General features: G+C 35.3%; 6 protein-coding genes across 10 annotated transcripts; 3 read left to right on the top strand and 3 right to left on the bottom strand.

Annotated features, from left to right (window-relative positions):
• Positions 1 to 48842: 48842 nt before the first annotated feature.
• Positions 48843 to 58031, top strand: LOC128242159 (proteasome subunit beta type-5-like). The gene is made up of 7 exons (XM_052959225.1): positions 48843 to 49002; positions 50845 to 50989; positions 51923 to 52034; positions 52836 to 52935; positions 55158 to 55187; positions 56294 to 56498; positions 57141 to 58031. Exons 1-7 carry the CDS (start codon positions 48859 to 48861, stop codon positions 57239 to 57241), a joined length of 837 nt encoding a protein of 278 aa, XP_052815185.1. The 5' UTR covers positions 48843 to 48858; the 3' UTR covers positions 57242 to 58031.
• Positions 58032 to 60753: 2722 nt separating this feature from the next.
• On the bottom strand, positions 60754 to 92995 carry LOC128242738 (endonuclease/exonuclease/phosphatase family domain-containing protein 1-like). Of its 5 annotated transcripts, none has more exons than XM_052960008.1 (9): positions 92866 to 92995; positions 80021 to 81318; positions 77550 to 77601; positions 71298 to 71405; positions 70738 to 70863; positions 67537 to 67672; positions 66119 to 66172; positions 64783 to 64923; positions 60754 to 63378 (listed from the first exon to the last, which is right to left on the bottom strand). In XM_052960008.1, exons 2-9 carry the CDS (start codon positions 80965 to 80967, stop codon positions 63197 to 63199), a joined length of 1746 nt encoding a protein of 581 aa, XP_052815968.1. In that variant the 5' UTR covers positions 80968 to 81318; positions 92866 to 92995; the 3' UTR covers positions 60754 to 63196. The 5 variants fall into 5 exon arrangements, with proteins under 5 accessions (XP_052815968.1, XP_052815970.1, XP_052815971.1 ...); XM_052960010.1 differs by lacking the exon at positions 92866 to 92995 and adding an exon at positions 90943 to 91080; XM_052960011.1 differs by lacking the exon at positions 92866 to 92995 and adding an exon at positions 89216 to 89356.
• A 16-nt stretch (positions 92996 to 93011) lies between these two features.
• Positions 93012 to 102727, top strand: LOC128242739 (GMP reductase 2-like). Its single transcript, XM_052960012.1, has 7 exons — positions 93012 to 93177; positions 93800 to 93919; positions 94993 to 95076; positions 96273 to 96446; positions 97292 to 97480; positions 97871 to 98073; positions 99229 to 102727. The coding sequence occupies exons 1-7, from the start codon at positions 93091 to 93093 to the stop codon at positions 99425 to 99427; spliced, it is 1056 nt and encodes a 351-aa protein (XP_052815972.1). The 5' UTR covers positions 93012 to 93090; the 3' UTR covers positions 99428 to 102727.
• Positions 102728 to 104530: 1803 nt separating this feature from the next.
• Positions 104531 to 107620, top strand: LOC128244818 (putative nuclease HARBI1). Its single transcript, XM_052962909.1, has 4 exons — positions 104531 to 105055; positions 105775 to 105887; positions 106680 to 106788; positions 107164 to 107620. Exons 1-4 carry the CDS (start codon positions 104626 to 104628, stop codon positions 107562 to 107564), a joined length of 1053 nt encoding a protein of 350 aa, XP_052818869.1. The 5' UTR covers positions 104531 to 104625; the 3' UTR covers positions 107565 to 107620.
• Positions 107621 to 109988: 2368 nt separating this feature from the next.
• Positions 109989 to 116845, bottom strand: LOC128243892 (uncharacterized). Its single transcript, XM_052961892.1, has 6 exons — positions 116452 to 116845; positions 115454 to 115518; positions 114704 to 114826; positions 112657 to 112776; positions 111348 to 111425; positions 109989 to 110685 (listed from the first exon to the last, which is right to left on the bottom strand). Exons 1-6 carry the CDS (start codon positions 116637 to 116639, stop codon positions 110063 to 110065), a joined length of 1197 nt encoding a protein of 398 aa, XP_052817852.1. The 5' UTR covers positions 116640 to 116845; the 3' UTR covers positions 109989 to 110062.
• A 25056-nt stretch (positions 116846 to 141901) lies between these two features.
• On the bottom strand, positions 141902 to 143325 carry LOC128244731 (small conductance calcium-activated potassium channel protein 2-like). Its single transcript, XM_052962782.1, has 2 exons — positions 143210 to 143325; positions 141902 to 143171 (listed from the first exon to the last, which is right to left on the bottom strand). Exons 1-2 carry the CDS (start codon positions 143323 to 143325, stop codon positions 141926 to 141928), a joined length of 1362 nt encoding a protein of 453 aa, XP_052818742.1. The 3' UTR covers positions 141902 to 141925.
• Positions 143326 to 144179: the final 854 nt, after the last annotated feature.

The raw sequence follows: 144179 nt of genomic DNA, 5'->3' as shown, positions 1-144179 counted from the left end.
TTTGTCATGTTATCATTGACAGAGTTCTTTGTTGACATGTTATAATGGACCGAGTTCTTTGTTGTCGTGTTATCAGGGACTGAGTTCTTTGTTGTCATGTTATCATTGACAGAGTTCTTTGTTGTCATGTTATCATTGACAGAGTTTTTTTGTTGTCATGTTATCATTGACAGAGTTTTTTTGTTGTCATGTTATCATGGACAGAGTTCTTTGTTGTCATGTTATCATTGACAGAGTTTTTTTCGTCATGTTATCATTGACTGAGTTCTTTGTTGTCATGTTATCATGGACCGATTTCTTTGTTGTCATGTTATCATGGACCGAGTTCTTTGTTGTCGTGTTATCAGGGACTGAGTTCTTTGTTGTCATGTTATCATGGACGGAGTTCTTTGTTGTCATGTTATCATGGACTGTGTTCTTTGTTGTCGTGTTATCATTGACAGAGTTCTTTGTTGTCATGTTATCATGGACTGGACGGAGTTCTTTGTTGTCATGTTACTATTGACTGTGGTCTTTGTTGTCGTGTTGTCATGAACAGAGTTCTTTGTTGTCATGTTATCATGGCCCGAGTTCTTTGTTGTCGTGTTATCATTGACATAGTTTTTTGTTGTCGAGTTGTTGAGTTATCATGGACTTATCATAAATTAAGACTATATAAGTTGTCAAGTGATCATGGACAGAAATCTTTGTTGTCGTATTATCATAGACCGAGTTCTTTGTTGTCAAAAAATCAATCATGGACTTTCTTTATTATCAAGTTATCGTGGACTGAGGTCTATGTTGTCAAGGAATCATTGTCTGAGTTCTATGTTACCAAGTACGGTAATCAAGACCTGAGTTCTTAATTGTCAAGTTATCATGGACCGAGTCTGTTGTTGTTATTTTATAATAGACATATTTTTTTAGTTGTCATATTATTCTGAACTGAATTCTTTGTTGTCAAGTTATTATGTACTGAGCTTTTTGATATCATGGTATGATGGAATGTGTCATTGATATCAATTTATAAATGAAAGTTACTAAACATTTGAAATGTGTACTCCTTCAGGGGGCTCCGATCACATGAAAGCAAAATCTATGCTATAAACCTACTCTGACCTAAATGTAATGTAAATCTTGAGTGTCAAATTAATATCATCTATAATGAAGATACCTGAAGACACCAAAGGCAGGTTTTTGGTCACATAGATCACGTCTTTCGTCCTCTTCATGTCTTTAATAAAAGATAAATATAAAATATTAGATTATGCTTCCAATTTTTATCTATTAAAACAAATAACAACAACATTCAAATGATTAAAATTTACAAAATCAATTAAGAGCTGTAGTAGGACAGTCCGCACGACTATAGGTCTCTTTGTCTTAGAAATGAATGCAATAATGGTGAAATATGTGCCTGTCAAAAGCAATTAAAAAAGTCAATAACAATCGTAAAGGAGAAGCGCTGCAATGCGACAAAACCAGGTTTTCAATGAATGATAGAAGAACTATAACCTTCGTTGTGAGATTCAGTTTCAACTGTTATTTCTGTGATAAGTAACAGTGACCTTGACCCTAGGGTCATCAAATGCAATCCAGTGAAAGTCCACAGTAAACTCTTCCTGCACACTAAGTTTTGTCACAATATGTCAACCCTAACTCAAGTTATACAGTACTAAACAGTTATATATTTTAAGTTACATTGACCTTAAACCTAGGGGCCCAAATCGCAATCCCATGGAAGGTATCCATAAAATTAGGAAAATATGGAATTTTGTAACCTCAATGTGTGATAGTACTCACACCTAAACAACTGTGTGAAGTATAAAACGAATTGAATGAAGGGTATTTGAGCTATAAGTGAAAATGCCAACTTACCTTAATACCTTAACCTTAAAACCCTAACCGACGTCTCTGGGCCTTATTCTTCGAAAAGTCAAGTTCAAAACTGTATGTACATGTCTAGTTAGCCCAATAACTATCATGAGCGCTGCAGAGAGACGCCAAACGCTAGTCATTTTTTAGTTGTTAAAAAAGGGATAAAGTTTTACATTTCTAAAGTAAGTTTTGGTCTTTAAGTACATGTGTATATTGCCACTGGCAACATTTGTACCAAGTTGAATTTGAATATCGTAAATGCCTTCAATACCTCAAGGTTTTTGGGAGGGATTGCTGCAGAGAGACGCCAAACGCTAGTCATTTTTTGAGTAGTTAAAAAAAGGGATAAAGTTTTACATTTCTAAAGTAAGTTTTGGTCTTTAAGTACATGTGCATATAACCACTGGCAACATTTGTACCAAGTTGAATTTAAATATCGCAAATGCCTTCAATACCTCAAGTTTTTTTCCTGAAGAAAACCAGACAAACTAAAAACTACGAAGCTCATTGTAATAAAATGAAATCCATAAACATATTTACACATCGATGGTCACTTGCTACAAAATGCAGCCAGATTAATATGTTACATATCTTTTTTACAACAATTTCATGACAGGAAGAAAGTCATTACTGCAGTGTCATAGGCCAGGAAGAAATAATTCATATATGTGGAAAATAGCTTTATAGCGTTACGACCCTTATGGTTATAAACCCATAAAACCTGCTCAATCCCTCCCATAAACTTCTGTAGCTCTGGAGTTTGTTAGGTTCCTGAGCGCACAAGAAGGTCATGCACGGGTTTGGCCTGCCGCCAGCTCTCTTCTGTGATGATCAGGTGAGATATTGCTTGTATGGGAGTCTACACGGATGAAAAATGATCCAGTTTTATTGAGCTTAAACAAGATAAGACACACTGGCGGCGATGTGCATATGCTAAAGAAACAAAAGTTGGCCTGCCGCCAACTCTCCTCTGTCATGCTAAGGTCAGATACTCCTTTTACTAGGGCCTACATGAGTAGAAAATGATCCAGATAGGCTTATTGTGCTAACACCAACACTAACAAATCTGGGCCTGCCGCCAACTCTCCCCTGTCATGCTTAGGTGAGATAGTCCTTTTACTGGGGCCTACATAAGTAGAAAATGATTCAGGTTATCATACTGCCTTGACACAGTATGTTCAGGCTTCTCAAATGACCAAAAATCAAAATGGGAAATAATATTTAATGGGTCAACGTTCAAAAGTTTTTATATCTTAGAATGATTTTTCAAAATCACAAAATAGTTGTGCCCAAGTAATGCCAAAAATATTTCAGGCTCTTAAAGCATTTTATGACAGTATGGATATTAAGGCTGCAAAAATATATAGATGATAATTGTTTGTAAAATATTTACTTAAGGTGTGCACGAAGTGATATATATATATATATATATATATATATATATATATATATATATATATACTTAAACTCGCCAACTTATTGGGACTATAATCCTATCCATATTTATTGGGACCTACTAGATATAATAGTGATACAGGCGTCACTGTCCTATATACAGTATAGATTGACTGTTGGAATGCTATGTATATCAATATACATCAGAAAATCTTGAGACATAGGTACCTTTTTAGTGTCACCAACTTCTTGGGTCAGACCCATCATTTTACTGGGGCTTTAGACCCAATATGTTATATATAATATATAAAATGCATTAAGCTATTGGGTCGAATCGGTATGATTCCACGCTTATCTTTGACACTAGGGCTGATTGAATTTAAAATTTCAAAATGTATGGATTTAGATATAACATGTCTTACTTCTAGTAGACATGATGATCAGATCTGTTAACAAAATTGGATCAGGAACCAATTTCCAAATTGGCCCACCAAGAGGCTTAAGTCGTTTCCTGAAAGTGGGGACAGTTGGAGGCAATCAAAAACTGACAGCAAGACATTAGTTTTTTTAACTGAATATTGTAAAAAGAACTTCTGGATATAAAGAAGTATGAACAATCAACCCTGTAACCAATTTGATATGTAAATAGTTTGGACCCCGTCGAGACAGCATCTGTAGTTGTTTCATCAGGATCCTATTTATTTGCTTTGAAGGTTTATATCACTTTGAAATATAAATAGGTAATTTTGCCTCCGACTTCTAGATAAAATAGAATGTTTGACAATATTGACAATATTGTCAGAAAAGAGCATCAAAATATTTTAGTGATAGTTCTATTATCAATTTTAATTATTACATAATGATTGTCCAATTTGTAGGGCTGTGGATCGCCGGTCAAGTGGCGATCCGATTCGATCCACGAGTCAGAGATGACGATTCACAGATCGAACCACGAATCATCAGCATTAATTAACGACCACATAAACACCTTACGAAAATCATTTTCTTTAAATTTGTGTTGTAAAATAATATCTATTTTGATATTTGTGTTATAGCTTTCATCATCTGTTCATCGAAATTCAGTTTGAAAACTAGATGGGTGTTGTTTTCGAGCATAGCGTCGAAAACAGATGTCTCCCCTAGCATATGTTTGACCTAAAGAATGGGAGACAACTTTGTCATGAAGTAAATTAGAGTAATGGTTCCTGTACAAAGCAATCCCTCTCATTGAACTTTATCATTCTATGAAGTTTTATCAAATTACATCCAATACTTTTCATGGTATGCTCCAAATAAGAAAACGTAGCAAAGGGAAATAACTGTGTAATTAGGTAAAGTAGAGTTATGGCCCCTGCATAATGCATTTCCTCTCATTGAGCTTTACCATTCTATGAAGTTTTATAAAATTCCATCCAGTAATTGTCATAGTATGCTCTGGACAAAGTTTACACTATTTAACTATTGAACAAGGGGAGATAACTCTGCAACAAATTGGCTTAGAGTTATAACTCTTGCAGGATGCACAACTTTACATCGTCATCTATGTTGCAAGTTTCAATCAATTCCTTAAAGTAGTTTCTCAGTTATGCTCTGGACAAAGTACACTATAAAAATATTGAAAAAGGGGAGATAACTCTGCAACAAAATGGCCTAGAGTTATAACTCTTGCAAGGTGCACAACTTCACATCGCCATCTATCTATGTTCCAAGTTTCAATCAATTCCTTCAAGTAGTTTCCGAGTTCTGCTCCGGACAAAAAATTCCCAGAAGAATAAGAAGAAGAACTAGATAAGAAAAAGTAACAAAGGGACATAACTCTGTGATTATGTAATTAAGAGTTATGGCCCCTGAATAATGCATTTCCTCTCATTGAGCTTTACAATTGTATGAAGTTTTATAAAATTCCATCCAGTAGTTGTCATAGTATGCTCTGGACAAAGTTTACACTATTTAACTATTGAACAAGGGGAGATAACTTTGCAACAAAGTGGCCTAGAGTTATAACTCTTGCAGGATGCACAACTGCAGATCGCCATCTATTTATATTCCAAGTTTCCATCAATTCCTTCAAGTAGCTTCTGAGTTCTGCTCTGGACAAAGTACACCATTAAAAAATTGAAAAAGGGGAGATAACTCTGCAAAAAAATGGTCTAGAGTTATAACTCTTGCAAGGGGCACAACTTCACATCGCCATCTAGCTATGTTCCAAGTTTCAATCAATTCCTTCAAGTAGTTTCCGAGTTCTGCCTCGGACAAAAAAATTCCCAGAAGACTAAGAATAATAAGAATAAGAATAAGAATAACTACAAATACAATATGTCTCCCCCTTTCAGAGAAGGGGAGACATAATAATAACAACACAGCAATGGAAAGATAGCAAATACTAGCAATACCCTTATGACTGTTCTTACTCAGTAGTTTCTTTCTCCTAGTGAATAGCTCACATACGAATCATTTAAGTCAAACGTTAATGCTGGCAAATTATTTATTTTACAAAGCGTGTGTGTATCAGTCCTGTCAACCAATAAGCCCGATTTATTTATTTATTATTTTATATCCATAAAATTATAATTAATTTCTTGTTCATTGTCATTCTGATTTAAGATTTAATTTCAAAACATGTTTTTGTGTTTTGAAAATTCATACAAGAATATCATCGAATCTTATATAATGACAAAGGTTCGTTGCTACCTATAGATTGATTCTTTACTTTCTGTTCAGAAATGAACAGTTTAAAATGGCAAGATAATGAACAAAAACGTTATTCTTTGTATAACTTATATAATGTGCAAAAGATTGCGATCCACCGATCTCGGCAATGACGAATATCCGTACACGATTTTTAGGCCTGATTCACGGATATCCAGGTACTCGGATACTCGTAACAGCTCTACCAATTTGGATGATTGGGTTAATCAGTGCAGATAATTCGAATTATGTATACTTTTTATCATGTTTTATACGTTAATAATTGTTACTGTATTGGATAGGGTTAGTATTAATGAAGCTCGTTGTGTTAATAAATCGCTAAACAATAAACATAACTTTTTGTCATTATTATCAACACCTAACCTTAATACGTGTACCACAGTATTTAACCTTTTAATCAATGATGCCATTAAAAGCTTTAACAAACTAAGAAAATCCAGCGTTTTCAAACATTTTGTGGCCATTATACATGTATTTGAGCGTTGCAAATACCTACAGATGGAAACTTTGTGAGACACCGCCAGCTGTGAGAGTCCCAGCATCCAAACTATTTTGCATAAGAATTGACACATCCCATAATTCAATCAGTAATACCAAACCGGAACCGGAAGAGTTGTCAATTTAATCAAGTTCACTACTGTAACCATTATTTACCAGCAAACATTAACGAAACATTAACTCAATGTTAAGGAAATTTCGAAGTCCCTCTGTAACAGTCCCTAGGTCTTGAATGGACCGCTATTCTTGCACACAGTTTGGAGGTCTTAAGAACCTGTGTAAATTACATCGAATGATATCGAGGGATTACTGCCAGAAGGAGCTATGTGCTTCTGGCAGCAACCCCTCGATATACCGGTATAGTGGTATATCATAACAGCGGTAGTAACATTTGCTAGTATAATCGTGAACTTGCAGTTAGAATGAGGTAAAATATGAAAGAACCATTTTAAAAAAATAATTCGGTAATCACTTAACCTATTCATTAGTGATTGTAATCAGCCCCCAAAAAGTTCGTCGATTAATCAGTGGTCAAAGTTGACGATTAATCGACTAAAGTCAACTAAAAGGGACAGTATTAATGTTTGTGAGAAAAGTTGCAAAACTTCATTAGAACTAATGTTGTAAAGGTTAAATGACTACTATAATACTCTTTGATGCTTGATACAGTATTGTTATCCCCCGACACAAAAGTTGGGGGTATATAGGAGGATATAGAGAACTTATAGAAAAATACTTTCTTTCAATTAAAAACTAGTGATAAAAGTGCAGTATTTTTTCGAAGGCAAAGACGCATGCCTTCTACAGTACTAATGAAGCATTTTCGGGTTTGGGCAAATTTCGTCAACGAATATTTGCGGCCGTCATCGTCAAGTCAGAGGGCTACTCGTCAACGATTCGTTGACTTTCTGATTAATCAGTACATCACTACTATTCATGCCTGAATTAATAGTGGGATTTTCCAATTTATTCCACGGAACAGTCTATTTTGATACAATAAGGACAAACTTTCCAAAGTGTTAAGATTTTTGATTTTTTTGGAAATTTCAGGTTGAGCAAACATAGTCCGCTTATCTGGGTCTACACCATTTGCCTATGTCTACTTTTGTCGACTTTAGGCATAAGTGCGTTAAAACAAAAGTGCAGATAGTTCCTTGAGCATTAGCCTTAAAATGGACTTTTCCATGCGATCTATAAAGACAAATTCAGTCTGAGATTTTGGGGGATTTTTTTGAGAAAAAAATATGAATAAATCTAATTTTTTTACAAAAAGTGAAACCCTGATCAGAGGGCTCCATCAGGAGCCCTCTGATCTGGTTTACACGTTTTTGCAAAGGACGCTGAAACTCGTCGCTAGGGCTGAATGGGCTAAGCGAGCACGTGTCACACTGACCGTCTACGCAGTTTCATTTTTTTTCAGGACACTAAACATTTTAATGGCTTAGCTCTACAATAAGCTGAAAAGCACAGGACTGCAGATCTAAAACGGCTGAAAAATGACGTTGTGTGGGAAAAGGACCTTATGGAGGGACACAATGTGCAAGATTTGACCAGACGCCTCGTTCTGCCCGGCGGCTGATCAAAGCCTGCACTTTTTGTCACATAGGACTGTATAGTCTAGTAGAAAAACATTTTATCACTCTGTGTGCAGTATAAACTATAAATATCAACATAAACGTGTGAAAGCAGCTGCTTTATGACGTACGTCATGGTTTGTTCCGCAATAAGGTCCTTTTCGCAGATGACGTCAAATGTTTTTGTCGCTATATTAAGAGGCTGCGGCCACACATAATTTTGCTTACGATAGTTTAACCCTGAACCCGCCGATAAAATTATCGTCTGCTTAATCCAAACTGCTTCAATCTAGGAAATTGTGGAAATATGTCTTGGTATCTGTGAAGTTGCATAGGGGCATTTTCAATGCATCTAAAAACAAGAAAAATGTGTTTGTGAAACACGAATGCCCTCCAGGCGGCACTTTTGTAAAAAAACTCAAAATTTCAAAGGAGCATAACTCCATCAAAATTGCAAACAGAGTTACAAACCTTGCACAGCTGGAAAGCTCGTCACAAGGAAGACACATGCCAAGTATTAAAGCTCTATGATCAATGGTTGAAAAGTTATAGCCAAGGTTAAGTTTTCGGTTAAAGGGGCATAACTCCTTAAATATTGCAGACAGAGTTACAAATCTTGCACAGCTGGAAAGCTCTTGTCACAAGGAAGACACATGCCAAGTATGAAAGCTCTATGACCAATGGTTGAAAAGTTATAGCCAAGGTTAAGTTTTCGTGACACAGACAGACAAACAGACAGACAGGGCAAAACCTATATGCCCCCGAATCACAGATTCTGGGGGCATAAAAAGAGGTGGCGCCCACGTTTACAGGCCGTGTGACTATGATTGGAATTTTTAAAGTCTTCTTACGTGAGCTAGCCCCTTGAAGTACGTAAGTTCGGCCACCTAAGCTATAGCTAGTTTGTTTATTTGCACATGCTCGTAAGCCATGTCACCCTGAAATAATTGACCTAAACATGGAACAAAATATCAATTATTTGTCTAAATAGATCTAATAGTGAAGAAAAAAAAGCTTCCGGTCGAGATATTATCAATAGAAAACATTATGAGCAAGTTTGGCGACACAAGGTTCTAAGTTCTGGCCTATAAAGTGGTTATTAGGTTATTAGCAAATTGTTGACACCCCGAGCTGTGCTCAGGTGAGCTAAAAAATAAAATCGAGAAACGCATTATGGACGGATTTTCCGGGGCAAAAAGTAGGTCAAGGTCAATGTCACATGAAAGGGACTATCCAATGAAGCAACTGTCCAAATATGGAAGCAATCCATTGAAGGATAAAATAATTATAGCACTTTTACCAAAAGGTGGTCCTGTGCGGACGCCCGCCCGCCCGGACATCACTATTTTAATAGACGATTTTTTTCGTTGAAAAATCAGTCCAAAAATGTTTGCATGGGTCCTACTTTTTAAAGTCATCAGATGTGCGTTTCCTTCAGCTAGACTCTCAAAGTAAGAGGAAGTCAGAGGTAGATTTTAATCTTGCTTAAAAAGAAACGATCTAGCTTTTAGCAAAATGACCTTGCTTGCCTACGAAAGATTATTCCCCAACCTTTCCAAACCTAGGTGCTAGTTTTAAGCGGTCTGTAAACCTAGGTAGGGACTGGATTTCCTAGCCTCAAGAAACACACCTCCAAGTTAATAATACATAAAATTCAAATGATTTGGGAATAAATCAGACAAAGCTAAAATTTCATTTAAACTTTTATTCTTAAAGAACTCTTTTATGAACTAGAAAACGTGTCCATAGGACACAGATGCCCCCACTAGTGCTTTGTCAAAAATGCAGATTTTTCACTAAATCAAGGCCCATAACTCCGTAAAAATACATTTTAGCTGGCTAAAAATACTCAGGTGCACAAATTGACACCCTAAATAATACATCCATGCAGTTTTAAGTCACTACTACAAACGCTTTTAGAGTTATGGACGACACAAACTAAAAATGCCGCTTTTTCACTAAATCAAGGCCCATAACTCCGTAAATATAAATTTTGGCCGGATAAATACCCAGGTGCACAAGTTCATACCCTGAATAATACATCCATGAAATTTCAAGTCTGTACTACAAATACTTTTAGAGTTACGGATGACACAAACTAAAAATGCCGTTTTTTCACTAAATCAAGGCCCAAAACTCCGTAAATATAAATTTTGGCCGGATGAAAATACCCAGGTGCACAAGTTCACACCCTGAGTAATACATCCATGAAGTTCAAGTCTGCACTACAAAGGCTTTTAGAGTTACAGATGACACAAACTAAAAATGCCATTTTTTCACAAAATCAAGGCCCATAACTCCGTAAATATCAATTTTGGCCGGATGAAAATACCCAGGTGCGCAAGTTCCCACCCAGAGTATTACATCCATGAAGTTTCAAGTCTGAACTACTAACGGTTTTTGAGATACACGCGACACAAACTTTTCGGAACGTACAGACAGACGGAACGTACAGACAGACAGACAGACAGACAGACGGACGGACAAAGGCAAATCTATATGCCCCCCCCCCCTTTTTTAAGAGAGGGGGCATAAAAATACATGTTGTACCATTTATACAACAAAAAGTAACAAAGAGCAAAGCTCGCCTAGAGCTAACTGTTTGAAATAAGTACATCCCCTCCATGTCTAGGTTTTTTGCCCTGGAGTTAGGCCGGACAAAGCTAATTTTGCCTACTTTAACACATCAAGGGGAGATAACTCTGGTCAGGGTCATGTGACCCGTACCAAATTCACAGAGGCGAAAGTTTACAACATGGCCATTAATTTCTGAAAGTTTGATAAAGATTTGTTGAATAATAACAAAGAAGAATCCCGGACAGGGCTTATTTTGCCTACTTTAACACATCAAGGGGAGATAACTATGGTCTGTAGTGGACATGGTGTTTATTATATTAACATATGATAATAAATATCATGTCCACTACACTGCTCTGTTTGCAACATAAAATATTGTAGTCTGGATATTGTTCTACAAATTTCAAGTATAATTCACAAACTATGAAAATGATCTAATAATATATGCATAGTAGGCAGAGTTTTTTTTACATGAACATTAAACAGGTAAAGGGTTAAAATTTGGATAAAACATATTTTCATCATCTTTAATTATGAAGTATCTATATTCAGCCTTCCATTGCATCTCCATTTCAAATATAAGCTCCCTACAGCAAATATTTCAACTATCAATCAGATTTAAACTAAAAATGACTCAGTTCAAATCCTGTGAAATTTGACTAAAATTATCAATTGTTTGAAACAGTATCTATGCAGAATCTACGTTCAGCATACAGGGCACTTCCATTTCAAATATGTGACGTCGTCTGAGAAAATGGGACCAATTGCGGAAAACATGGTGACATTATATATCAGCTGTTTTCACACATGTGTCGTTATTTTTTAGTTTAATCTTCACACACACAGAGAGAAAATGTTTTCTCTACACGTCTATGGGTGACAAAAAGTGCAGACTTTGATCAGACGTCGCGCAGAATGAGCGGCGTCTGATCTAAGTTTGCATTTTTTGTCCCGCAATTGGTCCCATTTTTTCAAACGACGTCACATATAAGCTTCCTAGGGCAAATATTATTTCATGGAGCAACAGTGCATTACAACACTAACCCGAAAACCTTAACAGATTTCAGCCAAAAAGAATAAGTCCTATAGGCTATTACAGGTGTAATTATGAATAAAATTTAAAACTTAATTTCAATTAAGAAATGAACGCCTTCTCGCGTCTGTTCTCGGGTATATGAATACAACAGGTCGCGTGCAGAGTTCGTAAACCCCGAAGGGGTTTACATTAACTATGCATGCGACCTGTTGTATTCATATACCCGTTGAAATGTAGCGAGTAGGCGTTCATTTCTTATATTTATATTATCATTTATATTAATTCTAATTATATCAAAAGAATAATAGTCGATTTATTGGATGCCTCGAGCGATCACAGTAGCTCATCCTGAGCTTTGCTCAGGTGAGCTAAAACGCGTGACATGAAAAGTGTGACGGACAGACAGATGGACGGACAGACGGCTGGACAGACGGACTAAGACAGACACCAGAGAAGTGATCGTTTAGTGTCACCTTCTGCCTACAGCAGGTGACACAAAAACCCTAGAACCATCAGTACTTCTGCCCCAGCTCCTGACACAACAAGGTTTTGTTATTATGGGCTATTACTCAATAATCGTCTTGAAGAGACAATTCAAAACTATAAGTCCCGTGCATGGAGGTCAACTCTCGTCTATTATTTCCCAAGACCATAAACATAATTCTGACAACAAAGCATCACAGAGTTATGGCTCTTGGTCAGATTAAAGCCCTTGTGATTGTAAACAGCTGTGTGAAGTTTCATTGCAGTAGCTTCAAGAACAAAGAAGTTATAGCCAAGGTTAAAGTTTTTCATGCCTAAACCAACCATGACAATGACGACAACAACGACAATGCCAACTCCTATATACCCCTTCTCGAACTTGGTTTCTGGGGGTATAAAAATAAGCATCAACTACAGACCATGATCATCTATAACACCACATAAGGTAGTCCTTAGCTGAATGCGTTTCAATTAATGGTACTGACTAGATTAAAGATCACGGTGGCGATGACCTATTGATCGAGTTATTCAAGTTACGGTATTGAGCAGAAATGTTTGAGTCCACAGGCATTCTATATATCAGATAACTGTGACATTGACATTGATTTGGTCCCTAATTAAGTGTTGCCTTGGTGCCCGATAACATAACCTTCAAATTAAAGATAGCTACTGGTAGTATTTGAGATTGGTGACCCAACAATGTATTATACATTTTTTTATATATTCCATGAGAACTCTGAATAATTGTTGGGTCATAAAACAATTGACCCAACAATGTAATATATATATAACTTGCAAAACTCCAAGAATTGTTGGGTCATAATTTTTTAATCCATGGTTGCCCTAAGCTGAATAGTATTAAAGTTATTGAGCGGACAAGAATGGCTAACAGACAAAAAGACAATGTATTATACATTTTTTTATATATTCCATGAGAACTCTGAATAATTGCTGGGTCATAAAAAAATTAACCCAACAATGTAATATATATATAACTTGCAAAACCCTAAGAATTGTTGGGTCATAAATTTTTAATCCATGGTTGCCCTAAGCTGAATAGTATTAAAGTTATTGAGCGGACAAGAATGGCTGACAGACAAACAGACAGAGGGATGGACAAGCGGAAGATGCGCCATAACAAAATACAACCAAAGTTTCTTTGGGCATATAAAAAGAAATGATTAACAAGAGCTGTCACAGTCACATGACACATGCCCCAAAAGGACTGGGTCTAGCATGAAGGCACTTTTTCACAATTGTGCATGCAATAGGGGTTGGGAGTGCCCATTTACGCACTAATGTCAAAGGTGAAGGTTTGTGATTTTTTAAGATTTAACTTACTGACCTACTTTATGACCTGGCCCCACCCTTGATTGAACTTGATCAAGATATTATCAAGAAATAATCCTGAGCTAGTTTCAGGAAGATTGGGTAAAAAATGTGGCCCTTAAAGCCTAAATAGGATTTTTCAAAGATTTGACCTACTGACCTACTTTTTGACCTGGCCCAACCCATGGTCAAACTCGATTGAGATATCATCAAACAAATATTCTGACTGAATTTCAGGAAGATTGGGCAAAAAATGGGGCTCCTACAGGGTAAACAGGATTTTTCGAAGATTTGACCTCCTGACCTATTTTTTGACCTTGCCCCATCCATGACTGAACTCGATCAAGACATCATCAAGAAAAACATCCTGAGCAAGTTTTTGGCCCGAGGTCTGACCAAAACTGTCACTTTTGTTTTGGCTTAAAGGGATTCAAAAGAGTTCCTATCCAATTTTGTCTACTATATATGATCATTTTCATCAGGTTTTGCAAAAAAATTAATGACCCAACAGTTCTTAGGGTTTTGTAAGTAGTATATATTACATTGTTGTGTCAATTCCATTTGGTTAGCACTGCCTGATACTTCACTAGTCTTGGTCTGAGATTAAACTGTCTCACTAGTCTTGGCCTGTGAGTAAACTGTCTCAATGGTCATGGTTTCTATGGGAACAGGACTTGTATGAAAACAATTTATGACCCAACAGGTATTCATGTATAATATGTTGTTGGATCACTGATCTCCATTACAGCTTGTAGCTTTCTTAGCTCTAAAGGTAACCTTAAGGGGCATCTAGGCAACATTGTTGGTTAATTCGGAACCATATTAACTGTCACTTTTGTTTTGGCTTAAAGGGACTCTTTTTGGGCCCCTAGCCAATTTTGTCTACTATATATCATCACTTTCACCAGGTTTTGCGAGAAAATTTATGACCCAACAATTCTAAGGGTTTTGCAAGTAATATATATAACATTGTTGGGTCAACTGTTTCCATCTGGTCAGCACTGCACTGCCTGCTGCCTCATTAGTCCAGGTCTAAGATTAAAATGTCCCACCAGTCCTGGTTTGAGAGTTAATTGTCTTACAAGCCTTGGTCTGAAGTTCAAACTACATTGTTTAGTGAACAGGGGTGCCAGGGGGCAAAGCCCCCGAAAGCTCCTGGGTTTAAATGGAAATCAAGACTCAAAATGCAATCTCCTGCTACCTTTTGAACTGTCAAGTGTTATGTATTCAGTTCACAGTTGGGACTTTTCAATCAAATGAATGAAATAACCATTTTGGTAGAAGCTGATAATGATTATCAGCTTCTGTTCGAACGTTTTCTCCATTCACACAAGACTATTCCAAAGTCTTAACACTTTACTCCTAGGCCTGCAACAATACAGGTACTTCTCGGTTCGGTTCAGTTTCGATTATTACCCTCTCGGTTATCGATTATTCGGTTCGGAAATAGGGAACACAAGATAATTATAGAAACACTTTAAAACAACTCATTTACTTGCCAATATTCATCTAATAAGACTAATATATACATCTGTCAACTGTATCAACTATCAAGTTATGCTGCAAGCCTTCTTGAAGAAGCCGAAATGCTTCCAAAGTGCCGATTTTAAAGCAGCCAGTGGATCGCACAATTCAGACATTTTTACCTAACAACGGTAGGCAGAATATTATCGGCAAGCTGATTGGTCCAAATAAGCGGTATAGTCTAATGGGCCGTCATGGCCGTAAATTGACGCACCGAACCGAAATTTTGCGGCGCCAAACCGAAAATCGAACCGAGAAAAAAGAATCGAAAATAACCGAACTTCGGTGAACCGTTGCAGTCCTATTTACTTCATACATTAATTTTAGATCATCACTTCATTTTCTATAAATTTGTATTGTTTACAAATTTATAGAAAATGAAGTTAAAAAAAAAGAGCACAAAATGAACTTGAAAAAAATGATGGTCTGAATACCTTTAAAAATATCATGGGAAATGGAGCATTTTGCTCTATAGGAGCACATACTCTAATTTCATTTAAATTTTCAACCACTTTAAGTTTCAAAGGTTTCAATAGGTGCACTGTGCTTGTGTGGAGGAAGGGTGAAGTCTGAGCATGCAAGAATAAGAGACCTGGTCCAAATTTCATAAACAATATCCGACTCAAGCTTATGTGAAAACTGTATTTGAGCTGAGAAAAAAACATAATTTGTTTTTGACACTTGCCCACTAATTCTTAATGTGTTTTAGAAACATATTGAGAATGAGTGGGCAAGTGTCCAAAACATTTTTTTTATTTTTTTTGGACACTTGCCCAAAATCCGGAATTCTGGAATTTTGTCACCCCTGAGTGAAACAAGCAGAGCAGACCCAGATCTTTAGGAGCTGCCTGATCTGGGTCTACTCTGTTTGCAAGGGCGTGAAAACACGTGATAAACAGGTAAATGGTTGAGAAAGGTGCTAATGAAATTTTCACATGATGTCACATCGTCACCTTAAGTCCACAAAAATGTTACTCCTTCAAAAATGCGAGGGCGTTACATCTTTGTGGAATTATAAATGCGACAGCATGTTGTTATAAAATAGGCACAAGTGGCTAAAACTGCTTCTGGATAAGAGTGGGTGTATCCTTGAAATGTTCTCGAGATATTTTTATCCAGTTTTGAAATACTTTAAAATATGATTTAATAAAATGGAAAGCTTTCGTAACACTGACACGATACTACCAGGAAACACGCTGATTAAACCCGGAAGTGGTACTGTGGCCGTATCTGCGATGCCCATATATTAGACATTCCCCCTGTTCTAGGAATCCAAACATCCGGTTGCGATTCTAATAAGTGGTCAAACATAGGAATAGATTGAGAAATGGATATTTTAGAACATGCAATACACACCTTATCTTAAGCTCTGATTAATTATACACAATTGCTAGTCAGGACTCGTCAGGATTTGTCAGTGCTTTACAAACATCTTTCACAACCAGACAGCAGTGTTTGGAAAATTTAAACACATACACACTTGTTGACAGTTGTTAGATAATACTTAGTGACGACAAACTTGCTTTGCCTATGTGTTATTTTTGGTTGTCTTCGTCTGCTTTCGGATTATACACTGACGAGCAATGAAAACGCAACAAAGAATATATGCTTCAATATCTTTTGAATGCAAACATATACACATCTCTTAAGGTCGTCATTTCATCTAGCAAAGTGTTAAGATTTAATGCCTGCAGAAAAAGAAAATTTAAACAAGGCATTGCCTGAGAGACGGGTGTGCAAGATGTGGTACCCAGAGCAACACAGTTACCACGCCTGTGTCAAGCTGACTGTAACTTCAATACGATGGCTACGGCGCAACACGACAATTTGCAAAGCCGATGACAACTTCCACCGTAGTCCCTAAGTCTTCTTGACACAGTTTCCAATGTTTTGGTTTACCACCGTGTCCTGACCAAGTCTTCTGTCGTCGATTGGGCTGCAAGGAATCGATTACGTTAACGTTGGTAGACATTCTGTCTTGACGGCGTTGCACGCTGTGTACCTTGTCATGGACAGTCTGAAACGGAGCCCGTGACGTTATACCGTTCAATTTGAAGACTGACTTTTCGATTGTTTTATCGTGTCATTGCCTATTTCTTAGAGATTTGCTATTTCAGGTGATTTTCATAAAGTAAATCAACGCACACGTGCAATAATAGTAAAAACGAATTTTATAAACGTCGCTAAGAAAGCGTGCGCGTCGCGGACGTTGAATACGCCAGAAGTCCGGCCGTAGTCAGTCATGGTTGATTTCAGAAAACAAAACCCATTTCAGGGAGTAGCATAGGTAACTAATATGAAATATGTCTTGGTCTGTTGTCTACGAAAATGCACGTTTTGTAGTTACACTCAAAAATACTTGTTGCATTTTCATTGCTCGTCAGTGTACCCACTCCCCTATTGTATGTTGATTGTTAACTCATATCAGAATGTCAACCAGCTTGGATCCGAATGGGACGTCCAATTACTCGGCGTCTCATTTGGATTCAAGTTGTATGCTTATGAAGTGATACGATGATGTACAGGAAAGAAATAAAAAAATAAACCATTATTTAGCATTTAAGAAACAGATTTTTAGGGAAGGAGCATTAAACTTCATAGAAAGTAATATTTAGAAAGTTTTCTTGCACTAGAATGCCTGATTTTTTTTTCCTGGGATCTATACTGGCTGACATAGGAGTTATTCTATGAATTAAATTATTTTGAGTTACATGTTAATGTTCACATCTACCCAATAACTGATAGAGACACATTCTAACGCATCTAGAGAATGTAGAATGTGATATTTAAAAACACGATGAAACATGGAAACTTTGCTCCTAAGGAGCAAATTCTCCATTTTACATCATATTTTCAAAGCTATTCACAAGCAAAAAAAAAATTGAATTATTTATAGAAAATGATGTCATCATCTATATAATAGTACATCAACTAAACGGTTAAGGTGTTATATTGCTACGTTAAGGTTTGTTGTTACTGTGTATGGAAAAAAATAAGTATAACCTATACCAATAACGATAGCTTTTCCACTTTATTGTGATGTCCCAATATATTGCAATATTGGGTCAAAATATATAATATAATATACAAATATACACGAAACACGGTGCGTGTATATTTGGCGACCCAACAGTGAAATTGCGACCCAATAAATGTGTTTAGGAATACAGGTTGCAATCACGTATTTGACCCTGCAGATACATTTAAAACAAACAATTATGTTGGGTCCTTATATGTTGGGTCTTTGACCCAATATTGAGGTATGCCCCAATAAATACACCGTGGACCCAATAATTCGGGTGTAAATATAAACAGGGCCCCAATATTTTAGAGGTTTTAAAACTATATATATATATATATATATATATATATATATATATATATATATATATATATATATATATATATGTATATATATGTATATATATATATGTATATATATATATATATATATATGAATGGGAATGGGAATATGATCATTCTGGTCCAAAAAAGACATTTTAAAATATTGTAATCTTTGTGATGCCAAGTATTTCTATAACAGAAGTCCAAATTTTCGAGGTAAAATTCACAAAACCTATAAAATAAAGTACTTTTCGTAAAAGAGGTGTATAAATCAAAATGGACAGCATGTCTGGTCAAATGTGTTTATTTGGAATGAAATATCCATGACAGATGGGTACCATGTCTAGAGTGATTAACATGTAACATTTAAGTTTTAGCATAAAAACATAAGGTTGACCAAAGCGTTGTCTCTCATGACCCTGAGGTAAAGACGGAATAAGGCTACAAACAACCAATTTACATAGTTTCACAGGCAATGATTTTTCCAATTTTTTCTCTGAAAACTATCAGGTTTTGCAATACAGTGTCAAATTATGCTAAGCTCTATGCAAAAAGGCCACCAGAATCTTCTCTTTTATTCAACTTAAATAAAATATTGATACTTGAACACAAACACTCTTTTTCTGTATTCACATCCAGATATTGGGCAACGGTGGGAGATGGGGTCAACGGGGTGCAGATTATTGTGGTCTTGAGCCATCGACTACATCACTGATACTAACTGAGGTGAAGATATAATGAGTTCACTATACATCGAAAGAGGTAAACGAAATGACCCAACACTGATTATACAGTGCTCTATAAGGTCGTTCGACTGACTGCATTTATCAGGGATATTGGAAAGACTTCAAGCATATTTGCTAAAAATCATATCAATAACTTATAATTTCAAGAATGGCGTTGTGTGAATTATTTAAATGATGTTTTCTGCGTCATATGATTATTATATTTTAAATGCCATCTTGCAGGCTTCATGAGCTGTATTTAGTCCCCAATATGTCCACGCTTTTCGCATTGGGTAGAACGTTGATAAGTGTAATTTCTTGTATGTTTTTTCCATGCTTTGGTACACACAATTACTTTCAAAATGCTATCCCAAATAAGATTTATCACAATTAATACAATTGTTTTAATATACCAAAAACAATGAATAAATGTCGAAAAGAATAGTTCTTATGATGGATACCGAGTTTAATTGGAAAGAAAGATGCAGAAAACATGGTATTTCTACCTTACGAGACCACAGTAGTTCACAGTAAATCTTTTAGCACTCACCAATTGTTTTGTTGTTTTTTAGCGTTTTTACCTATTAAAGCTGCACTCTCAAAGATTTACCATTTTTACAACTTTTTAAAAAAAATGCGTATATATCTGCAAACCAGTGATATAAGATTGCTGACAAAAATTCAGATCGTAGTTTTTCATATTTCCAATCGAACATTAATGTTTAATGGCATATACCGTTACTAACGGTTTAAGATTTATACATAAAACTACAATTTTGAGCATAAAAATCTGCGATCTAAGTTTTTGTCTTAACTGGTTTCCATGGTTTTTAGTAAAAATTAGCTCGTTCCAAGACAAAAAAAAGTTGTCAAAACGTTCAATCTGTGAGAGTGCAGCTTAAGATGAACGGTTACAATCTTGTTATCAGTTACTTATAGTTTCATTAAATGCATTATTTAGTAAGTCGTTAAAGGTTTATCAGTCAAAATTTATGATGGTTATACATGTGAATTTGGAATAAGAGTGCCACTACAAGGTCCATGTTGGCTTTCTTAAAATGAGGTAACTTTCCTTGCTAGATAGTGGTTGCACGAAAACATCTCTCCTTTAGGGTAACCAATTCACATTTGTACCTTACTCAATACCTTAACTGGGTTTTCCCCAAACTGAAATATTAGTTCAAAGAATTAAACATAACGAAAAATTAATTTTTATATTTATTGCGTTCAAACAAAAATCAATATAGTTTGATACTATACAATACTTTAAAAGATAGTCTAAACGTCCCTGGGCACAAAAGACAAACACATGTTTAAATGGGGCAAGAGTTCGATTTATTTTGGCACATGTTAGAGAAGTGTGGCACACACAAACGCATACAAACAATTTTCTTTTAAAGCAAATTATCTACATAAATACTTTAGCAACACTGAAAAGCTCGAACATACTATTTCATTCTGCCTAAATGTTGCCGAACCTTCGGCACATGCCCTGATCAAACCTGTATACTACCAGTCGTCCAAAAAATAATTACGAAGTTTCAAAGAGACTTAATTGCGCCTCTTAATGCTTACAAACGGTGATACAGATTTGATCATATATCCTTCATAGGAATGACAGCCGCCCACGAAAAACACCCGGTGGATGAAACGTGTTACCGTAGCGATGCACGCAGGGCTTAAAGGCCTAGTTTAAACCTTCTATAAAGCATCCTCCCCCCCCCCCCTTAAAAAAGTGTACACAACCTCTGTTAGTTTATCTATCTTATTGTCTTATCAGATCTCCAATCTGAGTATCCTGCAATGCAGTTTTCGATGTTTCATTATAAAAATGGACCCTAAATGGCCCTGAGCCAATAAACGAATATACAGGAAATTGGCCCCTACTGCGACACCAGTGCAATTAGCAGGAGCTGCACAGCAGGGAATTATCATGCAAAATATTCCTAAAACTAGGCCTTTAATTTAAACAGATAACCCCTAATTCATTCCTCAGAATATAGGAACTACGGAATCCATCCGGACACACATGCATGTATAAACACATATCAATCATATGTATACAAACATTTTTTTTTCGAATTTGAATGAAATCGAAGTTCGCTGTTAGAAGTCAAGACTAGAACTAATTTGCCCGCCATTATAACCGACTACCCTAGCTCGAATACCACGTGACCTTCACGCTCAAATGACCCGCGCATTTGCGCCCATAACACGTTAAGATACTCGTTCTGCCCTATGCTTTGTAACAGCCAACTATCAATTCCAATTAGGTTTTTAAGTTGTTAAGTCGGGTCTCATTTGCTGATTAAATTGATATTAACAATGTACAATATCAAAAGTAAGGGTGTATACAGCATGAAGTTTAATGACAACATAATAATTTACACCTGTTTCTTAAAGAACTCGCGCAATAACTTACTGTTAAACTGACAATGGAAGAATGTCACATCACAATTAGAAGGTTACATTATTGTATGGCTGAACCAGCAACACTAGAACGTCACATCGACATAAGAATATCTCATCAATATGAAAATGTCACGTCGATATAAGAACATCACATCAACACCTTAATGTCACATCAATATAAGAATGTCACATCAATATACTAATGTGACATAAATATTGAAATGTCACATCAATTTAAGAATTCACATAACATTAAAATGTAACATTAACAGAAGAACGTCAAATCAACATATATAAAATATTTCAGTCACTTCTGTATAAGAATGTACCATAACCATTATAGTGTCACATCAATGTAAGCTGGTCACATAAATGTAAAAGTCTTATCGCTTATTTCACTTAAAGATATTATATTTTGCCATACACGAAAATGAAAACCCATTTTCTGCTACTTTGGTTCGGTTAAAGAAATCTTGGGAAAGGATGCTGGCACCTTTTAGCATTTTCACTGTAAGATTTCTAAAACCAACGGAAAATGCGTTTTCAAATTTCATGTATTTAGTAAAAAAGAATAGTTTGCGCAAAAATGTATGCTATATTTTGACGTTATCAACGTTGACGTCATTTGATGTTGACGTCATTTCCTGTTCATTATATACATACAACCTGATGACGTCCGAATGGCCGAAACGTTGTTTCATATATAAATAATTTGTGTTGAAGTTGGACTTCTTTAATTATCACCGTAAAAAAGAATAGTAATTCGAAGAATCATTGATATGTTTAATAAATAATTGATTTAATAAGAACCTTTAAAAATGTTGTCCATATAGTTAAACTAATTCTTCATAAGGCTATGAAATATAAAGTGACAAACTTATTGAAAACATTCTTATAACTTAACTTTAAGATGGATAATTTAAAAACAACAATGCTGATCCTAATAGTGCATACATAAACTTATACAAAAATTGTGCAAAATAATACATATCTTTGTTGATGAAGTTGTCCACATAACCTTACGCAAACCTGACTCCAACTGTAGCCGCATTACGCCTCTTCGCCAACTCCACTGCAAAGGGCATCTCTTCCGGTTGAATGGTTGGCCATTTTAGGTACCGTGGACGCTGTAACATGACCATTTATAAGAAAAACCGATGCAGTAAATTATTGCAATAAGTAGTTTATATATATAAATATATATATATATATATATATATATATATATATATATATATATATATATATTATATAATAAGCAAGTATCAAAATTAATAAACAATTGTTAAACATGTGAGTTAAGTAGTTATAAACTTATATAATTTGAAATTAATGAAACTATGTTCATGAAACAATTTTTGATATATAAACTAAATCAGTTTTATATTGTTGTGCACTCTCATTTCATGAGCCTTTCCTACCAGTTAAATTATTAACCACGATTAAACTTATACAAATGAAGCCCCTCCAATGTGAAACATCTTATTTAAGTATATTATATTTTGACATACATGAAAAAGAAATAAACTTATTCTGCTACTCGAGTTCGGTTAAAGAAATCTTGGGAAAGGATGCTGGCACCTTTTAGCATTTTCACTGTAAGATTTCTAAAACCAACAGAACATGACTTATCAATTTCGTGTATTTGGAAAAAAAGAGTCATTAATTTGAAGAATAATTGATACGTTTAATAAGAACCTTTAAAAAAGTTGTCTATATATTTTAATTAATTCACCATAAGGTTATGAAATATAAAGTGACATACTTATTGAAAACATTCTTTTAACTTAACTTTAAGATGGATAATTTAAAAACAACAATGCTGATCCTAATAGTGCATACATAAACTTATACAAAAATTGTACAAAAAAATACATATCTTTGTTGATGAAGTTGTCCGCATAACCTTACGCAAACCTGACTCCAACTGTAGCCGTATTACGCCTCTTCGCCACCTCCACTGCAAAGGGCATCTCTTCCGATTGGATGGTTAGCCACCTCTGGTACCGTGGACGCTGTAACATTGAACAGATGCTGTCAGTCTTTTTAATAGTTACAAATATAAGGAACAAATAAGTGAGCTTTTTCTATTCATGTGAACATTGTGACTGGTGACACGTGCACAAAGTTGTAAGGTAATTAAGGTTAGACGAATGTTGTTGATTAAATTAGTGTTTTGGTCCTAAGAATTAGTACATGAAGAACAATGCGAAGGAATCTGAACGAGTGAGTTTGTGGAATGACTAAATACATCTAAAACGTTAGTAAGTTCTTTTTCCAGAATGCTATTTTACAAAACGCGGAAATAAAGGCTCCAATATTCAACCAATGAAATCAAATTAACACATCCAAATTACAAGTGCATTTCTTAAAACATTAATGCAAATGTACAGATCCTATATAAATGGTCAAGATACCAAAAAAGTATAAAACAATGTGCAAATTCTATGTGATTATTTTAAGCGATTTATAAACCTCATCGATGATACACTGCTCACCTGGTACAGCCCAGTCATCACCAATGTGTTGTCGCCCATAGCCACCTGGTGACCTAGCCAGCTCAGCTGTAAGGGGCATCACCTCCGGTTGGATAATTGGACTCTTCCGGTACCGTAGACGCTGAAAGTGTTAAACCACTTATTCAATAAAAAGTTTACTAACTTAGTCTAACATAATCTAAATGTTTTTCTTGATGTATTTCTTCAACAGAAAAAGCCTGTTTGCAATTCTTGTAAGACTTTTTCTCCAAAAGAATTATTGATTTCATAATGAACATAAGAGTACTTAATTCATGTTTTCCCATTTTAACTAAAATGTAAAAGATGATTTTGGTTTAAACTCATTCTAATACAAGAGCAAGAGCAATTTAAAACTTGCCTTTCGTTGATGTTTCCATGGCAACTGCATGGGGCGAAGGTAAATACGTGGTGGGTGTGCGTCAATGGATCGTGGAGAGACGTCAGCGACTATTTGAACGATAAAAAACTGATTTTAAATACTTCCGGACTGAGCACTCATATATATATATATATATATAGAATCTTTCGACAGAAAAATGTAGATAAAGCTGACATTCTTGTAAATATTTCGCTATTTAGCTGAGATATGGTTCCCTTTGAATGATCCAATGATCTTAACGATTTGTTTCACAACCAGCAAGTAAAATAAAAGCGAAAACGCAATGGAAACAGTTCCGCATAATCCAACACAATAATCCAACACAATAATCCAACACAATAATGAATCGTAAGCACAACCCAAAAGAAATACCTGGAAACAGACAAGATTTTCCTCATGGCAGCCACTATAAGAATTTCTTTTTTGTTTGCTTTCCTTCTTCAACTGACCAAGGTACAGCTTACACAGGTATTAATATGCAAGGTTGACCACATATGACTCCGTTCACTCAAACCTAATTGTACACATGTCCAGGGGCTAGAATACATTGTTTGAATACATAATCCTTCCACAGTCTCTTTTGTTTGGATATTTAAATTTTAGAGTGGTTGCTGTCCTGGCACTGATTAAATGAATCATGTTTATATAGCGTGTCATGGTGTGGCGAATTTAAAGTTTGCATTTATTTATTTAAAACAGATCACATTTTTTATGGCCAATCAGCATTTTGCCTTTGACCGATTACATGAAATAGATATTGATATGGCCAAGTCACAAACGTGCAGGAGCAAAAAACTTCATTACATCTGATTTAATTTATTGATTTTCACTAAGCTAGGCCAGTTTGATTTAATTCCATGTTTTCTACGTATATCACTCTAAGTGGAACAACAGTAGGAACTGAAATTCTGACTCAAAAGAATTCTGTGGACATAATTTACAATTACGTTCTGCCCTTATTTTGATGAAGACTTGTGATCTTCCTCGTCTCGAGAGGGGTCTAAGTAATAGATACAGTATGAGTTTTCACCACTAAATAACGAACAAACGAGTAACTGTATCTGACTATACGATGATAAGTGGATTGCATATATTAGTGAGGAAATAAATGCTTTAATGAATAAATACAGATAGAAATATTTTCCCAAAAGATAATCATTAGATTATTAGTATAGCCTTTCTAAAAACAACGCAATGACTAGTGGGATTTCTCGAAATTCTCGTGCACGATCCGCTTTAATACAAGCGTGAGAAGACACGTTTTCAATAGCTCTGCTGTGGGTATGTATATAGTCGTATAACTGCAGAATTCAACGATGCGTGTTTCATCGATACGTTATATTTACAGACTATCTTTGCAATAAAGGTAATAAATATTCTGTAAAAAGTCGAACAGTACCAATATTACCATTTTTAGTGAAGGCCAAGCAAATAAAAAAGATTGGCATGATAACGATATCAATACTTGCCATTGGCCATTATAGCTAGAAAGTACAATCAGCTATCATTTTATATTCCTAACATACATATACTAAAAAGGAAAAGAATCATCTGTCAGAACAAAATGTCTGATTTTGTTTTGATTTTTTTACGATTCATGTTAAGGTACGGTTATCTTAGGTTACCTTTATGAATACACTACGACACTGAAGATTGCAGCAAGATACACCACACGCATACAATTTAGAAACCAAGAGTGTCCATCTTTGCTTATTTCTTTAGCAAAGTTTCGGACATCGTCGTAGGTGGCAACGGCGTATCCAAACGGCATTTAGCGCTTGTAGAAACGTAATGGCAAGCCTTAAAGACAGTGCCATAAATCATCGAGATGGTCATAGTCCACATGTCATGATTTTCGGGACGAACTTTAACGAAATCGTGCGAGTAAGAGCTATCCTAAACGAAGAACACCTTTTTATTGACTGATTACTGGAAAGTATAAACAGTACGAATTATGACATTGTTTAAGTCAGTTTCATGGTTTCTGCTTGTAAGCTGGTTGAAGGTTGCCTTTATTGGAAGCAATTTGCATCAATTCACATACGAGTTAGTAGTAGATTTATAAATAATACTAATAATAAAACACCTCTACAGCAATTTCAAAGCGTTCAAAGGTATTGAATAATTAAATGATCGTCGAGTTAACCGTGAACCACGTTAAAATACGTCATATACTTTGTCATTTTTTTTCATTAACGCGTAGACGCGGTTGCGAAGCGTTGGCACTACCACGTTTACTGCGTCTGCTCGACGCACGCCTCCAGCACTGAGAGTGCTAGACGGTTATATTGAAGCGTATGTCTTCTGGCTTTGGCGGTGCACGTGGACATAAATGAGGGTTCACTGTGTTGCAAGTGTTGGGTCATTTGCATCCATTTGACCATACGTGTCCACTAAATTACGAAAGCAGTTTCGATTTACATTTTTATGTATTCAAAAGTTTAAAGAAGAAATCGCAACTCTCCTGCCAGGATATAGCATGATGACGAATTAGCTCAAAATAATGATGATTTAGAGAAGTTATTCATTCATCATACATGCTATATCCCCCGGCGGGGGGAATGTCCCCCGGAATTTCGAACCATCCCCCGGTTGGGGATGAACATCCTCCAGAATTAAATTATGAAAATGGCGATTATGAAAACCCCCTGGTAGGGATTCAAATCCTCTGGAATGCTGAACGAAATCCCCTAGGGAGTCTTTCAAAAATGACATGTATGATTCATGATTAGATTTAATGACAAATTCTTAATACAAAACCAACCACCAGTCTTCATTGGGAATAAAACTTACTCCCCTTAAACGCTTTTAAATAATAAGTGGTACTTGGGGTGTGCACCCAATACCGGCATTGGCTGCATCTTAAACGCTGTGTTGTATCATGTTCTTCCATCTCCTGTGCATACTTATCGTTTTAATACCTATATATACCGATATGTTTATCTTAAAATAACATAAAATTATGTGTGTTTATATCTAAAATTACCAATTGTAACCTGTATAGACTTTGTTTATTTTTAAAAACATGTTTACAAATTTTAAAACTTTCAAATGTGTTTATCTTTAAGACCCTCAAAAGCATACATTAAACAAAAGAGAAACGAAAACTATTTAACCTTAACTGAGCGTATGTCTACTGATATGTGTATTTCCTAATTCGCGACGTTCTTGAAATGCGCTAAATTACACGTTTGGCACAGGCGACGTCATTTGGTAATTTCAGCGTTGGCAGTGAAAGGGTTAAATACATTTTACTGTGTGAATCGTTCGCATGACTTGCAAGGTGTTCTAGAAAACCGTCACGCATTTTTTTAGATTGGGAAACCATTATGCGCTATTTTAACGGGGATACTCAGCTAAGCCCGTTGCATGGTTGTTTTGTTTATTCTTTTAGTCATTTAAAGTTGTATGTACTTAGTAACAAAACACTTGTATGTATGTATGTATGTATTTCTTTAGACCTTGCGGTCAAGGATAACCCGTTAAAGTGCATGCACATATTTCCAACGGGGCCCTTTGTTTTTTGCTGAAGGGACAGCACGCTGAAGAGACAGTGGTGGGATACAAGGAAGTCCGGATGCGATACCCTAGCTCTTTTTCGAAGAGACCCCTTGGTTCTTTTACGTGCTCGGTGTAAAGCATTTCCAAGCACTACCCTTAAATGCCGAGCGCCAAGCAAGGAAGCTACTTGTACCAACTTTTAACGTCTTTTGGTATGACGCGGCCAGGGATCGAACCCACGACATCCCGCTCCGTAGGCGGACGCTTAACCACTAGGCCACGGAGACCGAGTGAGCACCAAAAGCATATTTCCGGAATGGCGAAGCCACGAGTTAAAGTGACACTCTTATTCAAAATCAATACATACACATGTTTAACAAACATAAATTTTGAGTGATAAACATTAATTACTGATAACAAGATCGTTACCATGTATCTAATAGCTGAAAACGCAAAAATATTAAATGATTGGTGAATGCTAAAATATCTACTGTGATTTTCTTTCGTTTCATTAGGTAGAAATACTTTTTCTGCACCTTTCTTTCAAATTAAACTCGGTATCCTTCACTTCACAAGAACCATTGTTTTCGACATTTATTCATCCTTTTTTGTGAATGAAAACAATTGTTTTAATGTTGGTCAATCTTAATATTTGAGAGTAAGAGTGCATCTTTAAATGTTTACCATTGGTGTTCACGGGGTGAACTATTTTGCAATCTTACACTGAAACGAACACTTTTTATTTTTATTATATGCCTAAAAGGTTATAAAGTGACAATAAATTTTGTTTTACAGAAAAGCGCGCCAAACTGTATGCGAACGGAATGACATTTCGGAAATGACGTCGTCGAATTTGTGTGAAAAGAGAGTGGGCTGAAATTTAATCACAGTGAAAAAAAAAAAAATATTCACTGCTTAAAACAATACAATAACATTTTAATTTCATTGATAAACTTAATAAACCACCGGTAAGCATATAATAAATTTAGATCTTATACTGAAACCATTTTCTAGCACACCGGATAGGCATCTCCTGAGAATTTAGCCGTGCTGGAAAAACTCTGTCTGGTGGCACCCCCCCCCCCCCATGTTGAAAGAGTGTTGTTGACTCTATACTTTATTTTAACTCTTTTTTATTTCTTTTTTAATTCATTTAATGTAAGTATAATCATGATATTTTAATAGGTGATTTCCATAAACATTCACTTTACAAAAACAATAAAGGATCTTCTTGACGTGAATTAAAATTACTGCGCGTCATGACGTCAATAAACATCATCGCACGCGTTTTTTTTTGGTGTAACGTACAAAATTGTAATTTAAGGTAAGCAAATATCAATTATGTGAGTTCGGTCCGGATAGAAAAACCCGACCCTCGGGCACAAGCAAGCCTCGTTGCCTGGCAAAGCATATGCCCTCAGGTCGGATTTCCTATAGGGACCGAAAACACATGACAGGTATTATTATTCCTCTGTTTTGTGTATTTTAACTAGGTAATTGTACAAGACTTATAACATATATGTACATTACTGCTTAAAGGTATAAGCCATCTAATACAACTCGGGCAACATCGGGTAACATCGACATACATCGCCAATCACCGGAACAGATCGTGACGAACACCGAAGGTATTCGGCTTGTTCCGGATGTTGTTATTTTCAGGAAGATATATCCCCGCTTTTCATATATTCATAGAATCTCGTACAAATTAGTGTTTTGGAAACTCGTTGTTTTTTTCTGAAGAATTTTCGTTCAATTTAATAATATCAGTCACATACTAGTGATTTATTGACAATAAAATTAATCCTATAACAATAGTCAGCTTTGATTATAAATTAAGTACCATAACCAGTTCAATTTTTATACAGTCTTATCAGTGTTGTTTTCCCCAAATTAATGCTTACGGACATGGAAATAGCGTATGCATTTATTTCCATGAGCGCACTTCAAACAAAAACAAGTCAGAACGCCAATATCATTCCAAGCATTTCAGATTAAATTCTGGTTTAATAACTTGGGCAACCAACTGTACATGTACACATATAGTCAAACTCAATGATATATTCAATAAATACAGGACTTTTTTCTAAATCATATTAACATCATCCATGTTTAATAACTTTAAGTTATGTTAATGTTAAACACGTATTTCTACCAATCCATTAGTAACTTTCAACACAAAATTTCAAACTTTGATAACAAGAAAATTATTGAAGTTAACACATCGACTGCCCAAAGCTGAATGACAGTCACACTTAATTCCGCCACCTAGCGGTTATTACCATTCAAACAAAAATTAATTTTATACTAATTCATATACATTACATTTCGGCCCTTATTTTCATTTCGCTTTTTATTTCTAAATGTACTGTAAGTAAAAACAACGAATTTCATTTTTTTTTTAAAAGAAGTTTGAATGAGATATGTTTATTCACATAAAGCTAGATATGCATAAAAACTATTGATAATAAAAACAGATTTAAAAGGAAATATATTTATACTGGAATCTTTATACTTCATTTTTTTTTTAAATAATCTTATGCTGTCCGTTATCGATCTGCATAATCCCAAATTGGTCCTAGCTTTCGCGCCTGTAAAAATGATTGTCAGAGAACATCAACAAATATTCAGTTTCTACGTTTATGTCACAGTCATTTCAATGCATGGCAATGTTATTGTATTATGTTGACAATATAATTACGGCATAATACATCATATCCAAATTATGCATTAATGGAGTTATTTTTGCATGAAGTGTATCATTAACTTTGTTTATAGACGAAAATGGTGGACAAAAATATTGAAAATTTACATGAGCCATTGAAAGCTGTTTGGGTGAAAAGATATTTAGACGACAGGAACAAAAGTCAATGGAAAATATTTTTTCATAAGAAGCTGATGCCTTACGGAAATGAATTAATCTTTGATTGTGAAATCTATCATACACTAATAAATAGAGTCTCTAAGAATCGTTCATTTTTAACGACGTCCTTAAAGCTTAGAGTAATATTAAAAAAATATCTATATGATATAAATAATAATTTACATGCAAAACAAGTTTTATGGAACATTAAAATATTTGTAGCAGAAACCCTAACCTTATTCTATAACGAATGGTTTGAAAAGGCATTAAATATCTTAAACATAAATTTGACTATAGTACAAACATTTTTTATGACTACAATCAAATTAGATACCTTTACGTTATAAATGTTAATGATTTCATATGTTGTTTTTATATGTAAACATCATATGTAAAAAATACTGAGAACAAAAACTTTGTTTATGATTAATATTTATCATCATGGAAAACAATCGAAGTATTGTGCGCGAGTTGAACAGTGCATATACAAAATGTAGTGCATAACGCATGTAACATTTATGACATGTTGATCAATATCTATAGATATAGTTAATACAAATATACTTGGTTATAGTTTAATTATTTATATATGATACATAAACATTTCAAATTCTATAGATACAGTTGTTAATACATGAAATAAGGTTCAAATAATTTTGTTTATAGTTAACATAAATTTATTTGTTCGTTATTTGTATGCATATGCCATTTAAATTATTGTGTGATATATTTCCTTGAATAAGGTTGCTTATTTATTGTTATTTTTTTTAATTAGTAGTAAATTCTTTAGAGGTACTATTGTTTCTTATTGCCTTGCAAACACTCTATTCAATTGACTAACAACTGGAGTTTCTGTTGAATTCCTTCTAAACTTGTCTGCGTTCGAGCAAGTTGTGAGTTCCTCCCATTGGTCCAAAATATCGTCTTCGTCCTTTGAAAATATTCGACAGAACGCCTCATTCTTTCCATGTTGGCTTATTGTCGCTTTACGGAAATACTTTCTCAGAAAAGTCACGAGGTGCCACATGTGACAGAAGACAATCAGTGGGGGGCAAAGGCTTGGTCTCTCGCTGTATTCTAATATCAATTTATATCTCAGTTTGCACCAATGCTGGTTAGCTGTTTTCTGAACCTTTGCATAGGTGTCGCTGAACATTGCGATTAAGAGATTGAGGAGAAGAACTTGGACGATCAACATGTAGACACCAAGCATAACAGGCACGATATATTGTGATTGCTCGGTCGGGCAACGCGGTGAAGAACCATCCATCCACTGGGACTCGTCGTTGGTACAATCGACGTCTCCTGAAAAAATACAATGCCTTAATTGTCATAAAACGTCTATGGAGAGCAATTGACGTTCATATTTGCAAAACCTTTACTGCTATATGATGTCATTGTCAGTGACGTCACAAAGGCGTTTTATTTTATCCAATGCTATACCACGTCCACAAAAACTGCTGTTCCTTTTTCAAAGTCGTAAAACACAGACAACATTTAGATTTGCTAATAAATGTAGTACCAGAAAGATATACTAACTTACTTTTAAATCAATGTAAATAGCGAAGTTGAATTTGAATACTTGAGGGATTACCACCGGTCTACGCGTTGTATTCAAAATATAACACACTAATTTTGATGCAAAGCATCGAAGACGCCGCGAAGGTTTTTAAAACATGACTAGATTGAGGCAGATGCAGTTCACCAGCATGCCAAGTTTGAGGTACCTAGATACAAGAATAATTCAGTTATTGAACAAATTCGGACTTTCAGCTCAATATTTACATGACCTATTTACTCTTGATTATGAGATATTATTAAGTTATTATGGCATATGACTAGTGAAATACTTAACCTAAGGAAATTAAACAGTTACTTAAAGTTCACATGAGTGTATACTCCACAATTAGCAAGGATACAATGGTCTGAGTAAACAATCAGTAATGTTAGTACAACATGGCCGGTATAACAGACACATCTTAAGTAAAATTTAAATATTTTAATTAATTATAAAAAAGAAGGTATATTTCCAAAACCATATAAGAGTGTGTGTTGTGGGGGAAACTTAAGTGCTGGGAGAAAACCCACTTGTCCGGCTTGGTGACCATTACCCAAACACAAATGCGCCAAGGCTGGGAATCGAATCCGGGTCGCATATGTGAGAAGCGAGTGCGCTTACCACTGCGCTAACTGGACAACCTCTTCTATTTTATTTTACAAAAACAGTGTTGGCTCGTCCATTTTGTTCACGTGCTCCTCCGTGGTACAACATTGAAACCTATTTCAAATTGACGTCGGGACTTCAACAAGTCAGGGGACACAGTAAACAAACGTAAATGCTTCGTTGAGTAGCCGGCAAATACTAAAACAACTCGGCATGTGCATTTGTGAAACGAGTCTAGAAAGGATAAATAGTTCATAATGTAAATTACTAGCAATGATAAATAGATAAATAAACCTATTTCAATTATTAATATATGATCATATCAAATATAAACTATATAGGATGATCTTACCTTCAATATCTTCTAATGACAGTTCCCCAAATATGTTCCAGAATGGTTTTCTAAACGTTGTCCAGACAGTTTTCCACTCCAAGGGCGCCTTTGGATAAAGTATCGCTTGTGTGGAAATCCCATATGAAACTACTATAACTGATAGTATCAAGAGAAAGTAAACCAGGTCCTGCATCATCTTGCCAATCATAACCAACTTTGGCCCGATCTTTTCCAAGCACGATACTGTGTGAAGTATTCTTACTGCAAAGAACATGAAATCAATTGCCAAAACAATGTTACCGGCTGTGTAACAACAACCTGAAAACCGGAGGCCTTCGCCAACAGCGAATAGAGTTATCGACACAAGATCTATCACATTCCAAACATCGTAGAAGTACTTCATTCCATGTGTTGTAAACTGTCGCGATTCTTCAAACAGAAATGTCGTAACCCATATCGTCAGGACAATATCAAACACACCGATGCTACTGTCCAATTCAAACACAAGTTCATAGGCATATACCCAAAGAAAGACTATCGTCGATGCAATGTTGTACACAAATTTGACGAGGGGACAGCAAATGAAGTTCTTTGTGTCATGCACCCATCGCAGCAATCTTCTGTTGGTATTATTTCGTCGGAAGTGTTCCGATTGAAAGCAAATATCACTACTTGAGTATTTGAGAACAAAATGTGCAAAGAATGGAAGCAGCAAGCATACACCCAGCTTTAATTTAGAATGTTCTATTTCATATGGGTCAATCGGTGAAATCCATACATCTGTAAGAGCTCTTTGCACTGCTGGTTGAGCAATAAAATTAGCATTATCCTCTGCTAAAAGAAGTGTTGAGGCGTCACCAAAATTGCGTCTGTTTCTTATTAAGCATTTAGACGTTCTGGAGCGTTTTTCATTGTGCATGCTTGAGAGCGCTGTAATTGCATATTCGTCAAAAGTGTTTTTCATTTCAAGTATGGACAGCTTTTCTTCAATATCTTTGTTTTCTGCCAATACTTTTTGCAAAGTCGTTGACCCTACAAGAGCCATAGTCATTTTGCTCGGCATATTTTCGTAACACCAACCCGAAATACTGAATTTCTGCAACAAGAGTGACCAAATAAAGAGACAGAATAGTGCTTGGTCCTTGGATTTCAGTTTACCTTCTTCTAATTCAACACGCACATCTGAGGCGGCTTCAATCTCATCGACAACTTGAACAATGGTCATAATGACTGTACCAGTACAATGTCCACGTCTACTAAACAGTTCAGGCAGTTTTTTTTCGCAAAATAGCTTTAAATCAGCATCATCCCTCGTCAAAAGATCGTGAACACAATCTAACCCAAGAATAAAAACTAATACGGTATGTAAGTACTCAACATCCTCTTCCAGTCGTTTGCTGTCATCAAGATCATCAGGAATGTAAGATGATGATGAATGTAATGCTATCCATAGTGTATGTAAGTTTATTCCCTTTACTTTAGCACTTTTGAACGCGTCTATTAGCCTGTCTAAAATGTATTCCTCACCGTTGTGATACACTATCAGATGCATGAAGTCTTTAGGAGGAAAGGTACTTGCATCATTATTATAAAACTTGTCGTTGGCCAGTTGTCCTCTGACAATGCTTTCTTCGAGAGTATCTTGCTTTGTATCGTTCCGTCGAGCCATTTCTTGAGTCTCTTGTTCTATTTTAATCCTTTTAATTCTGACACGTTGCCTCCTTCTCCTCATTGGTCTTATGTCCTCCATGGGAAATTCCAAATCAATAGCAAAGTTGTTGCCGGCGGAACATGTTCTTTTGTTGTCCCGTCCACTTTCAAACATGTGTTTGTTTTCATTTGTTGAAAGAACAATAACAGGCATGGTATTTTCAAAAGCATTCAATGCACACTGTTTCGCCATAACGTCGATACAATGTGTCATCAACAGGACTGGTGTTTTGTTCATATCGGAACTGGTCATCTTTGACAAACTTGAATTTAGCTCTCCCAGGATAGACGCAACGCTCGTATCTTCTTCAACAAAAAGAAAATGTGTTAAGTAAGAATCGTCACAATCCTTTTTTAAAAGTTTACTTTGTGTTTCGGTGAATTCTTGTTTTGAAGATTCCCATTTAAAAACACCAATAACAACTGGTTTGTAATCAGAAAGAATTCGGACTTTGTTGACAATGTCTTTGACTAAGGCTTTCAACCAGCCCTCTGCGGCTATGGTTAAAATCGCCCCAGTATTTCTCATGATGTCTGTAATATCCGTCACGAGCCGAGAGCGATCAAAGCTTCCTCGAATGTCCAAATCAACCGTTTCTCCTGCAGTAGATAGTATAAAGCCAGATTTCGGAATGCCCCATGCTCGCAGAACAGAATTAATGTCCGTCGTATCGTTTACTCGACTAAAGTGTTTGACGATGCCTTCAGACCCTTGTACCTCAAATGTTCCTTCCATCTGGTAAGCAGTGCATACTGAAATTCAGAATTAAAGATATACAGAGAAATAAACACTATTTATAAAACACTATTTATAAAACATTAACATTAACATAATACTTATAATAATACATCAAACGGTCGACTTTAATATAATTATACCAAACCCGATCGTGTCTGCTACGTATAAAACATGTAGCTTACTTAATGGAGTCAGTATAATGCTAATGAACGTGCATAAGTCGAAGTGGTGAGAAGGGAATGAACTCCTGCTCTGATTTCCTTTGGTGACATGCGACCTTAAAGGATGCCTGTTTTAATTTTACATCAGATGTAACCACTGACAACGATCCACCGCCCGCGAAAAACCTATTACTTATAGCACATTTAGATTGTAAAAAGATTTCTTAGGCTGGAAAGAAAATGTTTTAAAATATCACACACTTTAAGGTCAAATGTCACTTGATTTTACAAGTCATATGACATTTAAAGAAAGAGCAGGAGTTTTTTTTTAGAAATGTATAGAAAAGTTTTGTTATTTAAAGATGAGCATGTAAGTGTTAATTTGTACTTCTATGTGTGTTTAGGCACTTTTATTTCCACATAATTAACACACACTTAATCATATTTGCAATGATTACAATAAAATCAAGCAAAACGCCCTAGTTGTAATAGCCATCAAACTTTCTTTGATTAAACACCACAAACTTTTGAGTTGTTCAAAGCCATTGAGCTTTTAGATTTAATTTCATATTTGGGATAGTTTGTCATGTTTCAAAAAAGTTGTAGGCCCAGGTCTACAAGGGTTATATGTAGCTATAGCTACGCAACTGCGCTACACACCACTTTGTTCAAATGTTACCTTTTGTCATGCTTGTTATGGCCACCTGGCAGTTGGAATCAGCTCGATTGTCAGCAACGCATCGCACATGTAAAAGTCTTCAGAGGGGTACTGAAAGTTTAAGATAAAGATATACTAGTACTAGAAAGGAATTGAAGTAAATGCAGTACAGAGAAAAGATGTTAATATGAACATCTTAAGGTCTTTGCTACCAAATGAAATATATCGAAAGGATAAAATGTCCTGTTTTTTATATAAATTAAGCACATTGTTTTCCATACGTTTCGTTTGTTGTTGTTTTGTTTGTGTGTTTTAATTATGGACATCAGAACATGCTAATTGTACTGATGGGTTGTGCATTGTTCAAGCCACCATGTTCATCTGTTAAAAATACAGTGTGCTTTTTTAAAAATAAGTCGTCCTTTTCTACAGTAACGCATCCATGATTCAAAGCTGCACTCTCACAGATTGAACGTTTTGACAACTTTTTTATGTTTTGTCTTGGAACGAGCCAACTTTGGCGATAATCCATGGAAACCAGTTATATAAGACTGCTGACAAAAAAAAGATCGCAGGTTTTAATATTCAAGTTAAAAAAAATATGTGTTATGCATTTTTTTAAACTGTTAGTAGCGGTTTAAGCCATATACATTAATTTACGAACGGAAATAGGAAAAACGGCGAGCTGATCTTTTGTCAGCACTCATTTATCATTGGTTTGCAGATATTTACGCAAAAAAAATGCTCTTTCCAAGACAAAAAAAGTTTTAAGTATATTTGTGAGTGCAACTTCAATAATTATTTTGAAATAATGGGTATTTCAGTCGAGGTCATGCTAGAAATATACATCAAAATAACAATTCACGGAAAGTAAATGAAGTGAACATATAAGAACGTATTTCAACCTCATGGCATAATTAAATGTGTTTCTCCCACCCTCGCAATATTTCATAAGTGAGTATAGAGAAATATATATCATCCCTCGCAATATTTCATTAGTTAGTACAGAGAAATATATATATATCAGTTCATCCCTCGCAATATTTCATTAGTTAGTACAGAGAAATATATATATATTAGTTCATCCCTCGCAGTATTTCATTAGTTAGTACAGAGAAATATATATATATTAGTTCATCCCTCGCAGTATTTAATTAGTTAGTACAGAGAAATATATATATATCAGTTCATCCCTCGCAATATTTCATTAGTTAGTACAGAGAAATATATATATATCAGTTCATCCCTCGCAGTATTTCATTAGTTAGTACAGAGAAATATATATATATTAGTTCATCCCTCGCAGTATTTCATTAGTTAGTACAGAGAAATATATATATATCAGTTCATCCCTCGCAGTATTTCATTAGTTAGTACAGAGAAATATATATATATCAGTTCATCCCTCGCAATATTTCATTAGTTAGTAAAGAGAAATATATATATATCAGTTCATCCCTCGCAGTATTTCATTAGTTAGTACAGAGAAATATATATATTAGTTCATCCCTCGCAGTATTTCATTAGTTAGTACAGAGAAATATATATATATTAGTTCATCCCTCGCAATATTTCATTAGTTAGTACAGAGAAATATATATATTAGTTCATCCCTCGCAGTATTTCATTAGTTAGTACAGAGAAATATATATATTAGTTCATCCCTCGCAGTATTTCATTAGTTAGTACAGAGAAATATATATATATTAGTTCATCCCTCGCAGTATTTCATTAGTTAGTACAGAGAAATATATATATTAGTTCATCCCTCGCAGTATTTCATTAGTTAGTACAGAGAAATATATATATTAGTTCATCCCTCGCAGTATTTCATTAGTTAGTACAGAGAAATATATATATATTAGTTCATCCCTCGCAGTATTTCATTAGTTAGTACAGAGAAATGTATATATTAGTTCATCCCTCGCAGTATTTCATTAGTTAGTACAGAGAAATATATATATTAGTTCATCCCTCGCAGTATTTCATTAGTTAGTACAGAGAAATATATATATTAGTTCATCCCTCGCAGTATTTAATTAGTTAGTACAGAGAAATATATATATTAGATCATCCCTCGCAATATTTCATTAGTTAGTACAGAGAAATATATATATATATCAGTTCATCCCTCGCAGTATTTCATTAGTTAGTACAGAGAAATATATATATTAGTTCATCCCTCGCAGTATTTCATTAGTTAGTACAGAGAAATATATATATTAGTTCATCCCTCGCAGTATTTCATTAGTTAGTACAGAGAAATATATATATTAGTTCATCCCTCGCAGTATTTCATTAGTTAGTACAGAGAAATATATATATCAGTTCATCCCTCGCAGTATTTCATTAGTTAGTACAGAGAAATATATATATATCAGTTCATCCCTCGCAGTATTTCATTAGTTAGTACAGAGAAATATATATATATCAGTTCATCCCTCGCAATATTTCATTAGTTAGTACAGAGAAATATATATATATCAGTTCATCCCTCGCAGTATTTCATTAGTTAGTACAGAGAAATATATATATATCAGTTCATCCCTCGCAGTATTTCATTAGTTAGTACAGAGAAATATATATATATCAGTTCATCCCTCGCAGTATTTCATTAGTTAGTACAGAGAAATATATATATTAGTTCATCCCTCGCAGTATTTCATTAGTTAGTACAGAGAAATATATATATTAGTTCACCCCTCGCAATATTTCATTAGTTAGTACAGAGAAATATATATATATTAGTTCATCCCTCGCAATATTTCATTAGTTAGTACAGAGAAATATATATATTAGTTCATCCCTCGCAATATTTCATTAGTTAGTACAGAGTAATATATATATTTGTTCATCCCTCGCAATATTTCATGAGTGAGTACAGAGAAAATTATATTTTTCATCACTCGCAATATTTCATGAGTTAGTACAGAGAAAATTATATTTGTTCATCACTCGCAATATTTCATTAGCAAGTAAAGAGATATGTTCATTATTATGACAAAAATGTATATTTATGGTTACTTGACAATATTTAGTTTATACATTTGTTGCCCGATACAACTTTGTTAGTAGATAAAACGGTATGGCGTTACTTACCTAAAACCATTTTTATAATTCCATTTTTTTTTTCTAATTTCATTTATTTTCAAAAACAAACTAAAATCACTGACCACTTGTTGAAACGGTGTTCTAAAATAGGTGCAAAGTATTCGAAACACCAGATCCAGCATGGACATGTTTCGGTCATATTGATTGTAGGAACACCCTAACAAAAGAGTGGTCAATAATGCAAGAATAGAAGTCGTCGTCTATTTGTCAATGGACCGTGACGGCAGTACAATTAGTAATAATTATGCTAAATATTAATGGAATTTAAATGCATTCGATTAAGTGGTACATAATTTTTGTTATGTTAGCAACAATTTTGGAAAAAACTTTGTTGCAATTGAATTATTTGATTTATTTTATGAAAATTAAACAAAAAATAGAAAGTTGCTGGCAAGATACCCATTTTAACATAATTTGGAAATCAAAACTTTTTCAATAGCTTTAATTGTTAACGTTAACACTTCTCGGCAAAGAAAATCATTTTCAGTTACATTCGTAAATAATTATTAACAATAGAGCTATATTATTATTACTATAATTATTATAATTTTCATTATTATTATTATTATTATTATTATTATTATTATTGCTATTATTATTATTAATATTTTTCATCATCATCATCATCATCATCATCATCATCATCATCATCATCATCATCATCATCATCATCAACATCGTCATCATCATTATTATTATTAGTATTATTATTATTATTATTAGTAGTAGTAGTAGTATTAGTATTATTATTATTATTATTATTATTATTGTTATTATTATTATTATTATTATTATTATTATTATTATTATTATTATTATTATTATTATTATTAAAATTATTTTATACGCTACTTACCCAGAAATTTAATTATAATCACAATTCCATTTCTTTTTTTCCAACTTCATATTTTTAACAGACTTAAAACACGGACCTCTTTGGTAGTTACGCTGTGATAAATAGATGTAAGCTATACGAAATACCAGATCTAGCACCGACATGTTGCGACATATTGATTGTTGAAAAACCATCACAGAAGAATGGTCAACAAAAAGAGTGGTCAATAATGCAAGAATAGGAGATCGACTCTTTCACTTTGTCAATGGACCGAGAAGGAATAACGATTAAACTATTTATGCTAAATATTAATGGAATTTCAATGCGTGCAATTTAAATGGTACATGTACACAAATTTTGTTATGTTGGCAACATTTTTTGAAAAACTTTTTTGAAATTGAATTTATTAAAACATGAAAAAAAAAAAACAACAACAGATAGTTGCTAGCAAGATACCCTTTTAAACATTATCTGGAAACCAAAACTTGTTTCAATTTCCAACAGATTTATCAAATTTGCAATGTAATTAATCAAATCTACGCTGAAACCTTAACTGTTTCTTAAATTAATTGAAATAATTAAGCCGTATAAATGCATGATATATAACCTGACTGTTTCATTATAATTATGTTGTTTTTGCTTATTATGTGTTTTTGTTTGTTTTATGTCCTATTCTGTACTACTTAAACTTTGTGTGTTTCTATTTGTTTCTATTATCACCATGACTATGTGTTTGATGGCCATAGTCATTTGTATGCCGATTTTGCCAATAAACTTTTAACTTTGAACCTTGATGCTTTTCGGCAAAGAAAAGCATTTTCTGTCACATTCGTAAATAAGTATTAACAATAGAGCTATAATTTGACATTTTGGTGATGTTTTTGACATTGAATCAGTCCATTGTTCGCCAATTCACATGTACTTTTTTAAGATGTCAAACCGTGAAATAAAGTCTTATAAATGGTATACAAAAATATTTAAAAAAAAGTAATAGAAATTTAAGTATTTAAAACGCTTTTAATTATCAAAAATATATATTTGTGAAAAGCGAGCAAAAGAAAATAAGGATAGTAACTTCATAATAAAAGACATTATATTTTGTAATTGCGCTCTCAGATAATGGTCAAGAAACACGCACGGGTCAGAAAAAGATGGCCCAATTGTATAAAGCGCGAATTGAAAGCATTCTCGTACACTTCGAGGGGTGAAAGCGAAAAGGTTCTATCTGCTTCTTTATTTAATGTCACTTAGAACCTTTTCGCTTTCACCCCTCGACTTGAGCGTTAATGCTATGCGTACAACTGATGTATCATTACCAACCCTAAGATGAGTGTGAATGATCCTATATATCACAAGCACACAAGCAATTTTCTTATACCATCAGTTTATGATCTCTACATATGAGTCGAATCGATTTTTCTTAAATAATTTTGTACAATGTCCATTTATAAATACTTCTGTTTAACGCGCTCGATATGAAGTGTTCATTCAAGTATGGACCTTTTGCCACCTAAGCTCATTCCAAACAAATGATGTCAAACTCGCAATCGGAATTCCTTGGCCATTTGCCATTGAAAATCGGAACGTCTCGGCCACTGGCACCGGATTTTCAAACTCAAACATTTTTTTAAAAAATCAAAAAAAATCTTATAATTCCTCACTAAAAATTATAATACCGAATACGTGAAAAAATATTGAAAGTATAATATACAGTACCAAGTGCATATTTAAAAAAAATATATTTTTCAATATTTTTTCACATATTCGGTATTATTATTTTTAGTGAGAGTCTCGGTTTGAATAAGATAGTTCCCTGAAAGCAAACAACACTGCCAACAAACGTACATATAGACTGCTAACATACAAAGATCTGCCAGCAAACCCACATGTGAGCTGCTAAGATCTGTCAGCGAACCCACACGTAGGCTGCTTAGATCTGTCAGCAAACCAACATGTAGGCTGCTAAGATCTGTCAACAAACCCACATGTAGGCTGCTAAAATCTGTCAACAAACCCACATGTAGGCTGCTAAGATCTGTCAGCAAACCCACATGTAGGCAGCTAATATCTGCCAGCAAACCCACATGTAGACGGCCAAGATCTGTCAGCAAACCCACATGTAGGCAGCTAAGATCTGCCAGCAAACCCACACGTAGGCTGCTAAGATCTGCCAGAAAACCCACACGTAGGCCGCTAAGATCTGCCAGCAAACCCACACGTAGGCTGCTAAGATCTGCCAGCAAATCCATACGTAGGCTGCTAAGATCTGCCAGCAAACCCACACGTAGGCTGCTAAGATCTGTCAGCAAACCCACATGTAGGCAGCTAAGATTTGCCAGCTGCTAAGATCTGTCAGGAAACCCGCACGTAGGCTGCTACGATCTGGCAGCAAACCCACACGTAGGCTGCTAAGATCTGCCAGCAAACCCACATGTAGGCAGCTAAGATCTGCAAGCTGCTAAGATCTGTCAGGAAACCCGCACGTAGGCTGCTACGATCTGGCAGCAAACCCACACGTAGGCTGCTAAGATCTGCCAGCAAACCCACACGTAGGCTGCTAAGATATGTCAGCAAACCCACATGTAGGCTGCTAAGATCTGTCAGCAAACCCACACGTAGGCTGCTAAGATCTGCCAGCAAACCCGTACGTAGGCTGCTAAGATCTGTCAGCAAACCCACACATAGGCAGCTGAGATCTGTCAGCAAACCCACACGTAGGCTGCTAAGATCTGCCAGCAAACCCACACGTAGGCTGCTAAGATCTGCCGGCAAACCCACACGTATGCTGCTAAGATCTGCCAGCAAACCAACACGTAGGCTCCTAAGATCTGCCGGCAAACCCACACGTAGGCTGCTAAGATCTGTCGGCAAACCCACACGTAGGCTGCTAAGATCTGTCAGCAAACCCACACGTAGGCTGCTGAGATCTGTCAGCAAACCCACACGTAGGCTGCAGAGATCTGTCAGCAAACCCACACGTAGGCTGCTGAGATCTGTCTGCACACCCACACGTAGGCTGCTGAGATCTGTCAGCAAACCCACACGTAGGCTGCTAAGAATCGTCAGCAAACCCACACGTAGGCTGCTGAGATCTGCCAACAAACCCACACGTAGGCAGCTAAGATCTGTCAGCAAACCCACACGTAGGCTGCTAAGATCTGTCAGCAAACCCACACGTAGGCTGCTAAGATCTGTTAGCAAACCCACACGTAGGCTGCTAAGATCTGCCAGCAAACACAAACGTAGGCAGCTAAGATCTGTCAGCAAACTCACACGTAGGCAGCTAAGATATGCCAGCAAACCCACACGTAGGCTGCTAAGATCTGTCAGCAAACCCACACGTAGGCAGCTAAGATCTGCCAGCAAACCCACACGTAGGCAGCTAAGATCTGTCAGCAAACCCAACGTAACGTCCTGGCAATCTCGACGAACGCAGCGAGGACGCGGTCAAATTTTTAAAATTGCTTTACTCAAGTTCATACTACGTCCTTCCTGCGTCCCTGCCTGACATTCACTGCAACTCACGCGTTCCAACTACGTTCTTACTGCGCGCATCTTCACGCGCGCACCTCGTTAAAAGCGTTCTAATACGCGCACCACTCCCAATGCGTTCTTTGTACGTTCTTACTACGACCAGGAAGACGCGCTTACCATGTGCTTATCACGTCCTCTTTATGTTCTTATTTGTAAACGTGATCCAGATTGAATTACAGTGTTATATTTATAACTGGCATATTTTAATTCATATTTACTAAATATTTTTTAGTGTTGGTATAAAATGAAGTTTTGTGAGAGTTGAGCCCCGTATTTATACATGAACACTGCTCAGAACCAGACATGACGTGGTAAGAATCTGATACAAACGTGTCTTAGACGTCTTAAGCGCATATTATCAACTGAACGAAATATTCTACAACGTGGCACGAACGTACCATAGCCGTAGTAAAAGCATGAAGAGGTTGTGGTGAGAACTCCATTGACGTAGCAAGAACGCAATGACAACCTAGAGACAACGCGATGAAAACGCCAACCAATATCTCCCGTCCAGTACCACGTGTTCATTGCGTTAATCAAGTTCCTTCTAGGTTTTAGTAACGCCTTCACTACGGCCATGTCGCCGTTAATGCGTTCTTATTAACATCTTTCTAAGTCCTCATAACGTTTTTTAACATGTTCAAAGTCCGCTCACGTCCTTCACGTCCATAAAGACCATACCATGTCCTTATCGGTGTCTTCTGCGTTCCTACTACGTTGACCAAGTTCTGACTGGGTCCTGACAGATTTTTGAGGACGTAGTGGGAACCAGTGTGTGTATACCACGTGATAAATTACGTCATTTATGCTACGTCGGAAGGCAAAAATTTACCTAAAGTGAAGACTTAAATCAAAGATAACTTTTCATTTACAACACCATTTTAAATGAAACAAAGGGCAGTATATGTCGCTTAAAGAGCCCTGCATTTTTTATTACCGATATTTGATGAGGTCATTAGTTTCATCAAACACTTCGACAAACCTGTTTCCAAAATGATGTTTTGACAGTGCTCAGACGGCCGTATTGTGAAAGGGTTTGTCGAAGTGTTTTAAGAAACCAAACTCGCAATCAAATTGTGGTAAAAGACCGAAGGTGGGGCTCCGTAAGCGGCGTAGACTGCGCTATGTTTAATTTTAAAAGGTGAAGAAATAGTGAAGTTATCTTTGTTTTAAAAAAAAATTCTAAGCAAATTATTGCCTTCCGACGTATTTATGACGCAATTTATCACGTGGTCTACACACATTGGGAACGTGGCTTAGTGTGATGGGGGTTTAACTGTCATTAGTTGAAATAACGAAGCCGTGGCTTGGGACGTTGAGGTTAAGGTTGTTTCCGATTTAATGTCAGAAAAGTGGGGTACACATAATGCTGCATATGGCCTTGTAGGGGCACAGGTATTTGACTCAGTGTTGAGTCTGAAATGTTATATCAAAGTCATTTTTAACCATATACTGACAAAAGTAACAAATTTGAACATTTACCTGGTCACTTATACTATTGTTCTAAAAAGCTTTATGACAGTATTATACAAGCTTTTTGTCAGAATTTCGTTCCCTTTGTCAGTATTTCGTTATAAAATTACTTTGATATATCATTTAAGACCAAACTCTGAGTCAAATTCCTGTGCTTACTTACTGTTTTATACACATTACTGTGTTCAACACACCTTGAAGCTACCAGTCTTTCAGGTATACCCTGACGTCAAACTGGTGCAAGACGTGGTTGAGATTACATTATGGGAAAAATGCATACTTCAACACGTTTAAATAACAACAATGAAGAAATATCAACATCGTGATTATTATTTTATCACAAAACACATTTTTAATACAATTGCAAAAAAACATTTTGCTAAGATACAGTATATACTCATATTTCAATCAGAAAAAAATCATGTATACCGGTACAAAATACAAAAAAAACCCATACACCCAGCCTAAATCAACTTTCCATATAATACTGAGTAAACATTACATACTAAGAAAACAGATACGTTTACATCCTTATGAACAACACAAAGTTAAATATCAGGTTTACAACACAATAAATGCATGATAAGTGATAAAAAACAACCTTGTAGCATTATGTTATGAAAAAAACACTCGCATTGCAGAACCTGGCAAACTGCCTATATTCAACACACATTCAGAAAGGTGTCCCTGATTACAGTGACAAAGAAATTGAACACAAATAATGAACTTTCATTTCATAAATAGCTCATAAATATAACCATTCATCTCAGTATAAAAACACAACACTGTCAAATGTAACGCTCAATCTCTCCGCACTTTCCCCCGACTTTTGCGTGCTCGATCTGACGTCACATCCGTTTCAGAGTCATTGGTTCCCAAAAGTTCTCGCACAAATTTGAATTTCTTTAGGAAAAGTGTCCATATCACGTACCATCCTGGAAAAAGTAAGGAATGCATAAATACAAACATACAGACCCCTCTCCAATATTTGTATGGGAAGATCACTGTGTCAAGAGTGCCAAGAGTTGACAGAATTGACATTAACAATTTTCATAGTGTACAACCTACATTTTCAGCTGAATGTATTTGGAAGTGCATTTAATCAACAGAATTTCAACATTCATAGGTCTTTTCAAGATCCACCTGCTGAGAGAATCTGTGTCAGCTTGACCATTATTTGGAAATGTACTTTCCCTGTCCAGTATAGTCTCTGCGTTTCAAAACACATTATTATTGTAGACAATGTTTTGTAATTGCATTATGCACCAGTCATTTGTAACCACGGCCCCCCCCAGGTCCGGGGAATAGCCGGGACTTTGACTTTCGGACCACCCAACCCCGGGTAAAATCCCCGCCCTGCGGGGACGAACTGATGGTTAAACCCTGGTCAAATGCCCCCGCACCCCAGAGACTCTATATAAGGCCCAATCTCAGCTTAATTTGGCGCTATGACAGAACCACCGTGGTCACCCGGCACTGCGGGGCCACCTGGAAAGTAATAATACGGCACGGCCCTTTTCCCCGGTATACCCCCGGACCTGGGGGGGGGGGGGGGTCATGGTCACAATTGACTGGTGCATTAGTTCTAACATTATTTTTTGTTTATTCATTTAAGCAATTTACATTGGTGGTATTAAGTGTTTTGTTTTATATATATATATATAATACTCTTGTTTCATGATATGCTGCGGAAGTGATTTTCTGGGTGATATTTGTTTTCAATTTACGTTAAAAAAGAAAGAAACAGTATAACAACAAACAGGAAATATAAAAGCAACAACTGATTTGAAATTTCATATATGGTGATACCTGATGATCACACATTTCATATAGTACAGTCAAGTCTATCCACAATAATGCACATATATGTGGGAACTGTTTTTAACATTTGGATATTCATTTTGTTCCCTAAATTAGTCGGCAAAACAAAAATCATCAAAGACTATGAAGTTGCTGTTTATATGGACTCAGTCAAGTCGAGCATTGAATGAACCTTTATTTTATATCAAATTCACTGTAAACTCAACAAATTCAATGGAAGGATATGGAAGAAAACAGTGCTTCAAAATCTATAAACTGTTGTTCAAATAATATTATTAATATTGAATACATAATGTCGCAGCTTGACCCACAAATGTCTAATCCCCACAGTAGGGGTTTGAAATTAATGGAAGATAATAAAGCTAACAATCTTTATGCAGTCCTTTACAAGTATTACTTTCAATCGAATTGGGCACCCTGATATTGAAACAATATCATTATGATTTATAAATGTGCAATGCAACAAAATTAAACAGATGCCAATATTCAAACATGACACACAATTTGAATGAAAGCAGTTCTTTAGCTAGAATGAGTGCAGCATTATCAATAGTGTGCAAGGTAACATTCTAAATCAGTTATATGTATGTATTTCTTTAGTTTAGACCTTACAGTCAAGTGAGCGTGAAAGTGCAAGCACTTATTTCCAACAGATCCTTTGATTTTGCTGAAGGGACAGCACACTGAAGGGACAGTTAGTGGGATACAAGGAAGTCTGGGTGCTATACCCTAGCTCTTTTTTAGGAGACCCCTTGGTTCTTTTACGTGCTTGGTGTAAAGCACCGATACACAGGGTACAACTTTCCTGGGTTAAATTAGTCCAAATAATTGTACGTTGACAGATTTTTGATATGGCAAATCCTTCAAAGTGATTTGAAGAATCCCGTATAACACGTCTATTATTTTAGACTAGGGTTAAACCAGGACTGAGTACACCATTTTTCCAAGCACTACCCTTTAAATGCCAAGCGCCAGACAGGGGAGCTACTTGTGCCAACTTTAATGTATTTTGGTATGATGCAGCTAGGGTTCAAACCCTCGAACCTCACTCAGTAGGCGGACACTTATCCACTAGTACTGGCACAAGGCCATGGAGACGGTATTCTAGACTAGTTAGAAGAATTAAGAAGCAGGTTGTCCCTGTGACTATTATTATTCAATAAAATTTAATTAATATCTACTTTCTTACTATTACATAAAACGCAGTGATTTCAGTTTCGTACTTTAATGTAAAGGGAGGTTATCTATGCGTGGTATTTCGACTGAAAGTGAAATGGGACGAAGTGTCTGCGGGATGAGCAATCATAACTTTAATATTTGCTTTAAAAGGAAGATCCACTAACTGTGACAGGAAAACATTGAAAAATTAAACAATCGGCACTTACCTAAGGCAATGAATAGAATAACTAAGAAAAATGAGGCCAAGAAAGACACAATAGGAACAATTATTTCTTTCATTGTTCCGCCGTGTTTACAACTTTCAACCGGGAACCATTTTGGGTAAAAGATATTGGCTACCGGCAGCTTGATTTAATCCCAGCATTTTTTAAACCAATCAAAACGATGAGTTTATTCATTTCGTTACAGAAAAGATGGCGCTAGCTGAAGTTTGCGGATTCAATGATCAGTCGATTCGACCCGGTCTTTTTTCTTTTAACAGAAATCCAAACCCTAACGAACTAATCAGAGATGTACAAGTAGGGTCGAATCAGTTTTCTATGCCATACAACTATGACGTGAGTTTTTAGTTTTCTATTGAGCTCGACATTAACAAACTGCAAATCACTGCGGTTCTATGGGTGGGTGGGGAAAGCCGGTGCAGGTAGAAATTGGTAAATTTAGTTACCCTGTAATTGTCCTTCAGTTTTCGAAAGTCGATCTTCGAATGCAGACCAGAAAGTCACTCTTTCTGAAAGGCTCAGTAACAGAGAGGCCAATTACCACTAACAGAAAGGCTAAATTCTAGTCCACCTAAATGGCTCTCAACGAGTCTTTTGACGTTTTATTTAATATGGCAGACTCGTGACATCCACCATCCCAGCAAAAAGTAGCAAGCGGTCCTTGCGCAGAGAATCCTCGCGGCCACAATTTTGAAATTATCTCCGTTATAAATTCAAATTTCTACGAAAATATTATTGCCTACTATTAAACACATATTAAGTTATGTCAGTATGCCCAAAAAAACATGTTAAGTTATCATAAAACACTTACAAGTGTCGATAGTTTATCAAGTATCCCGATATCGGTAAATCTGGGACAAATCTGACTGGTTTTGTACATGTATAACGGTATTTGTGACCCATAATATATTAATGTGAAAATAACAACTCTAATGACAAATTTAATCCAGTTCAGATCACTGTCGGATAAAAATTGAACAACTTTGTCATTATTTTTCAACATCAATGCATATTATTTCAGTATATCATTTCGCCCGTTGTTAAATGGTAGAGAGTTGTAGCGTTACAGGGATACATAAGAAATGTCAAAATAATAAAAAAAAGTATCCCTGATCGCTCATTATTATAGCTAGGCTAAATTCTAACTGGATAACTGATGTTGATGTTGCTTTAAACTTTATCTGACCAGTGAACAATAATTTACTCTGGAAAACAATTCTTATTTATACTATTACTGTACATTTAAATCAATTTTGAGTATATCAATAAAGATAAACATAAATTTTATTAATATATATTGATAACACTTCGTCTTCTGAACGAAAGCAGCCTCGAAATATCAAGTGAAAAACAAGAACAATAATAATGGATATTAATAAATTTTTATCATCTCATTTAAGGCACACACCACTTATCCTAATAAAGTCAACCCACTCCAATACAATATAGGTGATTTCTTTTATTTCGTAGTGAGCCTTTCTGGACTAGGCCTTTATGGATTGTGCCTTTCTGGTACTGGGCCGACTCAAGCAATTGGGTCCCTAGGTTGATCTCTTGGTCAAAGAATTATTAAAAAAGTGTTCTAGTACTTTTTGATGCGCAAAATAAACAAAACAAATTCTCTGCAGTCCATTTATTTTTACATATATATATTAGAATTTTTAATATTTCATACAATTCTTATCAATTACAAGTTATGAAGATTTGCATATTTTGGATTGAGAGGTATGTACGGATATGAGTTCAAATCTTGAAGATTTTCTCAATAAGTCTACTGCATACCTGGCATGAAGAAAGAAGCTATCTGACTATCTCTAAGATGCAGTAGCTCAACAAGCAAAACCTAATCTAATTTTTGCAAGTTTCTATAACAACACTACAATTGTACTGTTTATTTACTAACTCACAGTTGTTAGAAGGAATTTTTGTGCAGTCAAACAGGATTGTTGCAACTGGACCTGGCATGCACTCTTAAGCTTTATGTGTAGATGTGAGCCAGTAAGATGAAAAAATTCTTACCTCAATTCTAACCTTATGACTGATTTCCATCAGCAGGTGAAGCTGATCAGTGTATGCTGGATCAGATGATATCTAGCCACGAAGAATTGTGAATTCACTTTAAGTTAAATCAAGGTTGGATTAACTAGTCCTCAATTAATTGATATATTCTATTTCCAGCCAGTTGAGAATCTCCAACACTTTCAACAGTCAGACAGTAAGGTGAAGATACACTTTGACCATGGTACAACCACCCTGGCCTTCAAGTTTCAACATGGTGTTGTGGTGGCCGTTGACTCAAGGGCTACTGCTGGACCTTACATTGGTAATTTATAAAAAAAATGCCATGTTTAAAAAACATGTTATCTCAACATTCGGAACTCATCGGCCATTTTTATCGAAAGCAACCTCGGATGTATTTGGACGATTTTCATACTCAAAAAGCAGTATGTTTAAGTCCGCTGCAAGTAGATCGCGTAGTAATTTTATTTAGCAGTTAAACTTTATGACTTAATGTTTGCAATAATACACTTCACTGGCAATCAATTTAAACTTAGATCAATAAATGCAAGTCTAAAACACTACTTTTCAATAATGATATAATTAAAAAATTTACAAACAACTTCAACTGATGTATCGGCATACATCCGAGAGCTCTGAATGGTTATCTCAATTCTTAAATAGTTGGTGGCACTAAGATTTGCTTCTAACTGATTTCTTATTTGCTTTATGAATTATGTTATTATAAAGCTATAGAACCATTTTAAGATTTATTGTTGCCTTAAAGACCAATTAACATGAACTTAAAATGGCTGTAGATGTTTAATAATTATTTGAATTCAAAATGCTGACATTCATTGAAATTAAAGAGTTGAGGGAACAAGTCATGAAAATAAGAGAGAAAATAAAAAGGAACAAAATGATATTCTAAAGCTAGTGCTTCGCTTAAAAGTTGTCAACAAGCACTGAATATAAAATGTAGTAACTGAGCAAGCTTGAAAAGCATTTTGATTACCAGTGCATGGTTTGCGGGCTTGTACTAATTTCAACCACTGAGCTGACAAGGACTTTGTGTAAATTATCATTACCTGTAGTTGTTTTATTTGAAAAGAAAAAAATCTTCTTTTTAATCTACATTTATTTTTAGATTTCAAATCATTTGAACATGTATTTTCAAATAAAAATAAAAATGAACAATTGCTAATCAGTTTTTTAGAAAGTTCAGAGAATTCACACAAGTTCTGCTATATTATTTCAGCATCTCAGACGGTAAAGAAAGTCATAGAGATCAATCCATACCTTCTGGGCACAATGGCTGGAGGAGCAGCTGACTGTTCTTACTGGGAGAGAGTGCTTGCTAAACAGTGCAGGTATGGTAACATAGCCGCGTCATGATGGGAAGTTGATGTGAAATTAGAGATTGTGTGTAGAGAAAGATTTACTGGGCACAATGCCCCGACGGCCTGCTGACATTCATACTGAAAGAGAGTCGTAGCACAGTAAGATAGTCAGGTTTTGATAGGGGAAGTTTATATAAAATAAGGGATAAAATGTACTGATAAAGATAAATATACCTGACTGTTCTGGGAAAAAGTCCTTCCTAAACTGTACAAGTTTAGTACACAGTACACTCAAAGTGTTAGACCCAGTTTCCGTTTCCCTCCACAGATTTTTCGCTTAGCGACAAAAACAATGCATTTTAGGCCTCTAGCATCTGATCAGTCGGCAGAAAAATTACCATAGCAGCGTTCTTTGGAGGAGATAACTCTGAGAAATGCCGCAGAAATTTGTTCAAAATCTGTTAAAATTAATTTTGTTTGAATTACAATGTAAAACGTTTATAATGGTTACAGTTAATTGCTGTTATCATTTTTAATCTGACTTTTTCGTTTATTTTAGTGTGCGTGCAACATTTTGAAGCTGCAAGTCCGAATCATTATTACTTATCATTATCACATCATATTAAGGTTAAGCCATAACATCAGAAAAAAGGAAAATTATATTTGCTCATGTGACTTAATTATAGTTCCGAATGTCTTTTTTAAAATTTACTTCTGATTTTTATCCAAAATCAGAGGATGAAAAGGGAATATACTTGTGTGTAGTGATAGCTCTTGATAGCTTTTAAATGTAAACATTTGGCAATAGTAATGTTTATTTTCACTTTTCAGAATCTATGAGTTACGAAACAAGGAGAGGATATCTGTGGCAGCAGCCTCGAAACTCCTGGCTAACATGGTCTACAACTACAAGGGAATGGGCTTGTCCATGGTGAGTTTACTGCTCTTTTGCTTGTCAGTTTGTTTGAAAGATAAAAGTTGGTGTTGGCATTGGTGGGATGTTAAATCATTGTCCATAACCAAAACTGGTTCAAGATATTCAGATGAAACTTTGTACACATGTTGCAAGGGACAATATGAACATGAACAGCAAGGCCTATTACTCTATTATTCATGGATGCCAATATTCCTCTTTTCAACTGATTTCCTCTTTTGGCCACAAAACTTAAAAATTAAAATCTACCCAGAAAATCGCTATTTGTATATAGACAAGCCTTATCAAAACAATCATCAGTTTTGACAATATTACAATTTTGCTGCGGTTGCAACGGTTGACTGTCATTCAAAAGGCATGTAGGGACTACAGGGCTCTCGCGAGGGGGCGACTTGGGCAAAGTGGTCGCCTAAAATTCCCAGACTTCGCTCATTTGTATCATCAAAGCGACATTGACTTCGCCGAAAAATTAGCACATTGTAAATCTGTCAGTCAGCGAGTATTTGGCCACTGTCACACTAGTCAAAACACCGCAGTTAGCCATTCATAAAATTAGATAATCTCCTAATCCGATAATTGTGCCGTGTCATCCAATTACCAAAACATCGCCAGTAGGCGGAGCTATTGTTGGTCAACCAATCAGAATGTACATTGAGAAGTCCCTGATCAAATGATATAAGTTCGTTTTAATCAGATTGAAAAGGTGACATAATTATGAAAAATCTTGTCAAGCATTAAAGAAGTTAAAAAGTAATTGATATATGTATTGAACAAACAATGCAAGACATTTTAAACATTGTTGCTTTTGAAGCAGACGGTCATAGCCATCTCGGGTCATCGGCAAGGTGGCGCTAAGAATATCAATAACATGACGTATCGACGAATATTTGATTGGTTTTAGTGACATGTTAAAATGAAATGATAAAAAATGATTTGTAAACACAAAAATATCTTCTTCTTTTTATTTATGTTAGTGTTTACTTACAGTGTTTTTCTCCTGTTTATGACTTCAAATTATCAGCGAGATCGCCATTTTGTCACAACAATTTTCTGAGTTAATTTCTCAACCTCCCATTATGTATTGGTGAAATTTTCATCAAGAACAGTGATTTAAATGTCATTTGATTCTTAAATGTCAGCATATTGAATATAATTTAGCCAGAGACAAATATATAACAGCATAGCTGAATGTGACATTCGTACCCATCCCGAACGTACCAAAATAAGATTCATCCCCATACTATATTGACAGTTCATTTTTAAGGTCATTTTGATTGTTTCAAATCCTTAGCTGTCTTGGATTTTGATTCGTTTTAGATTCTATTTGGAGATAAACTATGTGACATTGACAAATACACTTTTGCTGAACCAAAAATTATACATTATTTGTGAACATTTTAGATAGTTATAGCAATTAATTTGAATGTGAATATAAACTTAGGTGTGTGTTATGGCATAGTTTTTGTATCAAGTGTTACGAAAAGTATCACTTCTCCCTAAAGTCTCCCCACTTCTCTCTAAATTGACTGAAGGGAGAAGTCACTTCTCCCAAAAATTTCAGCCTAGTGAGAGCCCTGGACTATTGCAACGGTTGACTGTCAGTCAGAAGGCGTTTCGGGACTATTAAGGCATTTGTATAAGTCTTATAATATGCGCGAATGTTTTCAAAATGTCAAGGCATATATCAATTACCGAAATACGACGATAATTATCGAAATACACAAGACAGTTATCGAAATATGCCTTATATACAATTTTTTTGTTTGTTTTTTACTTCAATATATGTTATAAATACTTTACCAACCTCAATTTTTCGGCTCCGATTTTGACATTTTTCCGCTGCGTCCTATCTTATATATTAAGGGTTTTTACCCGTTTTCTCAACTATTTTTTTGCCTGCGTCCTATCTATGCCAGCGTCCCATACATGATATAATACGATAGTGTGATGGACATACTCCTATTTTGTATTGGTTTCCTCTATTTTTTACAAATGTGTGTTGGCATCCCTGATTATTGTATTGTAAACAGACTTGGGGAATTACTAGTAATAATAACTGACTTTTTTTACTGAAACTGGGCCCTGGTTTTTTACTGTATACAAAAGATTGAATTTGCGAAGTATTGAATAATATTTTGTTCTTCATTTGATTGTTAGGTCCCATTACATATGAAATATCTCATGACACATAAATATCAATATCATTGTTGTGTTTTCAGGGAACAATGATTGCTGGCTGGGACAAAAAAGTAAGTTAAAAGTTTCAAAAATTATACTAAGAGCAAGCTTCCTGGAATTGTAAAAAATACTGCCAGTTAGCCAGACATGCAAGTTGGAAGATTGCCGCAAACATATACTACTATCATGTCCGAGTTAGTGAGGTGTACATTGTACTCATACTGAAACAGTTTTAATAAGGGAACGAACACAAGACTGTCTGAGAAGGGTTTAGATTCGACTTCAAACCAGAAAGGCATGTAAAGATTAAAAAAAGTGTACTGTTGATCAAATTGCATTTCATTACTTCGCCATTGAGTAATGCCAAAATATGCCGGTTATCTAGATCGTCTTTTAAGAAAAAGTCTCGAACCCGGACCAAATTTATCAGTCATATCTGGTGGACTGGCATCTTTGGGATGTCTGTATGAGACAGTATACTTTCCATTTAAGAAACTCTATTCTTATTTTATCTTGAGACTAACATGCTATGAAAGTATAACTATAAGTTAATGAAACTTGAACCATATTATGTTCCATTACCCAAGTATTAATAAATTGTCACATGGATTTGGATGTTATATTGAATAACCATTGTTGTTATATGCTGAAGTGAATAACTCTCAAGTCTCAAGTATCCTTGGTAGAAATCTGGTGTCCATTTTGAGTCAAACACCATGAGAATCATTCTCAAATCCATGGAAGGAAGTTTTAACATCCTTTAAATTAAGGGCAGACATTACAAAATGTCCGAAATTTACGATATGATATTTCCCAAACAATTTTTGTTTCAAATTTATCTTAACTCAAAGACCATGTTTAGAACGCAAGAGGATGAATGCAAGAGGATGAACAAGGTCGCTTGAAGTTTGGTTCAACTCTTCCCAAAGTCATGATCCAAGCAGCTAAAATTTCTCAAATAGACAGGCTTGGCCTTTTCTCAAATTTTTGCTCAAAACCCTTGCATGGCCTCTTGAGTGAAGAGATGGATATGGTCTCTGAAAAGTTTAGACAACTCTCACCCCCATTTTGAGATGCATGTGTGGTCACATACCGGTAATATAATTTCAAATCATCTGTATTGAGGCAAAATAATTATGGTACCTTCCGTAATGAATTCTTTCTTTCAAATATTCAGGGTCCAGGCTTGTATTACGTTGACAGCGATGGCGAACGCCTCACAAATAACCTGTTCTCTGTCGGCTCCGGTTCCGTGTACGCCTATGGTGTTCTAGACTCAGGGTATCGCTGGGATCTGGGAGTCCAAGAGGCACTGGATCTCGGACAGCGGGCAATCTACCATGCTACATTCAGGGACGCATACAGTGGTGGTGTTGTCAACCGTAAGTTTGATTGACTTGGTAGAATTTGGGTCACTTGAGCTTAAACTTATTTATTTTACAACGATTGTGAAACGGGTAATTACAACATTATATTAATCACTCTCAATGGCATGATTTTACGCAAGAGTGTGGTCTTGTGTTAAGGGGGAAGTGGGAGTACTCGGAGGAAACCCACTTGTCCCGTTTGGTGACCACAAACCAAACTCACATGCGCCTTAGCCTGGAAACAAACCGGGTTGCCTAGGTGAGAAGCGAGTGCGCTAACTGGACAACCAAACGTTGCTGACGTTATATCGTAACACTTATAATTAAGCAATGTAAAACGACATCATAAAACAAAATAATGTGTCATTAAAATGACATTTATTATGAAAACATGTGTCTTTTAGTATTATATGTAATAAAAGGGTCATTAGTACCGCGTTTTGATCTTAAAAGTCATATTGACTCAGATTTTGAGCTCACTTGGCAAGCCCCTCGTGAAAACAGAATTGGACAAAAATCCACCTGAGATGAATATAACCTCCTGGATCAAAACAGTGCCTTTAACCCTATTATATAATATAACAATTTACTTTCAATTGATGAATGCTTCATTATTTTCTTACAGATAATCATTGTTGTCATAAAATGTTATTTCAGTATACCACATGAAGGAGACTGGTTGGGAATTCATCTCTCGTACAGACACAGCGGAGCTGCATTACAAGTTTCAGGAAGAAAAAGCGGCCAGAAAGAAATAGACCTTGTGAAAGTGTAAACCTTGTTTTGTGCTAACTGTACTCATGTGATTTCGTCATCTTCAAGAATAGAAATGACCATCTTAAAAAATAAAAATATGCTTAATCTATTTATTTTCTTCATGAAGAAGTGATATTCATACACAGTCATAGACTCTCACCATCGTTTTTCATCATTTCCGTTATTCGTCATTGGTGGTGTCCTTCGAAAGGCTACCAGAAAGAGTGCATTAATTTGTTGAGAAAAAATTATTTGGGGGGAATGTCTTTAAAGATTAACGCTCACAGATTGTCAGTTTTGAAACTTCTTATTTTAAGTCTCAGAATCGGCTGATTTGGGCATCAATGGTTTAAACTCAGAAATAATAGATAACTCACAAAAGAACAAATCTCAATATTTGGTCAATTGCTGAAAAAGTCATTTTTGCCTTAAAGCGTTAATCACTGCGAAACATGTGTGTAAAAATTGGCTCATTCAAAGACAAAAAAATATAGTTGTCAAATTGGTCAATCTGCAGCTTTAAGAAGAAAAAATAATTGGTGCGACTGTGATCAGACTTTATGGAGCATCAAAAATTTGAGATAACAAAGCATAACTATCATTGAATTAATTTTTGCTCTTCTTCAAAAGTAAAGCAATTAAGTGCTTTTAATATTCTGTCATTAGATAAATATATATGAATCTGCCAACAACAGTAATATGGATGTTTAACTTTCAATTGTAAGCTGAGAGTGAAATTGGAATTGAATGAAAATGTTATTTATGTTTTTGTAAATAAAAACATGAACTTCTCGTTGTTTTGAATCCTTACATGAGTGATAATGTTAATATGAAACAAAATGTTTAGTTATTAAGTTAATTCTAATTTATTATATCTAAGGGCTATAATTTTTATTATACGCCCATCTTACGATGGCCGTATTATGGGAACACCCATGGCGGGCGGGCGGCGGGCGGGCGGGCTTCTCCACAATGTTGTCCGCTCTCTAACTTGAACATTTCTCATCCAATTTCCACCAAACTTCATGAAAGTGTTTGTTGGTGAAATATCTAGGTCAAGTTCGATAACCAGCCAAATCGCTTTAGGCACTCCAGAGTTATGGCCCCCTGAATTTGTCAAAATTGGCCATTTTAGCTTTGTCCGCTCTCTAACTTGATCATTTCTCATCCAATTTCCACCAAACGTCATGAAAGTGTTTGTTGGTGAAATATCTAGGTCAAGTTCAATAACCAGCCTAATCGCTTTAGGCACTCCAGAGTTATGGCCCCCTGAATTTATCAAAATTGGCCATTTTAGCTGTGTCTACTCTCAAACTTGAACAGTTTTTATCCGAATTTCACCAAACTTGCTACTATAAATGTTTGTTGGTATATATTCTTGGCAAAGTTCTATAACCAGCCAGGCTCTTCAGGATTATGGCCCTTGAATTGGTCAAAATTTGCCATTTTTGCTTTGTCCACTGTCTAATTTGAACAGTTATCATCTGATCTTCACCATGTGACAGTAAGTTGTCTTAGAATCCAAGAAATTATTGATGGGCGTATTTTTCTAACAAAGTAACTTCAAAAATATTGCATGGCACCTTAACTCATGAAATTTCATAGGATTTTTTTGGCAGTTCTGCACCTGCAAATTGTGTGTCATTTTACTCGGTCTGACCAAAGAAATGGCCCTTGACTTGGTAAAATGTAGCTCTTAGACCTGCACTCATGAGACTTCAAAGGAATGATGGTTAACTTCATAACCTAACAAAACATGGGGTTTAATGTCACTTGGTACTTTCTAGCTTTATCCCATGAATTGGAGCAAAGGGGTGAGAGTGGTCTAGTGGTACAGGTGTCCGCCTCTCATCCAAGAGGTTGTGGGTTCGATCCCCACTAGGGGTACTTTCTCATGGCCTCTCAAAAAGGACACAGTACTGGTTTCTGCCCAGGAAACGGACTCAAGCATCTTATAAGCTATCAGCTTTCGTCTCAATCGAGCTAAATTAAATTAGTATAAACCGAATTGGAGCAAAGCAACAAAGTTTCAATTTGAACAATTTTAGCTTGCCTATTTTTGACAATATTTTTAAACCCTTCATCGATGTATGCTATTCTTTAACATGCACATACAATTTTGACCATTTTTTACTTGTTTTCATATTTTTGGTGTATTAAAAAAAATCATACTTTTCAGTCAACTTTGAATTGGGCCAATTTTCCACAAAGTTGAAAATCTATTTGTATCATAAATGTTGCCCAAAGCTAACATGCAAAGTGCTTAATATGGCAACATAACTCAAGGTCACATTAAGTGGTCTCAAAGGTCAGATTATAAGTATCTTCCATGGCCGAGAGTGTAAGATAGGTTCATTTCCGACCCGAGCGTAGGGTCGGGATGAACCTATCTTACACGAGTGGCTCTGGTAGATGCTTTTTCTCCCACCTCAGTTAAACAAAATTAAGTAGAAATGTATTTTTTTGCTGGAACTCTTTTGTGCTTTGTGAAAATAATTGCGCATGGATATGCGATAGCACGTGGTTGTCATGGATATGCGCAGAGTGATCCAGTTAATGTTAATAGTCAAATCAGTCTTTTCAAATAGTTCTAAGGAGAATGAAGCATTATTTCTTGAATAGTGCGTGAAAACTGTTTTATGGTGACATTTGAAGCGAGAAATAATTAATATGCGTTCTAAATATTACCATAAGACAAGATTTCCTTGATGCTACTGACGACAGTCTTCAACAAGGGAGGTAATTGCAATGTGGTAACCATTTAAAAGGAGTTCCATACGGGCATTTTATCTTCACCAGTGGGCAAGATAAGAATATCTAGCATGGTTAAATTATTGGATCTACTTATCTGAGGTGGGAGAAAACCATTTATATATCTACTCCATAACTCAAATCGTAAAAAGGGATTTCATTTAAAGATCAAATATTCACAATACTCATTCATTTCACCAATCCCCAATGGACATTACTAGACAAATATTTTAAAGCCAAATTGATAGGCATTAGTCTGTGTATTTCATTGTCATAGATAACAAATGCATATATTTCATGTGAAAATATTTGGCGTTTGACTTGGTAATGCATTCACTTCTATATGATGTCAATCTTATCAAGCCATAATTTTTTTTTTCTATTGCATTTCAACAATCTTATCATTTGATCAGGGTCTTCTCTATGTAACTTCTGGTTGGTTGACGTTCAATAGCTCAGCCTACTGGCTATGATTTGATAATTGGCTGATAGACCCAAATATTGGATGAGAGGATTACCATTTATAAATGGATACGGTAATTGCAATGTTTTGACTGCTGGATCAGAGGCAAAGTACTCGCAAATTTACAATTGGCTAAAATTGTTGGCGAAGTTAATATCACTTTGATGTTACAAATGGGGGAAGGCTGGAAATTTAAGGCAAGCACTTTGCATAAGTCGCCCCCTCGTATTGCAGCCAATAAGACGCGGGCAGACCTGGATACACTCTAATAAAGAAACATCTTTGAAAACCAAAACCATCTGCTTTTATTTTTTTATTTTTTGTTACCAAGCATAAACAAAATTCAATGAACATTGATACACAATGAGATATATGTATGAACTGTGTGATGATTATGGATGAAAGAATGATCACATACATGAATCCTTTGACATTTTGGCAGAAAGAAAAACTGAACATCACCTCGATTTTTATCATCGACACCATGAACAGTGTTTCAGATCTAGGCGTTTGTAACTGAAATGAAATCAAGTTGATGTGATTTTATTTGAATGTTCCTACCTGTAAAATAAACCATGCAAAGATGACCTTTATAACTTTTAATTTCGGATAAAAGTCTTAGACATTTTGAATGAAATATATTTTGTCAGTTGTACATTTTCATGAAGTAAATATGTTTAGACCAAATCATGACAATAATCTGATGTAAAGCATGTGTCTCAATTTCAAACAATCTTATTAAGCTTAACAAATTTAGCAGCATAATTCATTTAGCCAAATAACTGAGATGAAACTATATTTGTAAAGCAAAACATTGTTTTTCATGATTATCTTTAAAATAATTTACTTTTAAAGACTAAAAGCTGGTTAAAAAGGAGAAAATGATAAAATTTTAACAAAAATAAATAGTGAGCAAAGCTTGATCCTGTTAAAAGGAAGTTTAAGGATCATCCAAAAAAATTGCAGTCAGATGTTAAGGCCATGGACAAACATTTCAATGCATTCATTTCTGAAATCGTTCTTTTTTAACCTTCCCTCATTGATATCCCTTTCCTTCATTGATATCCCTTTCCTTCATTGATATCCATTTCCCTCATTAATATCCCTTTCCCTCATTGATACCCTTTCATTCACTGATATCCCCTTCCATCATTGATATCCCTTTCATTCACTGATATCCCTTTCCCTCATTAATATCCCCTTCCATCATTGATATCCCTTTCATTCACTGATATCCCTTTCGCTCATTGATATCCCTTTCCTTCATTGATATCCATTTCCTTCATTAATATCCCTTTCCTTCATTGATATCCATTTCCTTCATTGATAACCATTTCCTTCATTGATATCCCTTTCTACTACTCTAGTCATAGCTTTGTAGACACATCGTTTTACTCTCAAGTTATAGAAGGAGGGGATTTACCAAGGTTGGTTGATGCAGCCACTTACAAAGAGTGGACAAAATCCAATCAAATCTTCACATCAGTTGTTAAGTATGTTAAATGTCGCATGTGTTTTCTAAAGCAATAAATATTACATGGTTTTTATGGTATTATATTATAAAAAAACATTAGCGACTAACATACTGATTTAAATAATGTAATATTAGGCTGCATTGATGTCATAAAAATTGCATTGAATGAAATAAATAACAAAAATCTACAGTATAAGCATGGATCAATTATAACACAAGTATTCAATTATACATGTTTACCATTAGAACAACAAAAGGACAGCAATTGGATGCCAACCCTCATCTGTATTTTGTTGATCAAGGGGCATAACTCATTGCTTTTTGCCAGAATAAAAATGAAGTCTGAGTTATTTACCTTTCTAAGCTAGAGGTCTTGCTTTTTATGTATGTAGTTCACTCAGGTAACATGTGCTCAAAGTTTTATGAAAATAACTTGAAGCAAATTTCAAATTATAGCCTAGGGTCAATTTTCAAATACCAAAACTGACATCAAGATTATAACTATACCTCAATTAACAATACCTCAATTTAAAAAATAAAACTAAAAATTTATCGAGAAAGAATAATTAAATGAAAGTAAACGGATAAAATATTTCATAATTATTTGTTTGTAAAAATCAGAATTAATACATTGGTGTAATTGAATAATTTTAGCATCATAAAAACTACATGTATAATTAGTACATACATGTATAGTATGTACATGTATTCATAAATGATACATGATGTAATTTTATTACTCCATGAGATCACCTGGATAAAATCTAGTTCATTTTGCAGATAGATTTAAAAATTATGACTTGCAGAAGTAACTAATCTTGATGATAAATTTAAGAAAGTAGAAACTGATAAAAATGTACATGTAAAAATTTAAGAAAATGATTATTTTTCTTCTCAATAAATGTTACTAATATGAAATTAATTAATGAAAAGCACCAATTAATATGAAACGATGCAAACTGGCCTTCAATCTTCAACTTTTAAAATCATTCTCATCAAAATGACATTCATTATTGCTTGGATTATAAGCAAAATATAATAAAAGCAAACAGTGCATTAACATACATATACACTCAACTATTGGTAAAAAATTATTATCAATCATAATCAATACAAATATTTGATGATTTATGTACATGATATTAAATTCATTTATGGAATCACTGAGCCTAACTGTAACCCTTTTTTTTGTAATTGTAATTTAATGTACATCCATATAAATAATATCATTTACTTCATTTAAAGTCCTAAAGAAACACAGTTAAATTATCAATCATTTCCTAGAGCAAATCTGATAGCTTCAGTTCCAATTTTGATATCGCCAGTGTCCAAGTCCTTTCCGGTATATAGCTGGGCCCATATTGGACAATGGTCACTCACGACCCCACCCCATTTCCATCCGGCTGGAATCCAAGGACTGGTCAAACCTTCCCTGATAACGCCGCAGTTGCCTGAAAAGATTTCATAAAGACTTGTCACTAGTGATTAGTAATAATTATGTTATTGTTATTGTTTATTTTGCTTAAATAAACCATTAAATTGGCCTGGCTTCCAATATAATGCTTAAGTAAAACAAAAAAACTTAATGCCCCTAAATGCCACCTGGACACAGGAATTCTCAAGATTAAACATTATTCATTTTAAAACAATTACGAAGAAAGTTACATCAACTTATGCCAAGAAACTCTCGGTACAATGTTGCACAAGACTGTAATGCTAACAGGAAAACCTGTGCTAACAGGACAGGAATGCTTAAATGTAGAACCAATGTACTTCCATTAATTTGTCAGCTTGAATATTTTTGTAAGAAAGGCTCATTAGTCCCAGGATTACAATTTCCCATGCAGACAAACATTCATATGAAAGTTTTAATGTAGGTACATAAATATTAAGCCTGAGAAATTGCCAAAATCATTATCACCAACAAAGTAGCTTTGTTGAAGTGTTCTTGCTCCTCAAAAGTGCAAAGTACCTTTGTTGGTGCATGCACCAACAAAGTACTTTTATATTCGATATTGTTGAAAATATTGCATCAAAGTACCTTTGGTTTTGCGCATTTTGGTTGTGAAATCCCCAAATAAGGCAAATTTGTTATGCAAAGTTTTGTTGAAGTGAACATCGCTTTTCTAGATTGAATGTCGTTTTCTTATTTCACATAATACAGTGTTTTATGTCTTTTTTTTTACTGAACGCCTATGCTAGTCTAGATTGTTGTTTTCGATCATACAAGGGGCATAACTGGATAGTTAATAAAGTCACAGGTAAGCGCCTGCTGTACATGGACATATTATCTCTGGCAACATGTGTACCATGCCTCATTTGAATATCATAACGTTTTTTTTGAGTTATGGCCAAGTTTTTGCACAACCCGAACAACACCAAGGCTATAACAATACCTTCACCATTTTTATTCAAATCGGATGTGATTGACCTGGCAACTGGAGGGCTGAAACCATTTGGGCCATGGGTGCTCAGGGCGCTTTTGGGATCAAAAGCACACTGCCGTAGAAGAAAAACTGGCCTTTTAGAAGCTCTTTTGAGGGTTTTCCTGACTTCAAATATAAAGCAAACTGGTACAACAACCGAAAGCTACCAAATAACTTTATTTTATCAGCTAAAATAATTTCGGGGTGGGGGGTGGGGGGTGGGGTGTGTGTGTGTGTCCCTGGGGCCATTAGATCCGCGAAGTTCCGCGAATCCACAGACAAATCACATCCCTGTAAAAAGGAAACAAGCTAAAGACAAGTACTAATACATATGATATCTTTTGTGTCAATGCGTTCTTTCAGGGGTTTCCAATACAAAATGAAAAGTATCTATTTTCATTCAATTTTTTCATTTCACGAAAGGATTACCTGTAAAAACTTGTTTGGTCTGTTTAGCCAACCAGATGTTGTCATAAGTTTTGCTGCCTTTTTTGTTTGCTTCACTGATATTTGTAAACACGCCTTCTGCTATGCAGTTATGGTATCCGATGTTTCTAAGGTCGTTAAAATCTGAAAGAAGCATCAAATCATTTTTACATAGTACTTTTCTGGTAGATATTGGGATCTTAATTCATTAAAGAAATTACAAACAAGTAAAATTGGTACTCACTTTCAACATGTTCATTTTGACAAACATTGAATTATCTTTCTTTTTAACATTACATAATCTTTCTTTTCTTGGAATATCATTATGACCCCCTTTTTCTCTTTCTAGATCATTGGTTCTAGTTCTACAAGATACGTATATAAGTCTAAATCTTTTGATATCTAAAACATCTAGGTTTATTTTATAACCAAAACTCAATTTATCAGATGACATTGTTTCAGTCTATTTATACGTTTCAATCAAAAGTTCTCAAATTAACAGCATTCTTTTCAGAAATTCTTTATGAACCACAATAAATGTGATGCCTTGACCAGGCACAAAATAAAGCTTTCAAGTAATAACAGTTCTGCTCAAACAGATTCATTATTAACGATAATGTTTCACACAATTATGTGTTTTAAGCATGCTACCATTTCAAACAAGTTCATTAATTTGCTTTGAATAATGGCAAATCATCATGCATTGTTTCAAAGCATATACATCAAAAGCAGGCAATTTAAACAACCAATATTTAAAACTCTTTGAAATCATTTATTATGACCTAGTGCCTTGAATACAGAATACTGCATGTAACCACTGAGTGCTAGAGATGTTGACATTGTTGTACCTATTATTACCATGTTGGGCGCCAAATGTTACAGACGACACAAATTGTTATGTACATATGTCTGAGTTTGAACTGACGAACTCTCACTCTGCAGGCAGACATTCTACGGCGTTGCTATAAAAGCTAGCTCTTTAGTGAGACAGTATCAGTGCTCAGGGTTCAAAAACAATAACTCTTACAATATTTAAGTTCGATTTATATACACTGTCACAAAAGAGCACATTGTTACTTGAGAACGGTTTGACCTAGGACTATGAAACTTTACTCCTAGAATCCCCTTGACAAGCAGATGACATTTATAAGTTTTCAAAGTATCAGTATGGCAAATGTCAAGGTCACACCAGACAGTGATTTAAAAAAAATTGTCAATGCATTTCTTCTAAAATAATGTAAACGTAATTTATCACATGTTTCTGACAAAGTGTCAACCATGTAACACCATGTATCATTTTTTATGTAGTATTTGAGCGTATCAAAATCACATGTCATACCTTGTGCATCTGGTGAAAGGTTGAAGTCTCCCAGTAAAATGATGTCTCTTTCTCCTGAGAAGAAAACAACACAAATATTAATACAACCTTATTTTTTTTCATCTTGAATTTCACTACTTCCAATATAAATACCAGTCTGAAGAAAAACAAGAATCAATTAAGCCTTAAACCTAATTTTCACAGAAACATTTAATAAAAATAGGAGTGAATTCACTTATTTATGTGGCATAAATTGATGCATACATTTTATTTTCAGCTACATCAAAATAAGAGGCCCATAAAGGCCTATGCTCTACTGGCATGGCTTGTTTAGTCATTTTCTGTCCATCTCATGTACCGGTATGTATGCTTAATTGGTGACACACTAATAATTCATTTGGAACAATTCGTGTTAGTAAATGGGTGCCCCCATTACAGTCTTGTAACATATATCATGTCATGTGAAAATGGAGGATCTATTGATTCCAGAAACTGTCAATTTCAAGGGCCATTTAGGAAATAAACCTAAAAATTGAAAATTATGTTATAGGGCTTTAACAGAGCAAGCTCCTTGCAAAATTAAGAAAATATTTTATGTGTAAATGTTAATCAATTTTATTCTATTTTGCTGAGCAGGGATTAAATCAAGTCAATCTTTAACATTCCTGTTAATAACTAATCCCACCTACAACTTCAAAAGACCAATATAATCAACTGATTATTGCACGACTTTCGCTTTTTTATCATGTTGATCATTGATATGATCAATATGGTTGGGCTATAATGTCAACAAGGAACAGAAATGAAACTGAACTTATCACTCATGAAAATTACCAAGAATTTAGCCAATTGACACCTCCTCGGTCAATGGTCTTGTTTACTGTCATGGTATAATCAATACATTTTATCGCAGTAAACAGTACTATGACAGTTTTAACAACTGTGATGGTCAACATAGCAGTCTGTCTGATCATAGAAATAACAAAATAATTCATGTCCGTAAAAATAGGAATACAAAAATAATTTTATTGTATATTTTAGATTTCAACAAAACAATGTAACCTTTTTTATGAGGGAGCTGAAATAATTATTGATTTTGTATTAATAATGCAGAATGTCTTTAAATGTTCGAGTGACCTTCACCTTCCTATGTTGTAACATTGAGCAAGGTGCACCTGAGTTTTGTGTACAAATATCTATTGTTATTGTTTCCAGTAAAAAAGGGGTGTAACTCAAATATTACTTCAGTCAGAGTAATGGATGTTGGTGTGTTTTCTCTGGCAACATGTGAACCAAGTTTCATTGGAACATTTTAAACATTTATTTAGTTTTGATGATTATTCTAAAAACAATACCAATGCTATGAAAATATATCAACTTTCTCTGTAAGATAAAACCGCTAAAAACAAATAAACACCATCAATCATTTATTGCCTGACCTGGCAGTTCAGCCTGTATAGCCGCCACAAGGTTCGGCATTTTGTCGATTTCCTCCTGCAACCGACCCAAATCTTCATTGTCCAGTCCTGTCGCCTTTAGGTGGACACTCACCATCGCACAATCAAACCGCTTAATCTGTGAAAGTAAAAAAAAAAAAATTGTGAAAAAGGAAAAAAATTATATATATTGTGTGTATTAAAAACAACAATGAATCTTGGTAAAATAAAACAAATGGCACAGAGCAAATCATTAAGTTATCATTTTTTTATTATGTTTCATAAAAACCACTGTATATATACGTATACAGGCCTTTAACGAAAGCACAAGTTTAAAGTTTATTTATTTCTCAATGACTGTAAAGACAGTGTTATTAATTTATGCTTAGTCATTCTTGTTGGTATGATATTGCATGAGATTGCCATCTTGTGTTGTGGGAAAAACCAGAGCACTCTGTGAAAACTGGAAACCCACTTGTTCTGCTTGACAAGCACAAACCAAACTCATTTACATCAAGGCGGGGAATAAACCAAGGATCTCTTGGCAAAAAACAAGTGCGCTTTCTAATTTACCGGACAACATGGTCATATAATCATGCGAGTTGTTGACGTGTGAAGGATTTTCATTACTTTAAACTTATATGTGATATGGGATGGAAGTAGAGGGGTCAAGCATTCAATAAAGTAACAATGAACCGTAAGCAGTTAAATGCTGCTTGTACCCATTAAGTCTTCATTTTTTACTCCTACATATACCCACTCGGCCACTAAGTCTTCATTTTTTACTCCTACATATACCCACTCGGCCACTAAGCTGTCATTTTTTACTCTTACATATACCCACTCGGCCACTAAGCTGTCATTTTTTACTCCTACATATACCCACTCGGCCACTAAGCTGTCATTTTTAACTCCTACATATACCCACTCGGCCACCAAGCTGTCATTTTTTACTCCTACATATACCCACAGGCCACTCGGCCACTAAGCTGTCATTTTTTACTCCTACATATACCCACAGGCCACTCGGCCACTAAGCTGTCATTTTTTACTCCTACATATACCCACAGGCCACTCGGCCACTAAGCTGTCATTTTTTACTCCTGCATATACCCACTAAGCCTTCATTTTTTACTCCTAATTTTAAGGTTTAAGGAATACTATTTAAAGGGAACCACAATTGATTTGTACCACCAATGTTTCTAAAGTACACCTGGTTATGCACCAGGTACTACAAGATTGTTTTAGTTGTATACTAAGCGTTTTTCTTATTAACTATCAACCACTTGTGTATATCAATTTGGCATTGTCACTGTAGATAGAAACAAGTCTTATACATACTTGAAAATATCGTTTTTTACTAGGTGTTTTTGCAAAATAAACAACATTAAAAACTGTTTCATTATCATATTAAGAGTTCATACTATATGGTTACACTGCAAATATTATGTATCACTTAAAGTGACTTTGAATTTCTTAATCTATTGACATAAAGAAAAAACTGATAAACCTACGTCACACATGCACCATACTGCACTAGATTTTGGACGCTTGACAAGTACAAGTCGAAATTATTCCAGTACATAAGTACAGCCAGATTATTTTTAGGCAAGCTCCTTTAGATAGAGACATATCATTTCATGCTTTGAATGCGTGAGAAATTTAACATCAAATGGTCATAAATTTTTTAATGAAAATTACCAGTGAAAGAAATGAAATGATTCTAAAAAGTACCACTTGTTGCATTTTATTGCACAATTTAATGTGTCTATCAGATTACCCTTTTTATTGGAAGTTTTCCAAAAATAAATGAAATCCATCTATACATATTTGTTAAATTTTCTCAGATACTTAGTCTCTTTGGCTAAATTGTTCAACAAGTTTTCATGTTTTTGTCTTTAAACACAGTAAATATACGTTTTTGTATCCCAAGAACTCGTACCCAAACTAGAACTGTAAGCCATAGGCTAACGAATACCCCCCACCCCTCCATGTCTAGGTTGTTTGCCCTGGAGTTAGGCCGGACAAAGCTAATTTTGCCTACAAGGGGAGATAACTCCAGTCAGGGTCATGTGACCTGTACCAAATTCACAGAGGCGAAAGTTTACAACATGGCCATTAATTTCTGAAAGTTTGATAAAGATTTGTTGAATAATAACAAAGATGAATCCCGGACAGGGCTTATTTTGCCTACTTTAACACATCAAGGGGAGATAACTCCAGTCAGGGTCATGTGACCTGTACCAAATTCACAGAGGCGAAAGTTTACAACATGGCCATTAATTTCTGAAAGTTTGATAAAGATTTGTTGAATAATAACAAAGATGAATCCCGGACAGGGCTTATTTTGCCTACTTTAACACATCAAGGGGAGATAACTCCAGTCAAGGTCATGTGACCTGTACCAATTTCACAGAGGCGCAAGTTTACATCATGGCCATTAATTTCTGAAAGTTTGAAAAAGATTTGTTGAATAATAACAAAGATGAATCCCGGACAGGGCTTATTTTGCCTACTTTAACACATCAAGGGGAGATAACTCTGGTCAGGGTCATGTGACCCGTACCAATTTCACAGAGGCGCAAGTTTACATCATGGCCATTAATATCTGAAAGTTTGAAAAAGATTTGTTCAATAACGACAAAGATGAATCCCGGACAAAAAAAAAACGGACGGACAGACGGACAGACGGACGGACAACCCGATTCCAGTATACCCCCCCAAACTTTGTTTTGGGGGGTATAATTATGTACAATTAGGAATCTTGCTCCAACTTTATAATTACAGCATATGATCGTTAATCTGATGCATGTACTTTAACTAACCTTAGGCCTACAAAAAAAATAACCCTACCTACGAAGTTGGCGCCAACACAAACTTTTTTCTTTTAAGTCTGTGTTTTTATATGTAGTTTAAAACCTTTAAAGCTTTATAGAGAAGATTTCTTATCACCATTCTCCAATGATGAAAATAATGTTCTTATATAGGCCTAATATTTTTTTTTAATTAAAAAAGCCTACCATCCCTACATATACCCTAACCAAAACATCTATTTGATTTAGCCTAACAGTGAAGAGTTTGTTTTGGCCATTAACAGAAGAGTTTGTGACCTTAATTACATAATAAAATAGGACATAATTACAGTCCTTTATGTAAAACAGAAGAATCATACTTTTGCAGATTGTCACTAAACTTTACACAAACCTTGAATGTGGCGATGAATGGTCGACGTGTGAAAGGTTTCTGTTTGCGGTCCTTAGCAAGGAGACAGGAGCTGATCAGAGATATGCCCTGGGACTCGTCGTAGAGAAATCCGTTGTACTCATTACTCTTTAAGTAAAAAAACACATACAATTAGCATTTTGACAAATCTTCAAACTCAGGGGCCATCTTTAATCAAAGTATGTATTGTACTTTTGATTTTTCAAATCTTTTATTCTTCCCTGTAATGAAACATATCAAAAAACAAAAAGTTTGATTATAATTTTTCACTATTGGTCGGTTGATTTAAATTTTTGATGGGATGTTTGCTCGGCAACCCCCTTAAATACATATTCATATTGGCTCTTAAAGAAACATGCTATGTTTTCATGCATATATTCCTGTGGGTATTTAAAAAAAATGTTATGATTAAACTGAAGATTTTGTACACCATCATCCTCACAGCGAACAACAACAACAACATCAATGCTATGTAAATACCTTGACATTTTTCTTTAAAAGATTTAGGGACAAATAAAACTAAAACTAAGCAACTCTGTTACCATGTACATGCGACCAGTAGACTCTGACACGATGCATTTCCACTTTCCTCTCTGTCCTGCCCATCGTGTAACATTTGGAAGCGTTGGTGCGTTCAATTCATCACATATCTAAAAATAGAAATTCAAAATAGATTTTACACAAGACTGCAGAGAAGTTTATAAACATGTACTGAAATGAAGGTAAAGAAGGTTCTAGTCTTGACTATTACGCATTTATGAACCCTATGCATGGCCTACTGAGGTTAAGGCATCTGCTTACAGAGCAAGAGGTGGTGGGTTTGATCCCTGGCCGCGTCATACTGTAAGACATTAAAAATTGGTACAAGTAGCTCCCTTGCCTGGCGCTTAATGGCATTTAAAGGGTATTGCTTGGAAAAGTGGTGTACTCAGTACAGGTTCAACCAAGCAAAGTTGTACCACTGTGTATTGGTGCTTTACAATGAGCACGTAAAAGAACCAAGAGGTCTCTTCATAAAAGAGCTAGGGTATCGCACCCGGACTTCCTTGTATCCCATCACTGCCTCTTCCGCGTGCTGTCTCTTCAGCAAAAACAAAGGACCCTGTTGGAAATAAGTGCTTGCACTTTCACAGGTTATCCTTGACTGCAAGGTCTAAAGAAATACATAGTATTACATACATACATTTTCTCATAGAAACACCCCAAAACACTATTAAACAGACTCCGCATCATCAAACTCTATAATGTTGTGTGAATGTCATTTATCATTATATATATTGTGGTAGTTGACATTTAATAGTGTTTTATTTAGGAATGAATTGCATGATTGATGTCATTTTCGAGGTATGAATGCTTATAATTCTGCTGGTTCAAGTGTGTGGAGTCTGACCATATTTTAACTAGCTGGATTCATATCCCTGATAATGACATCAATCTCACAATTAATTTATTATATTACTTATATTCACACCAATAGTTCATTACTTCTTTACAGAATTGCTATTCGAATTCTTAATTTCGTTTTATTTATTTATTTATAGAACGCCCCTCCTGGTTTGCACATTTTATTGCTAAGGACAAAATAATTCAAAAATAAAATCACTTTTCAATGAAAAATTAAAACCCTATATAAGTTATGACAAAAATAAACTTAACAAATCATAACTCAACACTTTTCAACTTGTTGATTGAATTTTTTAGGCCTGCTGACACAAAGCAAACAACAGTACCGTATGCTATTTAATTTATATGCGATGATTTGCAATCCGATTATATTCAATAAAAAATATAAGCAATTGCAAAAAGGCCGTTAAATTGCATGCATGGGAGTTGAGGTGTAAATATTAGATCATAAACATTTCGTTGTCAACTGATTTACTGTTTTTTTGAAGAAACATAATGTTTTGATCCACCCACATCGACAAACAATTCTATGTACTTGTCATTGATAAAAAATTCCTATTTAAATGAACACTCCCAGTATAAAAAGAACATGTTTTAATATTGTTTTTTATTGATTCGTAGATAAATCTTTCACACAGTTTAAGAATTTTTTCATAATTTATTACATAAACATGATATTTATATTAATAAGAAATTAATTGATTATGTGACTGTATCACGATTGTGGCTGAGTGTTATTTTTTAATGCCACATTAAATTATGTATACCCTTAAAAACTATTCAATGTACTTTTTTTTTTTATCCCACATGTTTACCATACTGTTGTGATAAATACTTCACTAGAATCGATAATCATTCTTGGAAATATAATTATGTGTGCATGGGTGGAATAAACAGATTTAAAAAGTGGCACAAGTGGTCATTGCCTCTATTAACATTGTCCAAAGAAACCTTTCAAGTCAAAATGGTAGAGTCTATAATCAGTACATAAATTACGCCAAAATGCATCATTTTAGACAAAAATTAGCCAACGTTTTGGGGGGTTGGGGGAGTGACCCAAAAACGACCCTATTTAAAACATGATATAACAGCTATTTTTGGGGTTTCTGGGGAATGTGGCGTATGCTCCCCCTTTAGTAACCCCCTTCAACGTCTAAAACTGGATCCGCCCCTGAAATATCTTTCATATCTGAATGGGTGTCTAAACTGTCAATACAAATATAGTATGAGTTTCATGGTTTATACTTTCATTGTTCAAAATAAGAGGACATTTCTATGGATATGTGTAAACAAAGTGGGAATGTTGTTAATAAGCTATAGCTATGATATGAATTTTGTGTAGGTGTACGGGTCATACATTAGGTAAAAATTTTTTATCATCATGTCACCAGTGGACAGATCAGTTACTTAAAATCACATACTTTGCCGTCTATATCACACAGTCACCCGGTTACTTGATTCCGCACTATTATCACTACATAAAAGAAAATGGATGTTTGTCGACCAAATGTCAATGCTTTTCTATAGATCAGTAATAGTAATATACTGCGCACATTATCCTGAGTTCTTGAAATTATGTACTCGTACATATGTCGAGTGCTTGGATCTGCAGTCTTGTACGATACAAGACTTTTAAGTTTAGTTTCAACTCATTTATTTAAGAATGATTGTGAAACAAGTTATTTCAACATAATATAATCACTCTTGTTGGCATGATATATTATGGGAGAGTGTCACGTCTTCTGTTGTGAGGGATCAAAACCTGAGTCCAAAGAGGGAAACGGCCACTTGTCTGGCTTCAGGGGACCACAAACCAAATTCACATGTGCCCAGGCCGGGAATAGAACCCGGATCCACTAGGTGAGACGCGAGGGGGCTATTTACCACTGCTTCAGCCAGGCACAATCTTACAAACTTTAAATACAAAGTAAAACAGATCAACCCACAAACATTATTATTATTAAATATTCCCTACATATCATTATATGATTATAATACAAGAACGAAAACCAAATATGAACTTCAAAGATATTATCTGTGATAAAAACAATTTAAGTTTCAATCAATGATAGCTAAATTAAACAGGAAAGGATTTAGTCTGATGTAAGAAAATGTCAATGGAATTTGTTGAAATGATTGATTGTGTTGACTTTAAGATTATGAGGTATAAACAGCATTCCACTATTGGCCAACTATGAACTTATCTCAGCACAAGAATCTGTCACTATTTACACGACCCTGCAGTGACCTGATTTAAAATAAAAACCATAGTCTTCAATATTGATAACATATTATTGTGGTCAATAGAGCAATATATGTATAAAATAATCTTTATTTCACACAATCAAATTCTTTTATCGAACATAAAATCTGTGAACCGGTCCCATCATAATTCTTAGTCTGAATCACAGTCCATGACGGCTTCAATGAGTGTTCTAACCCCTACCCCCAGTAAGTTTTATTTCAGGCTAAAAAAGAAAAAAAATGGTTTGGTTTGATAGGGTTACATCCTTTTCAAAAACAGATATTAGGTAGTTTACTTATTATTATTATTTATTTTTTTATTAGGCATTATATAAGAACGTTATTTGAGAATGGTGTTAAAGTAATCTTCTGTATTAAAAGCTTTAAAGGTTTTACTCTACATATATTAAAACACACACACCCAAACCAAATGTTTTTTTTTTAGGCCTTAACCAAAAAAATGGCAATGGCATTATCTTCGTGGCTGAGAAAAAGTGAAACTGCAAATTTTAACAAAGTGCATCGCATGCATTTTTATTAATTTTCTAAAAATAAAATTTTCACTCTTGGCCTATGTTTTTGTTCAGTATTTTTCCTCTTGCCGCAGGAAAATTATTTTGAGTTCACAGTCTATTTTGAATTATGAAATGAATCATCTTAGGGTATATTTCATGAGCAGTGAATTTAGTTAAACCAATTATTCTAGTAGTGGGAACCAAAGTAATGTTTTATTGTTAATCTACGAAATTAAATTTCCTCAAAATGATCGATGTAAAGAAAACCAGTGTCATTTTATGTCCTATGAAATGTTAATCATTTACAGTTTAACAAAATACATTAACCTATACATGGAAAGTTTTTGTACATAATTATACATTATATAAACCACTTGTAAATTTAGCAGAAAGAAAGATTTATGAAAAATGAGGAAAAGTAAAAAATTTGAATCGTAGAAGTTATTAGCTTACGGTACGCCCCGCCCCTTCTGAGAATACACATACAATATTTTTTTATTTAAATTTGAGATACAGCACGCAATCAACAATGAAAAACATAATTTTATTCATAAACAATCCTAAAATTTAATTTAATTTGTGTAAATATTGAAAGTTGACGTGGCAACCTCAGAGTATTCTCAGCTTTGATTGAAGGTTACAAACCACATAATTACATTCAAGTTTATATGATAATTTATTGTGAAATTTTTCCTTCCCACGACATTTTTCCTAACTTTGACATTTATCTTCAAAAGAACGTTTATTATAAAAATATTTATGGCCTGACACTCTATAATTTAAAGTACCTGCCTGGGTATCTTTCACTTTAAATACTATATTAACAAAGATGCTTCCACACAGAAAGACTTAAACTCACTTACTATGTGGGTCAGAACTCACTTACTATGTGGGTCAGAACTCACTTACTATGTGGGTCGGAACTCACTTACTATGTGGGTCGGAACTCACTCATTATGTTGGTCGGAACCCACTCACCAGCTTCAAGTGGGTCAAAACTCACTACCAAGTGGCTCAGAACCACTCACTAAATGGGTCAGAACCCACTTACCAAGTGGGTCAGAACCCATTTTAACTAAGCAGGTCAGACCCACTCACTAATAGATCAGAACCCACTCACCAAGTGGGTCAGAACCACTCACTGAATTGGTCAGAACCCCACCCACTAAGTGGGTCAGAACCACTCAATAAATGGGTCAGAACCCACTCACCAAGTGGGTCAGAACCACTCACTAAATGGGTCAGAACCCCACCCACTAAGTGGGTCAGAACCACTCAATAAATGGGTCAGAACCCACTCACCAAGTGGGTCAGAACCACTCACTAAATGGGTCAGAACCCCACCCACTAAGTGGGTCAGAACCACTCACTAAATGGGTCAGAACCCCCTCACCAAGTGGGTCAGAAAAGGAATGTTTCTTAAAATAATTGTAACTTTAAGCTTATAGGGCATGAAAAACTAATGAAAATAATAAAGATGAGCAGTTCGATGAACAATCATTACTAAGTACACAATGAAATCCACAGGGACAAGCCAAGTAGTTGAAAATTCAAATATAAATCCTGTTTGGAGAAACAAAATAAGGGCCATGCATTGTTACACTGAACCAAGAGACAAAAAAAACGTGCAAACAGACCACACAACGAAGCATCAAAATAGCTTAAAATTATCAATAAATGATGGGATTACTGCTTTGGAACACTGCATGAGTCAGCAAAACACAAGATGACACTGGAACACGAGTTCCCAACATTTATCAATAACTACAATATTATAAGACATATTGAACAATAGCGCCAACATCAACGCTCGCCTGTTCTTTAATTCAGTCAAAAAAGGGGCATAACTCAACAATCATTAAGCCAGAGTTAAGGGTCTTTTTATGCATGTTTATATTATTTCATTCAGGCAACATGTGTACCAAGTTTCATTTGCGCCATCTAAGACTGTCCAAGACTATTACAAATGAACCCATGAGGGCACAATTAGGGTGCTTCAGAAAAAGGACAGGGTGCAGCTAGCACCCTCCCATAACCCTCTAGCCTAAACTCCTATACATGTACAGTATAGCTCCACTAGTTTCCAGCTAGTTTCCAGCGGGTTTAATTCTGATATGAGAGCTATTAAATGAATAATAGACAAAAACATAAAAATAACTTTCCAATACACAGTGGTCGAAGTTAACACAAGCCCGCAAGCCCTGCACTGCATGGTAAAATGTTTTCCGGGCTTGCTCAAATTCAGAGTTTTATATACATGTAGTAGGGCTTTACAGTTCAACAATTTGATGCCAAGCAATAGTAAAAGAATTTGGGCTTGTTCATCCAAAAGTCTAATTTCAAATTGACTGGATACATATTCAATATATGAATATTTAAAGGCATACATTGCAATAACTGCTGCACAACTGCTACCCATTCTATTGTTAGCATTTTCATACAGAGAACAGCATTGTTATTAATCTGCTTGCTATAGTAATTGTACAGTAAAGCTCCACTAACTGTCAGACTGGGAGTAATAAAACTAGGAGAAACCACTCTCTGAGATGGCTCAAGATGCATATTAATACCATATATGAATATTTTAAGGCATTATAAATTACAATAACTGCTCCTTACTCTCCAACTCACCTTCTGAAGTCCTTCTTGATCAGCAAGCTCTTGCACTGCAATGATGCTAAATCTGAAACAGAGACGGTGGAAGATGGATGCCTGCAAGAGAAGGGCAGAAGGTTCAGCTACCCTAAATAGGCTAAAAGGACAGAGTACAGCAACTCCTTATAAATAGCTAAAGCCCTAAAATAAGAGGCTACAGAGTGAATGCCATTTAAATGGTATGTTCCTTTTTTCTGATCAATAAACGGGCATAAGTCGATAATAATTAAAGTCAGATTACTGGGCTTTGCTATATATATACATGTGGGTGATCATCCCTGGAAACATCTTTACCAAATTTCATTTGAAAATCTAGAATAATGACCAAGGTTAAAGTTTTTGTATGATGCTGTAACAGATGACGACTCTCAGACTTAATATTTATATCACAAAAGAACTACTTATTTTTAAAAAACCCAGATCGATGAGCTAAAAACAATTTCTTATTACCTGTACATTATTTGAATGGCACGAAAATAACCATAAACATCGATACTATTCCAAACGTGAATAAACCAAACAATTTATTGAAAAAAATCAGGTTTAATATGATTGTATATGCCAACTATTTTTGTATGAACTTCTGATACCCTAGCTTTAAGCATTATTAACGGTCAATTTCATGAAAATATATAAATTTGAAGGCAATTATCATGAATTTAATGGAGTGTTAACAGCGCTAGTTCATAGAGGCTTTTAATTAGATCCAATATTGTCATCAGGTGCAAATTATGACAGATTTGTACAAAAAAAGATTCCAAGATTTGTTGCAGGAAACTTGAAACGCAAATTAAGTTTCTCTATTAAAAGTGAAGTAAACAATTCTTAATTACTGGTAGTTTGTTCATCACAATAAAATATTATTGTGTTCAGCATGGCACTTTTGTTAATTTTCACAGAGTACAAGTGTACAACAAGTGTTTTTAAGTTCACGTTTGGTCAATGGTCTAAGTTTACTTAAAAAGTATCAAATGATACGTTATAACTCACTAATGATAAACATACAATTATCAACAACAACTCTAAAAGGATCATGAAAAGGTTAACAGTAATTGTACTATTTTTTTAGTCAAAGGGATATATCAGGCCAAAAAAAATTGGTGTGGTTAGGGTTACATCTTGTCCAAAAAATGGTTGGGTTGGTCAGCTTTATTATTTAACTATAGACTTGCAGTTAAAAAAAGTTGTCAAAACGTTCAATTCTGTCTTCCATTTTTATAGGCAATTGGAAAAAAAAAAAATTATGTAATTTAAAACCTACAAAGTTTATACAGAAGATTATTTCACACAATTCTCCGATGATGACAATAACGTTTTTACATAAAGCCAAATAAAAAAATATATCTTTTTTTAAAAAGTCTTAACCTATAATCCTACCAGTGTCTTGAAAAGGATGTAACACTATAAACCAAACCATTTTATTTTTTTGGTCTAAACATATAATGTTATATATATAATTTCTCCCAAAGTTCTAAAATGAGAAGAACAAATTTCAAGAAACCATTAAATACTAACTTTTTGATCACCTGGAAAAAAACATAATGAAATTCTTCAACAGGCTTTAAATGCAGTCAAATACGCATCAATAAACAATTTACATCATAATACCGTCGCTTACAAAAAAAATGCCATAAAGTAAATTGATCCTCTGGCAATCTTTTAAAGGTGCATTTACTTATATTGATCTTCAAACGTTGCAATCTTTTCACCAAAATAAATGTTTAAATTATTCAACCCCTTAGTGATCAAAATAAAATACCTGCACACTCAAATCAAGCTGGCGCTTGTAAAAAAAGAAGAGGCTCAGGCTTGTGGGTAATAATATTATATTTATGTAAAACCATCCAGCCTTCATCAAAAATCCAAATTTCAATGTCTGAATCTGCATTACTTGTAACATGGCAATATTTTAGTACCGTACATCATCATTAATGATATTTTATAAGCAATTATAAACGTAGTCCAGCGGTAACAGCTGATAATTGTCAATCCTGAAAAACAGGCGAGCTAGCCTGTTTAAGTATGAGGGATTCGCGCTCAAAGCCTGATAAAGTGGATTAGACCCAATTGAAATTGTCTCCAAAGTATTTTATATTCATTTTAAGATACTTCATACAGTGTCTTTACACCTGTACGATAGTCTGAAATTCAAAGCTCTCAATCCTGAATTCAGAATGAATCCTGGGCTCTAGTTTCAACAAAGATCGTATTAAGGCCTCAAAAGGTCATCAGTTCTAGGCCTGACTCCGTTTAAAAAATGGCTTATTTTTACCTCTGTTACAAAATAAAAATATCGTAAGGACATTTATCGAATAGATTCTGACCAGGTGTACCTGAGCACCCTAAGCAGCGTATTAAACGTTATGACTATGATAAAACAGAGCCCAGAGCTTTATAACCCCTGACTCAATATATAATAATACCATCATCATTTTCATCGATCTTACCCGTTTTCCAAGATGGTCATGCATACGACATCTTTTACTCCAGGGTTTAATGCCTTATCTGACGAGAAACATTGAAGGTTCCAAGACGCAACTCTCACTGCACCTCGATTATTGCACTTAAATGTTGGAAAATCAACAGCAGGACGTTCTGCCTTCTCAGAAAATGGACCTAATGTCTCCAATAAGTTTTCCAGCGAACCCTTTGAGCACTCGTTTGGTGGGTTAATGGAATTATTCTCCGAATTCAAGGAAATGTCAGACGTTCTGCTTGGTATTGCACTATTATTTAAATTTGACGATTTTTTAGACGAGGAGTATGAAACACTATCGCTAGTCACATTTTCATCCAGCGTCAACTGTGGTTTGATTGCACTTAAAACATGGTGGCCTATGCCTTTAACCTTAATCAAGTCATCTATATTTGTAAAATGCCCCTTTTTGTCTCGGTAAGTCACAATATTTTCTGCTAAAGTCTGTCCGATACCCTTCACCTTCATTAACTGAAACACATTAGCGGTATTCAAATTCACTACCCTCGGGCCACTACTTTCACGCTTGTTCGACATTCTACCATTTTCGGGCGAACCATTCCCGTTTACTTTTTTATTCACAATAATTTCATGCCTGATTGCTTCAAGCTTCACAGCACCCACCCCTGAAACCAACGCTAAATCCTCAACAAGTTTGAACCCCCGGATCTGTCGTCGATAATCAACGATTTGTTTCGCAGTGACTCGATTAATTCCCGGCAAAGTCATTAACTCTTCCTCAGTAGCAGTGTTGATATCAAGCTGGTTTTTCACCAAGGCCTTATTTTCCTCGTCTAACAGCGTCATGTTGAAAGCTGCACTCAACTGGCGCTTGTGTTTCCGAAAACCATTCTTCGCAACTTTTTCTTCCTCTATTCCACTTTTTCGAGGAATACAGCAGCTATTTACAGCCCCCATTGTTTATTCACAGTTTTTAGTCCAACTATCTCAAAATACAACTATTCCACATTTTCAGACATTAAGCATTTTAGCTTTAAAATTTAAATGTAACATCATTTGTGGTATCCCACAATATGTGGCTTTATACATTTTAAAAACTGAAAACCACAGCGGTTAACACTACAGATACACTCCGATAACAAAGTTAATATAAGTGTACTTTGAACATCACTTGTTGATATCAAACCACATCCATTACAGTATGTATTTCCTGCATAATAATTGATCACATCTGATGAAACGCTGGTATCTAATTGTCCAATGTCAGCGTATGTTTACCATTCAGTCACTTTGTCAACTGTTTTCCACCTGAAAGTACAAAAAATATGTGTGATCAAGACATTAAAATGACATCATTTTAAATAAAATAAGCAGATTTAAAAATAGAAACACATAATGATTATTGGAAAATACCAAAAATATTAGCACATAATTATAAGTTTGGTTTATCAGAAAGTTTTTATGCTAACATTGTTGTAAACTTTTAAAGGTGATTTTTTATAATATGTCCATATATTAAAATAAAACATTGAAACAGTTCTCTCAAAATTTAAAATATGACGTGCAAATCCGAAAGTGTCCATGAAACTTCAAGAGTAGCTGAGATTGAAAAGTTTACAACGATGAAGTTAACAATAATCACTATAAAAACATCTGAAAAGTCACTATGAAATATTAAAACGTTATAATATCTTATACATTGCTTTGCACTTAACCTTATATTTTTGAACTTCATGCAACAATGACCAAGTAAACAGTGAAAGTAACAAAGTTAAATAACATCGATATTGCAGTTAAATCAAAGTATATATATATATATATCAGTCAATCACTCTTTATCAGCTAAGGTTTTGCGCTGAAACATACATATGAATGTAAATAACGTTTTATCATTCATGTGACAGGTACAGGAGAATGTGTTTATCTGAAACATTTATCAATATCCATTATTATAAATAACGATCAGATAAAAAAATAATACGGGTCACGGGGAAATAATCAACCTCAAAATGAAATCTTTATTTTTTGTTTGCATTTGTCCTCATTTTATTTCAGTAGGTCAAAATGGTATTAGGTGAATTTGATTTAAAGCTGCACAGTCCCACAGAATTATACCATTTTTACAACTTTTGTATTTTTTTGTTATGGAAAGAGAAATTTTGCTAAATATCTGCAAACCAATGATATAAGATTGCTGACAAATAATCAGATCATAGATTTTCATATTTACGTTTGAAAATTAATGTTATATATGGCTTAAACCATTACTTACGGTTTATAATTATAAGGAAAGTGCATACGGTAAAACATTTTGGACATTTTTGAAGTTGAATATAAAAATCTGCAATATAATTTTTTGTCAGCAGTCTTAATAATACTTGGTTTCCATGGATTTTTGCAAAAATTAGCTTGTTCCAAGACAAAAAATAAAAAAGTTGTCAAAACGTTCAATCTGTGAGAGTGCAGCTTTAATATTAATGAAGTATGTGATTTTGAATTTAATCTGCTTAAAACTGCTGACAAAATATTTAGGTCATCTGTTTTATGAATGACTTAATTTATTACTCATGAGTGTACATGTACTCAATGTGCCTATTCATAATATCGTCTCGTGACGTCACAAAATATTAAAATCGAAAAGAAAGCAATCTATTCAATGCATTCAGCCCTTTATAGTCATTTATATATAAGAGATATTTCCACAATAATAATTTAATGTAATAAATATATTACATTAAATTATTATTGTGGAAATATATTGATCAAATGGCTTTATAGAATAATGAAGTTCTATGCATGGTGATTCTGTCAAAATACAACAAATAAACATAACATTAGACCATTATTCCAAACACGTTTTTTACAAATTCTCAAGAATTTTACACTCATGCAAGCAACATCTCCAAGTGGATTCAGAAAAATAAAACATCGGCACAAAAATAATCCTTAAAATATAGGAGTCTCCCATATTGTTTCAGTTTGTCTTTTCAAGATTTAATGATTGAATGTGCCTATTTATTTGTATTATTTATATACATGTATTAAATAACATAAAATAAAAAATATATATCCATACATCACATGAAAAACTGTGCTATGCTGTCCTCAACAATATCCAGTTAACAAACATGTACACAACACACATGTATAATCATTTTACCATTTCCTTATTTCCTTATTCTCCCTAATGGACATCAGATAGGAACTAAATATTGCATTCAGTTTTTTTCTCTCTTTCTGTGACAGCCTCCTTAAGCCATAAAGATGCAGATATCTTGATAACCCTGGGAGAGAAAATTGAGGGATTTTACCCAATAAGGCAAATTACAATACTGCCTTGGTTTCCTTTTGGTCTGAAAATAACACAGCACATTTGCCTTTTTACTAGGGATGGCAACGAGTAGTAAAATTAATACTCGAGTACTCGGACGGTCGTTCGATCGAGTACTCGGGTACTCGATTATTCGGAAAAATTGAATATGTGTTCGCAAAGACAAGATTGTGTATACATGTATCGTTAATGACGTATATTGTGCGTTGGTCGTATTATTGGTCATTTTCACCTTTAAAGTAAACTTTCATTACGTATTTTTACTATTTTAACAAAAAATGATATAAAAAGGAAACAAATGTTTTTTCAGGCTTTTAATTTGTCTTATTCGTTTCATTTTATACAAGAATGCACTGCAGAAATGAACAACAATCAGAATTACAATGAACGAAAATTAATAGCATACATAAAAATATTCAATACGAAGTTCAGTTGTTGAGTTGTTTACTCTACAATTTTTTTTTTTAAATTATAGTTTTTCGTGCTGTGTAATTGTTGTTTACCTCATTAATATTCATAATTCTTGACTTAATATCAACCAATCAATTGTGATAATCATTGCAAAAATAGTTAAAATGCGCCCATTAAAAAATCAATTCTCGTAACGGTCGAATTGTGTAGGTGAAAGTACCGCTATCAAAACTTCGCTAATTGACATCAGTTTTAGTTTGAAATAGGGGTCCTTTGTTGACAGTTTGCAACTATCATAACAACTGTCAACTAATTGATGTACACAGCGGGGATTAGAGGGACCGTAAATTGTCCTCTTGGCAACTAACCAGATCTGATATTTTGTCTGTAAATCGTGTATTTGGTGATTTTTATAGATTGTTATTTTTTTTCCGAGTACTCGAGTAGTGATTTGGTACTCGAGTACTCGGACGTTCGATCGAGTACTCGAGTACTCGGGTACTCGTTGCCATCCTTACTTTTTACGCACTTGTGCATTGAAGTTCAAAAAAGCTAATGAATGAAATGAAATTGACAGACCGACCGACCTACCAGGTGAGCGGGTGAATAAGCGGATGAGTGAATAAACAGATGAACAAACGTATGATAGGATGAATGAATGAATGAATGAATGAATGGATGGATGGATGGATGGATGGATGGATGGATGGATGGATGGATGGATGAATGAATGAATGAATGAATGAAAGAATGAATGGATGGATGAATGATTGGATGAACAAACGAACGAACGAACTGATGAATGAATGAAAAAATGAATGAACAAACGAATGAACGAACGAACGAACGAATGAATGAATGGATGACTAATGAATGAATGATTGGGAACGAACAAATAAACGGATGAATAAATGAACGAACGAACGAATGAATGAATGAATGAATGAATGAATGAATGAATGAATGAATGAATGAATGAATGAATGAATGAATGAATATAAAAGAACGGACGGACTGATGAATGAATGAATGAACGAATAAACGAACAAATGAATGAATGATTAATATATAATCAACCAAACAACTTATCAACCAAACAACCAACTATACACAAACAATCAATCAATCAATCAACTAACCAATAAATCAATGAACCAAACAACCAAACAATCATTTAATTGCCATAGAAATATTCTTACATCTCCATCCCCATTTTGTATCTGACTCCACAGAAAAAAGTTTAAGGCTATATTTCCAAGACATCAATACTCAGGGTAAATACATTGAGGAGCATGCGACTATAATCTGATGCCACTTGTGAGAAAACCATTCATTCTTTAAATCTTTAAAAAAATACATGAGCACTGGAAACAGAATGCTATATCATTGCATGTAAAACTGTGCTTTGTTCAATACCGAAAGTCAGCCGAATATATCAATGGCACAGACAATGAAGCATGCAGTGTCAAATATGTTGTTCTGGGTACAGTGTTTTTTCCAGCTCTTTTAGGAAAAAAACTCTACTTAAAATTGGAAATATTACGGTGTTTTGTGTCAATTTTAGAATTTTCATGCCAATCAAGTTACTTATATTAAACACTACAATTTGGTCAAATCTACATCAAACAAACAAATTTATAAGCTTGAAACATTTAAACAAGAGCACTGTTAAACCAACATTTCATCACTCGTCTGATTTTTATCATTTATTGTGTTGTTGTTTTTTAAAAGGGGCATAACTCAACAATTACTCAAGTCAGAGTTATTTGGTTCTTCCTGTAAATCTGCTTATTATAGCTGGCAACTTGTTTACCAAGTTTAATTCTGATATTTTGAATGTTTATTATTTTTAAAGTTAATTATGGCCAAGGTTTTTGCATTAAGATGACACTGATGACACCAAAGGCAAGGCTATGACCTTCTGGCACCAAGGCTGATCGAGTGAAGGCTATTACCTTGACACCAATTACGGCTATGACCTTCTGGCACCAAGGCTGATCGAGTGAAGGCTATTACCTTGACACCAATTAAGGCTATGACCTTCTGGCACCAAGGCAGATCGAGTGAAGGCTATTACCTTGACACCTATTAAGGCTATGACCTTCTCGCACCAAGGCTGATCGAGTGAAGGCTATTACCTTGACACCAATTAAGGCTATGACCTTCTGGCACCAAGGCTGATCGAGTGAAGGCTATTACCTTGACACCTATTTAGGCTATGACCTTCTGGCACCAAGGCTGATCGAGTGAAGGCTATTACCTTGACACCAAGGCTATGACCTTCTGGCACCAAGGCTGATCGAGTGAAGGCTATTACCTTGACACCAATTAAGGCTATGACCTTCTGGCACCAAGGCTGATCGAGTGAAGGCTATTACCTTGACACCAAGGCTTAGTGACCTTTTGGCACCAAGGCTAATCGAGTGAAGGCTATTACCTTGACACCAAGGCTATGACCTTTTGGCACCAAGGCTGATCAAGTGATTCGGCTATTACCTTGACACCAAGGCTAATTGACAAAGCCTTGACCTTTTCCTTCAACAAACAGACAAGCTATAAAACAAAAAGTCTGTGTGCATGCTCTGCTGTTACTGAATTGTAGAATTGAAAACAGACTTAGTTAACAAATGGTTCTGTCTTAATACAGTACTCCCTCATGTCAGAGGATGCAATTTGACTGCCCCTAGCTTGAATACAAAATTCTCTTTCAAATTTCATCCCATATATCCTGCATGGACAATAATATAAAAGAATTAATTACGTGTCTGCAGTCATTAAACTGTAGAAGCTAAATTTGCAGTTTCATCATACCACATAAATATAGTCTGAAAAACCTACCGTAACTAACAATTTGAAACTGGATTCATCTAGATCAGTTATTCTGTAATACTGGTAATATCATTTCATGTAAATACTAGGTTCCCATTTATATCTGATACTTCTATAATGGTTTTGCCATTCTTTGGGGATTCAACTCGCTTAGTTCAGAAATCTGAGGCTGTTCGTCTAGATACAAATTCATGACTTCAAGCCAACAAAATAACGATGATACCAGATAGTAATAATTAACATCATTTCCCATAATTATAAATAACAACATCATAACATCATTTACCGTATTTATAATAAATAACATTATAACATCATTTACCAGGATTATAAATAAAAAAATTATTTACATTGTTTACTATTTAATAATTATAAATAACAATAAACATCATTTACCATGATTTAATGTTTAAAATTATATTATTTACGTATATTTTTGTAAAAAAAAAAACCCTGAAACAAAGATGAATTTCTGTTCATTCATAAAAAAATGTTTTTATGAGTCTAAGTCTAGACTTGTACTTGAGGCTGTTCATAATCACTGCCCCAGATCACATTTATATTAACAAACATATGGATTCACTAAACATACAGCTCACCTGTACCCTTGATGACATGTCGATCAGACACCTAAAACACAAACCAACCAGCAACACAAATCAACTCCATAAATAATCCAGATGTACTGAAGAAATCAATGTAACAGTTCCTGGTAACCTTAAGACCTCTAAATGATACACATCTCACCTTAGCACTTCAGATGAACAGAAGATAACCCCATATCTGATAAGCCCTGCCTGATAACTGATCAGTTAGACAGTTATCCAATACATAACTCTGGGCTTAATCTTTTTCCAATACATCTGGAGAAACTAGTTAGTCATTCATTGAACTACTGTACATTCATTATGATAAGTCAGAGCAGAAGAGGTGCTAAATATCAATTAATCCTGAATACCAACACCATCCCACCAGAGAACTGGACTGCAACCATACAGGTACATGTAGGTCTGAGATGGTGAAAAAATAAAATTGGATATACATGTAATTATAATTCATTGCTACATTACTATATATAATTTTATAACATTTGCGTCATAAACCTGCAGGAAATTTAATACATACTTAGATCAGAATACGTTTAATTGTTTATATTCCACTTCATGCAATACTATCTTATTTCCACTTACTATTCTGACGTCAAGCCATAACAAGTATCTTTGCGCAATATTACAATATCATAAAACAAAACAGTGCATCATGAAAATGCATTTTATTATGTAAAAAAATGTATTTAATACCGGATTTTCCTCTGGCATAATTCGAGATTTTCTGAAATTGTAAAACTGCAGTAATTCATAGTTATTTTATGCTAGATAGTTGGTAGGAGTGACCCCTTTGATAAATCTGAAGAAAAAAATAAATATTTTAGGTTAAATGTCACTAAATTTTGTACAGGTCAAATGACACCAAAGCAGGAGTTCATTCCCATCAAATCACTGTGATAAAGTCCTGTTATAAGGGACCGAGACTGACATTTCAATAACTTGGGTCCTAAAGCTACTTAAAGGCATTGTATCTTTCAAGATAATAAGATATCTTAATCTGTAAACCTTACCCTGCTTAATTTAAGAGTGCTCACTTTGGACACCCATCAAGTTTAAATACGCCAAAAATGGGTAACACACAGAAATTTCTATCTTAAGCCAAAGAGGATTCAAAAATATTAAAGAGACACAATATTAATTACCTTCTTTGGGGGAAAACCTAGTCCATATCAACACTAAACAGCTGATTTTAAAGTCTTTAAAAAAAATGTTATTCAGACGTCTCGTGTTATACTTATAACTGTCCAAAAAGTTCCCTTAATGCGCATTATTGTGGCTACGGGAAAACCCACTTTCACACAATAAGATTGTATTACTTCAAATGAATTGTAAATAATAAGCAGAGGCATTATGATTTATATTACAATTTATATGGCTGATCTCCAAATAACTCCAAATGTTAAAGTTACAATAATGATGAATCTCAGTGCGAAAATGATCTTTTCTTTTCTAACAGAATTTCAAAGTTTAAATTCCTCAAAATGGAGGACTTATAATGAGTTGTTAAACCATGCATGCAGGGCTATCGATTTGGTTAAGTTTGAAAACTTCTACATATTTTTTAAACATTCACTACAAATCAACACCAAAATAATGGGAATTAAATATAAAAAAACAACATATTGTATTCATAATATTATACACCAATTTACCCACCTACAATAAAATATGCAGTAGAAATGGAGCTGAGTAATAAAATTAATTGAACATTCCATCAATTATGTAACCTTGCCAAAGAACGTAATATGCTGTTGATTATTTTACAATAAAATAAAGCAGAAATATACATAAATATCTCTTTTTACCTTGTCTATGAATTATTCACATAAATATCCTATAGATTTAATCATTCTCTCTTCTACACTAAGTCACACTTAAATACTAACTAACACCAAAATAACTTCCTTAAGATTACACTTCCGTTAAAACGTGATTAAAATTATCCTTATTACTAATTGAAACAATAACTTCAATACTAAGCATTCAAACAATGTGAAGTTATTTATAGATAAAACGTCTTTCATACTTATAACTTCTATCGGTTACTCATCCAAATGCAGTGAGTACTTTTAAGTACCCGATTCCTCTTTCAACCCTCAAAATGCACCCACTACAATCTGCTTAAGTACTCTGAGGTCTGCTTTAAACAATGTTTTTGGATGTTTAAGTCTACCCCTCCTATCAACCATTTATAACCGAAAAACATCCATCAATAATCGAACAAACACTATTCAGCATTCCTCTCCCACCTACCCGAATTTTCATTCATCAAAGATTTACATATAACATTTCATATCCCTGCATGGTTCAGCACTTGCTTATCAATCATTCCTCTTATATTAAATCAATGTGGCTCAATAATTAGGCCTTGAACCTCCTCCAAACAGTTTATTAACAATTGGCTGTGTTTACAAACTGTTCACTAAAGGCATAAATTAACTGCTACATTTTAATCCCTGCCTGCCCCCTCTCTTTTCCACTGCCCGTTTAATATTCATTGACTGAAATAAAAATAATGAACTACCCGGTAGAGTCTGCATTAGTTTTTGCATATCGGTCCGATACTGTCAGGGAACGGTGTTTATTCATAACTACGGTGTTGACGTAAAACATTCACAAGTAAAAAAATGAAGAATAATGTTACAATCATGTTCTTGATTTGTCTAGAAACAGTCATGTATATATGCTCCCTTATGAAATAAAGAAGAGCATGAACACTTATTTAATGGTGAATCAATATTCTAAGAAAAAAATTATATCACCCCTGCCCCAATTTAAAAAAAAAAAATATGGATGAAAATCTAGCAATTAATTTATACTGGCCTGAGGCTTAAGTTGAGCTTATTTCTACAATTGAATACTACTCCAGAATAAAGAAAAAACTTGTTTCATCTATAAGTGTTTTGGCTCATTATAAATCGCACAACACTTTAATGCTTAACATCACAAGTTTATCATATAGAATATATCTTAACAATACGTTGAATAAGAATAACATGACCACGGGTGCATCATGTGCTGTTAGCTCTAAGCTCCAGTATACACCGTTACTAAATGCAAGAGAGACCTTGAACCCTTCGGTGCTTTAGCAACAGAGTCTTTTTACTCTCAGATACTTTACAAGACACTCAGCCTGCCCCTTGTACTGTCTGATACTTACAAGAGACCCGGTCATACTCTTATTATTTTCAATGTACTCTCTAATACTTTACAAGATAACCTGTGTACTCTCTGATTCTTTACACGAGAGCCAATGTACTCTCTGATACTTTACAAGAGAGCCCCTTGTACTCCTTGATTCTTAATTTAAGAGCCCCTTGTATTCTCTGAGCATTATCAAGAGAGCCCCTCAAACTGTCTGATTCTCCAGTGGTCGAAATTAGCACAAGCCCGCAAGCCCTGCATTGGTAAAATGTCTTCTGGGCTTGCTCAAATTCTGAATTTTATATACCGGGTAGCAGGGCTTGTTCAAAAATTTGATGCCAAGCAACAGTATAATAATTCGGGCTTGTTGATCCAAAAGTCTAATTTTGATGACTGATTCTCTACAAGATAGCCCTTCATACTCTCTGATTCTTTACTTTTTTACAGTTGAAATTTTCCCAGTGGTTTGATTTAGAAGAAGTTGTTTGAAGGAAAATGTTGATGACAGACACTCACCCTATCACAACAGCTCTCAAAATGCTCAGATGAGCTAAAAATTTGAAAAATTCAAATTTAAAAACAAAACAGTAAAAATGCCATGATACTTACAATTTATTTATTAAGTCTAGCCTGGCCACGTTTCAATTCATTAATTAATGCAAGTTAACGTAAACAACCACCAACATACATGTAAAAATTAAAACTGCACAAACAAATTTAATCATCCTTGAAAAATAAATGACAAAGCCTAAGCCACTACAAAATAATGATTGTTCTTTCAATAGTTTAACCAACACATATAGTGTGTTCAGCTTGTAATTATACCTTGAACTTGTATTACGCCTCGTTAGTTGTATTATTACAAACCATTGATCAATAACATTATAACATTTACACGCAACTAGCATCAATGCTGTTAACATTTAATTGCATACCGCATGATAATTAAGTACATTTAACATAGCGGGTATACATGTAATTTTTGTACAAAAAAAAATCAATAGAATTTGTATTACTTTTATAAAGTAAGGTTTTAGCTTAAGAGTTATGGAAGGCTGCTCACCCAGGGCTTTTTCTTATGTACCCACGGGTCCATCTATCGGACCCATTCCCAAAGCAAAATATAAAATATATTTCCCAATCTTCAGAAAAAAATCCCAATCCAAAAAAAAAAAAAATACTTTTTTTTTTAGAAATTCTTTTGACCTGTACTGGTTCATTTTCAACATCCTAATAAATTATGTGATGTGAATTTTTTTTGGTAATTGAACTCGGAAATCATTGATTTTCATCACATTCAGAGATATGAAATAATTATCTGTCATGATTTATTGCAATAGATATTTACACCCCAAGGATTGATATTTCAGCCATTGTGGGTCTTTTAAAAGAAAAATAAACTAATATTTAAAATTAATAACTAATAAATAAAAAGCCCTGAAATGCATCATTTCAAACTAGAAATTGTTAATGTTTTCTCGTGTGAATACCCCCAAACCCACCTGCCAATACATTTATTTCAAACTATTTAGATTTTGATTCTGAGGGAGGGTTTACATTCATCAGAAACAAAGTTGACATTAGAATTTCCATTATTCCATTATGTTTCTTATGATTTATTTTCCATCATTAAATTTGATCATTGAACAAGAATATACTTTGAAATACTTAAAAATCGTTTGTGGTCATTTTTTTCATAGATTCATTAAATTGTCAAAACATAACATTTCAGAAAAAAAGTATGTTTCAGCATTTGTAATTGGGGCCAAATTTTTGCCCATTATTGGTTGGAACAAAACACTGTAATATTGTGTAGATCGTCGAAGATGTACAATGTACCATTATCTTTCTATGATTTACATGCAATATTACCAGCAAATTATAATAAGCATAATTTACGATACTCAAATGTATTTACGTATGCTGTTATACTCGTTTGTACACAAGTTATATATGCTTGTTACAATATGTAGTTGGTCAATAGCTATTCATAGCTAATGTTTCTCTGTTAGGTCATACCAATAGTCTAAAATAACAGACGTGTTGTACGGGATTCTTCTAATTCCTAACGAAGGATTTGCCATATCATAGAAAAAATCCGTCAACGTACAATTATTTGGACTAGTCATACCGACTGAAAATAAAATTTGATTTGACCCATATATTTGTGCATTACCCAATAATTAATAAAAATATAGATTCATTTTATGCAAGAGGGGAAACAATTTATGAACAGTGACTGAGTGAGTGAGTAGTCATTCTAAAATGCCGTCCAGGCTTCTTTTTTTTAAATGATGGTTAGCCTGGTCCAGGCTAACCATCAATTAAAAAAAAAGCCTGGACGGCATTTTAGAATGACTAAGTGAGTGAGTGACTCAATGAAACTAAACAATCAAAACAATGCACAGTGAAATCGACAAACAACATTTTCACCTGTCTATTAATTAAATGCACTATGCTAATAAGCACACTGCATTAATCGCAATACAATAGATGTTTATCTTATAAATAATGCGCTTATCAAATGCTTACATGTACAATCCAATCCAAATAACACAAATATTGTGTTTATTTTCGAGTAACTCTTCCCAGTGGAGATAAAATTGTACGATCACATCTGCAGGTTCCCTGTAACTCATTAGTGTGTGAAACGCAACCCAGACGAGCTAGGATACAGCAATCAATCAGCGGAACGACAAAGGGCAAGGACGCACAGAGTACATTTGCTCATTGATTTCAAGTAAATAAAAGGCCAAAATGCCAAGAATCGACAATGACGTGAAGTTGGACTTCAAAGATGTTTTATTTCGTCCGAAAAGGAGCACTCTCAGAAGCCGATCTGATGTAAGTATCGCGTTTTTTTCAGAATAACCTTAGAAGTGGTCATATTCCGGATATAAACTGTTTCGGATAAACAATGAACTTTTTCCCTCCAAAGTTTATCATATACGCATTGAGTATTACAACTCTAACCAGGCTTGCATATTTATGTCTGATAATATCAGTGTTCCACACTCATTGTCTGTTCACGTCACCAACCATTTGGATTGACATACATGTGGAAAAAAATGTTAATGCTAATAAATGAATAATGCTATTAGCCTTTTATTCAGGTCATTAGGATTGTTGCATCACCAATTTAATTATCTTAGTTATTTCTATGTAAGCGTTTTAGTCTATATACATGTATGTCAACCCATTATACCAAGTTTCTGTTTTGATGACCTTGTCCATAACTTCAAAAAAAAGTACAAGTTTAAACCTGTAGTGTGCAAGACAATACACACAATGGTCCTTAACTATGGCTTTAGTGATTGTAGAGTTATGCCCCTTTAAGACTGTTTAATATTACGTGAGTGTTTTGTAATGCTCTGCCAAGTTCTAGTTTTGTATGTGTATACATGTATATGTACAGGTCACAAACAAAAAAATAGTTTCAGGTGCCATTCTGAACCATTATTTACAGGTTGACTTGACTAGAACCTTTATATTCCGAAACTCGGGCCAGACTTACACAGGGATTCCTGTCATGGTGGCCAACATGGACACAACTGGAACATTCGAGATGGCTAAGGCAATTGGAAAAGTATGTGTGTCTATTGAGATTACTCCATTAGAGGGTCATTCTATTAGATCATTTACAACTAATAAATAAAACAATAGAAGTTTTTAATGTAATGTTTTAAGGTATTTATTACATGATTTGTGGTTCATTTTAAGAGATTTATTTGTGAAATAAAAACGATGTGTCACTGTAACAAACAGTGAAATAACATTTTGATATTTTCCATTGTTTAAAGATTAGTCTGGAACAATATTTTAACAATGTCATTTCCGAAATTATGCTATGTTTTCATACAATTTGGCGCACCTTTTTCGAAATCTACAATAAACAAATCCCTTATATAGGAATATACTAAAAAGAAAAAATTAGTGTAAGATTGCAATATGTATTTCATGTCATAAACACCAAAAGTATTAATTTGGATTTTGAAATTTTAGGCCTCTCTTCAACACCTCCCCCAATTAAAAGTAATAAAAAACACTCTTAAGTTCATATGCTGAGCTGTCTGAGTCTGCTCATGAATATCCCATGCTTACATAAATTAAATTTAAAACTGACCTTTCAAAGGATTGACTCACAATTTTTCATCAACCTAGACTCTCCGATGATATGATTATATGTAATTACATTTTTGGGGTTGAGTCTAAATTAAATGCTGAAGTACTTAAGTAAGTGTAAATTTGTCAATAAAAAAACAGTATTGCAAAGGTAATGTTTATTTGTAGGTGTTTTTTTCTTTGGAATTTTGACGATTAGAATATAACCTTGAAGTTCAGAAGTTCGCGCAAAATTTCACAACATTGGGAACAATATACTACAGTTGACATTTCTTTTTACTTGTTGATTTTGGTTACTACTTTGATTGTTGTTAGTATTGACACTCCAGTTTGCTTCAAATTTTATGTCAGGAGAGACCTCAAAAGGACTTTTTAAAAGCCAGTTTTGCTTCTGTGGCAGGATGCTTCACCCCCTTGACCCCCATTGGGGGCCTAAAGTGCCCCCAACACCCATTGCTGAAATGGATTCAGCCCTTAAGCTGCAAGGTCAGTTACATCCCTGATTTAGATCATCATACTGGTTACTTTCTCTTCCAGCACCTCATGTTTACTGTGATACACAAACACTACTCTGTCGAGGAATGGAAGGAGTTCGCCAGAGAAAACAAGGACATTATTGGGGTAAGACTCATCACTGTAGTTAGGGTTGAAAACTTGACATTAGTTTAAGCTGATTCATGTTGTATACATGTATGTTGTAAGTTGCAATTATCTTCCCTAGATACTTGTGTCTTTATATGTTTACTTAATTCTTTATAGTAAGCTTCTTAATGTAAATTGACAAAGTGTCTTATAGTTGTATTAAATCATAATATCTAAAATCTGAATGGAATATCAGATGAAATCACACAAACATGTTTTGTTGATTTTTTAACTTTTATGTGTAAAGGTTCAGGCGTTATTATTTGTTTAACCTGAATCGCAATACCTGGTTATTTTTTTGCCATATTCTGCATGAAACACAGACTTAAAGAGAAGTATACACGAGATTGCTTTTCTCTCTATTATGAGTAACCTTATTCAAAAAAGTGAATACATAGTTTTAACTCTTAGATGCACGCATTCCCATGTGCTGACATGTGACATACTTGGTGAGACCGAATGAAAAACCATTATTGATAAACTTTAAAACTTGAAAATCAAACTATTGATTACATTTTCCATTTACCAATAACTTAAATCTTGTCTTAAAGGGACTAGAAGACAGATGTTACGACTGCAAGAAAATTGTTAAAAACTTACATAAAATTGATATCTTGTGCACAACGCATTGAACCTTACTTACTGATGCATTTCATCTCTTACGACACATATTTCGTAGTTAATCGGTATATTTATCTGTTCTCATAAACAGATATGATTTAAACTGGGAAACCATAGCGGCTATTTTTACACAGGGAAACACAGATGAGACAGCAACTATAATGATTTTAGTAAAATTATATATTATCGGTGCGTGGCCTCCTACTACATGTAGTTCCCATTGACAATTCTAGGCTTGTTCTGAGGAAATACTGTATAAATTTGCCAATTTTTGGACCATCTGGTGTCTACTTCCTTTAACAATTAATAGGGCCTTTTTGATAAACTTATTTTAAAATCAAACTATTGATTACATTTATCCATTTACCAATAACAGAAATGTTGTTTTAACAATGTAAAGGACCTCAAAAGAAAGTTAGTTATTGGAAAATAGGAGTTGATCAATGAAGACATCATAATGTCTTATTTTCCTTATCACCTAACAACAGAGATGTTTCCTTTTAAGATATGCCATGTGATAATTGAATACGTGTATAAACATTCTGCCCAAACAGCATGTAGCTGCCAGCACTGGTACCGGTGAAAATGATCTCAAGAAACTGAAGGAGATTCTCGATGCCGTTCCAGAAGTCAAGTTCCTGTGTGTAGACGTTGCCAATGGTTACTCGGAACACTTTGTGCATTTTGTGAAGAGCTGTAGAAAAGAGTTTCCTAACCATACAATTATGGTATACATTTTCATTTATGATTAAAAAGGCCTTCTATAAGTGACCCCCCACCCCCCACAAACCGTGTATTGTACACAACCTTTGTGTATTGATCTTATTCTAATTGCCTAATTGTCTTATCAGATCTCTGATCTAAGTATCCTGCTGTGCAGTTTTGGATGTTTTATTATAGAAATGGACCCTAAATGGCACTGAGCCAATAAACAAATACACAGGAAATTGGCCCCTTCTGTGTCATCAGTGCAATTAGCAGGAGATGCACAGCAGGGGATTGTCAGGCCAAACATTTCTTAAACAAGGCCTTTAAAATAATATTAACTAACAGGCGTCCAAGTGTAAGATTATCCTGAATTCAGGACTTTGGTATTGCTGAATATTTATGTCCCTCTGCAAAGCCTTTCTGTAACCTACCAATCAGTGCACAGTTTAAGTCCCTCTTAAAAGCCATTATTTAACTTAACTTCCTATACCAGTACATACATACTGACCCTCTTATAAGCCTTTCTTGTACCTAGTTACATTAATTTTGATACTTCATTGTATTGCAAAGTTGGAATACCTTTTGGGATATATGATATCAATGGATTAAAGTGGCATTGATTACTTCAACTAAAATCAATTTTGTAAGGGACTCTATATCCACAAATACACATGAATTATGATAAAACCCATACAGGCATACTGAGAAGAAGGTTAAATGTTACCCCTAGGCTTGAAATCTACACTTTAGTGAAATATCATGAACAAAATTTGCAACCTCCTCAGAAAATGAATTAACAGTTACTGTTCATAACAGGTATGAGGTTTGAAAATAAAACACATCGCAAAACATTTTTTTCTGCTAGGCTGGAAACGTGGTGACGGGTGAGATGGTTGAAGAGCTTATACTGTCAGGCGCAGACATAATCAAGGTGGGGATTGGTCCAGGCTCCGTGTGTACCACCCGTAAGAAGACAGGTGTCGGCTATCCCCAGCTTAGTGCCGTCATAGAGTGCGCTGACGCAGCTCATGGACTTGGTGGACATATTATTTCTGTAAGTTTTCAACACAATTTCTTTTTCAGTTGTCAAGTTAGTTTATTTTTTGTGTGACTGCTCATTTCATGAAACAATTTTAAAGTTAAAATATGACCATTCATGTAAAATTGAAATTGGTACTTTGTATTTCATTATCAATGTTGTCATTCAAAACTTATACCTTGGCCATTATCAAAAAGCTCTCAAGGTATTTATATGAAACTTGATACACATGATTACCAGAAACAATACGCTCATGAATTTCAATGCCCATGACTTTTGCATTGATAATTGTCCATATACTCCCCTTGTTTGACTCAGGTGCAAAACAGACCAGCATTGGCGGTCCTTGCAATGACTCTCTTGTCTTCACTTTAAAATGTTAACTGTTTTTCTCTATAATGAAAGGATGGGGGATGCACATGCCCTGGTGATGTCTCAAAAGCTTTCGGCGCGGGTGCTGACTTTGTCATGTTGGGCGGGATGTTTGCTGGGCATGAGGAGTCAGGTGGGGAAATGGTCGAGCAGAATGGGAAGAAGTACAAGATCTTTTATGGCATGAGTTCCGCTACGGCCATGAAGAAACATGCTGGCGGGGTGGCTGAATACAGGTATGTTATGAAAAAATTATATACAATCTTCTCTTTAGCTTTAAAATATGCTATCATATTGACCAAGAAATAATTATTGATTGGGGTGGTTATAATTTTGCTTAATATGAACTGCATATTTCATTGCTAATGGTTCGATAACTGTTTCATTACAGGATACCCTATTATCCTATATAACATCAAATGACAAACTGTTTCGGGTTAGACAGGTCAATATGGCATTTATGGCATGATTTTCCCCCTCTGTTAGGAGTAAATAGACAGGTCAATATGGCGTTGTTTTTTTCCAGTCCAGGAAAAAATTGTTATATGCCCAACCATGGACGGTTTATTTATAGATCATGTATTAACAATATCTGTCTCGTTTTTTTTATTGACATCCTTGGTGTCATCGTTGGCAAGGTAAAAAATAAATAAACTGGGGAATCTTCAAGACATTGAAATGAATTTAGTACACATGTGACTTAAAACAATAAGCACATGTGAAGGAAGGCACATAACTCTGGTTTTTACATAAGATATGCCCAATTAATTTTCATAAAAAAAACACCTTGACATTTGGTTGGCATTCGCCTGTGCCATGCTCTTCGAAGAACCAAATTGTAAAGACAACACGAAATCCCTTTTATAGATAACAATGAATATGATTTTAAGCTTCTCTGTTCTTTGAAGAAAAGTCTTGGTATTGTGATAGCCCTAGCAACATAAGCATATTAAAAATGTATCATTGGCCATAACTCAAAAATCTCTCAAGAAATTCATAACCTGGCTTTAAAAAATATTAAGTCAATTACATGCATAAGCATTATTTTATAGATAGTCAATTACATGCAAAAGCATTATTTTGTAGATAGTTTAATAACCATTAGAAATTCACATAAAACATTGTACCTAGTGACGATTTGCACATGTGTAGCAAGGCTCATAACTCTGGGTTTAAATATTGTTAAGTTATGCCCCTTATAAGTTATTGCTAGAACAAGTCATGCTGGAAAGTTAATTTGGCCATAATGCTGTTATCATACAAGATATGCACATGAAACTAAGAACATGTATTATTTTGAACTTTTATTTTATCCTTGAAGCAATATCTTATTTAAGGAAGGTTTTAAGATTTTTACTTCAGCTTTTTAACTTAAATGTATTTTTTCACAGAGCGTCCGAGGGTAAAACTGTACAGATCGAGTACCGAGGTCCGGTAGAAAACACTTTGCAGGACATTCTTGGTGGTGTTCGCTCCACGTGTACGTATGTCGGTGCAGGAAAACTGAAAGAGCTAAGCAGACGCACAACTTTCATCCGAGTCACCCAGCAGCTGAATGAAGTGTTTGCTGCAAGCACCAAGGAACACTGATGAAAAATTCTCTTTTCTGATTGTTTGATTAATGATCAAGAAATTTCTTATTTGATTGGTTTATTGTTAACCATTTCCTGATTGGTTGATAGTTTTTTTAACCCAGATATCTGTTATTTGCTAAGTTGACTGTTGACCAAGTAATTTGTTTTATGTGTTAGTTGATTCAGACACTATTTTTTGTGTTCTTATTTTTTGTTATGAAGTGTTGTTGCAAATAATTTCTTCAATTAAAAGGATCATTTTAAAGTTGAAGTATAACTAAATATGTTTTAGAAGAAAAAAAGTTATACAAGTAATACATCATGATTAGCTTCTATTATAGAAGAAGAAAAAAATTGTCATCAGAATTTATTGTGAACATAAATGGTGAATCCCCTTGTATCCAGATCGGACTATTTGCTCCGGTTGGTATGGAACAAAAAGATATAAAGAAATAAGTTACACACTTTAAGTGGCATTTATGTTACAGTTGTGTTCATGTCAATGCTTTAGGGTAATTTTTATTTTTATATTAGAATACTTTAGAACACTAGATCTACTTATTTTTTATCTGAACATTCTTTTTTTTTAAGAACTTCATTTTCTTTTCTTATGTTATTTTTTGAATGTGCACCTTTTATTAATTCTGTTTTCCGTTACACATTTTTTTCTTGTGTTTTTGTTGTATTATATTGCCTATTTACTGTCTTTGCTTTTAGGGCGAAATTTATCAATAAAAAACCCTTAAATTTAGGATGAATATTTCTTATAAGATTTTGCTGGGTTATACATTTGAAATTAATTAGCGAGTTATAACCAACAGTTAAACTCATATAATATTGAAAAGATTTGCTGTTTTCTTATTAAAGGGGCGCCATATAGTTTACCACCTGATAGTTTATATATTTAAAGATATTAGCCTTTATAAAACAGGTTTCAATTAAATAGCCTGTGGTCACAAGTTCTCCAGTTAAAAAAAAACTTCAAAATTATCGCTCTGTACAAAAATTATATCAGTTTTTGGTTAAGATCGTATAAAGTCAGATGGGTGAAACATAATGTTATTAAATGAATTCGCTTCTTTTGCGCATTTATTAAGCGTAAAACTAGATTGTGTCCCTTTAATCTGTTGAACTGTCCATGTTTGTGTACAAAATGGTTTGTTTAAAATCAAAATACATAACACTTAATAAAGCTATTATTTGACATACCCTTAGAATTTATCCATGGTAAGGGTATAAAATAAATATGGTTAATCTTAAACAAAGGCTGAAGTTCTTTAGTCAACCATTAGAAATCTGTTTTCATCGCATTGCGGCATTCGTTGTTGTTTTTGGAATGGGTAACTTCTTCTCTTTTTTTCAGAAATAAGTTTAATTTTAAAAACCAAAGTAATTTGTGCATTGAAATTCTGAAAATGTGCTACATGTATATAAAAGTGTTGAACAACATCACATATTATGTTTAACTTGATTCAATTAGAATTCATCAAAGAATTTTTTTAACATAGTTTCCCACCAAATCTTGCTCAAAAACAGAAATTTACAAATAATTCTTTGGAATAAGATATATTAAGCGAGGTAAAGAAAATGTGCTGATGCTTGAAAACTGAATTATTTTTTTTGGGTCATAGCATGTTATTTATATATTTGCATGCACTACAAATTATATTCTTAATTTCATGTTTTTAAATGCAATGTTAATAACTGTTTCTTGAAGAACATGATATTGCTTCAACAAATAAATTACAGGTGGCATCTTGTACTACAAGTAAAAAAGTATATTTATATATCACCATAAACGTGAGGCATAACTATTTACTATTAAATGCGATAAAGAAAAACAAAGAAAAGTGATGAAAAATGTTCCAAAAAACAAATGATAAATATCAAGATTAAAACGTAAATTTTTTAATTAACCGGATACGACAAACATTTAAACACAATGAAAGAAAAAACATCATTATTGTGGCTGTAGATTCACTATAAATTATTTAGTTTTCATCAACAATATTTACTTTCCAGTTCTTATAAAGAACTATTTTTAATAGTCCTGTAAATCAGTATTGTATTTTTTTATATCATTTGAATTTAGCATTGTTGGCTAACAGTATTTTTAGTTGAAAACCATACACACTTAAGAAATGTTTAAGGTTGCTAGTATGTCACTACTTACAAAAATAAATGGTTGGATTGCATAACAAATGCAAGTACCTTTAAACTTTTAACTTAAGTGGTCTACATTTTGTTGTATTATCTATCTACTTCATGGGCCAGCCACTGATTATATCTATGCTTCACCTGATTTGACTGCTGATTTACTGAAACAGATGTATTGGAAAAGTTGAGAAATACTGCCTTCTCATTGGACAAAATAAAATGTTGACCACTTATCATTAAAAAGCATGGCATTCGATTTACACTCTTCTACAGCTTTGATTTTACTGTTTTATGACAAGTATTAAATGCTCGCATAGTTTTAACTGAGAATAATTCATCTTAATTTAAAAAAAAATCAGTTACAGGTTCAGTAAGTACTTATGCTTCACGTTTTTTGTTGATATAATGATGAATAATATATGCTCTTTGTTTGCACCAACTTGCAAGAAATGGTTAAAGATTGTTAATATGTATTTACAAAACTAAATGGTCTAATGAGATGTTTACAATTTATTTTGTTTAATTAAGTCCATACTAACAATTTTTTTTTAAATTTTTGGTGTTCAATATATTGTGTAAACTAGCCTATTCTGGGCCAGCCACTGTTTATATCTACTGCTTCACCTGATTAAAATCAATAACAGCTGACTTAAAGTATTAGAAAAAAGGAATTGTTATTGTTTTATTTATTGTTTTTACTTGATTTCTGTTGTTGTTGCTAATCTTTCATAGGCAGCTCATTTTGGGTAGATTTACAGAAGATCATATTCTTAAAATATTAACAAATTGAATTGAAAATAATTTACTTTCAATGCAGTTTGTAATATTTCAAGAGCAGGTCTGTTTTTCGAAGAAAACCAATGTGCTATTGTCAAAGATGCATGCATGTACGATGTTTGTGTAGGAAGTAAAATAAGTCCCACTTGGTTTTCATACAAAATTGGGCACGTTATAGCATCTGGTTGGGGACATCCTATGTCTCAGTTCATTTTGTTATCGATATGATTGATGTGTTTATTGATATAAACAAAATGTCGCTGAATGAAGAACATTGTCAGAGTTTTCTAGTATGTGTTCCATTTTATTTATCTGCTTTTTATTTTGTACATGTATATTTTTGTTTGCCTTTGTGAAAAGAGAATACATAACATTAAACGTATTGTTTTGTTGTTCATGCCTCAAAATAATAGTACTTGGTTAATTTTGGTTAATTTTGCTTTATTTGTTTCTGGTTGCCGAACTAATAGTTATTGGTTAATTTTGCTTTACTTTCGCCTGGCTGCCGAACTAATAGTTATGGTTAGTTTTGTTTTATTTGCCCATGGCTGCCGAATTTAAATTTATTGGTTCATTTTGGTTAACTTTCGCCTGGCTGCCGAACTAATGGTTAATGATTAATTATGCTTAACTTGCACTTGGCTGCCGAACTAATAGTTACTGGTTAATTTTGATTTATTTGCGCCTGGCTGCCGAACTAAAGTTATTGGTTAGTTTTGCTAAACTTGCACAAAGCTGCCTAACTAAAAGTTAAGTTAAGCAAAAATAATTCATAACTTTCTTAGTGTTTGGCGCTTATGGCCTAAACTAGCCAGTGCATATGCGCGAACCACTCAATGAACCACTTAATGGCTTAATGAAAATGGAAATTTGAAATGACTTTATGAAAATTTGGCGGTTCTGCCAGAGGCATTCTAAGTTATAATCATTACATATTGTGCCAAATGATTGAGGGTTGATTAAGCGAAGCAAGTCTTCAATGATTAAGGGTTGTACTTAAAAGAGGCCGATAGCCGATTTCACAAGCTTGAAATGAAGGTTAAACTAAGTTGTAGTTAGAATATATCATGTAAACTCTTAATGATAAAGAAGGGCTAAGCGAGCGAATCTTTCTTAGTAATTTATATTTTAAGTTATATGTTCTAACTGACATAGATTCAAAGGTGTTTTCAGCAAGTGAGCGTCATGAGCGTAAACACTAGGTGATTTTCAGTCGCATATTGTGCTTATGGTAATATTTAGGACACATTCATGAAAATCCTCCTCCTATGTTCCATCTCTGCATACAACTATGTATTACCTTGTCAATCGTAGTCTTTCAAACTGGGCTTGTTTAGTAAGTGTCCTTTTCGCCACTGGTCCATCCATTATTTGAAGCACAACTTTACATGATTTCACATTAAGGTTTTTGGGTTCTACTTTGCAGTATATAAAAGTATACTTCTGCACCTAAAATACTCAAGCAAATTTTTCAGAAAAAATAGAATACCCTATTTAGGTGTAGATCCAGGATTTGACGTTAAAGGGGCGTTACTTAGGGGCATAATCTTTAGACTTGCCCCTCCCCCCCCCCCCCCCAGATAGTTTGAAAATATTCTAGTCAGAAATTGCGCATTTTGGGCCTTATTACGGTTTTTTTTATCGTTATTGTAATTAAAAGTAAACTGACGATTTAAGGGGGGGGGGCTGCCGGGTGTGCATCCTCCCCTGGATCCGTTAGTGCTTTTGGCGAGACTATTTTGCTAGACTGCGTCCCAAATAATTTTAAATTAATGAGTACAACGTATAAAAAAAATGAATCCCGAGTTGTATTCCACGTACCGAATGCCAAGGGGCGGGAGCGTTAATAAGGCAGGCATATGCCATGGATAATTAAACTATCCAACCACTTGGTTTTAAGGCTATTTGAAAGTGAGATTGAATTAACAAATCTAAGTATGCATTAAGAATTTCGTTTTATTTTAATTAACATGTATTCTAACGCAACGTTTGAATTGATCGTTCGGCCAGTCTTTTCTTTAGTTGTTATGACGCGCCGAGTTTATAACATGCATTTGATTGACGCTGATCTGTACAAAAATAAATCCCACTCAGCGAGTCAATGGTTTCACAATCATGCTTGAGATTTATTCGGCCGAGAAAAGGATTAGGCGGCATTTCCACAATCGATACATCGCTACAAACACACACAGTACATGTATTAAGCGTGTTCCCTGTTATTTAGAGCGAGAGATTTAAACTGTATTTAAACCTTTACTTCTGTATAGTAAAGCGAGCAATATGACGAATGTAAGGCGAATTATTAATTTGTGTAGAAAAAGGAAAATACTACGGCGAAAGGTTTTTCTGCGCACACCTGATTTTAACCCTTTGGACGAACTTTCTGATGAAGAAATATTCGCACGGTACAGATTTCGACGAGAAACCATACTGTTTATATTGGACTTAATCGACCTGCATGTTCGCTTCGCGACAGCTCGTAGCATGGCCGTTTCGCCCCTGATGCAGCTTTTAGCGGCGTTGAATTTCTACGCGACCGGGGCATTTTGGAAAACTACGGGTGATTCTTTGAAACTTTCTGCAGCAACTGTTCATAGATGTGTACACAGAGTATCCAAGGCTCTATCTGATGTAATTGACTCGATGTTCATACGGTTTCCAACTCCGAACGAATTAGAAACAACGAAAAGATCCTTTTACGAAAAGTCAGGTACGTGATTTAGAGTTGTTAATGAAATAAATATCTGAATTAATTTGCGAATAGTTACTGAAGATTCATAATTTTATTGAAACAAAATTTAAATTGACACGTCAAGATCTAGTGCGACTACAACACCAACAAGTTATACTTTAGCTGATATTACTATGTATATATACCAGTACCATCACTTCCGCAGCACCACCACCTCCATCACTACTCTTTTACTGCTTCTGATATTGTTGCTGTAACTGCTGCTGCTACTTCTTCTCATAACTGACTATAATAACTACTATTTCTACTACAAATGAGAAATACAATTATCTTCAGACGGGGCGGGGTGGGGGTCAAAAATCTATAAATGGAGGCCGCGTCATTTTCCTGAATTTCTAGCGCCAGTTTTCCATAAAGAATCTATAGGGGACTCATTAGTTTCCAATACTCTGGCACATTAGCACAGCACTCTACTGACTGGACGCCTAGCTGTTCGTAATCACACATCGCGTACACTCCTCTTCCCAAAGCAATCCGGGAGCATCTCGGCCTTTTTTCCTGATTGGATCCGAACACTCCTGACATTTGGAAACAGCAGGAAAAGTGTGCCATCACAGCAAGGAGTTCAACCAACTGAGCCTTCCCAGCGGCTGGTTTTGACCGCCACATTTTTAAATACTGTTATTTTATTATAATTAATATATTTTACTACAAAATTAATAATCCGTTATTTTCAGGTTTTCCCGACGTCGTTGGTGCCATAGATGTGTTTTGTATACGAATTGTTAAACCCATGCAGAATGATGGTGAATATTTCAACAGGAAAGGATACCATTCATACAATTTGCAGGTATATGAATATATTTTGCCAATACAGTCGACTATCTTTGGCTCGACCTCGCTTGGCTCGAATTCCTCGTTGGCTCGAACTGGTGTAAAGGACCGATATCTTTTTTCTGAAGGAAAGCATTCCCGATTGGCGGTATTTTCGTTGGTTCCTGGGAATTCGAGCCAACAAGGTTTGAAAGTATAATTAAATGATCCAGGGCTAGTATGTGTTTATTTTGTTCCTGAGCTTGAATGATATTGGTTTTAGCCGACGGAAAGTCGGACGGACGATAAGGTTAATACCTTTTTTAGCTCATTAACAAATGTTATGAGATTTTCATATTAAAAACTAAAACCCCTTAACCAAATGTCAGTAAAACCCCATAAAAGCTAAATATTGGAGGGACGGCCAGACAGACACACATATGCATACAGATATTCAGAAAGATGGACAGACATATAATACAAACAGGCAGACATATGCAGGCAGGCAGACACGCGGGTAAGCAAACGAGGGCCTATCAAGCGCACGTGCACACGCACTCAAACACATACACACTCACATATATACACAATTGCACGCACACGCACGCACATTCCGGCAGTTCCCACACAAGTGGAGGTGGTTATTTTGTTGATATCGTGTTGGTCGTGTACATGGTAGTCGTTGGTCGTTGGAGTTGTGCAAACAATATCTAAAGAAAATAACCCTTCCTTGAATACGTTAGTCCATTGGTAAGCCGAGGGGTATGGAAGAGCGTTCGCACCCGGTCTCTTGCGATGCCCTTGTTCATTTCCAGCTATATATTTACAGGTAACGTGTGACACCAACACGCGGATAACAAGTTGCGAAGAAAGGTCAGGAAGTGTAGACGATGCCACAATGTTCCAAGAAAGTGAAATACGTAAAATATTCGAACAAGGTAACTGCTAATACAATGAATAACTTATAATTATTGATATGTCACCGCATTTGCAAATTTAAACAGGAGTCAAGGAGCAGCTAAAATGTTGTATTTAATGGAGGAAAAAACGTGTCTTTAAATAGAAGAGTGCTAATGGTGATGAATTCAGTGACTTGAAAATATTTCGCTGCATGAATTGTTCTTCAACCTCTTATTTTGATGATACGCCATTCGGCTGGATGAACACAATCCTAAAGAAGCACCAGGTGAGCCTGACGCGGATCTGTTAAACACCATTAATTTCTTAATATTTAAGAAAATGTCTCTACATGCTGTATACATGTAATTTCAAAGTATATGTATAATGCTCGAAGGGAAAACTTTTATTTTCAGGGTCGTTCGAGGGCGTTCTAGTCGGCGATTCAGCCTTCCCATGCGAAAAACACCTGATGGTTCCGTATCTTGAAACCGACAGTGAAAGTCATGAACGATACAATAACGCCCATAGTGAAGCCAGAGAACCTATTGAACAGACTTTCGAACTTATCAAGCGTAGATTTGCGTGTCTTAACTCAGGGCTGAGAGTCGAACCGGAAAAGGCGCGCACGATTATCCGCGCATGCGTGGTCCTGCACAACATTGGGTTAGCGAGGGGGGATTTATTGCCTGCCAGTGATACTGATGGTGATTCGGAGGATGACGCTGAAGAGATTCCTGATATGGCTTGTGAAATTGGATGTGATAGCCAATACAGAGAACAGATTCGCAAAAAGTATTTCTGTGACTCTTCCTGATTGTGTATAAGTCAAATATAAATATTGTTATTGCGAAACTTGATATAAATAAATGCTCAAACCTTGTCTGCATTTCACATTTTGTGTTTCTCTGCCTGACTGTGGTACATTTAAATGTTTTTTTATAGAAGAACAAACACCACCGCAAACAGATGGCAACGTCCGATTAAAAAGGGTCACAAATCAACATTATATTATTGCTAAGGTTATGAGCCTTATTATTCACGTACGGATTTCTATTGCGAACATGTGTACGAAATTTCGTGTGAATATCCTAAACGGGGATTGAATTGTGGCCAATTCTAAGTGTTTGTACTACGACGCCAACATACGACGCCGTTTCGTGGTAATTACAAAACGTTAACATAACCTCATATAGGCCAAAGGGATCAAGGTAAATTTTGCATTGTCCTAAGCAGGTTTGATCTTTAAAAGTCAAGCAAAACTGTTCAGCGAAAACCGTTTTTGTTCTATTTATAGTTTACAGAAACCTTAGACCCCCGACGTACATCTTTATACGTGCTATACGTTATAGCTGCATACCAAGTGTCATTACAATACCTCATCCATAACTTTAAAAAGTACAAGAAAGCTATCATTTTGACAACGACAACCTCAGTGTAAGAAGCCTGTATTTGTTTATTTACCTTGAAGTCTAAATTAGAAAGCTTATTGCTAAAGGAGGGAAAATCGTTCGTTAGTAGATTCTGATAGGGCTTGAACCGTGCGATTAATGTCAACTTGTCAATGCCACATTGACAATTTTAATTTGTTGGCCAACTCGTTGTAAAATGAAGCATTTAATTTCATGAAACTTGGTATGTAGGTTGCACAAGTAGATCTAAAATGCTTCACGGGAAACAAACCAATGGTCTTAAGGTGTGACCTTTACATTAGCTGTACAGACCTTGGTTTTGTTCAAGAAACGGTGTCTTGTCATTTAATTCAATGCATGGTAAAGTTCGAGGTCGAACACAGAAATGACACCGCACGCTTGTCGGACGACATAACTAGGTTTACATGTAAAAAAAATAACAATTAAGCTCTAATATTGTTTTATAATTAGTTTGAAACTAGCCTGCTGTTTTTTTTTATGCCAATGCCTATAAAGCGTGAACGAGTACCTTTAACTGTTAAAGGTAATACAATTTAGTACAGACAATTCAAGGACCATAACTCATTTGTCTGAAGCCATTTTAAGTGTTGTCCGAACAAACATGATGTAAACGAACGTGAATTTTGAATGCCTTGCGACCCTATATAGTGTTGGTGTTATCTGAAAAGATTTTATTAGAAGAGAAATAATATGTAAATAACATACCGTAATATATCATGAAAAAAGGTTTGGGCCTTTAAATATTGAAAAAAGCAGTGTCACGCTCTGTTTAAATTTAAATATACATGTAGATCAAAAACACGAACTGCGAAACCCTTTTTCAATTACATGTTTCATTCATTTATTAACATATTTTTAATCAGTAAGAATGTACTTTCAGAAAAATATAAATGGGTTCACCAGGCAACAAACTGGAACATTTCAATGCAGCCAATGGCTCAAAAAACATTTATATTTACATCGGATACCTCAAGTCAAGTGGTGTTACAAAACGGATAAGGCCTAAAATAAAACATTGGTTTGGTTAGTATTACATCTTTTCAAAAGGGCTTCTTTTTTCTATTCATTTTGAGCTTTATGTGCGAACGTTGTTGTTATCATTGGGGAATTCAGGTCAAGTATTCTTCTGTATATTAAATCACACACTTAAGTTTTTTGTGGGTTTTTTTTGCCATCCGACTATAAAAACGGTAGGGGTGGCGCCTATTTCGTAGGTATTGTCAGTTTGTTTGTTGTTGTTTTTTTGTTTTGTTGTTTGTTTTTTGAGGGGGGGGGTGTAATATTGCCAAATGTAGCATTTAAAGGCTCACATCTCTAGAAATTGTGAAGCAATTTGGCTCGTATGGGGTATGATCGAGTTATTTATGACCAAACTCATTATGACCAAGTTCAGAAAGATTCAAGAAGATTCATTTCTAAAGATTGCATCGTAGACATATTTGTTTGATAAATACTTCGGAAATTCATCAGTTATCAAAATTAGGCTTTAACATGAACAAGCTCAAATTCATGCATGGTAAATATTTCGGAAATTTAACAGTTATCGAAATTTTTCACATGAACAAGCTCAAATTCTTGACATCACGTGCTTAACATCAAATTCTTTGAACAATTATATCAAGAAGCCCGGAAACCATTGTACCAGTGCAGGACTTGTGGGCTTGTGTAAAATTTCAAAGGTCATAGCCCTTAAATGCCTGCGGCGAAAGTGGCTTAGTGTTGGTGTAATTCATCTTGACATTAAGCACATCAAGTGTTCCTTCCAAGTTTTGTGGTCATAGGCTAAACGTCAAAATTTTCTATTTCAAGTTTGCATTTTATTCAACAAAAATAGTACAATCCAATCATTTATAAACAAAACAAGATGGTAAAAATCGAAACGTTATCCCAATTGTTTTTGCAAACACCTTCTTTTCAGCTCTAAAACTTCCATATTTAATTTATAAAGACTTTGTTCTTCACTTCTTTTCTGCGCCATATACTCAATGTCCAATCTCAACTTCTCTTGTTCCAATTTACATCTTTCGAGTTCACAGTCAATGAGGTCATCTTCTATCATTCTCTTCTTCCCTTTAGACTTGTGAGTGTATGATTCGAATGTAATAGGATTACTTGCGTGTTGATCAGTTGTGTTCGGATTATTTGAGGTTTGATTGCTTGTGTGTTGACCGTTGGTCAGTTGACTAGGTGTACTTCGAGTATTTGTGTTTGGAGTATTAGAATGGTGACTTGCTGAACGTTGCTGAAGCGATGGATGATCGTTTATATGCTGGGTGTTCGTGTGTGGTACCAATGTGGTTTGAATGTTAGTGTGTGGTACAAATGCGTTTTGACTGGCTGTATGTGGAATTAACACGTTATGGTTGTTGATCTGTGGGACGAATATTGTCTGGTTGTTCGTATGTGGTACGTATAAGCTTGGACTATTTGTGTGTGGGTTGTAGGTGGGTGTATTCCTTGCGAATGGAACTGGTGAACGGGTATTCTTTTGCTGATCAACAAGATCTGGAAAATGAGATCATGATATGGTAAAACAAATAAGTGGCCATACACTTGACTGTCTATCCATGGGTCACACGTTCGATTCCCCGCCTCAGCACTTAAAAATACTAAACATCTTCCGGGAGGGATGTGAAATTGGGGTCCCGTGTGACAATGCTACACGTAAAAAACAAGGGTAGCTCTAACCAGGGTTACATTCTGTCTGTGCATTATGCTCCAAAAATCTAAAATGACTAATACTCTTATTGGAGCACTCGTCTAATAGGCATTGCCCGAGTGTGAGTATTAATAAGCCTATACAACTTGGGCTCTTACAGCTGTTAGAATCCAGCCTATATTTTCAGCCTATGAAATTGCAGATAGGCAATCATACGCTCACTTCACCCATTCTTAATCATTAAGATTTTACTTCATGTCATATAACTATTATGTACTTTTAGTACCAATGTAATAAGAAACATAAAATGAAGGCGTTTTGGTTAAATAAGATATAATTCTTATATCACATGCATAATGATAATTATAATAATCATAGTTTTGCTATTAATCTTTCCTGAATACCTCTTCTAAAACATGATTTAGAAAAGCAGAAAGTTAGTTTGAGGTTAACATGTACAATTTAATCTATAGTTTATTTATTCACTGGTACATATAAATACACGTACCATTTGAAGGTCCTGGAACCCCCTTGATCAGACTTGGCGAGGTCATATCTTCATCCATATTCGAACGGCTGTCGCTTTCTGGAATTATCAATATGTTTATATATTTCAGCAAAACTTCTGGGTTTTTTACAAAGCTTTGAAAAACAATGATCTCTTAAAGGGACTGTATACCAGTTTGGCACCAAAAAAAGTTTTTTTCTGAAACGAATCTCATGACAATTATCTAATAGAATGTGTTACGCTTTGATATCATAATTGTAAAAAAGGACCAAAATGTAAAAAAAAAAATGTGTCGGACACCGGGTTCGAACCCGTGTCGCCAAAATTGCAGTCCAGCGTCGTATCGACTAAGCTATGACGGCTTACTATTATGGGTGACATAATTAAGCTAATAGACCTACCTCGGTAATATCACGTGATAATACCGACTAGCCAATCACCCATAAGGAATGAATTCTACCTGGTAGACATACCCAGTAATATTTTTTAATGGAAAAATACGAAATAACTGCTAAACTTAAATAAATTGTAAACTATGTGGTACTTCAGTTAGTAAGTTTCAATGCCTTGTACACATCGATGCCAAGTTTATGTCAGTTTTCGACAATTTTCTCTTTTTTTCGCTATTTTATCATACGGAGTACAGCCCCTTTAACAGTATTCATTTAAATCTGCACTCTCATAGATTGGCGGTTTTTACATGTTTTTTATCAGAATCAGCCGGTTTTGGCCTTAATTCCTTCAATCAAGTCATATAAGATACTCACAATAGAATAGATCTCAATTGTTTGGAATACTGCCGAAAATTTGATTTTTCTTATAGCGCTAGTAACGCTTTTAGCCATAAAACATCATTTTTCGAATGCAAGTATGAACAACTGAGATCTTTCCACAGCAGTCTTAAATCAATTGTTTCCAGACAATTCCAAAATAATTGGCTCATTCTAAGACAAAAAAAAAGTATAATACAAATGCATCTTTGTGATGGGTTCTGTTTTTTTTCATAAATATTATAACACTAACGACAAATGCACTCAAATGGACACACAATTGACCAATCAAATTCTCATACGATTGACCAATCATATCGATCGTTCATACGATCGACCAATGATTGACCATACTACTGAGCTGATGATTACAGTTTACAGTAGTAATTAGTTATTCTAAAATAATACAGGATCCACGACGTCATCGCATTATCATGGACATCGCACTCTGGCCAAGCCGAACTGCAGTGTATGCTCCAAATCAGACATTGATCAAAATTAAAGCCCTTTATCTGAATTTTGGAACCCTATTAACTAACCTTCTGATCGAAGCGGATGGGGTGAAGAACTGCCATCGCAATCCGGGACCTCCACCTTGACGATGTCTGTATTCCCGGCCCATATGGACACGGGGATGGTGTCCTGACTATTTGAGGTAGCTGAAAATGTATGGACGTTTATATTACGTAACAGATTAATGCAGTTTTTGCAATTGCGACTTCTGACCCACAAAAGTGCTCGCTCTCTGATAGCTAAATTAACATTAACGTTAGCGATTGAAACCTGGCCACAATATCATGAACAGATATCTCAGTCTCAACTCATTTTACCACATACCATAAAAATATTACAAATCATATATGTTTTTACACCTTTTAAAAGCGTGTTATATCAAAGAATATGTTTATTAAAACCTTTGGTCAAGATTCCAATGGAAGAATATTATACAGCCAAAAATATATTTGAGTAAAATTCATTGTGTTTTTTTTTAAAAATAGTCAAGTTTATTTATTGCTCTAGAATTTGATTTCTTTAAAATATTGAGAAATCTTTCTATCAACGTATTACTCTTTTTATCAACATATTCTTTGAGAAAATACATTTTCAAAAAGAATAAAAACATGCAAGATTTTGAATCATACAATGCTTTTATGTGGTTAAATGAATTGAGATTGAAATAGAGATTTGACTTAAGTATTTTTTTGATATTGGGGCCTGGTGTCCCCATATACCCTTGGTATCATTTTTCTGCAGCTAAAATCTTTTCAAATACTACCAACACAATAATGGGTCACACGACATCAACACTTTAAATATTTATGTATCGGATACCTTAAAGGGACTCGCTCATGTTTTGTAAAATGCACTTTTACATTATGAAATAAAGTGTGGCAAATCATTGGGAGTGTTAAAACAAAGATACTGACGACTGGAGCCCATCAATAAAATTTTAATGTCGATATATGCTCAAATATTGTCTTTGAAGTCCAAAATTTTGAAAAGCGTAAGTAACGCGATACAACAAAAGGCTTAAAGGTTAGATTAAATATCTCTCGGTGATGTAATAGTCCTTGCGGTCGAGTGGTTTTGGTGCCAGTTTTCTATTTTTTCTTTACTGTACGGGCGTTGGTTCGCTACCCACTACAACCAGGGGTTTTATAAACTCTAATTGTATTTTTTTTCCTGCAATTTAGGTATTAAAGAGTGTAAAATTACAATAACAGTCTTTTCCGAAGCAAAACCATGAACAAAACATTTAGGTCCAAAACATGAGAGAGTCCCTTTAACGGTACAAAGTCTAGATCGATACACAAAAGAAAAGTATGAATTGAAATGCATTATGTATTATGTTCACCTTATTTGACTTTAATATTCCAAACAAACAAAACATATGATTAATGTTCAGACACTTGCCGTTATTAATCGGTTTTCAATTTATAGCTAGGTGGTCACAAAATTGCCAATTAAAAAAGCGCCAAAATATCGTTAATATTTTTTTTATTTATGCGGAAATCATATGTTTTTGCTGTTGTTGTTGTTTTTGTTTTTTGAGCATTTTATATACTAATAGTAATACGTTTATCGCATCATGTTTGAGCATTAACTTTCAGAACAATCAAGAACTGCAGCCAAACGTCGACAAACATGTTTCGTATCTTCTGTGTAAACATAGAATATTCACTATATAATAACTACAATTAAACTAGATGAATAAAACATCCAAGGTTGCGCCTCCTAGCTATCCCTATATGCCACGCCCAAACATGACGGTCCCCCGCCCCATACGCCACGCCCAAACGTGACAGTCCCCCGCCCCGCACGCCACGCCCAAACATGACGGTCCCCCACCCCATACGTCACGCCCAAAGATGACGACCCCCGTCTTATACACCACGCCCAAACACGACGCCCCCCGCCTCATACGCCACGCCCAAACATGAAGGTCCCCAGCCCCATACGCCACGCCAAAACATGCTGACCCCCTCCCCATACGCCACGCCCAGACATGACGGTCCCCGCCCCATACGCCACGCCCAAACATGACGGACCCGGCCCCCTATCCCAAAATTAATTCTCGACGATTACCATCAATGTCAACCGGAATTTTCATGCTAAAACCCGTGGGACTCCCAGCCATCTTCTCCATCAGAACTTGAATAGAGGGTGTAGGAGTCTTTGACTTCATCTCCCCGTCCAAGTATCTTCGTGCTGAAAAATATATATATTCAACTAGTAAAGAGTCCGTATGACAGGACGACCTCACATTCAACTGTTGGGCTAAACGGTTCTGAGTGACATTCGATGAAGAATTAGACAGAACCTGTTCGCTTCCACCCTTGGTGTCTTTGTTAACACATGAATGTCAGTTTGAAAGTAAGTTTGTGCCATAGTCAGTGTAATGGACACTATAAATGATTTTTTAACCCACAAGTTTATTTTCCCTTTACTCAAAATAGTATAAAAAGTGGGAAAAGGGACATAAAAGCATTGTCAACGTGAACGCAGCACACACCCCTTCCTATACGACCACCTTCAAACGACGTTCTTACTGGCAGGCTGACGGACGGACGGACGAAAGGATCACGGTAAAGAGCAACTCACATTTCCTTTGATTAAGGTGTTTGTTGCATGAAACTACTACTGCTACTGCTGCTGCTGCTGCTGCTGCTGCTACTGCTACTGCTACTACTACTACTACTACTACTACTACTACTACTCCTACTACTACTACTACAACAACAACTAGCAGTCAGATTTGAGAGGCAATAACAGCAGCAGCAGCAGTAGTAGAAATGATAACGACAAGTAGTTCTAATTAATACAGTGAACACATACCATTGCTCCTCAAGTTTTCGAAACATTTTTTCAGCTGTTCACTTGTTCTGTATTCGTCAGCTTCCCTGGAAAAAGGTTGAATAAGTTTAGGTATCCGGTGTTCAATTAAGTTTGTTTCATCACCAAGCAATCGGCAAAACGGTTAGATTTCGATGCAGTGCTCGGGATAATAAAGAACCCGGCGACCCCCCCCCCCCCCAAATCATTCAAGTTTTAAATGCACCATCCGGACTAGAACTTGGTGAAAAAACAACCTGCCAACATTTCATGCTAAATAAATTTCGGTTCTTAAGGAGGGACGCAGGTCGAAGGGTTACACCCCGAAGATACGCAACCTCTAACGTCAACTCCGTGATCCGCCCCTGATAGCTTTTACGCAATCCATATACAAATCAAACCCTTGTAAATGATACCTACATATTATAGGTTCACCATACATCCATATGTACATATGATACCTTAACTACTCATGTTCGAATCGTGTCTGAACAATTAAACCTACATGATAAATATGAAACCATAACTCATGAGAGCTGTGATAATGACCATGCGCTAGTTTATTAGTTAACAATTTTCATTTTAATTGTAAAGATATATTGTCGCTGTCAGAACATCAAACACTGTGTCTTTAATGTTAATGATGATAATGATGATGATGATGATGATGATGAGGAGGAGGAGGAGGAGGAGGAGGAGGTTGGATGATGATGATGACGACGACGACGACAATGACGATGATGATGATGATGATGATGATGACGACGAAAACGGCGACGACGACGATGATGATGTTCACCATCATCAACAACAACACCAACAAAATAATCATCATACTTAATTTATACATAATAATATGTATTATCTATCAACATTAAATACCGAGTATTTATACTTCCTGTCATGAGAAACACGTTTGGTAAAACGGTCCCACGGGTATCATTTTTAAAATATCAATGACTTCTATTACATACACAAAAAATGATAATAATAGTACTTACGCATTGAACATGTCGGTCAAACACACCCATGCTTTCTTCTTTATTATCCCGAGCACTGGTCCATATAACTCATTCTCCCTGTCAATAATAAGCTGCACCGCCAACAATTTATCTCTTTCCGACCAATTCACGCTACGTTCCCTAGTTTTACACGCTTTCGACGGTTTTCCGAAGTCTACACCATACATTTTAAAACAATTCTCCGTCCTAAATATAACAAGTTTATAACTTCCCCACTTCCCAAATATCTTTCATAAAATATCTCTTTACACTGAGCGTGACCCAAATTCTCTACATAAACCCCATACTTAATTGTATGATATCGCTCCCAGCGCTATTGAATTTCTTGAGCTTAATCCCAATCCTTTGCGAGGAGATTTAATCTGAATCGATCGTGAAAACCGGGCCAAGGTTTAAATATGTGTGGCTTTATATTGTGAAACAGGCCTTTGTTTATTTCTCTCAGTTTTATACGTTTTAGATAAGAGTAAATCCTGACGAGCGGTTAAGCCGCGGATTAGTTTGAACATGCGTTCAGCTATGTTGATTGTTGTGAAAAACTTACTTCATTTACTAGAAATGCTTTGAAGTATGTATTCACTCACGAGCCTGATTATAAGACATTCAAAGAAACCGGCTTTTCATAACAAAACAAACAAAACAAAACAAAACATAACATAACATAACATAACATAACATAGTGGCATAACATAACATAAAATAAAATAAAATGGCATAACATAAAATAAAAAAAAAATGAAAAAAAAAAAGCATAGCATACACAAAGAAACACAAACATACAAAAACATAAAACACAAACATAGCATAGCCTAGCCTAGCCAAGCCTAGCATAGCATAGCATAGCATAGCATAGCATAGCATAATAGCATAATAGCATAGCATAGCATAATAGCATAGCATAATAGCATAGCATAATAGCATAGCATAACATAGCATAGCATAATAGCATAGCATAGCATAATAGCAACCACAACCCGAGTTATTGAAATTATACACATTCAGCCATTTAAAACAAAGTAGTATATTATTTGGTTTGATCAATATAGCCGGAAAGCTTTATTATTGGCATTAGTTTATCCAATAATTGCTTTTAACCGATAAAATCATTTAAATGTGAAAACTAATTCAAATTTAACCTTTGGGACAACTTAATTATGTTTATACAACGCTTCAACGCGAGTGTATATTTTAAGTACGGGGGTAGTTTGGTAAGTTACTATATTGCAATATTTTCAATATATATAAGTGAATAGAATTGTAATTTATCAGCTTGATAGTTAATGCGCGGTTACTCTCCGCCTACTTGATACCGTTCAGATACGAGGGTTGGCGTATAGACGGAAACAAAGAAAACGCCCCCCCCCCCCCCCACCACCACCATAGTACAACATAACAGTGGCATGAATTTGAAATTGCTCAATATCATTGATTTTAAAAGGATAATTATATTCTTGTTGTGTCGCCCAAGTACGTGACATACCGGTCTTATTTTTGGAATGCGTCACGCGTCGGTGACTGCGGAGGCGGCGGCGGCGGCGGCGGCGGCGTCGGCGGCGAAGTCAGCCAACCCTTGTGTAGACATATTAACTGAAGTAAACTTGATATTGAGGAAGAGCTGTCAATCATCTATTCAATCAATCTTTGATTTATGCAGTATAAAACTAGGATGAATTACCAAAAAAATGGGAAGAAAAGTTTCAAGATTTTCGCGCGTGTTTGCAGTGAGCTCGACATAGTCGACACAATGTCGGTTCGGTGTATGTCCGTCCGTCTGAGCGTGAGTACGTGTCCCTGTCCGGTTTTGGCGTGTCCGCACCGAACGATAGCCATGCATTTTGGGATTTAAACAAATGGCACAAAATTTTATTTAATCACATCTTGTCACGACCAAAACTATGTCATTTTTTAAGGGATTTAAAAAAAAAACAACCTGTTACAAATGTTAAAGTGACACTCTTATTCAAAATAGATACATACACATGTATACCAAACATACATTTTGACTGATAAACCTTGCACTAGATACTAATAATTGCATTTATGGAAAATATTAACTACTGATAACAAGATTGTAACCATGTACTTGATAGCAGAAAGCGCAAAAATATTAAATGATTGGTGAATGCTAAAAGATTTACTGTGATTTACTACAGTTTCATAAGGTAGAAATACCATGTTTTATGCTCATTTCGTTCAAATTAAACTCAATATCCTTCATAAGAACTATTGTTTTCGACATTTATTCATCATTTTGGGAATATTAAAACAATAGTATTAATTGTGTTTAATCTTTTTTGGGAGTAAGAGTGCATCTTAAACATGACGCTATCAAAGATCAAGGTCAAAGGTAAAACATATGTATAAAAAGCATCGACTGTTTTAGAAGATGTTGAACGAAAACCATTTCACGGTCAAGGACGAAAATGAGCACTTACATTGTATAACTTTGAAGTGTTTATTAGGTTGCTGGCAAAGATCTCTTGATAGTCATAGAGACTACCAATAATTGGCCATACTTACCAAAATGTTCTGCTGTAGTGTATGCAAGTGGTGGTAGAAATTTTCAACGCATGGCGTGGACTTAAAAAAATCAAAGATGGCATCCAAAATGGCCGCCATAAAATGTCAATTTAATAGAAATATAATGTTTGAATAAAGTAAATAAGACATAGATGAATTTGGTGAAATTTTGGCACGATATGACTGATCTTTGATGCAAGATTATAGAACAGAACATATAATTTATTTGGAAGGGTACAAAGTAAATAATCTTCTTAAGTACAAACTAATAATAAATAACTGCCCCTCCCCCCACCCCCACCCCCCACACACACTTGGGGCCGAATAAATCTTAATTCCGCTTTAAAGCTGCCCTCTCGCAACTTAAACGTTTCGACAACTTCTTTTGTTTTTTGTCTTGGAACGAGGCAATTTATGCGAGAATGCATGGACACCAGTGATATACCCGGTAAGACTGCTGCAAAATAATCAGATCGCAGATGTTCACATTTAAGCTCAAAAATTTATGTTTCATGCATTTTTCTTAAATCGTTAGTAACGCTTTTGGCCATAAAACATTAATTTTCGATAGGAAATATGAAAATCTGCGATCTGATCGTTTGTCAACAGTCTTATATCACTGTTTTGCTGATATTTACGCAAAAATTGGCTCATTCCAAGACAACAAAAGTTGTCAAAACGGTAAATCTGTGAGAGTGCAGCTTTAAACGCAAAATTTGCATTACACAAATGGCGGCGTATGTTGTGTAAACTCGTGAGCAGTATTTTACACATAAATATATTGAAACAACTGTATTTTAACTCCTTGTGCGAGACACTACATAATGAAGGTGCCTGTGATAATTCATCCCTGACGTATACCTACTGCTAAGATGTGGTATCGTTCTTAATATGTTATTGTGAATTACATTTCATGTGTGGATGTCCCTTGGTACCAGCATTTGCAACAATTAAAACCCGTGCAACACCTTAATTTGTCATTTAGTATATACTTTAATCAAAGGGTCCATTCCAATCACGCACACAGAACGTATGGAGTTCTCGGGGCTACAAAGGAACGGCATTATAAGTTACGGGGCTTGTAGGTGACCCGATATGGGATATACAGGGCAAAGAAAACCATATCGAAGCCGAATATGGTCTCCTGTCGCCCGTATATCCCATATCGGGTCACCAACTAACCCCGCAACGTATTTATCACGTACACAACATGTTTCATTTATTCATCGTAATAATATTCATCGGAATCGGAAAATAAACGCCATTTTGGAACGATTAATTTGGTGACCCATGGAAAAATATGAGGTCACCGTGTGACCAGTCCTGGACCAATGGCGTTGCGTCATTATGTTGGAGGCGTGATATAGAACTATGCTTCGGACATGTTCCGCGCGTCCGAACGACGGTGGTGCGAACGTAGCAGTTGTTATTCTTGTTGTCATGGCGACCAAGCTTTAGTAGAAGATGAAGGGCGCTGTATATGGGCAACATATCTGATTCATGGAATTTTAGTTGAATTAAAACACAATTAAATATTAATCACAACTTATTTCTTTAATTGAATACACCGTTTTTGTGAATAACTATTTTCAAATACAGCATGCATAAACTCTGGTCATTCGGAACACGTCGCCCATTTTCACTCGAAAACCACCTCGGATGTATGCTGGTACATCAGTATAAGTAGTTCGTAAAATTATAAACAAATGTATTAATTAGTTGATGTGTTTTAACGTGTATTTCGTATATCTAAGTGTATAATGATTGCCAGTGAAGTACATTTTTGCGTAAATAGTCTATAGAGTGAAGTCATAACGTTTAACTTCTAAACTAAAACTAATATATATATATATTTGAATTAAACCCATATGTGACAGGTTATGAAGCTATGCAACTTTTATTTCACTTTCCGGAAAAATCCCATTACTTTCTCACAAAACAAAGAATTCAATTAAATTTCCGTGTTAACTTGCTGCAATGAAACTAAAGTGCATGTCATTGTTTTATTTCAGATATGTTTTTACAACTCAAGATGATTTCCTTATCTACTCAATGTTAAGTAGTGCGGCCGTTTTTACTGATATCCGCGGCTTATCTAATACATTAAGATGCTTATGATCCAGTATCGGTATTTCTTAAAACCTCTTAAGTCGTTTCCTAACTCAAGGCCTTTTCTTTATTTAAGTTTTCCACTACTCGTATCATAAAAAACAATCATAATATCAAAACCACTGTTTTGTATATAATTTAATCAATATTCATACTTTTATGTAAACAATAATGCACCAGTCAATTGTAACCACGCCCCCCCCAGGTCCGGGGTTATACCGGAGATAGCCGGGGAAATTGGCCGTGTTTTTACCTTTCAGGTGGCCGCGCAGTGCCGGGTGAATGCGGTGGTTTTGTCTTTGCTTTAAATATAGCGGGGAATGGGCCTTACCTACAGTTCCTGGGGTGCGGGGGCATTTGGCGGGGATTTTACCATCTATTCGTACCCGCAGGGCGGGGATTTTAGCCGGGGTTGGCTGGACCGAAAGTCAAAGTCCCCTCTATTCCCCGGACCTGGGGGGGGGGGGGCGTGGTTACAATTGACTGGTGCATAACTTATAAATTACTCTTAGTTTGACTTTGAAATTCAAGAGACTCAAGAAACCGATTTAAGGAATCCAAACACAAATAAGCAAGTTCTGTGATAGCTCTATTAATAATAAAGTTAAAATTTTGACGCGTGGTGATCAGGGACGACTACAGGATGACGTTAGAGGGGTCGTAACTTAGTGGCTAAATCTTTTTACTTACGCCCCTTCTTCCACACCGACGTTTATCCAAAGTGTTGGTAGGGGCTAATGGTAATCCCATATAATGTTGATACTAATTATGTCACCTCTTCGACGTTTATTATTCTGTTTTTTGTCATTGTATTTGTCATTATTGTGTCTCCTCTTCGACATACTGTATTTGTCATTATTGTGTCTCCTCTTCGACATAATGTATTTGTCATTATTGTGTCTCCTCTTCGACATACTGTATTTGTCATTATTGTGTCTCCTCTTCGACATATTGTATCTGTCATTATTGTTTCTCCACGTCGACATACTGTATTCGTCATTATTATGTCACCACTTCGACATACTGTATTTGTCATTAATGTGTCTCCTCTTCGACATACTATATTTGTCATTATTGTGTTTCCACTTCGACATACTGTATTCGTCATTATTGTGTCTCCTCTTCGACAGACTGGATTTGTCATTATTGTGTCTCCTCTTCGACATACTGTATTTGTCATTATTGTGTCGACATACTGTTTCTGTCATTATTGTGTCTCCTCTTCGACGTACTGTTTCTGTCATTATTGTGTCTCCACGTCGACATACTGTATTTGTCATTATTGTGTCTCCTCTTCGACATAATGTATCTGTCATTATTGTGTCTCCTCTTCGACATACTGTTTCAGTCATTATCATGTCTCCACGTCGACATACTGTATTTGTCATTAGTATGCCTCCACGTCGACATATTGTATCTGTCATTATTGTGTTCCCACTTCGACATACTGTTTCTACCATTATTGTGTCTCCACTTCGACATACTGTATCTGTCATTATTGTTTCTCCACGTCGACATACTGTATTTGTCATAAGTATGCCTCCAAGTCGACATATTGTATCTGTCATTATTGTGTCTCCACTTCGACATATTGTATCTGTCATTATTGTGTCTCCATTTCGACATACTGTATTTGTCATTATTGTGTCACCACTTCGACATATTTTACTTGTCATTATTGCGTCTCCTCTTCGACATACTGTATTTGTTATTATTGTGTCTCCATTTCGACATACTGTATTTGTCATAATTGTGTTTCCATTTCGACATACTGTATTTGTCATTATTGTGTCTCCATTTCGACATTCTGTATTTGTCATTATTGTGTCTCCATTTCGACATACTGTATTTGTCATTATTGTGTCTCCATTTCGACATACTGTATTTGTCATTATTGTGTCTCTACTTCGACATACTGTATTTGTCATTATTGTGTCTCCACTTCGACATACTGTATTTGTCATAATTGTGTCTCCACGTCGACATACTGTATTTGTCACTATTGTATCTCTATTTCGACATACTGTATTTGTCATCATTGTGTCTCCATATTGATATTCTGTATTTGCCATTATTATGTCACCACTTCGACATACTGTATTTGTCATTATTGTGTCTCTACTTCTACATACTGTATTCGTCATTATTATGTCACCACTTCGACATACTGTATTCGTCATTATTATGTCACCTCTTCGACATACTGTATTTGTCATCATTGTGTCTCCATTTCGACATACTGTATCTGTCATTATTGTGTCTCCATTTAGACATACTGTATTTGTCATTATTGTGTCTCCACTTCGACGTACTGTATCTGTCATTATTGTGTCTCCATTTCGACATACTGTATTTGTCATCATTGTGTCTCTACTTCTACATACTGTATTCGTCATTGTTATGTCACCACTTCGACATACTGTATTTGTCATAATTGTGTCTCTTCTTCTACATACTGTATTCGTCATTATTATGTCACCACTTCGACATACTGTATCTGTCATTATTGTGTCTCCACTTCGACATACTGTATTTGTCATTATTGTGTCTCCACTTCAACGTACTTTATCTGTCATTATTGTGTCTCCACTTCGACGTACTGTATCTGTCATTGTGTCTCCACGTCGACATACTGTATCTGTCATTATTGTGTCTCCACTTCGACATACTGTATTTGTCATCATTGTGTCTCCATTTCGACATATTGTAATTGTCATTATTGTGTCTCCATTTCGACATACTGTATCTGTCATTATTGTGTCACCACTTCGACATACTGTATTTGTCATTATTGTGTCTCCATTTCGACATACTGTATCTGTCATTATTGTGTCTCCATTTCGACATACTGTATTTGTCATTATTGTGTCTCCATCTCGACATACTGTATCTGTCATTATTGTGTCACCACTTCGACATACTGTATCTGTCATCATTGTGTCTCCACGTCGACATACTGTATCTGTCATTATTGTGTCTCCACTTCGACATACTGTATTTGTCATCATTGTGTCTCCATTTTGACATACTGTATTGTCATTATTGTGTCTCCATTTCGACATACTGTATTTGTCATTATTGTGTCTCCATTTCGACATACTGTATTTGTCATTATTGTGTCTCCATTTCGACATACTGTATCTGTCATTATTGTGTCTCCATTTCGACATACTGTATTTGTCATTATTGTGTCTCCATTTCGACATACTGTATTTGTCATTATTGTGTCTCCATTTCGACATACTGTATTTGTCATAATTGTGTCTCTATCTTGAAAATTAAACTTGGAACATAAATAGATACCTAACAAGAACTGTAACTCTGAGGAACATCATTGCGAAGTTATCTCAACCTTGTTATTTTTTAACAGGGTTGTTTTCAACCCTGTTCAGTGTAGCAACAAAGTCGACACTCGCAACATAAAATGCTTATTAACAAGTATCGTCTGCCTCTTTACCAACAAAAATATAGTTTGAGAAAGTGCGGACTATATAAATTGCAAGCTATGTTTCCAATAACCGAGCTAGATTTGACAAAGCAAGAAGTAATCATAACGCAATATCTATAAAGTAAAGTAAAAAGTAAAGTGTTTGTTTATTATAGTGTCACCCCTCTTAGTTAAGGGCCAGCCCGTTGGGCTCATGAGACACCTACATTCGTGAACATCTTTACCCCGATTCCTTATCCCAAATGCCAGGCGCCTGGCAGGAAGGCAATCGGTACCCCTCGATTTAACTAGCTGCTGGGTCGGCAATTGGCCATATCAGAACAAGCCCCTTGTGAGACTGGAACCTTCGACCTCCCGCTCCGTAGGCAGACGCCTTAACCACAAGGCCACGGAGACGGCCTATATTAATATCTATATTAATCATTTAATTTGTTAAAGTTAGATAAAGATAACATTAAAGTAGTATCCCTGCGCCAAAAATGAATGAACATCGAAACGTAAACAAAGAATTACTATCCACTCAAAGCGCATGAAACAATCACGTGACACAATGATCTCATTCCCTGCGCACAGTCATCACGTGATAGCCCACGTGGGAATAACAAACGCATGCCATTTTGACAGGCATGTACTAAAGTGCCGACGAGTTAGCTGACGATATAGAAATAGAAGAGAGTTGCTGACCATATAGACAAAGAAGGAAAATAAATAAGTTTTGAAGTTAAAGATTTTTCAAGACTTATTTTGTCTAATTTATTTTATATACTTTTTATAGTGAACATATAGACGGATGTTTGTGTATTTTTTAAAACTGACATTTCATTCAAATGAAATGAGTTATATTTTTTGCTGATTTGGTGTAAATATAAGAAAATATCACGGATTTAAAAACCTTTTTAGGTGTTTCATTTACAGTTGTTTGAAAGCAATTATTTTAATTTTGATCATTATAATTAAGAAAATATTTCTCTTGAGTCCGTAATATTTTCGAAGTTGTTTTGTGAATAACAAGGCAAACATAGGCGCACTCTTGCTAATGAGTAAAGTTTGATTAGTATACATTTCATTTTCTTGATTAGGAATAGCACAATCATTTACCCTTTTTTATATTTTCATTTTCTATTATAAAACCCCACACATTTACGGGGAGGAAGGCTTCGTGGAGTTTGTTTCTATGCTGTTTCAATAATTCACAAGCCGTTGCATATTATCTATTTATCGTTCCTCCCGGGTGAGAATCCATTTTTTATGTAAATAATGTATATATCATTTTAAAATACTATTTGAAATTTTAACAGTGGCCCTGAAAATGATCGTTTTCAATTTAATAATAAGTATAGTCTTTGTTTATGCCAACATGTAATTACCAACCGGAAACGGTTTTAGTGTATCTTTTAAATTCACCCTGAATGACCAACCAATTTCTATTTTATTTCTGTGGTTAATAAATCCTTGGCAAGCCTAACTCATAGTGTAACTCCAAAGGATGGAGTCTTATGCTGGGATTGGTTACATTCTCCATCCTGGTTTGCGTGGTTACACAGCGACATTAACGTTATTGTCAATAAAATATTAATTTGCCATTTACCATCATGCTTCAATAAACCTGGGGCGGCCCTTCTGGTTGGTTTACACGGGGACTCTTAGATTCACTCTGCTACATATCAGCACCTTATTAATACACACATGATCGTGAATCATAATGGTGAAAACCCGTATAAAACCCTGTTCATGCAGCGCTATCAGCGCTTTGATTTATAATGCAAACTTTCTCCAGGCCCTTATTCATCAACTGCATAAAGCAATCGATCAAAACATTATACCTAGATAGATATTGATGTGAAGTTGTGCTACCTACAATTGTAATATCTCGGGGGACTCTATTTCCGAGTAATCTCCAATTGTTTTTTAATGTTAATTTTATCATGGCACTTACCTAAAAACATTGAAAATTCCTATGTAAAATTGTGTACCTTAAAAGAAATGTAACGCTTTGACATTTGTTTGCAGCGTTGTCTTCCCTTGTTCATTTTTATAACGTTAATTTTGTATTTGGATTTAATTAAAAAACTCTTTAAAAGAATAGATAGAAACTAGGAACATACATAGATAATGATGTGAAGTTGTGCACTTGCAAGAAATATTATCTCCCCTTGTGAATTGTTTATAATGCAAACTTTGTCCAGACACTTACGCAAAAACGACCTAAGGGACTTTGAATTTATTTACACCAGAAACATAGATAGTAGTTAAGTGTAGCGGTGCAACTTGCAAGATTTACAACTCTAGGTCACAAAATTAAAAAAAGTATTCTCCCTTTGTCTTTTTGATTTATGATGCAAACCTTATTAACCTGCTTGGTGACTCCATATTATGTTAGTATCATTTAGAACGGTTTATTGTGTAGAGGAAGAATGTAAAAAATATATGTAAATAGCGCGCTTTTTGCTTTTTGCCATTTTCAATTGAAATAAGAAAATACAAATTGCCTGAACTTTACCTTAAGGTTAGTGACCACTAAATAAATTTCCTATATACAATGTATTATATTGACATAATTGACCGATTGGCAAGAAAAATAACACTGACATCTATTGTTTTAAGTTACGCTTGTATAATACTTAATATAAAACAAAGTTAGCTTAAAAGTAACGTTTCTTGTAAGAAAAAATGTTTGAACGTTACCGATAATGTGATCACTTGCAATGCAGGCGTACAAATAATGCGGTGAAAATGAGGTCAAGCAGATCCAGTATTTCACGATTTTCCATCACAGACCATTCATGTTAAAACCCTTTTCAATAGGAAACTAAAATGGTCAATGGTCTGAGGTGGTATAACCATGCCTCGATTCACGGTCATGTGTTTAAAAAAGAAGAAAACAAAGATACTGAGTATACACTTCCGTATTGGTGTAATTTGCCCTGTAAATTTTGTTTGGTCATTTATTATACATATGAGTGATAAGAAAACCCATCTTAAACCAACATATTATGAGGCCACGAGGCGTCAACACTCAACATTACAGCAAATGGCACGTGTAACGTGCGAGACCAACAAGGCCAACAGATCCCTTCAGAGAAAAGCATGCTCGGTCCTAACCGTGTCCACTGGTCTACATATACAGTAAATTCTCAATCCACACGGAACCCGGGCTTTGCTAATTTGCATATTACCAAACAAGTACATCAGCATACTATGAACGTACTTCCGTCTATAATGGAATGTTATGCTATGAACGCACATCCGCCTACAGCGGACCGTTACACACTGTAAAGAGAAAATCTTATTTGTACAACGGGTACCTTAAAAATCTCTGTTAAAGCTTCCGTTACATTTCCACTAGTGCCTTGAACTCCATAAATAGCACTTTACAGAAAGCGATAAATATCATACTTTCAGACAAATTGATTGAGCATAGATAGCCGTCATTCCTCTCTTTTATATTTTTTACTTTGGTCTTGTTTTAAATGTCTCGTGTTTCACTAAAGATATTCATTTCAATCTAAAATAGTTTAAGTATGCAATATCTACAAAAGCAATAAGCTTTTATTTCACCAGTATCTATGAGATTGAGATTTGAAGATTAAAACAATTAAATGAAATGTATGCGTCATGCGTAAAAGAACACCCACATACATAATGATTACAGTGCCAGCAGCATTAAATATTTAACGAAAGGAGGCACGAGGTACAAGGTCTACTCGAGAAGCAGTAGACACTTTCGAAAGACACGCAACGTCAGACAAAAGGCGTCCCAAAAAAGACAGATCACATTTACATTAAAGCATTAAGTGGTATTTGTGTTTCTCCCACATCAGATAAGTAGATCCAAAAATTTGGCAATGCTGGAAAATCTTTTCTCCTACCTAAGAAAAGTAGATCCAAAAATTTGGCTATGCTGGAATTTCTTTTTTCCCACCTCAGATAAGTAGATCCAAAAATTTAACCGCGCTAGAAATTCTTTTCTCCGACCTCAGATAAGTAGATCCAAAAATTTGGCTATGCTGGAAATTCTTATCTTGCCCATGGGCCCATGTAGATAAAACAAGTGACTGTATGGAACTCCTTTTTTATTGTCATTACACAAGTACATCTCTTGTTGAAGACCGTCGTCTGTAGCATCATAGTAACGACACCTTGTGACAATATTTTAAATCCAAATGAACTCTTTCTCGCTTCAAAAGGCACCAGAAAAAAAGTCGACACTCCATTCAAGAAATAATGCTGCTCTCTCCTCAGGAAGATTTGACTATTTACATAATCTGAATCACCGTGCGCATATCCATGACATCCACGAATTATCACATATCTATACGCTCATTATTTTCACAACGCACAAAAGAGTTCCAGCAAAAAAATACATTTTTTTATTATTTTTTTTAACTGAGGTGGGAGAAAAAAATCCTCCATGGCCGACAGTGTAAGATAGGTTGATCCTTACAGGGATCACAGGGCGTTCTACGGAAACGAGGTTTACCGAAAACAAAACACCCAACGCACGGATTGGGATCAACCTAACTTACACTCTCGGCCACGGAAGATACTTATACTCCGACTAAATAAGTGGGTAACCGCCTTGTAAGGGCAACGGAAACAGAAGTTCAATGGGATTTTAAACATCGCGGCAATAAAGGACGTGGTTTTGAACTTTTATTAATAGTACAAATAATGACATACAAACATTACTCCTAAAGAATGCGTTCTTTGCAGTTGGGAACAAATCATACGTCTTAACGAAATCAGTTCGATTTAATTGGTTCGTCTTTATTGAATTAACAGTAATGTCATATTTTTCCTCAGAATAATTCTAACCAGGCGCACAAAATGAATAAGAGATAATTGCAAATTTCCGAAGAGTCGCTTTTTCGGGACAAATTGACTAGATCTTCAACAGTACATTGTAAGTACATTTATGGCACGATGCTATGCGATGGTTCAAACAGTAACATACTTTGGTAGAATGCTGGAAACTACAACGACAAGGCGACCGTGTTATAAGCAAACAGAATAATCAGCACAAGACAAACAAGTCACAACCACAGTTTAAATCAATATTAAAATATCGTTTATAAAAAAGTTTATTTTACCACCTTGAAATAAGCAAGTCAATAAAAGCACAATACAACTTTCATTAATTATAGTGTGTAACCTTATTAATAATAGATGAGAGTACACAAATGTCGTCTGCCGTCTGCATCTATCACCATATTGACAATCTTCGAAAAAAATAAATAATCAAAAATGGCAAAATTGCAAAAAAACACACAAACATTTGTGTTCAGACTCATACCTTCGTCAATAGGATCAAGAGGCAGATCCACATGTTATCAATAAGACGAGCTTTTGCAACTAAAAACCCAGCAGATAACAACCGCCAGGGGCGTAGCTGGGCCTATTTAGAAGTATAGGCCCTATTGGTAGAGGGGTTTGGGGGCCCTCCCCCTAAAGATTTTTAAACTATAGATCCGATATGGTGCGATTTGGCGTATATCTGGAGCCTTATTAGTCTTTAAAATAGTTTCATAATGCACCTGCACCGGATGTGGCAGGCATGGTCAGCAGTATTTGCAGTATAATGTATATGCAGGGATAAGCTGCCTCCGATGTCTTGTTGAGTGTCGCCAGCAGTGTCGAAGGCTTTGAATCTTTCAGCTGCCATCGCAGATTCCACCTTCTTACTTCCTCGCCGAACTCTTGCTGAGTCTTGGGCATGTCTGGTTCATATGCCTCGTAGATCCTGTCCACATTGGCCGGCTGGAGACCTTCAAATTTGGTCGGAATTAACCACTGAGCCTGGAAGCGCTCTTCATTCTTTAGGATACAAGTATCCATTTCTTGAAGCAGGTGGCCAACAAAAACGTAGAAGAGGGAAATCGTCCAATACCGACCGGTGTCCTGTACATCATAGTTCACCCTGTTTCTCTCTCTGGCTGCTTGTCTTGGCACTGCTGGGTCAATCTAGGTAAAACATTCAATCGATATCGTTAATTGCCGAATCGATTAAACTGTTCTAGGTAGAAGAATGCAAAATACCTAATAGAAGTTTACCGCGTATATCTGAATACTGATCTCGATGCATTTCGAACTGTTACAAAAACGTTTTTTATCATTTATTTGTGTTCCGTTGAATTGTAAATTATTGCGTTAAGACGCTTTGCTATATGCACCAGTGGATCAATACATGTAATTATTGGCAACCACATGAAATCAATATGCAAATACAGTTGGTGGTGTTATTAGTTTATACTCCGGGTCCCGGCGTGAGCACATTGAAGGGTCCCAGAGTGACAGTTCAACCACCGCACACCTATCCTGGGCAGACTATCAGGCGGTTAACCAGTACTAGGTGCCTTCACCTTTGCAAGGAACTGACAACTTTTGTACATGCCAGGGGCAGTGGTACAGTGCGAATGGTCGTAGAAAGGATTTCATAACAAATCACAACAGAAGTGACCTGGTCCGCCTGGGAATCTAACCCGGGTTGTCCGATTCACAGTCCAACGCTCTACCGATGGCGGATTGCAAATACAGGTTATATGTTTACACATGTACATGGAACTCGTCAGCTAAAGTCACAGTTCCTGATAAAGGGCATCCCATACAAGGGGGTCAACCCTCTCAGTTCGATATATCTGCATGACCACGTGCGTTTGCTCGATTGCCTCCAACAGATCCATGTCCACCTAGATGTATATGAGATATGTATATATTAATTCACTGTTTCATCGTGTATGAAAAATAAAAGAAAGCAGACAGATACTTTTTAAATGATGATTTACTTTTGATTATAAAATAGCATACATAAGTCTCTAGATGCAACACGTTTTGTTCTGAGAATAATTTTCAAATTTATGAAGTTATTATCTATGTTTTTGCTGTGCCTTTTCCATTTTGTTTTTCAATTATTAACTTAAGTCGCATGTAGTAATAAGCACAAATTATTACCGCTAAGTTCTGCTGGAAAACCTACTAGATTGCTCAAAATGTGCTCTGTTGTCACAAAAGTAACAATAAACTGGAACTACAGTATAGCGTTGAGGTGATCGCTGGCTTTGACGTCACCATTTTCCTGAAGAGTTTCGAGCGCATTGTCGACAACACGGTAGGCATTCTTGAATGTACGAAGCGCATCTGCCCTGCTCATCCAACTTGTTTCACACAAGGCCTTAAACCTTTGTCAGCTTTCCATCGCTTGTTTTATAACAACGTCTTCTGTCAGTTCATCTGCAAATGCTGTGAGGCGTTTTGCAGAGTAGTCAAACGCAAATGCGATATCCTGCACTGTAGACATCGTGGTCCTGACGCATGGAAGTTTGGAGCTGTGGACAAATGACAGGTTTAGGCAATGCAATTTACAATGGGTGTAGTAAGCGAGTGGAAATCTTTCACGGATGAGCGCCTGAACACCATAGTACTTGTCCGCCATGTTTCCTGCACCATCATAGCACTGGCCCCGAATCTTCAAAATATCTAAGCCGGTGCCTTGCAGATATTCGAGTATGCCTTGTGCAAAATATACTCCCTTTATTGACTTGCAAGTGACAAACCCTAAATACTGTTCACGAACGACATGCTTCTCTTCTACCTTTGAAACAAAACGAAAGCAAACATAATGTTTTCCTTTCTGTCATCCACACGTACCTCGATGGAAATTTGAAAACACTGACTAACTCCCACATCTGTAATAAAAGTCTGAGTTTGAAGTCATCATTCCACGATCCATCGGAATCTCCAGGGTCGGGGTAAGGGGGAAACATGTTAAATGACATTCAAAACATACTCCCGCTTCGCAACTTATAATTGTAAAGCCGAGTTAAACAGACGCTCATTGAAAGTATACGCTTGCCGGTTGCTTTACAAATATTATCGAATCTATTTGTTAAACGGTTCGACTGTCTTCAAAAAAAGGGACTAAACTTTAAGAAAAAATAAGCTTAGTTAACCTTGAGTGTTAACTTGTATAAAAAAGTAGGCATAAGCTGTCACCCCCCTTACCTTTCAGCTTTTATAGCAGATTTGGACGTTTTGTATTTTTCTTTTTTAAAACGAAGTGTAGGCCCGGGCCTACGGGGCCTATTGGAGCTACGCCGATGACCGCCAAATGTTTAATTTAGTATCGAAAATAACTGCCAAATTTTCATTAAATTGTCGTATTTAGTATATAGAATATCGCTTACGCACACCGGCTAGTTAAAGAGGCATTACTTGGACAATTTGCGCTAAATGCAAAGAAAGTCGACATTTATTCTTGTCTTCCATGCAATCATTCGCAGCAGGGCCTGCAACCTAATCATTCAGAAAACCCATTCCAGCTATTACATGGTAGTGTATTTCATTGACACGCTACTTATTTAGTCTGAACGAGCTAGCAATAAAAAACACATATCCATAAGTTTTGGGGTAACCACCACGTCATGGACAGCGCAGCTTAACTGTTGTTTTTTAGTGTCCAATGTCATTTCTAAAAACCAACTATCACAGTTTCTTATAAGAAAGTAACGGTGCCCCAGAGTTAATTGACATCTTGACCAGAGATCCAGCGTTACAATTTTTATGTTTATTAAAACATTGATACAGGAAGTGTACTGCAGTAGTGTTGTAAATTTGCCAATTGGTAAACTAATTCAACCGCCAGTGCACTATTTCAGCTTATCGTTTCGATGAGGGTACCCCAAATATTAAGTGATAGCAAACTATTAATATTTATGTAATCTGTGGTTTGTTGTGTTGTAACATTGCGTGTTCCGTTAAATGTCTGTTGGGCGCTCTGATACAGCAAAGAAGATCACATTTAAATTAAAATATCATGATCACTAAATATTTAGGTAACCGCCTTAGGACGTTCACCGAAATACAACTTCGTGTTGGGTTTAAACAGGGCAGCATTTAAGGACATTATTTAAACTTTCAATACATGTTTTAAATAATGAGAAAAAACGATTGATATCCCTAAAGTTTGCCTTCTTTTCAAATGGAGAAACAAGTCGTACGTGGTAACAAATTTAGTTCGATTTAATTAAGTTTTCTTTATTGAATTAACACTTATGTCATATTTCTCCGAAGAGACGCTATTTTCGGACAAATTGACTTGGTCTTCAATAGTACACAGAATATATAAGTAATCTTCTAAGGTACATTGCTATACAATAGTTCAAACAGCAAAATGCCGTGGTAGAGTCACAAGTCGACCTTGTTATAAACAAACAAAACAATCAACAGAAGACAATCAAGTCACAATTTTCATCAATATTGAAACTGGTTTATCAAAAAAGGTTGTTTTACCACCTTGAAATGAGCAGCGAATAGGTCACTGTGGGTTATAAACACAATTTACCTAAGGCAGACAACACACTTTACAAGAATATTGAAATACAGTCGAACCCCGTCGGCTCGAACTCGCTTGGCTCGAATTCCTCGTTGGCTCAAATTGGATGTAAAGGACCGATTTCTTTATATTGAAGGTAAGCGGAAGGCTTACATCGAGGTTTTTGAGGAAGTATTTCCGCCGGTCCTTGGGAGTTGACACGGCTGTGGACGAAGACCATCACTTATTTAGCCAACGAGGTTCCACTGTATCGTTTATGGAAACAGATTGTAGTAACCAACTTCAAATGAGCAGCTTCAATGGAGGAGGCCACTTAGGATTATATGCACAATAAACAAGAGACACCATGTACAACAAAGACAGGATATAAAACTACCGTATATCAAATATGTTGGGGTTACCACCTCCAACTGAGCAGCTGCAATGGAGAATGCCACTAAGGGATACATGCCCTATCAACAAGAGACACATTACATAGTAAGCATAGTATAAATGAATACTAAATATCATTAACCAAAATTGATGGATATTACCTTGACATTTGGCACTTCGTTACTAAAATATTGTTAGCCAAAATTGATGGATATCACGTTGACATGAGCACATGGTTACTAAAATATCGTTTTGTCAAGATACTTGGGTATCGGCTTGAATAAAGCAGCTTTAATGGAGAAGGTCACTAAGGGATATATACCATACCAACAAGAGTAACCTTACACAAAACAGTTTACATGATTACTAAAATAACGTTTATTAAAGGAGTTGAGGTATCGCCTTGAATTAAGCAGCTATAATGGAGGAGGTCACTAAGGGATACATGCCCTATCAACAAGAGATACCTTACATAGTAAACATAGTTTAAATGAATACTAAATATTGTTAACCAAAATTGATGGACATCACCTTGACATGAGCACAGGGTTACTTAAATATCGTTTTGTCAAGATATTTGGGTATCGGCTTGAATAAAGCAGCTTTAAAAATGCACTATTACTCCCAAATAAGATGTACCACAATTAATAATATCGTTTTAATATTCCAAAAAGGGTGAATTATTGTATAAAACAATGGTTCTTACGAAGGATACCTAGTTTAATTTGAAAGAAATAAGCATAAAACACGGTATTTCTACCAAATGAGACTATAGTAGACCACAGTAAATATTTTAGCATTCACAAATCATTAAATATGTTCGCCCTTTCTGCTATTAAATACACAGTAACAATCTTGTTATCAGTAATTAATATTTTCCATAAATGCATTATATAGTAAGAAGTTAAAGGCTTTCCAGTCAAAATTTATGTTTGTTATACATGTGTATGTACTGATTTTAAATAAGAGTGTCACTTTAATGGAGAAGGTCACTAAGGGATACAAACTTAGTTAAAATTTATTACTAGTGAAGTGTATTATAACACATACGTTTTATTAGATTCCCAAATTAAGGTCATAAAGTTTAACTGGTAATGGAAATTACTAGGCGATCTACTTGCAGCGTAGTTAAATGTATATATTTCTGACATTGTAAATCGGTTATATACATCCGAGGTTGTTTTCGATGGAAATCCAAATGTGTTGCCAATGGTTCAATGCTATGACTGGATTATTCGACCAACAGATACCTTAAATGATGTCAGAGACACTGAGTGAATATAATGTCATTTAATTGCAAAAGGGCTGATAATAAATCGTTGTCAGCTATTGCAATTTACACTCGAAAACACGTTTAAACACGTTTAAACTGAATCTCCTACGCAGTCACCTCCCTTGAAGAGCAGATACTTGTGGACAACAACGGGAAGTTACCGCTGCTTGCAGTTTGGTTATAATTAAGGCATGATTGACCTGTCAAATCGAAACAAGACAGTTCGTTATCGATAATCACTAATAGTAATTGATCAGTTTTCGGAAATCGTCATTATTCTACATTTATTGCGATTTCTAGGCAAATTACACCAATTCGAAAGTGCCTAATCGTTGTTACATGTTTTATTTGTCTTCTTTGTCACATGACGGTGTATCAAAGAATAGTTGTACCATCACAGACCATTGGCTACTTTCCTTATTGATAGGTTTTAAAGCTGAATTGTTTGTGATTATGAAGAACAGGCTGTTATTCAACACATAAATGGTGCTGGGGTCGTTAAGCACTAGAAATAAGTGTTATTTCGAGTGCAAATTGGTCAGTTGTCTATAGAATATATAGGGAATTTATAGTAGTCTGTGACCTCCCAGCATTTCATGGCCTAAATAGTTATTCTCTTCACAGGACATTATTCTCTTGGGTTATATAACACCATCCCTATGTGTACAAAAAGGCTAACAGCCGCTCATATAAGCTAGCATTAACACACTGTTGTTTGACTCGCTGATGAATCGCAGCGCATACACTGCAAACGGGGAGCCGAACACAGCCAAATATTGGCCATTTTAGACGTATTCTTAATGCATTTTCGACCCCATTAGAAAATAACTCACCATAGCTATGCGCCACAGACATAATTACTTCCAATGAAACGACCCGTCTTTGTTTGAAAAATTTAACCTTTTCATCTGTTTGTGGTTCGTTCCTGCAATGTGTGCATTTGAAATCGGAACACCTCGGCCGTTATTTTATACGTCTATCAAAATAGTTCATCATGGCGGCGTATTGAATGTGTTATCATGCGTCAATGGACATATTTAATGTTTTAGGGTGGAGAAGTAGTGACATTAAACCGGTTCTGGAAGTACATTTCGATGTTCCTTCAAAAGTACTTAAGACACGAATTTCAGTACATTGTTTGTTGACCTTATCGAATGGGTCTACTTAGCGTAATGATAATTGAGTTAATCGCCGGCGGCCTCCTCATATTATCCTATTTACGAAGTCTATCCCGAAGCTTGCCGGAGATGGCCGAGTTGTTACGAGTGTTATCATTCATTTTACGAGACACAGGCCGTTTATCACAAAAGTACTAACGAAACTAGAGGGACAAGCCAAGTATCTCAACCTTAGATTGGTCTTGGTCTTGTGAATTGGAACTTATCCAAGAACGTTTTCCCATTTGCAGTTTCCGAACGTGTATTTCGTATCTTAAGGAAGTCCTGAGACACAACCCAGACGGTTCTTATATAACTGACTTATGCATAATCAATCATCATAACTACATTGTTGGAATTGCGTAGCGTGAGTAACGCCACAGGAATCTTCGGAGCATTGATAATCTCATCTGTTTGATATGAATCGCTGCTAAAAACGATTGGATCTCCGTTGGAATTAAACACGTGCACTTGTGCTAAAGCTTTGAGGGATATCCGGTGCACAACCTTTGATCATGCTGCTTCCATGCATCTAGCTTGTGATGTTTGAACATTGGCGCCTGTTTAATGATGTTTCATTGCATATGTTGTTAACTTATCAATGTCAAGGAACCCGCTTCGATTGCAAGTAATTCTTGAAAAGGAAGGCACAACAGATTGTAAACTTAATTGAATTATTGAATTATTAACTACAAACTAGACTTTGAGGCACTTTTCCTTTTGCACCGTTCTCTTGGACTTAATTGGGGTTAAAAATGTTTATGCAATCTCGACTTGACTGCAGTACACGAACCTTTTGGAAGGAGCAACTTATCTTGTCCACGGGCAAATTACCCATATGGAACTCCTTTTTTATTGTCATGACACAATTGTTGAAGACCGTTGTCTGTAACATCATAGAAACCTCGCCTTGTGACAATATCTTAAATCGAAATGAACTCTTTCTCGCTTCAAATGGCACCAGACAAAAAGCTCCATTCAAGACATAATGCTGCTCTCAACTCAGGACGATTTGATAATTTACTTAATCTGAATCACTGTGCGCATATCCATGACAACCGCGAATTATCACATATCTATACGCACATTATTTTCACTACGCACAAAAGAGTTCCAGCAAAAAAATAATACATTTTTAATTTATCTATCTTAAATGAGGTGGGAGAAAGAGCATCTTCCATGGCCGACAGGGTAAGATAGGTTGATCCTAACACTCGCACCGGGCGTTCTACGGAAACTCGGTAAACCTCGTTTCCGCAAAACACCCTACGCATGGATTGGGATCATCCTCACTTACGCTCTCGGCCACGGAAATACTTATAATCACTAAATATGTGGGTTACCACCTGGTTACGGCCACTGAAACAGAAGTTCAATGGGATTTTAAACATCGCGTCAATGAAGGACGTGGTTTTGAACTTTTAGTAATAGTAAAAATAATGACATACAAACATTAGTCCTTAAGTATGCGTTGGTTGCAAATGGGGAACAAATAACACGTGTTAACGAAATAAGTTCGATTTAATTGGTTTGTCGTTATTGAATTGACACTAATGCCATAATTCTCCTCAGAATAATTCTAACCAGGGACACAAAATGAATAAGAGATAATTGCAAATTTCCAAAGGGTCGCTATTTCGGCACAAATTGACTAGCTCTTCAATAGTACAGTGTAAGTACATCTATGGCAAGATGCTATGCAGTGGTTCAAACGGTAACATACTTTGGTAGGATGTTGGAAACTACAACGACCGGGCGACCTTGCTATAAGCAAACAGAACAATCAGCACAAGTCAAACAAGTCAACAATCACAGTTTAAATCAATATTGAAATATCGTTTATCAAGAAATGTTGTTTTACCACCTTGAAATAAGCAAGTCAATAGGAGCACAATACAACTTTCATTAAGGATTATTCAACCATCAGATAACTTAAAAGTTGGTCCTAGACAGTGATTGAATGTAATGCCATTTAATTGCAAAAGGGCTGATAATTAGTCGTTGTCAGCTGTTGGATTTTACACACGAAAACACGTTTAAACTGACTCCCCTACGCAGTGACCTCTCTTGACGAGCAGGGAATTGTAGACAACGGGAGGTAACCGCTGCGTGGAGTTTGGTTTTAATTATGTTATGATTGACCTGATAAATCAAAACAAGACAGTGCGTTATCGATAATCACTCATAGTAATTGATCAGTTTTCGGAAATCGACATGATCATTGATATTCTCATCTTTTTGCTATGAATCGCTGCTAAAACGATTAAATCTCCGTTGAAATTAAACACTTGCACTTGTGCTAAAGCTTTGAGAGATATCCGGCGCACAATCTTTGATCATGCTGCATCCATGCATCTAGCTGTGATGTTTGATCATTGGCGCCTGTTTAATGAGGTTTCATTGCATATGTTGTGAACTATTTCAATGTCAAGGAACCAATTCCGATTGAAAGTAGTTCTTAAAAATGAAGGCAAAACAGAGTGTAAGCTTAATTAAATTATTTTAACAACATATTACACTTTGAGGCACTGTTTCCTTCGGCGTCTTATTTGCATAAATAATTAAGATTCTTAACTAAGAGTAAAGTCGTTATGGTTAACTGCTAAATTAAAATTACTACGTGATTTACTTACAGCGTAGTTTAATGAAATTTAATCTGACATTGTAAACCGTCCATATACATACAAGGTTGTTTCCGATGGAAAATGGCCGAGGTGTTCCGCTTGATAATCATAATAGTCGGTGAGTAGTTGGTGTATTTGATGTTTGGTGAAGTCGTATGTATCCCATGTATGTAATATATATGTATGTAGTCGTATGTAATTTAAATTTTATTTATGCTTACGTTTTCATTCTAAGCATTTATGTGTGTGTGCGTGTGTATGTTCTTTCAGAAGGCCACATTGTAAATAAGTCGTGTGTTATGTTTGTTTATAATATGATGCCTATGTCTTAATGTGTTACCTTCTTTAAATAAAGTTATTATTATTTATTATTATTATTATTATTATTATTATTATTATTATTATTATTATTATTATTATCCCGTTAAGCGTCTGTTACGTCTTAGCCTTGTACCTCTAAACTGGGTATTCGGTACAATTCTGACTACTTGGCTTGTATAACTATGTTTCTTTTCTTCTTCTTCTTTACTGTGTATTGTGTAATACACACATTACGATGCGAAAATCTACATTATTATATATTATTAAACTCGATGTTTTCAGTGTTCTGCAGGATTTCCGACATATTTTTTTTTTCTGAAAGATTATAAATATGGTGGGAAGTTAAGATGATTCGTAACTAGATTTGGAAAGTAATAGTTAGTGTTTGTATTCGGTCTTAGAAACCATAAAGTCGGGTGGCCGGGCAAATCTCTGCGCCGACTTGATTGTATAGAAGACGAAAATAATTGTTTCCTTTCTTATTGTTGAGCGCGAAACGTATCCACACTAGCAAGTGCTTGTGCGAGCTTCTAATCCACTTAACAACAGCAATTAATCACTAAATGGAAAGTTGGCTGTTGTTTTCGTTAGAGGCTTTCTAAATGATGAACTGTGAATCCTAACAGTGATCCCATTGGCGGAACCATGAGCGTAAACACTAAAGAATGCTTTAAAGCCTTCTGATCATGATAGTATCTTTCATTCAAACATTTACAACAAGACAATTGTCTTCCTTTTTATTCACATATGTTAATGCAACAAACATTGCCGTCTAAATAAACCTATGGAATGCAACAGTTCAATAACAACTATTATAATTACTACTGCCTCAGCACAAAACAACAATAAACTATATATCATGTATCAACGACGTCATACAAACTAATCTAAACGTACACTATGTAACGACTTGTAAAGGTAAAGTCCGTATCAGTCACCGCCTTGTGTTCCAATGATTCATTCCCCCCTCCGCATTGCAGTTTTTCAAAGCAAGTATACTATTAATAAATACCATTCGCCATCATGGTTGTGAAATATGGGGCTCATCAACGTCGCACATATTGAGCACTCGCTTTTCCGTTAACAAATTCTGGTAATTATATTATCGATTTCAAAACATAGAGCTATATTGGTCTGATTTTATAAGCTGATTTGTGACTTTAACTGCATTTATAGCTGAAGTTATTAATCTTACGTTTTTGTTTGTCATACGCAACGTTGACAAGATCCCTCCAATAACTTTTATGTCGCACTTCTAACGTACATGTAACTGTTCCATGAACAATGGAAAGTAAAACCAAAACAGATTTTATTAGTTAAACTCTTGTTTTCATTTCTGTGAGATAATTTAAACAAAATGACGGTCAACATGCATCAAATATCGTATATCGCTTATTCCCGATTTGACGGCCACAAAAATGCTAAAACTGTATTAACAATATGTGACGATATACTGCAGCAAATGCCAATCATTAAACTATATACTTAGTAAAAATAACAAAAAAGCCAAGAAAAAACGGTAAATGTTTTAAATTCATGTAAAACATATGTTTTAAAGATTTTAAAAAGTAGGTGTAAAACTTGTTTTGTTTGTTTCCGATTTCAAGCCAAACAAACCCTAAAGGGTAGGGATATGTTATATCTTAATTATAGTAGAGTTTTGTCATATATCATTTTCATACTAATAACAGTTGCGATTCGGTCTGAGAAGATTTACGCAAGAAACTACCCCAAAAAGAGATTGAAAATTACGTCAGTTTATTTGAGTGCTGGCAATACAAATAATAGTGTCGGGTGCCGAAACATGTAGGCCTGAAAACCAGAAACAAATAATTTTTTTGTTACGCCTTAGTTAAATAGTTGACCACGGCAAACTACTCTATCCTAGAACTAGTTTATAAAGTTTATTACCGACCCCATGACACTTCTTAAAAACAATTTTCATAAAATCGCAACTATATAAAAACAAACAACGTACTTTGGCAGAACATGTACATAATGTAACGCATACACAGTCGAAATCCGTTATGTCGAAGTCAGCGGTGCCGCGAGAAATACATGAATATAACAAAAATTCGATATATCCGAAATTGGACCACATACTTATCGACCCGTAAAGGAACCTGTCTTGAAATATGTTTCAGTTGTAAATACAGCAATGTTGACATTGAAAAATAAAAATTAGAAATATTTTCTGATGGAAAACAATCGCGACTGGTAAAAAAGGTTCGACATAACGCGTTTATCGACATAACGGGCTTGACTGAATCATTTCAAACCGCTACGTTAATGAACACATTATCATTTGTTCATCGATATCAACAAATCCAGTTTTTCGTCCATTTTACGTATCTTTTCTTCCATATCTATCACTTTAGACTGAAATGTCGTCTGTTCGCCTTGCATTTGTTCAACGATTTCAAAAACATCATTTACAGATTTAGCGATTTCAACAACTCCAACCGAACTTTCTCCGATTGACTGTTTCTCATTTTTGGCCTCTCTCATTATATAAATGGATTGTAAAAGTTTTCCATACACACGATTGCGCTTCATGCCCGTTCCAATCCCACGCCGCTTCATTCGCCACAGCGTAAGAGCGTATTTTATGACGTCAGAGGCAGCGTTCTTTCTGACTTTATCCAGCTGAACACGTGACACAAAGTTATGCACATACTTTTCTGGTCGTGTTTGTTCAAGCTTTTGCGCTAGGACTGCAACAAGCAAGGCCGTTGTTCCAACGCCCATGAGTCCAGTTATAACGGAAACAAACCGTCCGCAATACGTGCTGGGATATATGTCTCCATAGCCAATGGTAAGGAATGTTATAGTAGTGAGCCACATTGAGTTTAAATAGCTACTCTCGGGGGACCCGGGATGGTAATAGATTTCGCAAGTACGTAACGCCCAACTGTCTATGAACAAAATTGCCAACATCAGAGAAATAAGCATGGTTCCTGGAATGGTTGACATAAGCGCTTTGAACACGAACGCCGTGTTGATTTTTACTTTATTCAGTGCTCCAAGACTTTGCGTAGACGTGTCAGTCAATAAACGGTGATGGACGACGGTGAATTTGCCAACAATGTATAAACGACCTAACATAAGGATTGAGAATATAGCATCGAGGGACACCATGCGATATTGACCATCTACGCCATAAGCCGGTACTGTGGTATTGCCTGGAATTGGATGAATCAAGCATACGACGAGCTCTGTAAGAATTTTAAGATACGTCATTGGAAAATTCATTGCCAGTCGCCAATCTTCCCAACTGTTGTCTGTCATTTGTATTTGAATTCCCGTGATATGGTAGAACATTATGGCAACGAGAAGAGCGAAAGTAGAAATTAATATTCCTGTTTTTAAAATGATAGAACCTGCATCGGACTTTGTGAACACTCCTCGTATAAAGAACTCAGTCTCCAGTAACATTAACATGATCCCAAGCATGGCCATTGCAAACTCGACGTTAACGATCATACGGCGACGGTTGATCAGCTGCTTACGACGTGCAAGTTTGTAGCCGATGTTGTCAAAGCGGTTGCTGACCCAAAGGTCGCGGACATATTGCCAGCTTCCGGCGCATTGCTGTCGGGAGACGAGATGCTATCATCCGTTTCCATGTAACGGTTGTACTTCCCGTTGATCTTGTTAACCAATGGGATCCCCGGATCCTCAATAACTGTGCTGCCGCTCATCTTGTGCTGAAAGTAGAAAACGGAAGTACATTGTTAAATTGTTTCATTCTAATTGACTTAAAGACCTAGTTTAAGGAATGTTTGGCATGACAATCCCCTGCTGTGCATCTCCTGCTTATTGAACTGATGTCACAGTAGGGGCCAATTTCCTGTTTATTTGTTTAATGGCTCAGGGCCAGGTTCTATTATAAAACCTCCAAAACTGCATAGCAGGATATTCAGATCGGAGATCTGATAAGACAATTAGGCAATTAGATTAAGATCAATACACAGCGTTTGTGTACAATACACGGTTTGGGGGAGGGGTCACTTATAGAAGGATTAAACTAGGCCTTTAAGCTCGGCTGTGCAGCAGCTGAAAACTTACATAATACATTATTAATTGTGCTGTCGCCCATCTTATGCTGTTAGCAGAAAACAAACGTGCATTGTTTTATTGGTTTATAGTTTATACAAATTAATTTAAGCTCGATTGTGTAGACAGTTATATGCTGGAATTTTTCACTTATGAGCCCGTTTACTGGGTACTAACATGGCGCCCTTTTTAAGAGGCAATGAGAAGTACCCCTGGTGGGGATCGAACCCATAAGCCATTGAGTGACAGGCGGACAATTGAAAAAAAATTACCTTTCATGATAATAGTATGCTTAAAATAAAGTCCCCTCAAAGAAGGCAATTACGCACCTAGATATCGACCTTACGTGTATAGAACATTTTCAACATACATTTGTATCTCCTAAATTGTTCCGCAGATATTTAATGTGAATGACTTATTGGCAGCCATTCGGGTGCTGGGGGATATTATGTTTTTATTTTATCTTTAAAATGTTTTTGCAACATGGCGTTCTCTTGAT

Source organism: Mya arenaria, chromosome 8 (assembly GCF_026914265.1).
Source record: "Mya arenaria isolate MELC-2E11 chromosome 8, ASM2691426v1".
Lineage (NCBI taxonomy): Eukaryota > Metazoa > Mollusca > Bivalvia > Myida > Myidae > Mya > Mya arenaria.
Note: the sequence above shows the minus strand (reverse complement) of the source record. Positions and strands in the feature narration are given on the sequence as shown.

Excerpts from the sequence above, each read along its gene's own strand:
- LOC128242159 (XM_052959225.1), top strand. The coding sequence starts at position 48,859 with ATGGCGCTAGCTGAAGTTTGCGGATTCAATGATCAGTCGATTCGACCC. Across the intron at positions 49,003-50,844 it reads CTATGCCATACAACTATGAC|CCAGTTGAGAATCTCCAACA; the intron begins GTGAGTTTTTAG and ends TTCTATTTCCAG. Across the intron at positions 56,499-57,140 it reads CAGTGGTGGTGTTGTCAACC|TATACCACATGAAGGAGACT; the intron begins GTAAGTTTGATT and ends ATGTTATTTCAG.
- LOC128242738 (XM_052960008.1), bottom strand. The coding sequence starts at position 80,967 with ATGGGGGCTGTAAATAGCTGCTGTATTCCTCGAAAAAGTGGAATAGAG. Across the intron at positions 67,673-70,737 it reads CATTCATCGCCACATTCAAG|ATTAAGCGGTTTGATTGTGC; the intron begins GTTTGTGTAAAG and ends TTACTTTCACAG. Across the intron at positions 66,173-67,536 it reads TATACAGGCTGAACTGCCAG|GAGAAAGAGACATCATTTTA; the intron begins GTCAGGCAATAA and ends TTTTCTTCTCAG.
- LOC128242739 (XM_052960012.1), top strand. The coding sequence starts at position 93,091 with ATGCCAAGAATCGACAATGACGTGAAGTTGGACTTCAAAGATGTTTTA. Across the intron at positions 93,920-94,992 it reads TGGCTAAGGCAATTGGAAAA|CACCTCATGTTTACTGTGAT; the intron begins GTATGTGTGTCT and ends TTTCTCTTCCAG. Across the intron at positions 96,447-97,291 it reads TTCCTAACCATACAATTATG|GCTGGAAACGTGGTGACGGG; the intron begins GTATACATTTTC and ends TTTTTCTGCTAG.
- LOC128244818 (XM_052962909.1), top strand. The coding sequence starts at position 104,626 with ATGACGAATGTAAGGCGAATTATTAATTTGTGTAGAAAAAGGAAAATA. Across the intron at positions 105,056-105,774 it reads ATCCTTTTACGAAAAGTCAG|GTTTTCCCGACGTCGTTGGT; the intron begins GTACGTGATTTA and ends CGTTATTTTCAG. Across the intron at positions 105,888-106,679 it reads ACCATTCATACAATTTGCAG|GTAACGTGTGACACCAACAC; the intron begins GTATATGAATAT and ends ATATATTTACAG.
- LOC128243892 (XM_052961892.1), bottom strand. The coding sequence starts at position 116,639 with ATGTATGGTGTAGACTTCGGAAAACCGTCGAAAGCGTGTAAAACTAGG. Across the intron at positions 111,426-112,656 it reads CCATCCGCTTCGATCAGAAG|AAAGCGACAGCCGTTCGAAT; the intron begins GTTAGTTAATAG and ends TGATAATTCCAG. Across the intron at positions 110,686-111,347 it reads GGTTCCAGGACCTTCAAATG|ATCTTGTTGATCAGCAAAAG; the intron begins GTACGTGTATTT and ends CTCATTTTCCAG.
- LOC128244731 (XM_052962782.1), bottom strand. The coding sequence starts at position 143,325 with ATGAGCGGCAGCACAGTTATTGAGGATCCGGGGATCCCATTGGTTAAC. Across the intron at positions 143,172-143,209 it reads TCGTCTCCCGACAGCAATGC|CAACCGCTTTGACAACATCG; the intron begins GCCGGAAGCTGG and ends CCTTTGGGTCAG.